This window comes from Marmota marmota, unplaced genomic scaffold (genome assembly GCF_001458135.2).
Source record: "Marmota marmota marmota unplaced genomic scaffold, marMar, whole genome shotgun sequence".
Lineage (NCBI taxonomy): Eukaryota > Metazoa > Chordata > Mammalia > Rodentia > Sciuridae > Marmota > Marmota marmota.
In genome coordinates, this window is record NW_025999924.1 from 13,819,994 (window position 1) to 13,964,172 (window position 144,179).

At 39.0% G+C, this 144,179-nt stretch overlaps 4 protein-coding genes, 2 long non-coding RNA genes and 1 other non-coding gene across 17 annotated transcripts in view; 4 read left to right on the forward strand and 3 right to left on the reverse strand.

Annotated features, from left to right (window-relative positions):
* Hmgcs1 (3-hydroxy-3-methylglutaryl-CoA synthase 1) overlaps nt 1-5,766 on the forward strand; it is a 21,068-nt gene extending 15,302 nt beyond the window's left edge. The window contains exons 8-12 of the mRNA XM_015497365.2: nt 728-898; nt 1,669-1,775; nt 2,522-2,647; nt 2,835-2,998; nt 3,973-5,766. Coding sequence (XP_015352851.2) covers nt 728-898; nt 1,669-1,775; nt 2,522-2,647; nt 2,835-2,998; nt 3,973-4,062 — 658 coding nt within the window. The 3' untranslated portion in view covers nt 4,063-5,766. The remainder of the gene's footprint in view (nt 1-727; nt 899-1,668; nt 1,776-2,521; nt 2,648-2,834; nt 2,999-3,972) is intronic.
* A 6,434-nt stretch (nt 5,767-12,200) lies between these two features.
* Nim1k (NIM1 serine/threonine protein kinase) lies at nt 12,201-69,509 on the reverse strand. 3 transcript variants are annotated; one of them, XM_048800075.1, is made up of 6 exons: nt 69,300-69,509; nt 41,569-41,635; nt 34,524-34,650; nt 32,297-33,252; nt 14,657-14,925; nt 12,201-13,072 (listed from the first exon to the last, which is right to left on the reverse strand). In XM_048800075.1, the coding sequence occupies exons 4-6, from the start codon at nt 32,586-32,588 to the stop codon at nt 12,323-12,325; spliced, it is 1,311 nt and encodes a 436-aa protein (XP_048656032.1). In that variant the 5' UTR covers nt 32,589-33,252; nt 34,524-34,650; nt 41,569-41,635; nt 69,300-69,509; the 3' UTR covers nt 12,201-12,322. The 3 variants fall into 3 exon arrangements, with proteins under 3 accessions (XP_048656032.1, XP_048656033.1, XP_015352831.1); XM_048800076.1 differs by lacking the exons at nt 41,569-41,635; nt 69,300-69,509 and adding an exon at nt 36,210-36,867; XM_015497345.2 differs by lacking the exons at nt 34,524-34,650; nt 41,569-41,635.
* A 75-nt stretch (nt 69,510-69,584) lies between these two features.
* Nucleotides 69,585-71,705, forward strand: LOC125615765. Its single transcript, XR_007346360.1, has 3 exons — nt 69,585-69,916; nt 70,721-70,834; nt 71,457-71,705. It is a non-coding gene; the product is annotated as an uncharacterized LOC125615765 (long non-coding RNA).
* A 1,533-nt stretch (nt 71,706-73,238) lies between these two features.
* LOC107151966 (28S ribosomal protein S21, mitochondrial) lies at nt 73,239-73,785 on the forward strand. The gene has a single exon (XM_015497387.2). It carries the CDS (start codon nt 73,293-73,295, stop codon nt 73,554-73,556), a length of 264 nt encoding a protein of 87 aa, XP_015352873.1. The 5' UTR covers nt 73,239-73,292; the 3' UTR covers nt 73,557-73,785.
* A 4,984-nt stretch (nt 73,786-78,769) lies between these two features.
* Nucleotides 78,770-108,980, reverse strand: Znf131 (zinc finger protein 131). 9 transcript variants are annotated; one of them, XM_015497350.2, is made up of 8 exons: nt 108,381-108,511; nt 107,765-107,903; nt 106,606-106,707; nt 98,095-98,239; nt 88,266-88,626; nt 87,941-88,163; nt 81,625-81,755; nt 78,770-80,651 (listed from the first exon to the last, which is right to left on the reverse strand). In XM_015497350.2, exons 2-8 carry the CDS (start codon nt 107,886-107,888, stop codon nt 79,965-79,967), a joined length of 1,773 nt encoding a protein of 590 aa, XP_015352836.1. In that variant the 5' UTR covers nt 107,889-107,903; nt 108,381-108,511; the 3' UTR covers nt 78,770-79,964. The 9 variants fall into 9 exon arrangements, with proteins under 9 accessions (XP_015352836.1, XP_048656038.1, XP_015352835.1 ...); XM_048800081.1 differs by having other exon boundaries at nt 108,121-108,384; XM_015497349.2 differs by lacking the exon at nt 108,381-108,511 and adding an exon at nt 108,801-108,980 and having other exon boundaries at nt 87,941-88,626.
* Nucleotides 100,035-100,106, reverse strand: Trnat-agu. The gene has a single exon. It is a non-coding gene; the product is annotated as a tRNA-Thr (tRNA).
* Nucleotides 108,480-109,180, forward strand: LOC107151920. Its single transcript, XR_001504733.2, has 2 exons — nt 108,480-108,668; nt 108,917-109,180. It is a non-coding gene; the product is annotated as an uncharacterized LOC107151920 (long non-coding RNA).
* Nucleotides 109,181-144,179: the final 34,999 nt, after the last annotated feature.

Genomic DNA, 144,179 nt, shown 5'->3' on the forward strand with positions numbered 1-144,179 from the left:
AGTCAGTTCTACGTAAGACTTTGTGATTTCATCTTTAGCTTTATTCTCATTGTCACCATGATAATATCACTACAGAAATGCCTCTATTCACTACCATAGCCAGTGAGCTCTTTTTGCCTCTTTTTAGTCACTGTGCTTATATCTGTCTTATTCACTGCCACTATTGAGTCTCATTTCGTAGTCCCTCTCACTTTTTAGGTTCATGCTTGCTATGTATGTTACTTCATTCTGTTTCTGTGCACCTGTGTCCCTTCTTCATCTAGTAAAATTCTACTTGACTTTCAAGACTTAGTTCCTATGACTTTTCTAACTAAACAGACATGACTATGGACTTGAGACAGTATTGTGTTTGGTGACAATAATGTTTTAGTCTATTAACATGTTAGTATCAAGTTGTCTTTACTTGGTAAAAATAAAACCTCAAAGAACCATATGTGTACAACTGTTATATCTTCCATAGCAGTTAGCATAATTCTCTTTCTTTTTTTTTTAAAGGATTTTTTAAAATAACTTTATTATGTGCTGAGGATCGAACCCAGTGCCTCACATGTGTGAGACAAGCGCTCTACCACTGAGCCACAACCCCAGCCCTGTCTTTGATTCTTAATGAAAAAATAGAATCATGTACACTAAAAGATGTAGATATTAATTAGGTCCAGTGTGTAACATAATTAAAACATAATCTTTGAACACTGTAAAAAATTTTTTTTTATTTAAAATCTTTCAGGGATGTTAAATTAGAAGATACTTACTTTGACAGAGATGTGGAAAAGGCATTTATGAAGGCTAGTTCTGAACTCTTTAATCAGAAAACAAAGGCATCTTTGCTGGTATCAAATCAAAATGGAAATATGTATACATCCTCAGTATATGGTTCCCTTGCTTCTGTTCTAGCCCAGTAAGTATGAATTTCAGCTACTTAACTCCTCTTTTCTAAGACCAAATCCAGCATCAGGCAGGTATATAGTTCTCAGTTATTGTCTGTTATTGTCTATTGTTTCGAAAGACATGGGTTGAAGCTATATGGGTTCTTCCATATGGTTCTTCCAAGCTTCGAGACAGAGACATGCTATTTTTAGTCTTCTAATGTTGAAATTATTTGCTATTGTAGGGTCTGCTCTTGATAAAATAATAGCAAGTATTTATTCCAGAAGTATATATTAATTTCACATCAGTCTCCTGACTCCTATTTTATTGATTTATTATTGTTGTTGTTATTATTATTATTATTTTAATTTATTTTTTACCTTTATTTTATTTTATTTTTTTTATGTGGTGCTGAGGATTGAACCCAGTGCCTTACACTTGCTAGGCAAGTGCTCTAACCTGAACCACAACCCCAGCCCTGGTTTTATCATTCTTGATTTACATTTATGCACAGGTGTCTAAGTTGACAGAGTAGCTTATTTTGTGGTATAATTTTCATAAGCCTCGTTGTTCCCCCAAAGATGAAAACTTTGGCTTTTAGTCTGCTCCCTGTCTAATACTAAAATGGTTAAATTTCCTACTGTAATATTAAAACCTTTAGATCCTTAATAACTTTTAAGGTACATCTTCATTTTTATGTATAGTGTGAATTTTTATTCCTCCTTTTATGGTTTCCCTCTTATAGGTTTGAATCAATTAAACTTCTTGCCTTCTCTCCCCTGCCCCCACCCTCTTACACAGGTACTCTCCTCAGCAATTGGCAGGGAAGAGGATAGGAGTGTTCTCTTATGGTTCTGGTTTGGCTGCCACCTTGTACTCTCTTAAAGTTACACAAGATGCCACACCAGGCAAGTGCTGATTCTTTGAACAAGAATGTATCGGGAATTTGATTCAGTGAGATTATTTTAGCAGTCTTCTCAGATGACTACTTGAATCCCATAGTTCATTAACTTTAATTTTCATTACTTTTAACATAGCCAGATTCTTACTGTCTACCCTAATAAATTTGCCTTAATTGGATAAAGGGTAAATTTTTTTTTTCTTTCCATCAGTACTGGGAATTAAATCTAGGTGCACGCTACCATTAAATTATATCCCTACCCCTTTTTGTTCTTTATTTTGAGACAGGGTCTCACTAAATTGCTGAGGATGGCCTCAAACTTGTGATCCTTTTGTCTTAGCCTCCTGAGTAGCTGAGATTATTGTCATGCACCACCACACTTAGCTAAGGATTAGACTAATTTTTATAGATTTATGGTCCTGGCTATATTTAAGGAAATTTTTGTGCCTTCCCTGAATAGGAAGAAGTAAAAACATTGCACAAGAGGTGATAAAGACTTGACATTATTTGAAATTATACCATGGATTAACTATAGAAAAGTTATTTGTAGTTTCATATCCTACCTATTTCCTAACTTGTCTACTAGCTGATACTAAATAAATGTCTAGTCCAAGGTCAAATAGATACTATCTTGTTTTTAAATAATTGCCAGTAATGTTGGAAGAAAAGCTATTTTTATTTGACAATATTTTATTCAACCTTCGAGACATGCTATTTTTAGTCTTCTAATGTTGAAATTATTTGCTATTTTAGGGTCTGCTCTTGATAAAATAACAGCAAGTTTGTGTGATCTTAAATCAAGGCTTGACTCAAGAACTTGTGTAGCACCAGATGTCTTTGCTGAAAACATGAAGCTCAGAGAGGACACTCATCACTTGGGTAAAATATTAAATTTCATTTAAATGAAAACTTCTTGAAGAGTAACATGAAGTATGTAACATATGAGATAAGGCTATCAAGACAGATGTCTGTGAAAATTATAAGGAAATAGGAAAATTCTTCAGTTTTATTACCAGATGAGTTGTATATCATAACTGATTGTTAATCTCCTCCGCCTTCTCTTTAGCCAACTATATACCTCAGTGTTCAATAGATTCACTCTTTGAAGGAACATGGTACCTAGTTAGAGTGGATGAAAAGCATAGAAGAACGTACGCTCGTCGCCCCTCTCCAAATGATGACACTTTGGGTGAAGGAGTAGGACTTGTGCATTCAAATACAGCAACTGAGGTAAATAAAGCTCATTGTGTTGGTCCTATTCTTTGACAGGATAAGAAGTTCATGGGCTGGGGATTTAGCTCAGTTGGTAGAGTGCTAGCCTTGCATGCATAAGGCCCTGGGTTCAATCCCCAACACCACCAAAGAAAGAAAGAAGTTCACACATATATATCAGGGTTTGGGGCCCCTAACTGAAGTTTAGCAATTTAAAGGAATGTTAGTAAATAGTAATTCAGAGCAAGAGCTCTGGGAGAAGATTCCAGCTGCTGTTTCCAAGTTTATAAAGTACATGCTAAGTACAAGATTTTATTAACAATGCCAGAAGTTAAAGGAAGACTGATCTAGAGAGAAGCTTATTTGTGGCATATCTTGAGAGACAGAGAAAGTTGGGATAGTGTTGAGCTGCTCATATCTCATCTCAGACCATTGTCAAGAAGTAACAATAATAGCTATGATTTGAATTCCTATTATATGATAGGCCCTTTACTTACATTTTCTTATTTAATCCTTATAACAATTACCTTGAGGTTTAGCAATATACTATGCCCATTTTGGAGATAAGGCTTCAAGAAGTTTAATTACTTGCCCAGTATCATAGCTAGTAAGTGCTGAAGCCAGGTTTCAAACCAAGGACTTTATTATATATTATAATCTTGAATGATTATGATTTTTTTCTGCTTATTATAACTTTGGTAAATGCCTTGTCTTGCTTCTAGTTTTTATACCCGTTAGGTAGCAAGTCAAGCCACCAATGTTGCTGTATAAAATGTAACAAGTAAAATACTGTATGATCTCCTTCTCTTGCTTTATAGATTATTTTAAAATCAGTTCACCATAAGGTGAAAGAAAATAGTTCCCTCCAGGGAAAGCTATATAGTTAGCATCTCCAGAGTTATCCTTTAATAGTTTCTCTATGGGAACTTTAGTGCCATGATCCTTGGGGGAAAAAGTGTAATAGCTAACAACTAATTTTATTTTCATTTTAGCATATTCCAAGCCCTGCTAAGAAAGTGCCAAGGCTCCCTGCATCAGCAGCAGAACCCGAAGTAGCTGTCATTAGTAATGGGGAACATTAAGATACTCCGTGAACTGCAAGACTTCACAGTGTGTTTGGGTTGGGGTGGGGATAGGGGAATGGTTGGAGGAAGGAAATGTCTGGGGACAATTTTAAAGAATTACACATTGCTTAAATTTTTATGTGACTGACACAGAGCCTAGCAAACTGTTGTGCTCTTGGACAAGTCTATCTGCCCAATTTGCTAACATGCTTCCTGTTGTGGTCTAGCCAATGCTAAATGTACTCGAATGATGTTAAGGGCTCTGTAAACTTTATACATCTCTGGCCATTTATATGCATGAAATTTAGTTTTTAAATGTAGTGTGAATCCTGTGCTTCTGTTAGAGGAAAGCAGAGGTACTAGTCTCCAATTTAATTTTTTTTTTAATGTGTAAGAATTTTATACTTTGAACAACAAGATTATTGAAAGTACCTGTGGTTTTTGAAAATTTTTTCTAGCTTGGGGAATGTGGTCTTAAAATGTGATATGCACAAATACTCTTTGAAAATGGCAAGACAAACATTCTTTTTCTCAGATTTATAAATCCTAGAGAGGCAGAAAAGAGTTAGGACAGTAACACTGGTTCTGGAATATTATCCAGACCAACAGTGACAAAGTTATTGTGATGATCTCTGAACAGAGAGACACTAGCATTGAGCAGGCTTCTGGCATAAAAAGCATGGTCTGTTTGGGAGCTGTCATGATAGCTGCAGGAGCTGAGTGCTCCTGATCAGTTCATGGTGGACTGTGCTCAGCAACATCGAGATGTTATTGGAGGTGTATATGAGGAAGCTTTTTGTTGCAATCCTTCTTTGCACCTTATTTTAAAAGATACATAAAACATTTCTTTGATGCCTTTTTAAAATTTTAAACTGGAAAGGAAGGATGGAGCAGGGCATTATTAGGCTACTTATGTTTCAGTGTTACAAATTCAATTTCTAGACTGACAGATTTGTGGTATGAGTTCTTTTTGTTTTGTGTGTGTGTTTGTGTGGGTCTTTGTTTTTGTATCTGTTCGATGAAAATAAGAAGGTACAACCTAAGTTTTTACATAGTCTGACTAGCCAAAAAGAGTATTCCACTTCAAGGTCTGGAAGTAGGGTTTATAAAGCTTTTTCTTGGACATTCACCTTTAAAAAACAACAAAAAACTATCACATGGAATGAAAGAGATTGGTTAGAAAGTTTTATAGATGTTTTTGGTGCTGAACTATGACATGAGCCTTATAGATTGTAAAATAGAGATAGTTGGAACTAATGTACAGAACTAAATTTTTAAAACTTTATTTACCATTAAATTCTGTGAAGTTTCAGTTATCGAAAATAAACAAATACAAAATGTAATGTTTCAGATTGCAAGCTAATATGTAATGTAGTGTTTGTAAGATACTCTTGTCTAATATTATTAACTAGTGGTATTTTGATTTGTACAGTCATAATTTGTTAAAATGACTTCATTTTAACATCCACTGATGTAGATTAATAATGTAAGCTCAGATTTAAAAGAATGGTGGGAAAATGGTGCATGTAATACTTTTCCAAGTTTTGGGAGTTCAGTATGTCGAAAAGAGTAATTTAATGTTTGATTGCCAAGAAATGGGTTTTCTCAAAGTCCATTGCCGGCAATGGGCAAGCCTGGTAATACTGGCACAGAGCATTAACCATAAACCTTATTGATGGTAAGGTGAATAACTTTGAAATAAAGTTTTAGAGAAACATTTTAGATATTTGAGTATTCTTTTCCCCTTCTCAACTAACAATGTAGACAAGACATATGCAGAACATGCTGTTTTTGGACTTTTTAAAATTTATATGCATTGCTGAGAATCAAACCTGGTGCCTTACACATGCTAGGCAAGTGCTCTACCACTGTGCCACAACTCCAGCCCAGAATATGCTATTAAAGGTGAGCATTCATTTCAGCTCATTCATTCACTCATTCATTCCACAAACATTTGAAACCTAACATAGGCAGGGCTCCTTACTTATGCCAGAAATAAAAAGCTGTACCAGATGTCTTGTCTTTAAGGAGCTATTTGTCTAATATAAAGGAATTTCTACAGTAATTTATTCTTATTCTTAATTACCAAATTGGGTGGTAAGAATGTATGAAATTTTGTTATAAACGTTAATGCAGCATGTTACCATGTTTTCCTTAAAAGTCTGGGCTAGGGTCCTATCCCTCTGGGTCAACTAGAGGCCAGTGCTCTCTGGCCACCTGTAAATTCTAGTATCTAATAGGGCTTTAAGAATTCTATCCTTCTCTGTCTTCTTTATGGAATTTGTGCTTTCTTATTTATGCACTTTGACTTCTAGGTTTTTAATTTTATGAACATAGTACTTTTTTGTTTATTTATTTTGTTTTTTAGCTGACAATGGACCTTTATTTTATTTATTTATATACAGTGCTGAGAATCGAACCCAGGGCCTCACCTGGGCTAGGCAAGTGCTCTACCACTGAGCCTGAACACAGTACTTTTGAGATTGACACAGATGTCAGAACAGTCATATTTGATCCTCTTGTGACTTAGTTGAAACACTTCATCTCATGACTGCTATTTGAAGTCTCCTGAAAAAAACATTAAAGTGAAAGTCAATAGAGCCAAGAATGTATTAAGATCTTTCATTTAAAATATGAACTCTCTTGACACAACCCTTTCTTCAAAATTTCCAGGAACTGCTCTTAAGTTATGGGCTCTTAATTTTTTTTCCTGATTAGTAGTAGGTGAAAAAGCTTACCTGTCAATTTTCCCCCCAAAACTATTTCTATAAAGGCAGTGATTTGATGTAGAGGATCATATGATTTTTTTAAAAAACCATATGATTTTTTTAAAAAACAAGGTTCTAGATTATAACAATGAAAAGAGTGCATTTCCTGGGCTACTTATTCAGTATAGTGAGCACTTTTCACCTTATGTATCCAATTCCTTATTTCAGACTTGCAGGCTCCTGTGGGAGCTGGTCCCACCCTTCTTCAATTCAGCACCACATGACCAAGGATTAATGTTTTCATTCACTCTGCCTTTTCTTACATTCCTCAACCATGTAAAAATCTCTTCCAGCTTAGTGCCTTTGATCTATGTATGCATCAGAAATCTTGGATCTCACTTCAGATCCGTTCTGCCCTGCCTTCTACTCCAGCTGCTACTGTGGCCACTACTTCTATGAAGTCTTTGACCAGGTTCTCAGAATGTAATAGCTAGCGCTTCCCTTTGGATTCTGCTACATGCCTTTTGCTTTGGCTTCACTGTTGTCAAATGCCTAATTTTATAACACAGAAGTACAAGGGAGTTAGTTGTCCATGGGACACCCTTGACCAACAATGGAAAGTTGCCGATGGATGATTCCTCCTCTCATTCCCTGGGTAGATGATTCTGAAACACATTTCATAAAGCTCCTCAGAAGATCCTACAGAATCAACTACCAGTTGCCTATGGCCAGTTTTGGAATGAACATTCTTATGTTGTCTTTCCTCTTTGGTTTTACTCTCATGCTTTCCTGCATTCTGGGATCATTTCCCAAATAAATGACTTTTTGATATAATCTTCATGCAAGGATTAGCCTCAAGCTGTTTTCTTTCACGTTCTCTTACATGGCAAGGTGTGATTAAGGTTTAAGACCTTGAGATAGATGATTCTGGGTCTGGCAGAAGCAGCTCATTCTTGCCCAAAGACCCATCAAGCCTTCTAGTGAGGCAGCTGCCTCTGAGATTGGCCTCCACCAGATCCTCTTTCAATGCTTTTGTTATTCTCTACACCAAAAGCAAAGTGGGGTCTCAGCCCAGCCTTAGTGGAGAAATACAACCTACTCTCTAGGTGGAAATAGTGTAGACATTGAGGGAATTGCACAACCTGGAATCCAGGGGAAATGTGAGTTGACCTTGAGGTTGATGGGTAAGAGCTGGAAATGGAAGAATATAAGACTAGATACAGGTTATGGGCCAGGTGTGGTAGCAAATACCTATAATCCCAGCAACTCAAAGGCTGAAGCAGGAGGACTGCAAAGCTTGAGGCCAGCCGCAACAATTTAGTGAGGCCCTAAGCATCTTAGTATACATCTTGTCTCAAAAAGAGGTGGGGATGTAGCACAGTGATAGAGTGTGCCTGGGCTCAATCCCTAGCAAACACCCCCCCCCCCAAAGAAAAATGTTATGGGAATTTGGCTGACCACTTAAGAATGGAGGACATCTGAAGTTGGTCCTATTATATTGCTGGTTGGCTACTAAGGCTCACATGTGATTGTGGCAAACAGTAAATGAGATGGAGATGGTTGAACTACTTTGACAGTACTGAGGAAAAGGTTGGGGAGTTTCAGGAGGTGGGAATATTAAGGATGGATTTTTTATGTGAGACCAAGCAGCCACCTGTGTTCCCTAGGAAGACATTACCTTCACTGAGGTAATGCAGAATGCACAGGTGAGGGGTGCCCCCGCTCTGAAGAGCTCAGATCTGGCTGGCCCCTGCTAACGGGTCGTTAGTAGGAAATGCTGCTGTGAAACCAAACATGCTATTGCAGTGGAGACAAGGGATTCTAGAATTTTGGCAGAGAAGAAGTAAACACAATAAAATGGATAGTAAGATGAGTGGAAATTAAGATGCCTTGATCTCCAGGACTTTGTGCCAATGGCTAACAGTGTGGAATTCTGAGGGCCAGCTGATTACAGTGTTACTTACGTAACCAAAAACCGCAGGGAGGGAAGAAAAGCTGATGAGCAGATGGCTGAGGTAGTCTGTCAAAGAAAATCATGGTCCCTTATCCAGCTTCCTGATCTAAATCAACTTACAGATCTAGGGCACAATGAAGGGGAGGACTGGTCTACAGAAAAAGCCTCACTTCCACCAGTATATATGATGTACCCACTTAGGATTTCTCAAAGCCTGTTGAGTACTACTGTGGCTTTATATGCAGATGAGGGTTTATGGAAACCAGGTTATAAAGGGAGAGTTCTGGACATACTCTCTCACTTTAGGATTATTTCGCTAAATTCCAAGTATATATTTTGATGTATGGAGTAAGGGCTTTACGAGAGGAAGAGTCATGTGGAAACTTCTTCCTGGCCATGTTAATAAATTATGAGCAATCGCATTAAAAAATGCAGCCATCTGTGTCACCATCAAAAATGTTAAGAGATGCAGCAGTAATGGGCCCCATCATAATTTCATTTTACTTACAATCAGATTCCTGAAAACAAGCAGATGGATAATGGAGGATAAGGGTGCACTGTGTTAATCTCTGTCATAGCTACCATGCCAGATGCATCTTTACTGGCATTTGACAGGCAGCTATTGAGTTGGCAAAAGCATCCTCATATTCTATCAGAAAGAAGTTCACATTACTTTGAAATGGACAGTGATTCTCATTTACTCTGTTTCCCCAAGGTGATGTTAAACTTCCTGCTCACTATATGGTCTAAAAGGGCCTTGATCATGTTGACATTCTGCAGAACATCCACTGTATTATGATGAGATGCAAGGTGGATTTGGCTATTAGGAAGTGACAAGTACTCTAGATGCCCTGGTTACTTATGTGTGCCAAAGTATGGATGATAAACTATGAACAATCAGAGGCATGTCACATTGGTGTTTAGAGAACTAATGATCTGGTTCATATCAAGATATTCCTTCTACAGTAAAAAAGATTTCTTGCACCTTTCACCATTTAACACTGAGACAGATCAAGCATTTAGTAGGTCTCTGGATTGTGAAGACACATATGTTAAACATATTTTTCCAACCTATTTATCAGGACTGCCATTTCACAAAAGAAAGATCACAGCAGTTTCAGCCTTCAGCACAAACTGAGGTGACACTCAGGCTATGTACATGGTAGTTAAGAATATTGTGCATACTCTGGCAAGCCCTAGTGGAAGGTTACAACACAGGCCTGGGGGATCTGGGAGTAAGGACATGCCTTCTGTAACAGAGATGCTCAAGTCCCTGGCATAGTTCTGGGTCCCAAAGAGACTGTACACCTGATTAAGGGATACCAAGGAATGAAACAAACAGAACTGAGAGCCTATGATCTGGACATTATCAAATTCATAGGGCCATAAATTCAGATGGCACGCATTGATACATCATCATTGGAATATTAGAATTGACATCCATTCAGGATATGGTTTGTCTTTATGTCTATGGTGTATCCTCCAATACAATTGTGCTAAGACCTAGAGAATACTTAGTTTGTTGTCACAGTATCACACATAATATTGCCTTGAGGACCAATTTTTTTTTTTTTTTAATAAATGAGGTGGGGCAATGGGCACGGGACCACAAAACTCCTTCGTCTACCCTATATCTCAGTGGGAAGCAACTGGTGTAAATAGAACAATGGAATGACTCAGCTAAGGCACCATATACTAGGCAGCAACCAGCAAAATTGTGGTACTATCCTCCAAAACTAAGCATTCATGCATTTGCAATGGCTCATATATGTCCTCCATCCTAAAATACACAGGTCTAGAAAACAATAGGTAGAAGTAGGATTGACCCATCTCACCATCACAGTCAGTGACTTGAAGACTTTATAACCTTTTCCTACAACCTTGGCTTGACTTGAGATTTTGGTTTCTAGGAGCCAGGGTGATTCTTCACCAGGGTACCAAGGATTCTAGTGAATTAGAACCTATGACTGTCACATGTTTGCTTGAAGCTCCCCACACCAGTGGACAAGCATGCAAAGAAAGGAGATATATTGGTGGGGATTATTGACTCTGATTATCATAAGAAGCTGAAGAGGAATATGTCTGGAATCCAAAAGCTTCACTGGTGTGTTACTTTGGGCCTTATGATAACAGTGAACAGGCAATGTCAGCAATTATAATCTGATAAGGACAAGGCAACTGAGGACTCAGATCCTTTGGTGATGAAGGTTTGGGTCACACTATCCAATCTAGACTAGCTGAAATGCTGGCCAAAGGTGAGGGAAAATTAGAATAGGTGATTGAAGAGGGAAATGAGTCCAACTGCAGCCTTAGGACCAGCTTTAGTAATGATTGTAGCTCAATGGGGGCTCAAAGGCCCTCCACAAGAAGCATCAGCATCACCTGGGAACTTGTTAGAAATGCAAATTCTCCCCTCACCCCCAGATGTACTGAATTCAAAAATCTGATGGCGGGGCCTCACAGTCTGTGGTTAAGCAAGCCCTCAGATGATTCTGATGCATTAGAGCTTGAGAATCACAGCTGCAGATCCTACTAACCTACTGTATTAAGTCCTTCCAGATGCCACCCCTTTGAAGCACATGTAAAAGAGGGTGATCAGGGTGAGACATAGAGTGGGGGTGAGTTGTGTCAGCTTCTGTGAGCCACTTCAGGTTTTTCCCACCATGTTTCCTCCAGCCACTAGACCAGACAGTGACCATTGCCATGCAGGTTTAGACAGCCTCATGCAGGTCCTACTTAGCTCTCCCTTGTTTCAGGCCAATGATGTGTAACTCACGGCTTCTCTAACATCAAGGCATGGGAGCCACAAGGAACACACTTGGCACTCACACAGCAGTATGAAATGCATGGCAGATGACACCATACACCCTGAACAGTGGTGGACAGGAGTCAATGGATAAGCTCTTTCCCCTTTCATACCCTGGGACCAGACACCCCGAGGATCCTGCAGGACTGAACACCAGTCACGTGTACCACTGGCCAACTTGATAATGTGTCTTCATATTGGCTGTACCTCTTTCACCTGTTCCTCACTCTGGTGCTCTGGGATCACTTCTCAAATAAATTACATAGAAGCCTTTGGGGTTAGGTTTGTTTTAGGGGAACCTAGTGTAAAACCTAGTGCTTTTGGCATTTTCCCAAGAGTCATGATTTTCCTCAGTTTTCACACTGTCACATACTCAAGAGTGGCCTTCCTAAAGACCTAATCCAAAGAAGCAAACTTCTACTATGAGATCACCCTGTTTGAATTCTCCGCACAGCATCTATCACTATTTGATATTTTCTTTTTGAAAAACAAAGTTGTTGGTGCCTTTGTCCTATATTAGAATATGCTGGTCTGTCTTATTCTTTGCGATTTCATCAGTAACTTAAACAGTGCCTGGCACAAAATGAGCACTGAATAAATATTTTCTTGATTAAATGAAGAGTTTGAGAATAAGACAAGACCCCAACTCAATCCAGAATCTGGGCTAATAGACTTTTAGGAGAAAAAAATGCATACCTCAAATTTAAATTTATTTAAAAATTACAAAAATGTTTCCACCCAAGTTGTCCGTGAAAAAAATTTAAAAGCAGCAACAATGATCTTGGTTAATTCCCAGCAGTCTGATGTAATTTATAAAATCGAACAAAATTTGGATGTGTGTCTTATGCCTCTGTAGACACGGGACCCTTTTTTAAGGTCTCTTTCTTTAGGGTCTGGTAGTATGATAATTGGGACACTTTCCAAAGCCTTTTTCCTTTGCACTCTATGTAAAATGATTCTATAGACCCCTGTGATGGCGCTTCGAGCATCTCTTCCTTGGTTGTTTCGAATATGCTCTTCTGTGATACCCAAATGTTCTAAAGTGCTTTTCACCTCGTTTTCTTCTTCTTTGAGAGTGCTGGTTTCTGACAAGTGTTTAGGATCCAGTTGGAAAGGTTCCAAAGGAGTGGGGCATGGAACCCCTTGCATCCACTCATTGTTCATGATGTAGTTGATCCCATACCTCTCTGAGGGTACAGGCTGAAGAACTCCTCGGATGAGCCGGTGGCAGGGCTCTGACACGTGTGGGGGCACGCTGTAGGTGCCCCCGAGGATGCTCTTCTTCAGTTTGGCCACCGTCTCTGCCCGAAATGGCATTGTGCCTGTCACCATGAAATACAAAAGCACCCCCAAGGCCCAGATATCCACATAAACACCGATGTAGTGCTCATCGCGGAAAAGCTCAGGGGCAGCATAGGGAGGAGATCCACAGAAGGTGTTCAGCATTTCACCTTTTCTACTTACTGTGCTGAATCCAAAATCACCCACCTTCACACATGTGTTACTGGTATAGAATACATTCTCTGCTTTCAGATCCCTGTGAATAATTTGGTTTTCATGCTGTGGAAGGAGAAATGAAGAGAAGGAAAGTAAGTTTCAAAGTAAAATACCAAAATAAAAAGATGTCAGTTAATTTGAAACAGTGAGGTGATGGTGGTGTAATAACAGAAAATCAAGGGAGATCAACTTAAGTCATGTTAGTACTCTGTCGTAACCTCTAGACCAATGTAACACCCACACCTCCCAAATAGACCAAAGGTTCCATTCTTTCTTGGAGCAGGGGTTGGAGTCTGTTCCACTCATGTGGACTCGGGAATCTATCCCAGAAATAAAACCCAGATCTTACAAAACTACACACTCTAAAACATGAGTCCTCCTTAGTTTTTTAGTCTTATCTGGGTTTTTCTGATGAAGAGATCTTTTGACTGGGGTCTCCAACTTCCTGACCATGTTCTTTGGGGAGACTCTTTTATTTCTATACAATTCAGTAGAAGGAAGGAGGCTGCATTTGGTGTTTGTAGCAACAGATCCCACTATGGGTTGTGATCCTTGCACTCTGGATCCAGGCCAATAATCTTCTCAAAACCCTTGACCTGTTTAATCCCAAGGGTTCTTGGGAAGTGGTTTAATGTTACTTTTCCCAACATAACTCTAGGGGTAAAAATCCAGATTTTTGAGGCTGACAATCTGATCAGTTCTAGGTTAAACTGTATCAGCTACTTGATATGAATGTCAGTTTCCTTCTTTGTAAAATGCCATACTGATAACCACCTCATAAGGCTGGGTGTGAGAACAGTATAAAATGCCATATCAACTGTGTTCAGTATGGTCCTTGCACATAAACAAACTCAATAAAATATTTGATTTTATTTATCTATGTCTTTGATTCACCTTTACTCTTTAGAGACCAGATTTCTGGGAGAAACAGCAAGGCATAGGGCTTCTGGACTCATGTCTGACCTACCACTGCTGGATTCCCTTCTGCTTTGCCACCAGATTTAGTAGTCGGTGTGCAAGTCGAGTTCCTCCCATGTGCCCAGCAATATGGTGAATAACAGAGCACAAAGAAACAACTCTCGGAGGAACTGGGAGAGTCCAGATTTATCTAAATAATCAAAGAATAAAATAAGAATGACATAATCATGAATGTGCTGGGACACAGAGGCAGTAAGAACTAGGTGCTCATTGAAGGCAAGAAAGTTCAGTGTGAATTGACATGAGATTGATGAAGCTAGTTTCAGAGAGAGAACTAAGCTGGTCGTGAAGTGTGGCTAGGATTTGGAATGTGAGACATGAGAAGTGGGAAAAAGGCATCCTAGACAGGGTTAGGGTTGAAGACCAAGAAGCAGTGAGGAGCCAGCTATGCTGGTAGTAGAACATGAGGTTAAGAAATGGTAATGGCCCGGGAGGGGATGGTGTTCATTCAGCTATGCTGATTGACTCCTGCCAACTTTGGGAGAAGCCAAGAGGCTGTCATGTAAATGGAGACCCCTGGATGTTACAAGAAGCATGATCCCAGCCAGACTTCTGACCCTCACAGAATTCTCACAGCCCTGCAAGATGCTTAAATGATGGTAAACTAAAGTCCCATGTTTCCAATGCTGGTGGATATGGGGACAAGACTCTGTCCTTGCCCCTGCTCACCATGTGCTTCACAGCAGACACAATCTGGGAGAAGATGAGTTTGCTTTCTGGTTCAGAGAGCTTCCCTTCAGTGCTGATTTTCCCAAAGAGTTCCCCGCCCCCTGCATACTCCATCACCAAGTGGAGCTTGGATAGGGTCTCCACGACTTCATAAAGGCGGATAATGTTGGGATGGTGCAGTTTTTCCATGCTGGAGATTTCACGGGAGAGTAGCCTTTGAGTTTTCTGGTCTAACTTGGTCTTGTCCAGGATCTTAATGGCCACCTTCTCTGAAAAAAAAAAAAAAAGCCAAAAGATGTGACAGGAAAAATAGGTATTTATAACTGGAAGAATCTTAGATGGGCTCCTTTATTTTACTAGACAAAGAGGTTGAGTGGTAGTTCTCAAGTCCACAGAGCTCATTGATGAGAAAGACAAAGCAACAAAGCAATTCTGGAGTTCAATTAGTGCTCCACTTAGATCTGTGTGAGTCTTCCCCACACAGGTTTTAGTGACAACCACTGGCTCCCAAGAGAATTTTCAGTTGTGATTTTTTATTTGGCTTTTATAAATAAAGTAAAATCACCCTTGTTTAGCTCAGAGAGCCCTTCTTGATGGGACCAGCATATCTCTTCAGCCTCATTGTCCACAATTCTGTCCATCATCCCCAACTTCCCTTATAACCCTTATTCCAACAATTACAGAGTTATGCCTGGGGCCTATCCTCTACCTGGATCATTCTCTCTGTCACTTCTTCCCTCTCTGCTCTTTACTCAGTTAGTTTCAGATGGTCTTTTAAAGACTACTTTCAGAATGAACTCATTCCAGGGAGTCTTCTATGACACTCATCCTAGGATGACCATGATATCTGGGTTCTGGGTACTCAGAGCTCTAGTGTACTCTACACTGGCCTATAATGTCGAATCCCCATCTTTCTGCCTCTCCCTGTGTGGACTATATTTTATTTGACCTTGTCAGAGACTGGTATGTATCAGAAGCAGTGCTCAGTGTTTGCTGAGGGTTGGTAAAGGCAAGAGGAAATTGGCTGGTGGGGGATTAATTGGTAAGATGGTTCTGGGTTGCAGTTTGGTATTTTTATTGAAACACTTAAAAATAGTTACACACTTTGACCCAGTCATTTCACTTTTAGCAATTAATCAAAGAAATAATCTGATGCATATACAAAGATGTATGCATAAGAAGATTTCTGTGATACTGAGAATAGAACAGTTTCCAGCAAGAGATGGTGAAATTGACCAAATTATGTTGTGTACATATGCTAACATGTAACAATGAGTCACAGTATTATGTATAATTGTAATGTGCCAATAAAAATACAATTTAAAAAGAGATGTTAAAGGGGCCATGGTTGTGGCTCAGTGGTAGAGCGCTTGCCTAGCATGCCTGAGGCACTGGATTCGATCCCTGGTACCATGTTAAAAAAATATATATACAAAACATAAAATAAAATAAAAAGGGCTGGGTATGGGACTCAATGGTTAAGCAACCCTGAGTATAATCCAAACCAACAAACAAAAGAAGAAGCTAGAAAGAGATGTTAGTGTGTAGTTCATTTACATTTATAATAGCACACAATGGTTGATCTTTTTTTATGATGTTTATTTTTATTGATATGAAAAGAGGTTACCTATACAAGAGAGGAAAAATACAAATATATGTTTACATAGAAAAATATGGCAGAATATTCATTAAAATATTTATTTAAAAGAGTTACTTTCTAGTTGGGGAAGCACAAATGGTTTTCTTTAAAATTTGTTTTCGCTTATTGGTATTTTCTAATTTTTCTATAATAAATATAGATTGTGTAATGAAAATGGTTACTGTTAAAAAATGGATGAATTTTCCATGATAAAACATTCATATTTTGGTTCAAACTGGACCAGACTTTTTATTAGATAAGAAAAAAAGTGATCAGGCAAGTAAATAGAACAAGAGCACAGAGTATCTGTGACTATTTCCAAACCGCCTGCTGTAAAAACTTTGGCACAGTGGTTGTCAGCATGAAGATAGATGCTACTAATTCAAAATAGGAGTGTTATCAGTATATTAAAGGGTGTAGCTCAGGAGTACAGCACTGGCCTTGCATGAGCAATTCCCTAGGTTTGATTCCCTACACCCCCCAAAGAAGGTCCATTTGGGCTTCTGGAATTGAAAGAGGCTGGGTTCACTGGTGTCTGATGTGGCCAGCCCACTCTTGGTAGAGGCAATACTGTGCAGTAAGGAGGCAAATGATAAAGGAGCATAGCACCCAGTGCTTAGGTCACTGGGGCTGGCAATCAGCCCCAGGAAACAGATCTCCCAGTGTCAATCCTTGGGACATTCTTCCTCCTTGGGCATATCTGTTCTGCTTTTCAGTCCTGAGGGTTAAGATTCCCTTCAGTTGTTTACCTGAACCACAAGTTTCTCATCTGGTATAGCCTGTTGGATGAACTGTTTTTATAAGAACTAGAATAATGAATTCCATCCTTCGATTTCATATACTCCCTGGAGAATGTGCCCTCCTTGATTTTCCCCATTGTTGACTCAGACTTTGTTACAGCTTGTTGCTTCCTCACTTCATGGAGCAACTGTGCAGTTGTAGGTGTACACGGTTCAGTTGGCAACGGGTGTCAGGCCTGCCTTTAACACAATCCTAGTGTTTTATTTCCCTTCCCTTCCTCTCCCTCTCCCTTTGATTTTCATGGCTCTTAGCAAAGCCCCCCTCCCTACCCAGTCACCCCATGGATCAGGACAAGAGTGAGGCAGAAGGGTGTTATGAGAGTCGGTGCTTCCTTAAATTCTGCTCCTGAGGCACCTTGATCACTTCGATTCACATTAAATCATCTTATATCCATGCCTTATAGCACAACTGCCTATTTAAAAGTCCTGGTATTCCAAATTGTTGCTCAGTGGTAAAAACTGCCACTCCACGAAGAACTAGATTTCCAAATCTACTCTTTGAACACACATTCAGTCAGCAGGTACTATGCACCAAGCACATGCACTGGGAAGACACACATTGTTCTTACCATCCAGTGGGAGAGAAAGACTTTAAAAAAAAAATCCTTATGATATGTGTGATAGATGCTAGGAAGGAATATGGATAAAGAATGGAAAGGCCTCCTTAAGTAAGGACACCAAAGCTGTGATCAAGAGGTGAGGGGAGAAATCTGTGGGGATGGCATGAGTGACAGCCTGGGTGAGATGTAGCATTTGTGCTTGAGGACCTGAGAGAAGCCTGCTATGCTGAGAAACATAGGCAGAGTCAGATAACCAGCTTCAGGAAATGCTGCCTTTATCTTTATGGTAATGGAAACCTAAGGTTTGAAGGGAGAGTGTTGTGATCTGATGGCCATTTTTAAAGAGCGGGCTGGCTACAGTGTGGGAGGTAGGTAGAGCAGCAGCTGGCCTGGGAGCAGGGTAGTTGTTCACAACATGGTTATCACAATCCTGAGGACCCTCTTGATAGTGGCAGGAAACAGGGAAGGAAGTAGACAGATTTCAAAAGTCAACTCTCCTTTCTCACATCTTATGAGGTGACTGACACAGGTCCCACCTAGTGGGCAACACATTATTTAAACCACACTTGCAAAGTCAAAAAGTCCAGAGGCCAGGTCGTAAGAGCAGAGCGGGCTCATTTAAGCAGCAGGGAGTTAGTGGAAACTTGAGGGTCCTGAGGTGCACCTGACCTGATATGAAGGGACAGCTGCTACTCAAGTCCAGAGATGATGGTTACTGTTGGGAATGTAGACCTGGTACTGTGAAATCTTCCAATTTTTATTGTTTAGAAAGAGCGTGGACATCTGAAATTTTCTGCAAAAGCTTCCAATGAATAAGTACCCACAACAAATTCAAATTTTCAAGCCTAGATTAGACCAAGCAAAATATGTACATAGAACAAGGGATTAGGGGTATGAACAGATATTAGAACCTAGAAAGTGTGCTGTGTAGCTAGGCATGGTGGTGCACACCTGTAATCCCAGTGACTCAGGAGGCTGAGGCAGAAGCATCACAAGTTATTTAAAAAAATTTTTTTTGTAAGACATTTCTAAACACTACCCTAATATATGTATATTTATCAATAAATTGTAAGCATGTACTACTAACATACACTTTAAATATGCATAATCACTGAAATAAAATGATACAATTACAAATAAATAAAAATGGAAGTACTAGTTTCCCCCCTCATACCAGTGAACCATCTTGGGCACCTCTGGGGTATATGGGAGATGAAGGAAAATATAAGCCAAGCTGATGCTGGAGATTGGCCAGGGCCAAGGTCTTGGGGGGTTCACATTAAGACCTCACTTGAGGACAGTGAGGGATCACTAGAAGGTTGTAAGCCGGGTGTTTTAGTCAACTTTTTTTGCTGCTGTGATTAAAAGATCTGACAAGAACAATTTTAGAGGAGGGAAAGTTTGAGGGCTCACAGTTTCAGAGGTCTCAGTCCATGGAAAGCCAGCTCCATTTCTCAGGGACTGAGGTGAGGAAGAACATCATAATGGAAGAGTGTGGCAGAGGGAAGCAGCTCACAAGATGATCAGGAAGCAGAGAGAGACTCCATTGGTTAGATACAAAATATATACCCCCATACCACGCCCCCCAATGCCACCTCCTCCAGCCACACCCTACCAACCTACAGTTACCATTCAGTTAATCCCTATCAGGACATTAATTCACTGATTGGGTTAAGACTCTCACAACCCAATCATTTCTCCTCTGAACCTTCTTTCATTGTCTCTCAGCCTTTGGGGAACACCTTGCATCCAAACCATAATACAGGGCTAAATGGGCAGGCTGGCCTTTTCTAAAAGATCCCTTCTGGCTGCAGTGGGGGGGAATGATGTAAGTGTGGATGAAGAAGATGAGTTACAGTGGTTTCATCCAACTAGGCAAAGATGAGATATTTAGAAGATAATATCAATAGGACCCGGTGTTTGGCTGTTGGGGGCCAAAGAAGAGTTCAAGATTTCTAGGTTGAGCAACTCCAAGGATGGTGGCATTCAGTGGAGGAGTGAGCAGATCTTAATTTCTGTCATCACAGTTCTGCACACTCCTTCAATTCCCCTGCCTCCTCTCACCTTGTTGGGGTCACTCAGCTAAACAACAAACCTGGTTAAATCCAGCTTCCCACCTGCTCACTGTCGGCACCCATGCAGCTGAATATGACCACGTGTCTCACTTTGCGTGAATGATCACTCACCTCTGGGCAGATGTACTGTTATCTCCCTAGTCCAATAACCTTCCTACACTTCCAAATGCCTCCTTGATGGCTTTGTCTCCCATCAACTTTCTAATACCTTCTCCTGCCCCTCACTTATAGCCAAGGACCTTGCTTCTTACTTTGAGTTTAAAAAGCAACAGAAAAGAATTTTCTCAAGTTCTTCTCACCATGTCTTCTCACCAACCTGAATCTGTGCCCACAGACTTTGTCTTCCTATTACCTTGGATAAATGGTTCCTGCTCCTATCTAAGGCTCAGCTGAGACTTTTTTACATGCTGCATGCATTCCATCTTCTAACTACTCAAGATCAATCCTTCACAATTTTTTCATTCTCTCTTGCATGATCAACGTTCCTCTTTCTATTTCATTACTTCATTAGCACATGAATGCTTTCCCTCATCTTAAAAAAAAAATTCTTCCCAATAGAAACACCAAAAGACTTATGCTAGAATGTTCATGACAATTTTTATGGTCTGAATGTGGTCTCCTAAAATTCATGTGTTGGAAACCCAATCTTCTTGCAACAGTGTTGGGAGCCGGGGCCTTTTGGGGAGGTGTTTAGGTCACCAGGTTTGTACCCTTATAAGTGGATTAATGTCACCACATAAAGATCTTGCAGGAGTGGATTTTCTCTCTCTTGCCCTTTTCTACCTTCCACCATAGACATATTAAGAAAGACCTCACCAGATATCAGACCTTGATCTTGGACTTTCCAGCCTCCAGAGCTGTGAAAAATAATTTTCTGGTTTTTTTTTTTTTTTTTTTTTTTTTGGAACGTGAATTAAACTCAGGGTCACTCAACCACTGAGTCACATCCCCAGCCCCATTTTGTATTTTATTTAGAGACAGGGTCTCACTGAGTTGCTTAGCACCTCACTGTTGCTAAGGCTGGCTTTGAACTTGTGATCCTTCTGCCTTAGCCTCCCAAGCCACCGAGATTACAGATGTGCCCCCACTGTGCCTGGCTAATTTTCTGTTCTTTAGAAATTAGCCTGAATTATTCTGTTAGAGGAAGACAAAACAGATGAAGACCACCATTATTCATAACAGCCCAAACACTTGAAACTATTCACATCATTAATAGTAGAATAAACAAGAGGTGGTATATACACACAATATACCAGTGGACATGAACAGGTAGAGCAGGCTCTAGCAGCTAGAGAAAGCCAGTGGCAAAGAGATGGAGAGACTGGCAGCTGAAGATCAGGCCTGCATGTGCTGAAATGGTGAAGCACCAACAGCACTTGCTCTGTAGTGTATAGGTGTGCGACAGGTGTGCCAAACCTAAGTTTAATATTGTGCTCTTAATCTCTGCCTTCCCACACTTATGCCTCCCACAGTCTTCCCCATTTTGGTAAATGCAAACTCTTATTGTAGTTGCCCAGATTCTTTCATAATCCACGTTCCGTTTGTCAGCAGATCCTGTTACCTCTCTACCTCCTAAATGTGGCCAGAGTCCAGCCATTTCTCAGCATTCCTCTGCCACCCTCCTGGTCCAAGCCGCCCAGGGTTTTGTCTGGGTTATTGTAATAGGCTCTTAGCTGACCTCTGCTTTTTTCCCTTTGATCCCTCCAGTCTATTTTCAACAAAGCACCCAGAGTGATCCTGTTAAAGAGTAAGCCATGTCAGGTCACTCCTGGCTCTCCCCAATGGCTCTGTTTCCCTTTTAGGAAAGGCCAAAGTCCTTATTATGACACACTTGGCCCTGCACCATCTGGCTCCTGCTACTCTTTGCCCTGATGCCCCTCCGCTGGTCTGAGAGCAATGCAGGCACACCCCTCAGCTTGGCACACTCAATCTTGCCATCCCCTCTGCTTCTTTGCTTTGTTCCATTTCTGTCAGTTTAACTATGACTTCCCTGGTAAGGCTGTCCCCAGCCAATTTCTCTAAACACTGTAGCCTTCCATGCCTGCTGTCTATCCTTCCGCTCTAGTTTCCTTCTGACCACTCACCACTACATAACACAACAAATATTTTACTCACTTGTTGTTGTTTGACTCCATCACTGGAATATAATAAGTTCCATAAGGAGAGAGATGGCTGTCTGTTTTGTTTATTGCTATACCCCAGTTTCTAGAATAGTGGTATATATACAAAATATACCAGTGGACATGAATAGGTAGAGCAGGTCCTAGCAGGTCAGGCCTGCATGTGCTGAAATGGTGAGGTACCAACAGCATTTGCTCTGTAGTGTATAGGTGTGTGACAGTCATGCCAAACCCAAGATCTCTGCCTGCCCACATAGGTGCCTCCCATGGTCTCTCTGTTTTAGTAAATGCAAACTCTTGTTGTAGTTGCCCAGACTCTTCCCTATTCCACATTCAATTTGTCAGCAGATCCTGTTATCTTCTTTACCTCCTAAACATGGCCAGAGTCCAGCCATTTCTCAGCATTCCACTGCCCCCCTCCTGGTCCAAGCCAGGGTCTTGCCTGAGTTTTTGCAATAGGCGCCAGGCTGACCTCTGCTTTTCTTTCTTTGATCCCTACAGTCTTTCTTCAACAAAAGTAAGTGCACAGCAAATATTGATGTAGTGAATGATTTCCTTTAGTTATTGCAAGAATCTAGGGTATCAGCATCACAGTGCAAAGCTTGCCTGCTGCTTTTTCCACTTACCATTGTGTCCAAGACACCTTCCATGATACAGTCTCCATAACCGTGATTTCTAGTGGCTGGGAACCAGTGCCAGCACCTAGTTTAATTTATTTGACTATCTCCTGTATCATTGGATCCTGCAAGTTATTTCTAGTCCTTAACACCATAAATAATACCATGATGGACATTTTAGGTTTCCAACATTAGACTTATTTTTAGAATGAATTCCTAAAGTTACAACTAACCATTTTTAAACTACTATTTTAATGACTATATTCAAAAGGAGAGATTACTTTCTTAAAACCAGTGGGACTTCTTCATTAGGCTTTACTACAGACTGAGTTACTTCCAGCCCTGTCCTCCTGAAGATGATAGCTCAGAGCATCTATCGCAGGGTACCATGTGCTGCTCCCTCTCCTAGGTCCTTTCCAACGTAACTAGATTTTCATGAAAAATTAGTCATGAACTTAATTCACCAAATATTCGTCAAGTGTTTGGTATTCTTAATGCATGTGGGGGAGGCTCTAAGTTTCATATGATACATTATCTGACACCAAGGAGCTTGTAAACTTAAACCCCCAAGATTTTTATTATAGCTTGGATTTTACTAAATCCCAAATCATTACTTCTTAGTCATGATCTCCATATACCTCCAAGTCAGTGCTCCCAAATCTTTACTCTCGGATCCATTTATTCTCCTGCAATTTACTCATTACTGCTAAGTTATTAAAACTGGAAGCATGGACATCATTTTCAACACTTCTTCCTCATGTTTCTTTCTGCTCTACCCATCTAACTGGTCCCAAGGGTTTTCAACATTCTAAAACATTTTTTCAAATGCATCCTCCTCTCTCCATCCTCACTGCCACTCCCTAATTGCAATGGACATCTTCGTTCATCTGGACCAATTTTTTTTTCCTGCCTTTCTGGACTCTTGTCAGTCCCCAACTTCAATTCACCTTCTTCACTAAAATCAAATCATAATTAACCCCTTGTATTAATCTCTTGTTTAAAACTCTTCAGTTGCTCCCCAATTCTAAATGACAAAATTTAAATATGCAAGAAGATCCTTTGTGGTCAAGTCCCTGACTACATCACCCACTCTATCCCACCACCCTGTGGGTGCTCCGTGCTCTAGCTTCATTGAATTCGTTTTTAATCTCCTAATACTCCACTGCACTGGTTCATACCTCATGTACTTTATATCCTATCTGTCTTCCTAGAACTCTCTTTCCCCTCGATGTCTCCTCAAACTTCAAGACCTAGTGCAAGATCAACAGACCCCTTCTGGATTCTATCTGGCCCTGGTGGGCATACCTTTGCTGCCTTACTCTGTGACAGCACTTACCAGTTGTTTCCCTGTCTCTATCAATGGCCATGAATTCCTATCAGGCAAGAAGTGTCTCTTACTTGTCTCTGTAAGGTCCACACCAAAGCATGTGCTTATGAGATGTTTATTACATATTGCTGTTCTTAAAAGAGGAGTGAATGAGCCAATGAATAAATAAACTGAAAGAGAAGAAGAAAGGATCCTAGAAACATGAGACAAAAGTAGAGGGGAGTAGGAGGTCAGGAAGGGTAGCAGCAGAGAAAAGCATAGTCACCTGTGCCCCTTTTCCTTTGTTGATGGCAACAGATGGAACATAAAATATTCAGAAGCCGAGAACGTCATCTCTTTTGAGAAATTGCCCATCAGCCTAAAAGCAGATCATGATGGCTCTCAGCCTGTCCTATCCACTTGCAGGACCCAAGGGAATTTCAGCTGGTAGTATAAAAATAAACTCAGCTAGCAGAGGCCCATGTTGGAGCCTTCTTTCAAGAGAACCAGAGCAGCTGGTGTCTTTTGTTTTTGAGCTGCTCCTGGCACTGAATGCTCTACTTTCCTAGGAATCACTTCCATCATCTCATCCAGACTGTTCATGTTTCCTAGAAAACCTGATGACAATTCTGGGCACGCTGGCTTTGTATGGGATCACATCTGTGCAAATGACTCTACTTTCCTGTCCTCTTTCACTCAAACCATCCCATAACCAGGGGGGATGTTGTGCCTTTAAAAGGAGGACTCTGTGGCAGGTTGGGTGAGCATGTCGAGGAGGTCACACAGTTACCTACCTGCATGGCAGGGAAACACCATGTCCTCTAACTCAGGGGGACTAGCATGAAGTTAATTTGATAACATTACAGACAAGAAGCCTTGGAACTCGAGTCACTATGTAAATACCAATTGTTATCATTGTGCCTTTTCCTCCTGTCCTCCTCACATAACAGCCTGTCTACAAAATGAGAACTCTCCAACCTTATGGAGATGGCTCAGCTTAGCAGGTCACTGGCTCTATGGTGGATGTGTCCATCAACTTGCTGCCCTCTCAACTCTCCCTCCTCAGAAACATTGCTCTGGACCTTGGGGTCCGCTGAAAGAGTGGTGGGTACATGGCCCTAAAGACTGCAGCTGCCTTCACTCAAAGGTAGCCCATCATCAGCTGCCAGGGAACAAACATATCCTCTCAAAATTTGAACTGACATAGAATGAGGCCTGTAGAATGCAGATGGGCAATAGAGCCCAGGGGTAAAGTGGATGGGAGACTGGCATTGGCCATTCTTGGCCATGATGTACCTTTGAATACATAAGAATAGAAAGTTACTTTTCACAAACGAATAGAAAGATGGGAGAATCTTCACAGGAGGAAGAAATGAAAAACCAGAAGTCCCAGAGAAAGAAAGGAGATGAAAAGGGTAACCCCACTTCCCTGCCGGGGCCAGAGAATTCCCCTGTACTCCTTACACCCCTTTCCATGTGAGAGTGAGTAGGTTACTGTTCCATGAACCAAATGATGCTATGACTCAGGCCTAAAGAACCTAGACTTCTTGGAAAGCAGACTAATGCTAGTATTTAATGAATTCTTACCATGTGCTCTGCCTAGGCACATGGCAGATATTCTATATTTATTTATTTATATTTATATATATATTTTCTATTTGGTCCTCTCAACAATCCTATGCAGCTGATATATTTGCCTCATTTTATTTTATTTTTTATTTGTTCTTCTTAGTTATACTATTTGCCTTCTTTTATACATAAAGAAAATGAGGCACAGAACATTGAAATAACTTGTTTAGGGTCACATAGCTAGAGAAAAAAATTATTGGAATTCCATCCAGGTCTGGTTGACTCCAAAGTCAATATAAACCCTCAATATTGTACTCCCTTCTGCCAGGTAAAGACAGTGGCAATTCTTCCCCAGATAGTGTCTAAATGAGGAAAAGGACAGGTAGAAAGTTGGTGGCAAGAAGAAACCATGCTGATTTTGTGATATCTGGTTACTTATGTATTTTGGAATGAAATGTCCCCCAAAGATCCATGTTTTAACTTGGATCCCAGCCAATGGAGTTATTGGGATGTTGTGGAACATTTAAGATGTGGGGCCTAGTAGAAGGACTTCAGGTCATTGGGGGCATGTCCTTGAACTGAATACTAGGACGCTGGCCCTTCCCACCTCTGTCTTTATTCTTCCTGGCTGCCATGAGGTGAGAGCTTCCTCTGCTGCATGTTCTCTACTGTGATGTCCTACTACACCACAGGCCCAAAGACAGCACAGCAAAGCCATCATGGACTGAAACTTGTGAATCTGTGAACTAAAATAAGACTTCCTTCCTTAAAAGTGATTATCTCAGGCATTTTGTCATAGTTGTACAAAGCTGACTAACATGGTTATATACTCCTATTGCTCCTTTATTATTTTCTGTTTCCTTGACTTTTCCACATACATTTTGAAAGCAAGAACACTCCTTGGGGAGTATTGCTGAAAGGAGGAAGGGTGCTCATAGATATGAAGGAGACAGTGGTACCTGGCTAGCTTTGGCTAGCTAATCAAGGGCACAGTGTGAGAGGTGCCTCCTCCATATTGTGCTAAAATTCTGAGGTAGCCTGATGGGGTGAGAAGAAAGCCCCGTTCTAAACCTGTCTCTGTCATGAGCTCAGGACAGCCACTTCTGGCCCTCCATTTTCTAATGTGTAAGACATGGAAGGATGGATGAAGTCAGGGTTTCCTAAAGTGGAACCTTTAACACTTTAAGGCATGAAATAATTTGGGGTATGGAAACAGTCTTAAATAGCACTGAATCATTATTCAGTGCATAAAAAAACTATTCTCATTTCAGTTCCCCCCGAATTCTAATTAAGGCAAAGAGGAAGTGTCAGACTGGTTGTTAGCAGTAATTTTTCCAATTACTTTCTGTTACTCAGTAATTTTCCTTTGAAACTTTTAAAGTTGTTTGCATTGTATTTATTTGTACCATTCTATTATTATTATGTTCATATTTTTATCATATTTTTATATTTTTATCATGAAATTCTGAACAAGTGATGTCAGTTTTTCATTATCATGATATAAATTTCCTTTTGAAATAAGTTTAAGTAAGAAATAAAGCTGTGCTCATGAGAGCTATGTTTTGCTGAGTAAACTACTATGTGCCTTGCATTTCACATGTGGTATTTCTAATTTTCCCAACAATTCTAAGAGTCGTTAGCTCTAATGTATAGCTGAGGAACTGAGGACAAACAAGGTTAAGTAATATACATGAAGTCAGATGCCCAAATGAAGATTTGAAGCACATTGTTTTGATCCTGAAGCCCATTCTCTTCTCATAGTCCCACCCTGCTTCCTCTCTATTGGAAAACATCTGAATCCTCCCATCAGCAGCTCAAAGCTGGCCAATCCAGCAGCCTTTGCAGAAGGTAGCCTCTGGGATCCTCTCAGCACAGTCACTCCCTTCTGAACTCCTCTCCCAGCATGGCTTTATCCAAATTCTCCTCTATCCTTCCTAACCATATCTCCTGCCTCAATTTCTGGCCCCTTATCTTCCACTGGGGCTTTTCTTTTGTTTTTCATTATTGTTCTAGGCCACTGAAAAGCAACATCTCTCCTAATTTATGAGTAAAGATTCAAAAGCTGCCCTTCAATCAGGCACTGTGCATTAAAACTTCTCCATGCATGCCTTCTGACCAAGAGAGCTAACTTCTAGGAATATGAAAAGTCATACAAGTATGCAAAGATACATGGAAAAAGATAATCTCTGTATCATCATAAATAACAGCAAAACTTTAGAAACAATCGAAACACTAATCAATGGGGATCAAGTTAAAGAATTTATGCTATTGCTGTATAATGGAATTCTATGTAGTTTTTAAAAGTGACAGGATTAATACATGTTGAATTGAAAAATATCCATAATTAATGGCTTTGAGAAATGATAGTGTTCAAAAGAAATTGAAGTTAGTATGTTGAAGAAACATCTGCACCTGTATGTTTATTGCACCTGTATGTTTATTGCACCTATGTTCACAACAGCCAACATACAGATGGAATCAATGTACATGTTCACCAACAAACAAATGAATAAAGAAAATGTGGCATATACACACAATAGAATACAATTTGGCTATTAAAAAAAAAGAATGAAATTCTTTCATTGACAATGATATGGATGAAACTGGAAGACATTATGTTGAGTGAAATAAGTCAATTACAGAAAGACAAATACCATATAGTCTCACTTATATGTGGAAGCTAAAAAGCTTACCTCAAAGAAATAGAGAATATATAAGTGTTTACCAGAACCTGAGAAGGAGGTGTGAGAGGGAGCGATGGAGAGAGGTTGATAAATGGGCCCAGGGTTGGGTGGTACAGAAGGAATAACTTAACGTTCTGTAGCACAGCAGGATGACTATGGTTGACAATAATTAATTGAATATTTTAAAATGGCAGAGAGAATTTTTCTTTATTTATTTTTTTGTTTTGTTTTGAAGTGCTAGAAATAGAATCCAGGGCATCGTACAAGTTTGGAAAGCACTCCACCATTGAGGTATACCCTCAAATCAGCAGAGAAAATTTTGAATATTCCTAACGTAAGAAAATGATAAATATCTGAGGTGACAGAAATGTCAATTACCCTGATCTGATGTGTTAAAATGTCACATTGTACCCCATTAATATGTATAATTACTATGTATAGATTATATTAATATGTACACATTACTATGTGTCAATTAAAAATTTAAATGTTCTTTTTTTATATTATGGTATTTGCCACTATGGTAGTTTCACAGTAGTGCACACCAGCAACCCTAGCCACTTTGGAGGCTGAGGCAGGAGGATTGCAATTCAAGGCAGCCTGAATTGAGACCCTGTCTCAAAATAAAAATAAAAAGGGTTGGGGGTGTAGCTCACCAGTAGAGCACTGGGTTCAATCCCCTGTACTGGAAAAAAAATCATGGTGTTAATGGAGCAAGATTAAATGATTCCATTGACATATTTAAAATGCACACATGTATATGACACACACATTTATGTGTATGTATGTGTGTGAATATATGTATACACACACACACACACACACAACTTATATAGATATAAAATGCCAATCAGGATGTAAACCAGTAGTTATTTTGGTATAAAACAGTTGCTCATCACCCTTTTCTACTGTCCTCCTCAGTAATTTCCATCTATTTCCATGATCACCTCAATTTAAACATGGTCTGACCTTATGCCCATGTCCCTGCCTGAGCACAAGACTTCCGGGTAGACAGGTCCTCTGGGACCTGTTTTCCATCTCACCTCTGCTCTTCCTTGACATATCCCTGTTTGTATTAGCCTTGCTCTTCTTTTGGTTCACATCGTCAAGTAAGGCAAAGTTAGTGCCTTCTCCCTTCTTTCCATCCTCAGTTACACATGCAGTTAGTTATCAACTGTGATGTTTAATTTTATTTGTCAACTTGACTGGGCCAAATGATGCCCAGACATTTGGTCAAGAATTTTTCAAGATGTGTTTGTGAGGGTGTTTGTGGATGAGATTTATATTTGAATTAGCAGACTGTCCTCCCAATGCTGTCTTCCTCCAATCAGTTAAAGATAGGAATAGAAAAAAAGCCCAAGTAAGAGAACTCCCCCTGTTCAACTGCCTTACGCTAGGACATTGGTTTTTGCATCCTTCAGATTTCAACTGCAACACTGGCTTGGATCTTGCCTTTGGATAGGAACTACACCAGTGGCTCTCCTTAGTTTCCAGCTCCTGAATGCAGATATTGGGAATTCTCATTCTTATTCTTCATAATAATGTGAGCCAAATCCTTATAATAAATCTCTTATCTATCCATCCACCCATCCATCCATCCATATGTACATACACATGTATTGGTTCTGGAGAACCCTGACCATTACTCCAGTCCTGTGGATTCTTCTCCTCAGCATCACACAGCTCTTTCTATCTTGACAGCCACCATCTGGCTCAGGATCTCCTCTAATCTGTCTGAGCTATCACCATTGCTTCCTGCCTCCTGTACCCTATCTTCCCAACATCATTCTCACTGTTATAGGATTATTCTTCCAAAAGCCTTGTCCTAACCACAGAAATCCTGATGATTCTTTATTTCTTAAAAAAAAAAAAAAAAGCAATTCCAGATCCTTAAGACAAAAATCAGAGTCCAGCATGATTCAGCCTCAACATAGCTTCCAGTCCTTCCTCCCACCATTTCCTAGTGTTTAGGGAAACTGTACCACACATCATTTCCCCATATTTATGGTTTTAACTCACTTTATTTTACCCATTTATCCTCCATCCTCTAATAACTACTGATCCAAAATCCTACTCATCCTTGAAGTGGAGCTATCCCTACTGAAAGCCTTTTACAATAGTCCCCAAGATGGAAGAGTCTCTTTCTTTTAAATCCATGACTTTTCTTATATAAGTTTCAAATTTTGCTTGTGGTATATTTATTTGTATATGTTTTTTCTCTCCCCTTATCCTTGAGGGTGGGAACTGTATCTAATTTATGTAAATGAACATTATCCCAAGTGAAAATGAAATTTGAAAGTAAATGCAGCATCAAACCCTGACAATACTTCTAAACTGAGTCTAAAAGACAAGCTACCTGGATTTGTAACAAAAAAAAAAAAAAAGCTTTTTTTAAAAAGTCATTTGTCTACAGCATATGCAAATCGCTTAGGTGCTGTTTCTTAGCTCTGCTATCCATTAGAATTACCAGGAGAATTTTAAAATAAAATTTAAAATAATAAATTGGAATTACCAGGAGAATTTTAAAATAGCCTCAACCCAGGCCAATTAAATCTGAAGCTCTTGAGTGGGGTCTGGGTTTTTTCTTTTTTTCCTTCTCAAGTAATTTGTGGGTAGCAGAGGTGAAAACAGGACATAAGGATCTTGGTTTGTATGTGGGAATGAACTTCTGTTGATAAAGGAACCATTGATCTTTAGTTATATACAAAGGTGAGGCAAGGCTTAACCAACTCTGCAAAATAATACCAATAACTAACATTTATAGAGCACTTACTCATTAATACTTCTGATGGACTATAAAGTAAGCACTATTATTTTGTACATTTTATTAATGAGTTATCTGAGGCTCAGAGAAGTACTGTAATTTACCAAGATAAGTAAGTAAAGTAGCCAAGACATGAACCCAGATACTCAGGCTTCAGAGCAACATGGAAGGGGACTTGAAGCTCCTGTGACTTGTGAGTGTGTGTGCTGGCATGTGTGCCTGTTGGAGGTGGTAATGCATGCATATGTGTATGCAAATGAGGCTTTTTTTTTTTTCACAGAGACCAAACACAGGGATTGGAAGGGCACAGTTTTGCAGGAGAAAAAAAGGCTGGAGAAAAAAAGAAAGCAAAAGACAATTGTGATGGAAGAAAAGAGAAGCTTTGGGACATGGTAGCATGCTGGGTCCAAGGAGAAAAAATGTTAGTAAGGGACTCTTGGGAGAGAGTAGAGCCCATGGGCTTCAGGCATTGTAAATTATGCTTATAAGTCAGTCCTTCCTTCCTTCCTTCCTTCCTTCCTTCCTTCCTTCCTTCCTTCTTCTCTTTCTTTCTTTCTTTCTTTCTTTCTTTCTTTCTTTCTTTCTTTCTTTCTTTCTTATCAGGCTTTACCTAAGTTAGAGGTGCCTTGGGGAAATACCCACAAGGAGGTTGGGCAGAAAAGGGTGCTGAGCTCTCCATGCAGTTTCTCCTTGAGGCCAGAGTGGTGGGCACTGCTAGTCCAGAATCCCAGAGTGACCAATAGTAAAGCAAGTGTGGACTGAGGAACCAGGCAACACTGAGAACAGATACAAAATAGACTGAAGCAGAAAACGTACTGAGATCAAACCCCTTTCCCCAAATATAACGGAAGTAGCAGGTTCTGGTTAGAGGGGAAACTGGAATCTACTATCCAGAGAGTGGCCATCTGGGAAGTCAACTGTGCCACTCTGTGCCATAGTTACTGATACACAAATATAAATAGAAGTTATGAATGTGGACTCAGGAGATGTGATGCCTTGGAACCAAGCCACATCCCAGTCCCCTTCTCCATGGCCTGATTGCAGAGGGCAGGCTTACCTTGACCTTTGTGGGAGTTTGTCCAGATGGTGTAGTGGGAGTTTGGGGAGCAAAAATACTCCTAAGATTGAACTACCAAACCCACATTTTACTTTTTTGGACCTCAGTTTCCCTAAATGTAAAATAGTAATTAAAATACTGGCTTCTGGGGCTGAGGTTGTGGCTCAGTGGTAGAGTGCTGGCCTAGCATGGGTGAGGCACTGGGTTCGATCCTCAGGCACCACATAAAAATAAATAAATAAATAAAAGGCATTATGTCCACCTACAATATTGGCTTCACATTGTTATTGTGGGTATTAACTGAGAAGCCACCGAGGAGGGCTGGCCCAGGGCTTGGATGTAGCAGGTGCTCAGCTGAATCTCCTTTGCTCTCCTGGCCTCCCCTCATACCTCACCCACAAACTAGATCCCAGGATATCTTGGGAAGAACTTGGGAAGTCAGATCCTACCTTTGGTTAAGGAGTGAATCCCAAGCTTGACTTGGGAAAAGTTCCCGCTTCCGATTTCCCCTCGAATTCGGTAGAAACCTATCCGTTTCCCCAGCGTGATCTCCCTCACCACCTTCTCATCGTGGGACATGTCCTGGGTCAGCTTCTCGAAAGGTGTCAGCTGGCGGGGCTGTCTCTCCTCACCCTCCTTGTTGTAGTCTGTCTGACCACCGCTCTCCGCGCTGTCTCGCCGCTCCCACCTGGCACTGTGGGTGTTCACCAGGCCACCTCCGTTTGCATACACTGCGGTCATCGTCCTCGCGGGTTCACGTCTCCATCTCAGCCAGGAGCAGGGCAGGTTCCAGAGGAGGCAGAGGCCCAGTGGGTGGGAAATGAGAACCGAGGCTCGCAGGACTTCAGTGTCCCACACAGCTGTCCTGGGAGCTGGCAGAAACTCCTTGCTGAGCAGCTTCCTTCCCAGCCTCAGTGAGAGCAGACAGAGGCTGTCCAGCCCTTCCCACCTTCCCTGGCCGTGAACTTCCAAGCTTTACCTGTACAACTAGACACACGTCCAGTTACCATAACTCTTCCCAGATGGGACTTGAACTTCTGGCTGGACGTGGAGGCTGCTGTTTTATAGTAGGTGGCTGCGTCCTAGGCTCCCGTTTGCTATTTACGGTGATGGCCAGGAAATCTTGCACAATGGTGTGTAAAAGCCTCTCCAAGGCCCTCAAGTCCCTGCTGCTGGTGCTTATCTCTGACCTGCTTCATTTTGTGCTTCTCTATGGTCTTAAGTCATAGGGCTCTGGAGACTGATAAGCTGGACCCCAGGAAAGAAGAATCTTGCAAATCAGCCTTAACTCACAGGGCAGCCAGAGGATTAAATCCTTGCAATGTCACTTTAGCTGGCCTTTATTTAGATGAGCCTTCCTCTAAGCCCTGAGCTGTCTCAAAAATTTGGCAGGTGCTGGCTTATCCTGAAAACAAAGAGTAAGAAAATGATTAGCTCATGCTAATATACTGTACAGGATTTATAGTAAATGTGAAACTGCTTTGTGAACATTTATCTAAATGCAGTCAGCAAATTTACTCGATAATACACACTTGATTACACATGACTTAGTAAGAAGAAAAATGTACAAACATAAAGTCCTTGATCTACATGTAGGAAAGCCCTCATAGTCTGTAAATCTTTCCAGCAAAACAGTAAAGTTTAGGAAAATATACATTTTTCCATTGGGTGGCTTCAAAACCATATTTTTTTAAAAAATGATAGCAATAATGATAATATTAACCACCAATTGTCAAAATTTCTTCTATTTATGTGAATAATAATTTATATATCCTTTAATACCTTAGTAAGTTATTGTACAAATTTTCTATACCATTTGCTTCCATTTTTTCTTTCTTTGTTATTCTATGACAAAAGTTAGTTTTTTTCCTAGCTTTATTTTTAAAATACTTCTGATCAGATGTTAACATTCCAGAGTCTGCACTTTTTATTTTGAAGATATGGAATGGAGGGTGAACAGGTCTACAGCATTATCAGTGATAAGAAATGCTGCCTGGCTAGAATGTCTTCTAGACTTTTTTCCCTACACTCCCTGGTAGGAAACAATCTGGATCCTTAGAGCACTCTGTGTGTTTTATGAAATGTCGGATCTCCATGAAGGTAGAAACTGGGTTTAAGTCAATAGCATGTCCTGCTACCCTCCTCTCTCGCTCTGCATGAAGTGTGATATCTTTTGTATAGAAAGTACTTGTTAAATGTGTGTTGAATTTGATTTTTAGACATGAGCATTTTTGAACAAAAAATCTGGCTGAAAACATGAGAAATTGCCTTGGAAATGTGGATTTCCAACTCTGCTTGATGAAATCACATTATTACAGTTAAGAATAGGGTTGCCCATGTTATTATTATGGCAAAGTATGGGGTTGCCAAATAAACATAAACATGGAAAGTTAAGAGGAGGTCGATGCCAGTTATTGTTCCTATTTCTGGAAATTGGGAGAAGAAGCTAGAAGGATAAAGGGACCATGAGCAGTGACTAAAACATCTCTGGGTTAGAGTTTGGTTAGGGTGTTTTAAAAAACATTTTAAAGATAAAATATCTTTAGTTGGGTTGAAGAAATCTAAGTCACTAATTTGAAATTGTCCTTGGAGTCACAGGCTCCTTTAAAATTCTAACAAAACCTATGACCCACACACTCACATAATCTCACTCAATTTTAAAGGGTTCACAAATACTTTGAAACTCAGGCTGAAGATCTACTTAAGGTCAAATCCTACTAGATCTCCGGCAGAGACATGTAGGGCTGTGGAAGTAGTCAGTGTAGAGCACTTGTCAAGGATGCAGGAGGTCCTGGGAGCCATCCTTAATACAAAACAAACAAACAAAGCATTTAAAGAGATCATGCAATAAGAGGCTAGAAGTGCAGTACCATTAATGTCAATCTTGATTCTGAAAGAAACTTTAACTTAACCTATATAAAAGGAGAGGAGGATTTTTGACATAATGCAGTGCTGGGTTACCTCCTGATCTTGGCTCAGAATTCTCAGCTCTGAGTCCTCTCTGAGCACCTCACCCCTGTGTTGTCTTTGTCACTGACCTGCTGCATGTTACTTAGATTAGCACCTGGAGGGCAAGAACCTGTACCTTATTCATCTGTCTCCAAGTCTGCACAGTGTCTGGCATTTATTTGTTAGAAGTTTGTTGAAAAAGGAATGGAATAATATACCAATTTGTTCACTGTTACCTTTAGGTATGACTTAGTAGTGGTAAATATTTTTATTTGTAAACCAATAACACCACTCCAATACTTACTTTATCTCAGAAAACTTATTTCAGCCCATATTTCCAAGATCTGGGCTACTGTCTATGAGCTATTAGGATTCTTGGCTTCACCTTTTTGTGCAGGTAAAAGCTTAGTCTGAATTCCATTGTCTGGCTGAGAATTGCTATGGGACTCCTTAGAAATCCAGTGTCTCCTTCCTTGTCCCTTTCAAAGGATGAGCTCTCCTCAAGCCCTTAGGCCTCATATTTCACTATACCTGCTTGTCCAGACTTGTTCTTTGCTTTCTGGCTCCCTTAACCCTTCCAATTCCATTCTTAAATTCCATTCAGGCTCTCTTACAATGGGTGAGACTTGCTATTCTGATTAACTTCTGGAACCACCCAGGAGCTCTTATTCCTCCCCTCCCAATTCCACACTAAGGGAGAGATCCAGTACAATTGCCAGAGATGGTCAGGCTCTATCTTGGATTACATACCCTACACCCACAGATTAAATTTCTTGCCAAATGTTCTGAACCAGTTGTCTTGCCTTAATGGTCAGGAAGACAGTGTTCAGTTTAGATCAGATTTAGGGGTTTTTGTACTTCTGTAAATCTTGTTGTGGTTTGTCTTGAGGATGATCTTAACTTGTTGGGACAGCTAGCAAGCCAATTGGGGAAAAAAACTGAACCTCTACTCCAAAACACATTCCACATCAAATCACTGTAAAATAAATGAAATCATAAAATATTACCCCCCAAAAAATCAGAAAATTTTCTGTGACCTCAGAGAAATCCAGAAAAGAAAATATCAAACTTGTCTACATAAAATTATAGCTTTTTGTTTGCCAAGGTTTTCATGAACAACAACAAAAATCAAATGATGTGTTAGTAGGGAAAACTTTCCAATATATGATAGACAAAGAGCTAATTTTCTAAATAAGTAGTAAATAAAATGTATAAATTCTTGAGAAAAATACTAATATTCCAGAGAAAAATGATAAAGAACATGAAAAGATATTTCACAAAAAAAAATACAAATGGCTCTATAACACATAAAGGACAAACTCACTTATAACCAAAGAATACACATAAATACTACCCTTAAATTTGAATTTTCACATATTAAATTTGAAAAAAAACTGTCATGGTGGTGCATACCTGTAGTCCCAGCTACTCAGGAGCATGGGGTGGGAGGACTGCTCAAAACCCAAAGTTCAAGACCAGCCTGGGCTATATACTAAGATCCCATCTCAAAAAAGAAAAAAAGAAAGAAAGAAAAAATTGTGATAATATGCCGATGAGAGAAAGTTGGGAAACAGGAACTCTCATTATTGTTACTAGGACCATACCTTGGCACAACTGCTAGAGGGTAATTTGGCTATCAATATTAAATTACTAGTGTCCTTTACCTCAGCAATTCTAGAATTTATCCCAACCATACACAATCAATTCAGAAAGTCAAACATCTAATTATAGGCATAGCCAGTCATGCTAATATATACTCCCAATAATGTAAATACAAAGACTTATGTATTTCTGACATAAAGGTGAATAGAAATTCATTGTCACATTGTTTTGTAGTAAGAAATCAGAAACTGTTTAAATGTGCATAGGTAAGGAACTGTTAAATATATTATACACACATGGTGGGTTACTATACACTCTTGCAAAAAAATGGGTTACAATATCCAAGATATACTGTTTAAGAGGTCAGAAGAATGTGGATAATGTGTTATCAGAAGTGTAAGAAAGAGCTGGGTGCAGTGGCACACCTGTATCCCAATGGCTCAGGAGACTGAGGCAAGAGAATCACAAGTTCAAAGCCAGCTTCAGCAATTTAGCAAGATCCTAATCAACTTAATGAGACCCTGTGTCAAAAATAAAAAATTTAAAAAGGGCTTGGGATGTGGCTCAGTGGTAGAGCAGTCCTGGGTTCAAACCCTGGTACCAAAAATAAGTGTAAAAAGAAGTGCAAGAAAGAGGAGGACATGGGCTAGGGTTGTGGCTCAGTGGTAGAGTGCTTGCCTAGTATGTGTGAGGCACTGGGTTTGATCCTCAGCACCACATAAAAAATAAATAAATAAAACAAAGGTCTATCAACAACTAAAAAGAATTTTAAAAAAAGAAAGAAAGAAAGAAAGAGGAGGATGTATCTAAGAAACTGGCATAGTCATTACATCTGAGGATGGCTATCATTGAAATGGATACTAGGGCAAAAGAGAGGTATACTATTCATTATTTACTCTTTCATATGATATACTTTTTTTCTCCCAGCAAGTATATGTTTACCTGAAAAATAAAACAAAAATATGTAACATGTTACCCCCTTGTATAGTTGGTGTCCAAGAAGTTTGCTTTACTTGTAGCTATACAGAAAATTGCCATACCTGATTCTTTAATGTCTAATGGGCTACTTTTTAAATCAAAAGATGATTACAGATTTTTGGTTAAATGCAGAGAATTTGATATTCTCACTAATTTCTAGGAAGACACAGAAAAGGATGTCTATTGAGAAATAAAGACTTTAGGCCAAAGGCTAAGCTGATGCAAATGATTTCTAAATGGTAAAACAGACTTTCAGTGTGCTTGTCCCATAAGGACAAAAGGAGTAAGAGAGGAGATGGCAGCAGATGTGTGATACCAACACATTTGGGGACTTGGAAAGAAAATTGAGATGTGGTGAATAAATTAGCAAAGACAATAAAGAAAATTGAACTTGAAGCCCTGCGTTAAGTGGACATGACAATGAGACTCAACATTCTGTGAGCTCCAAAGATTTCAAACTTCAACAGAAAAAGTACCTCAAGGTCAGAGGAGGGTCATGAGACCAAAACCATAGGAATTGCTTCAGTATAGCAGGGAGAGCCCCAGTCCTTTCCTTCCTCAAATCCAAGTTGTTACTTTCTCTTCCCCACTCCCCCACCCACAACATGGCCCTGCTTAAGAACACAAGGCAAAGAAGAGGGGGTTAGGTAAACTGTTGGGGTATGGAATCCCCCTTCCCCACTTTCCTTCTTCTCCCTGCACTGAGTTTCCAGAATGAAAAGAAATAAGCATAGACATCTCCAGGCAGAGTATTCCTCTTGGATAGACTAGCTCCGGAAAAAAGACCTCCCGAAACATACACTTGGAGGTTCTCCAACAAAAAAGCCACCTGACCAGGTACGACAGGACCCCTGGGGTACCAATGCCAGGTATATACAAGGAGCCTCCAATCAGACTTAGAGCCATCCTTCTAGAATGAGTACCCAGTCAAGAGACACCAGATACTGGAGGAAAGTCTCCAAAATTAAAGAAAGGAATTATATCCAACCAAAACAACCACTACCCAAACCAAAAGGAATTGGAAGGAAACAGCAACCTGAGGAAGCAGAAGACAAAACACCCACAAAATATAAATAAGCAGGTAACAGGCAACTTAGACAAGAAAACACTCTCTTGAAAATTAAAGGATTTACTTGAAGGACTATTTTTTAAAAATCTACAAGAGATGAATAAAAGAGAAGAAAAAACAAGTAAACGACAATAAATTCAGAAAGTCAAACATCTAATTATAGGCATAGCCAGTCATGCTAATATATACTCCCAATAATGTAAAGCATATCGTTTCTATTATACCTGAATTGCCAGCAAATCTCTAAAATTTCAAAAAGAGTAATGAATGAGGGAAAACTTTGGATTTTCACATATTATAGTAGGATAAAAAAAATTGAACCAAAAAAATCTAACAGGAAAGATAAATCTTATATAGGTAGGGATGTGTGTGTGTGTGTGTGTGTGTGCATACCATTTTGCAGAATATTTTTTTCCTAGAGATTTTTTCTTAGATATCTAGAAATAGAAATTCTAATTAAAGGTTATGGGATTATAATAAATAGTATATGTTTTGATTGCTTTTAAGTAGTACCCCAAAACATCAAGCTTCATCATCTTGAAAAATAAGCAAATAATGGAAAGTTATGACATACCTAAATGCAGATGAAATCTCCCCTTTTTCAGAGGCAGGTAGGGTTTTCATTGTTGCCTTTTGCCTTTTTTGACTTTGACCCATTTTTATGGACATTAATGAGAGTTTACATACCCACCCAGACAAATATATGGAGCCACATCGTTGTAGATCAAAGCCTCTGGAGGAGGCAGAATGGTCCTTAATTATTAGCTTACTGCCACTTAGCAATGCATTAAATAAGATTAAAGAAAACAACTTGCTTGGTCATTCATTTTCTTGACTTGCAACCCCACTGTGAAAATAATATCAAAGGAAACCACCTTGGCTTTATTCTCTTTGTCTGAGTTCAAATTACAAAACTTCTGGGCAAGGCTTTCAGACAACATCTTTGTTGGTTGGCAAGGCCAGGCATTGCTTAGAGGAAAAATCTGGGTTTTCTCTATGTGTGGCAACAAGATTCAATGATAACCAAACCCCAGTTGTAATCCTTCTCAGAGAGAATCATTAACAAGCACACTTCACTTGAAAGTTTATTTTACTAGAAATCATTTGCACCAACTTAGCTTTGGGCCTAAACTCTTTATTTCTCAACACGTATCAAGATACCCATTGGGGACAGTGGGAAAATTTTGAATCAAATGGAAAATCAGTGTGAGCTGGTTCTGCCCTAGGACTGTGGCCCTGCTCTGTAACAGTACCTCTCCTGCACTCTATGCTGTATACAGGCCACTTTCCCCAGTCACTTGGTCCAGGTCTCCCCAGCCCACTCTCACTCACCATCGATGGCAGTCCACCCAGTCAAGTGGAATTACATAAGCTCTTCCCACATCAAGTTCTACTACACTAGTGGTTCCCTGGACCATAAAGGCCACAGATTCAAATGCTTAGGAGGGCAGCATTAGGTGAACGATCCAGGGAGGGCCTTTGCCCAGCATGACCAGGCAGCCCTTGTTCAGCTCCAGCCAGGGTAGAACACAGCCTTCCTTTGGCCCAACTTTGTAATTCTTGGAAAAAGACTGGCAATTGAGATTTTTGTTGGTAAACTTGCAATTTTTAAATAGCAGTCAGGTGAAAACTATGTGTGGTGAAGTGAAACTGAATTGTCAGTCAACATTTGGTCTTTTGATTGACAGTTTATGGACTAGGTTTTATAGGAGCATTATCAAAGGGAGGAGGGGCAGCACATAGTCAAATATATCTAGAAACGCTCTTTGATAATTGTGTTAGTGTCTTATAGTTGTATAGAGTTTAAAACATACAAATGAAATGTTTGTTTAATTCACTGTGCCCAAGTTTATTGAATCATTTAATTCATTCTCACAGAATGTCTTTTTGTCATTGGTCTTTTTCTTAGAACTCTGACTTCTGAGTTAGGCAAAGCTAATTGTCAATTAAATATCTGTTAGAAGTTGGGTCCCCCACAGGGCCTAAATTAGGAAGATTATGAAAACAGTTCAGTATATACTGGGTGGGAGCTGCCCACATGTCTGGGGTCTGGAATGACAGAGTCCTTTCTTGGTGATTAGGTATCTTTTAACCTTGGGAGGATTTAACATTGAAAATGGAAGTGTTTAAGAGACTTGCATCCCACAATATTAATAATTTTATTTTGATGAACTTGTACAAATTTGGTATTTTTATGAAGTTGCTCTGTAAAGAGGAAAATAGTTTTGTGTTTATAAGAATTGAAAGAACTGACTTAGACTAGTGGTTTTGATATTTTAATTATTTTTAAATAGAGTTGAAATATATTTAAGAGAGCTTATTACCCTGTTTATATGTTTAAGCCATCATATTTATCAGAATTATTAGTATTTGGAAAGGTTTTTTTTGTTAATCAAATAAATTTCTTTGAAATGAAATAAGTTATAAATGTAATTTAGAATGCTTTAAAAGGTTTAAGTTTTGAATGGGATCAAACATTAATCTTTAAAAATGATTGTTAGATAAAACAATGTCTGAAAATTGCTTCAAAATAACCAAGAGTGGAGGGAGTGATGGGGGTTTAAATGAAAAAGATTGGACATGAATTGATCTTATTGAAGCTGAGTGATGAGTACCTAGAGGATTATAACATTCTTTGCACTGTTTTTTAAAAATTTTTCTACAATACAGTTTTATGTGACTGTTAAAATTTGCTACATCAAAAAATATAATATTTGTACTTTTAAAATGCTCGGCATTCTACTATAGGGAACAGTGCCTGCTGAATGCACGCATGACTGAATGACATGACGTGACAACCCCATAAAGCAAAACATTACCATTCACTCCTTACAGATTAAAACAAAAACAACAACAAAAAATCAAATCTAAGGACAACTGAAGTTAAGAAAGTTGCCCTTAATTTTTCAACTGTGAGCTCCAGAAGGGTGAAGACTGTTCATTTAGGTAATCTTACAAAACGTGACACAAGGAATTTCAAACACATGAGGAAGAGAAGAGACCCACTTTCCATGAGAGAGATATTGCAGAAACTGAAGCCCACCCCCGTTCAGATTTTAATCTCGTTTATAATTCATTTCCAAAACACAAATCTTCCCACCTCTTTTGAGAGATAATGCTTACCTCAACAAACAAGAAGTGGCATTAAGATCCCAAATGGAGTCATGCGTTGAATCACAAACAGGTAGTTCTGAGCAGAAAGACAAAATACATCCTTTATCCTCTCAGAAATAACTAATTTAGGAAGCAGTATAGGAACACTGATGCCTATTTGCAACTCAGGGTTTATTTTTAGGAGTTTAAAAATATTTGCAAATCAAAGTAGAAACTGCTCTTTCACTGCCTTGTAACTTTCTTCAGCTCTAATGTAGAGTGCCCATGAAGAAGCAGAGCAGAGCATGTGAGGGATAGCTGTCACCAGCATTAGAAAAACCTTCTTTTCTACTTGAGCAGCAGGGGTAAGGTCGTGAGTGAGGAAAGTGGGCTGCAGATCAACACTCTTTCATAAAAAGTTCAAGAGGATTGAAACCTTTATCGGGGTCTCCCATAGCACATAAGTGATCCCTTCACACAGAGTGAACAATGCATCTGACAGTTCTTTTTTTTCTTTTTTCATGCACACACACAAAAAAAAAAAAAAAGAAAGAAAGAAAGAAAAAAAAACTATAAGCCTTGTATTCTGGATAGATATGAAGGATGAATAGACACATTGGTGGTAAGTGGATAGATAGAAGGTAGATAGATAGATAGAAACAAAGATGTAAAGGGCAGTGGACCAAGGATGGTATATCAATTGCAAAGACCAGGTTTTGGTTTTCTGATACTTCAGAATATTGTGAATTATTTATACTTTCATGGACATCCAATTCACTGAGGACTGGTCATGTAAAAGAAACAAGGTGATACAAACAAAGTATACCATTGTTTTAAAAAGTATCACCTTCAAAGCCAGGCATCCTGGCTTGTGTCTGTTAATTCAAGTGATTCAGGAGGCTGAGGCAGGAGGATTGCAAATGGGAAGCCAGCCTCACCCACTTAGCAAGACCCTCAGCAACTTAAGGAGACCCTGTGTTAAAATTTTAAAAATTAATAAAAATAAGAAGAACTGGGGGTGAAATTAAGTGTAAAGTACCCCTGGGTTCTATCATCATTGCCAGCCCCCCCCGCCACTGCCCCCAGCCACCAAAAGTACCACATTCACTCTATGAGCAACAAATTAATTTCAACAAAACAATACTATCCAAAGTCTTCAAGTAATACTATTAACCAAAGTTTTGAAGTTTTGTTTGTATTTGATAAATATATTTTGCTTTATAGCTATATATAAGTTTTAATAAAAATGAATTTAAATGGAGTTTTATATTTTTAAATGTTTATGTGTGGGTGTGGATGTGATGCTGGGGATTGAGCTCTGGGCCTCATGCATGCTAGGCAAGTGCTGTACCACTGAGGTATTTCCTGGGTCCTATTTTTCAATACTCTTGATATAAAAATTTTATTTACATTTATTTATAATAAAATAATTTAAGTCCCAAGAAAGAATTGTGAGAGTTTCATTCCTTTAAAAGTATACAATGAGGGCTGTGGATATAACTTAGTTGGTAGAGTGCTTGCCTTGCATGCACAAGGCCCTGGGTTCAATCCCCAGCACCACCAAAAAAAAAAAAAAAGTATATGATGTAAGTTTGAGAAACTCTGAGGGAGCATTTCTTCTGAGGGAGAGCCCTTCAACCAAAACAACCAAATGGGGCCATGGAATAAGTATTGAATAGGGATCAGAACAAGGTTAGGGTCTTGACTTTCCCACTAAATATCTATGGGGCCTTGAGCAAGTCTTTTTCCTCTCTGACCTCCAGTGAGGGTCCTGGACTCCATGATATTTTCAGATCATTCCAGCCCTGATCTTCTGGGATTCTGGGTTTAACATTATGGGATGAATTCCAAATCATCTATGGGGAGGAAAAAAATCCTGAAGTCTAAGTATTACATTGCCCCCTTCTGGGCCTTTGTAGTACCCACATGGATAAGAGTCCTACAACCACATTAACCTAAATAGTTAAGACGAAATATTATAGCCCAATCCCCCTTTTCCATCACAATCCAAGTCAGAGAGTTAGATATGAAAGTGTTCTCATAGAAATGTTAGAAGACAAGCAAGGAAAGAAAGGAGAGAGGGGTTCCTTTGGACATGGAGGCTGGGGCTGGATTCAGCAGAGTTTTACACACAATTTAATCTCCATCCATCCCACCCCCCTTAAGAAATATGATCAGTTGTCTTTTATTAAGTGCCTAGAATGCTCCAGATCAAACTGGTCCTCCTCTCCTCCCCTCCTCTCCTCTCTTCCCTTCCTCTCCTTCTTCTTTCTCTTCTCTAACAATACTTCTGAAATTCTCCTGACTCTTCCAGCCAGAGCTGGAGTACCTGTGTCTGTAAAGTCTCTGGTTTGTTCCCACAGTTTTGCCTTTTTTCTCTCTCTCTCTCTGTCCAAGTCTCCCCCACCCAGTGAATTTACTCCTGCCCCATTTCCTTGTTTGAGCACTCCAGAGCTCATTCATGTTTCCTTCCACCACTGTCCTGTGGCACTTGAGATCTGTATCCCATACTCCTGTCTTTGACTTTGTGTTTTTTGTGTGTTGGGTGAGTCAAGCTTCCTCTCAAGCTGTTCTTGAGATCAGGCTCCACACACTAGATGTCCCAATGCACCCCCAACAGCCCTTTCCAGCACTGTGCTGAGACCATCGTATTGACAACTCAGAAGATGGCTTCACCTTTACTAATGTCATCCACCTTGTTCTTGTCTAGGGGAAATGACCAGTACTTTAGGGAGCAATTGCTCATATTTAGCTTAAAATTAGGAGAAACAAACTGCTGGTTTTCTTCTCCAGACTCGCTCCTATTGCAATTTCCCCCATTTTGGTATATGGCAGCACATTCTTCCAGTTGACACCATAAACCGTGATCCCTGTTTTCTCTCATGCTCCATGTTCAATCTGTCCATCCAGAATATAATCACTTACCACCAAGTCCAAGCCAACACCAGCTTTTGGTTGGATCATAGTTACGGCCTCTACGGCTGATCACAGACTGTTCTCACCTAGCCAGAAAGGGCCCTGTTTTAGAACATCCAGGAAGATCCTTCTAAAAGATGTAGATCAAGTCATTTCTCTACTTACACCTTCAATGGCTTCCCATCTCACTCAAGAGTGAAAATTAAATCCTTGAAATTAAACCCTTCAAGGCTCTGCCCAGTAAGGTCATCTTCCTCTCTGTGGCCTCTCCACTGTCCCCTTACTACTCTCCAGTCACACTGGGCTCCTCACCCTATTTGAAGGCACCAGGTATGCTGCTAACTTCTACAAATGCCTACTGACTCATTTCAGGAAGCTTCTCCCACCCACCATAAGCCAAGGGCAGTTCCCTTACGCACTTCCAAAACCCTGTAGCTAGCAGCATGTTTTCCCCTTTCTTTCTTTCTTTTTTTTATATTTTAGGGTTTTTTTTAGATGGACACAAACAATATCTTTATTTTTTATGTTTTATGTGGTGCTGAGGATCGAACCCAGGCCGCATGCATGCCAGGTGAGCGCGCTACCGCTTGAGCCAAATCTCCAGCCCCTAATGGTATCTTTTTGACACATAGAAATTTTAAATTCTGATAGCCAAACTCATTGATCTTTTTCTGTTTTTATGGTTTGTGCCTTTTGTATCTAATCCAAAAAAATTGACCTATTTCAAGATCCTGGTGGATCCTCTTATGTATACATCTAGTAACTTTACAAAGTGGTGGAGAAAATCAGGCTGCTTTAAAAAAAAAAAAAAAAAAAAAAGGAAGAAAGAAAGGGGAAACATGGGCTGGGGATGTGGCTCAAGCGGTAGCGCCCTCACCTGGCAATGCGCGGGATGCTGGGTTCAATCCTCAGCACCACATAAAACATAAAAAATAAAGATATTGTTTGTGTCCACTAAAAAAACCCTAAAATATAAAAAAAAGAAAGAAAGAAAGGGGAAAACATGCTGCTAGCTAACAGGGTTTTGGAAGTGCGTAAGGGAAACTGCCCTTGGCTTAATGGTGGGTGGGAGAAGCTTCCTGAAATGAGTCAGTAGGCATTGTAGAAGTAGCAGCATACCTGGTGCCTTCAAATAGGGTGAGGAGCCCAGTGTGACTGGAGAGTANCTCTCTCTCTCTCTCTCTCTCTCTCTCTCTCTCTCTCTCTCTCTTCTCTCTCTCTCTCTTAAAAAAAAAGATATCGTTAGGAAAATAAATAGGCAAATTACAGAATAGACTGTATACACAGGCCTCTAAACAACATCTAGCACACCGTAAGTGCTCAATTAAATATTTTTGAACCACTGTATAAAGACTTGTCTCTTTCCCATCCCAATACGGATCTATTCTAATGAGTACAGTCAGCTTAGATATCAACAACCTATGATTGTTGAATGGGCATGCTAGTGAGAGGGAAGTTTGTTTTTATCGAAGGAAGGAAAGGTATTGGAAAACTTCATTAGTAGAAATAAAAGATGATAGGGCTGGGGTTGCGGCTTAGCGGTAGAGTGCTCACTTAGCAAATGCAAGGCCCTGGATTTGATCCTCAGCACCACATAAAAATAAATAAATAAAATAAAGATATTGTGTCCAATTACAACCAAAAAATTAATTAAAAGAAATAAAATGTGATAAATCAGTAAATTCTGTAGAATGTGAGCATCACCAGGACCCCTAGAGAACCAGGCAAAGTAAGGATTGGGTAACTGTAAGCCATTCCCACAAGTAGGTTAGTTGAAACATGGGTGGGATTTTTGTAAAATGGAGCAGGAGGCATGTGCCTCACTCTTAGTTGCTTCAGTAGGGCCAACACTTTTATAGTGAGAAAAATCCACACATGAAATGTTAACTGTCAGGTGAAGGTCCACTTAGATCCTGAGAGGAGCTGGGCGAAGTTTATCCGAGGAAGGGTGAGTTCAGAAAGGGGAAAATTTACTCAGGTAAAAAGGATTAAATTGATCCTGCACACTTGAGACTGCTTCAGGGTGTGGAATAGACCCACCTGACCATACACCCTGTGTTGCCCAAGACCATCCAGGTGTTTCCCAAAGTAACGTTACCTCCCTTTTTAGTCTCAAAAGTATCCTTAGTTGGGTGGAATACAGTACCATCACACCCTCTCCTGTGTTGTTTCTCCCTCTTATTTTAGATAGTCAGGGAGGATACATAATCATGTCATTGCAGATCTATTCACTAGTTAGCATCACTCCTGGAGGGAGGGGTAGAATTGGAGCAGTAGACAGCTTGGTGTTTAGTTTGCTTTACTGGCTTTTGCTATAGCCAGTCTTCTTTGTAATTGTTTTGAATTGATGTAGTTCTTTCTTACCCCTAAAACTATCAGTAGAAGGCAATGCTTTCTTTCTTTCTTTCTTCTTTTTCTTTTCTTTTCTTTTCTTTTTTTTGGTACTGGAGATTAAACTTGGGGGCACTCAACCACTGAGCCACATCCCCAGCCCTTTTTAATTTTTGAGACAGGATCTTGCTAAGTAGCTTAGGGTCTCGATGAATTGCTGAGGCTGGCTTTGAACTTTTGATCCTCCAGCCTCAGTTTCTGGAGTCACTGGTATTACAGGTGTGTGCCACCACACCTGGTTGTCAATGCTCTCTTTAAAGACATAGAAACCAAGGCATGGAATAATATAGTTAAATGATTGCCTGTGATCATTCAGGGTGAAGAATCTAGAAAAGACTCCTATATATGATCAATTTATTTTCGGTCCACCATCTCCATCATCAGCTCATTTAACAACCGTTTATTAAATGCCTATTATGTATCATCAGCTCCCTCTCCCAATGATGAATTTATTGAGAATCTAACATCCTGGACTCCCACTGTGTGTAGATAGCTCAAAATAGACAATCTGCTGCAGAGATAAGAACATCAGATACCATTGTTCAATGTTTGAAGTGCACTCTGTTTCTATTGGAGAAACTGACTAGAAGAGACCCATAGTTCTAACAGTTAAGACAAATCTTAATTGTACAAGTGCATTGTGCTTCAGGGATCCAGGCAACACAAATAGGTTATAGGATATTTGTGCATCTCCTTTGGAAAAATGTTTACTGAGATGCTTCAAATATTTTTAAAATTGGGGTTTATCTTTTTATTGGGTTATGTTATTTATTGATTCTAGATATAAGTTCCTCATCAGACACTTGATTAGCAAAATGTTTTTCCCATTCTGTGGGTTGTCTTTTCACTTTCTTGATGGTGTCCTTTGAAGCATAAAAGCTTTTCATTTTGATTTCCAGTTTACCTAGTTTTTCTTTCATTACTTTTATTTTGGTTTCACATCTAAGAAACTTTTGCCTAATTGAAGGTCATAAAGATTTATGCCTATGTTTTCTTTCTAAGTCTTATAATCTTAACTCTTACAGTTGGATCTTCAATTCATTTTGAGTCACTTTTTATTTATTATATGAGGTAAGAGTCTAGCTTCATTCTCTTGCATGTGAATAGCTCTTTTATTATTTTGGGGGGTGGTACTGAGGATTGAACTCAGGGGCACTTGACCACCGAGCCACATCCCCACCCTTTTTTATATTTTATTTAGAATCGATGTTTTTCTGAGTCACTTAGGGTCTCTCAAATTGCTGAGACTGGCTTTGAACTCGCAATCTTCCTGCCTCAGCCTCCTGAGTTGCTGGGATTACAGGTGTGTGCCACAGGGCCCACTCTTTCATTATTTTTTTAACTGTATATTTTTTAGTTATTTTCTTAGTGGTTGCTTTAGGGGCTTATGATATACATTGTAGCTTATCAGAACCTAGTTTATCTTCAGATTAATTTAATTCTAGGGAGATCTAGAAACTTGACTCCTTTGTAGCTCCACTTCCTCTTTTCCTTTACTGCTGTTATTATCATACATATTGCATCTTGTTATAACTATAACTTCATACAATTTTGTGTCTTTTTGAACAGCTGAGAGAAGAAAGGACAGTGAGTATAAATAGACTCTGGGTTATTATAAGCCCTGAGCATGAACAAGTGCTCTGCTTTGCTCTTATACCCCCTCTGCTGGAAGCAGTGTTTGTTACTGCTCACAATATACATAAATAAATGAATAATAATCTCCATTCAGACCTTAATAGACGAACTCACAGAAAGTCACAATAAAGTGTGGACATGAATAAGGAGGTTAATGAGGCTAAGCGAGTTGTGATGTTGAAGGGCGGGTGACATTCAGAGTGAAGAGCAAGAAGAAAGTGTCTTTCTGATTTAAGCAGCTCCTTGAGGACAGGGCTATCTTATGTATCTTATCCTAGCACAAAATGCCTGGCATGTAGTAGACACTCAGTAAATGCTGAATGATTTAATGAATGAAGGATCCCGTGGTTGGTGCAGAGCTAAGAAAATGAAGCAACAGAATTCAGTCTTAGTCCCAGTGCTTCCCAGATGGACACTACCTCTGCCTCTTCTCAGTGTTTATTCCTTTGTATTCACAGGGTCAGACATGAGCAAATATAGGGACAAACTCCCCAGTTTCCATAGAGCACATTCCTTCAACTCACCTGACAGGGAATCACCACAGAGCTCTGCCAGAAAAAGCTATTTCATCCATATGAAAACATAGCATCTTTACATTTTTAAATGCTACTGAGGAAAAAAGATAACCAATGGCATGTGTATTTCTTATAGATACATACCTAGAGATCCTAGGATGTATACCTAGGATCAAAAGAATTAGGTTTTTTAAAATCAAAACATCATTTTGTTGGGAAGTAGTAAAACCTCTGGAAAGACAGAAAAGTCATAAATCGTGTAAGTACAAGCAGTCATGCTGGACTTCATGTGAAGAGAAAATATGTCAAAACTAAACTGTCCTTGCATCTGAAGGGAACTAGTAAATAATGCGGTAAAATCCATTAAAGAACATAAATCATGGAGTCCAAGATCATGCAAGCCTGGCTGGCTTGGAAAAAGCAAAATACACTGGTATTTAAAAGAAGAGGAACGGATGTATAGTGAGGTAAACTTGTAATCCCAATCACTCGGTAGGCTGAGGCAGGAGGATCACCAGTTCAAGACCAGCCTCAGCAACTTCGCGAGGCTCTGTCTCAAAATAAAACATAAAAAGGACAGGGGATGTAACCTGGTGGTAGAGCACCCTGGGCTCAATCCTCAGGACCTGAAAAAAAAAATAATAATAATAAATAAATAAAGGAAGGAAGGAAGAGCCTTCCCTTGTCTGGCTGTGCTTTTACTACTCCAATGACTTCTGGGCACAGGTGTCTGCTCAGGGGAGTTTTGTGACTGATGTAATTAGAGATACTGTTTTCCCCAGAGGGGGGAACTGATTTGGGGCTGATTGAAGAAGTGATTATACAACTTGGAGAGGTAGTTTAAGTGATGCCCACCAGGGAGTCAAAGGCTTTCCAAGCCAATTCTGAGAATTACACACTGTTCCATGGTATTTGCTAATTGACTTGGTATTTCTGACTGAAAAGATTTCCCCACGGAGGCAAATGAAAGTAGATAATGAGGCTCTTTCATCTCACGTGGCAACTCCTGAGCAAAGCCTTAGCTCTAGAGACCAGACACTATTAATGCAGAAAACTGCAAAAAGATTCAGACAGAACAGGAAAAAGATTCAGAAGTATGCATCAAAAGGTTTTTGCTATGATTCTCAGCCTGCATCCATATTAGCTTGAATTTTATGAATTATTTATAATTATGAAGATAAGGAGTGTGCAGTAGAAACAACTGCAATGTCCATGAAATGGACTATTTCTGAGAGCTTCACGATAGTCGTTGCTATTCACTTATGTGGGGATTTGTTCACATACAAGGAAAGATTCTGTGTCTGCAATGTGCAGGCAAGTTTTGCATGTCTAAGAACCTCACTACTGTCAGGATGAAGGGAAATGAAATTAGGGTGGAAGTGGAGAATTTAACCATGAACAATTCTATGTGTGCAGTTGTTATTTTTGATGTTGCTTTGACTATTTATAATTACAACTGCGATCTTGGTGTAAGTTGCTACAAATATACATTTATCCTAACTGCTGTATAGGAATGTGGACCGTCTCTGATGAGCATGTGTATAAAAGGGACTCATCCCAGGCAAATAAACTGGCGCACCTGCCTGGGATGATTGAGGTAAAGACTCCAAAGCTGAGATATTCCAAAGTTTCAAATCCAAGAATAAAATGTCTAAGAAAACCATGAAGTACCCTGTACATCTTTGACATAATTACTAGTTGGCACAGGTGGAGGCTCAAATATTGGTGACAAAAACAATAAATGGCATGTATAGTTTCCTGTATCCTCCACTGGGCCTGGGGAACCATGCAGAGGGAACTCAAGCTATAATTAGGAATATATCTGGTAGGCTTTCTAAAAAATTGTTTCTTTTAAAGTTAGGGTTTTGAGAATTCTGAAAGAAGTTTAATGAACATGAGACCAGATCATGGTGACAATGTGCTCACCAACATGTTTCTTGATGCTCCAGAAAATTCAGGAACAGCCCCATGAATATATTTAGCTTCTGTCTGGAGACTTGTTCCCAGATGGGCAGATTTGGGACTGGGGGGAGGTCAATGCGATGAACTGTGTCTCTATCAACCTGCCACTTTTGCCACTGAGCCGTTGTCCAGAATAAGGGGACAAGGTTACTTTTATGCAAAGAAGCCACTAAAAGAGGGAAGAAGAGAGATGGGGAAGGAATGGAGGGCCCTGCTAAGCCTCCCACCCTGAGCCAAAGTTGAGTCAGTAGCCATATGACAGAGCTGTGCAGAAGCCATGGTTATGTCAGAGGCTGAATCTGGTCCTGAGATTTTTAAGACTGGAAGGATTTATTTGGGGCCTCAAATAAAGACATTTAAAGATGCCCACGGGAGCCCAAATGGCGAAGTGCAAAGGATGAAGGTTCCCTGCATTGAGAACAGAGGCTGGAGGGGGGCCTGCCTGGGAGGGGACTAAGCCAGTAGAAGCCCAAGTAATCTAGGTGCCACCCCAGCTTCTTTCTTCTCCTCCCCAATCTTCCAGATCCTTCCACTTCAATGACACCTCCATCCTATTACAACCAACCAAGATGCCAACTAAGAATCCTATATCCAGCAAAATTAAGCTTCAGATTTGAAAATAAAATAAAAATCTTCCATGATAAACAAGAGTTAAAAGAATTTGCAACTAGAAAACCTGCACTACAGAACACTCTCAACAAAATATTCCACGAAGATGAATTCTTTCTGATACAAATACTTTGTTATAAATGTTCATCTGAGTACTGTTTCATCTCAGAAATCCTGTTATTTTAAGCTTTTATTATCACTTAGTTCGAAGCACTTTTTGTTTACTTTTCTTATGTTTTCTTCCTTGACCTCTGAGATATTTGTAGTAAGCGTGCCATTTAATTTTGAAATAGTTGACATGTGGAGTTCTATATACCTTAAGGTAATTGATTTCTTTCTTCCTTTCTTTTTTTTTGAAGTTGTTGATAGACCTTTATTTTATTTATTTATTTGTGGTGCTGAGAATTAAACCCAGTGCCTCACACATGCGAGGCAAGCACTCTACCATCGAGCCACAACCCCAACCTGATTTCTTTTTTTTTATCTTTATTTTTTTTAATTTTTTAGTTGTAGATGGACACATACGTTTATTTTACTTATTTGTTTTTATGTGATGCTGAGGATTGAACTCAGTGCCTCACATGTGCTAGGTAAGCACTCTACCCCTGAGCCCCAGCCCTAGCCCAAGGTGATTTATTTCTAATGTAATAAATCATGCAGGAAATACAGTCTTCATGATTTCAAATTTTTTTTAAAAAAGTAATGGAAATGCTTTTACATTGATTGTATTGGATACATGTCAAAACTGATCAAATTGTATACTTAAAATATGTGCATTTTATTGTACTTAATTTTTACCTTAATAGAGCTATAGGGGAAAAAAAACCTAAAAAAAAAATCCTTCATTCAAATGCTTAGACAATAAAATTCAATTTCCAATGCATAGTCTAGAAAGCTTTTCAAGATATGGTTCTTGATTGTTTTCTAGTCTCATTTCTGATCTCCCCTGATCCCACCTGTCCCCCGCTAAGCCCCTATATTTGAGAGATATCAAAATAATTGAAAGCCCTATGCTGCCGTGCTGTTTCATGGTTCTATGTTTTGGTACATGGCATTCCCTCTGCATGGGATGTTCTCCTCAACCTATTTCCCACAGAAAATTCAAAACTATATGTCTATATAAAGATTTCCTTGACTCCCTAAGTCCATGGGGCTCCCACAGTGTTTTGTGCTTCTGTCAGTTGATAGTTATAGATTAACTTCTTGGATGTGTATCTTTGTGTACCTGCCTAGGGCTGGGAGTGCAGCTCAGTGGTAGAGCACTTGCCTAGCATGTACGAGGCCCTGAGTTTGATTCCCAGCACCCCGCACACAAAAAGTGTTCCTCCTCTGTGTACCTGTCTAGATGATGAGAGTAATGAGGGCAGAGTTGATATTTTAGTCATCTCTATCTCTAAATAGTGCCTGGCACATCAGAAGTACTCAAAACATGTGTATAGAATTGATGGATAAATGAATTAAGACAGGTTTTATTTGTTGCTGAGTGCAAAAAAATATTTTAAATTCTTGCCTTTCAAGAGTTGAATTTCATTCTTTTTCTTATTTCAATCATCTGATGGTTGAAGTTCTACCTGTTTTTAAAATCCAGCTTACATTCTTAACCTTTTCCCCACTTCCTGCAGTTCCCTTTCCTTCATATCTCTCCCTGATATCCCAAGCAGAATTCAGCTCTTCCTCTGCAATGTCCTCATGATGCTTTTGATTTCCTCCAACATCTTCAAACTCTACCTACTGTTTGAGCTACTGGTGTGAATCCTTATTCTCTCTAGTATAATATGGGTTTCCTTGGGGCCAGGTTCTCTGTCTTATCCATTTCATGATTCTGGGCACCCAATACCCAAATGCTGGCTGATTTGACTTGAATTGTACAGATATTTTTAAAGGTGGCATGAATCCTAGAAGACACAGAAATAGATATTTCTCTCATAAACATTCTTTTTTTGTTGTTGTTGTTGTTTAAAAAGAAACACCACAAATAATGGTTTCTGATAAAAAAAGAAAAGGCAAAAACTTAAAAATAACCAATCAAAAGAAAAAAATAACTTTCAAATGTTTCCTCCTCAAACAAGAGTGGGTGTGTTATAAGTGCCCCTAACCAGAGCATCTCCGACTGGAAAATTTCTGAAACACTGTGGGTTTGATGTGATGCCCCATTATTTTTTCCAGGGTGTTCTAAAGTTCCCAGTGAAGCACACCACAAACGCAGTGGACATTCCTAAGAGGCTATTTGAGTTGACAGTATCAGAACATTTACAGACCAGCATTGCTCCAGCCCAGAGAAAATAAAAACAACGGGATTATGGTTTTCCCTTGGAAGGCTGCCAAGGCTAAAATGATCATGCTAAGAGTGAAGAAACTTCATCTTCCCTGTTTTTTATTTTTAGGGTATGATATATTGGTAGCCTTCTGCAGAATTTGCTTTATTTTACAATATGAGAAATAATCCCTGATCCATTTTCAAAATCTTTTCTGCATTCCCCAATTCCTCTGAACAGTTCTGCAAAAATACAGACCCATGTACTTCCCTTGGCCTTTCTCCCTAGTCTTTGCCTTCTTTATGTCCACAATCCCCCAAGGGAGCCAAAATCAGCACTAGTGAGCAGTGAATCATATCCCACCTCTAAGACACTACAGGGTTAGCATTTACCCCTGATTCCAAGGCATCCCTAGTCTCTTTCCCCCCAAAAGCAAAGATATGGCTAAATATCTAGCCTTGAAGGAAAGTTCTGAGTTCTGCTTCAATTATGCAATTTATTATGCAGTTTCTTCTTCCCGACATAAAATGTCCTTTCACACTGAGTAGTGCTAGTATGCAGTGTCTCTAACTGAAATGACTTGCTTTTTGCTTATTCAAGCTCCAGCCTGTCCTGAAACATCACATTCTTGGTATGTTCTTTTCTCTGCTCACCCATAGTTAACTGCTTCTTCCTCAGCTCTACCAGTGAACTCACACCTTGATGATATGAACTAGGTTTAGCTTCTCTAAAACTGACACATCCTGTTTCATATCCTTAGTATTTCCCACGGTTTAGTACAAATGAGGATATGGTAGGTGCCAAATAAATATTAGTAAAAACAAACCAAAAAGAACTAAAAGAGTTCTAGAATGTAAACCACAAATTAATAGCAAGTATTCTAGCAATTTGTTCACTGTAACGGTGATGTATTGCAAAAGTTATTTTTATTAAGCACTTATTATACATCAGACATTGTGTTAAACACATATGCTATTGATTTAATCAATATAACAAAACCTGTAAGATAGATATTAAAATTCTCACTGTGCTGAAAAAGTAACTAAAGTTTGGAAAGTTGAGGAATTCATCCAAACCAGAGAGCTAATGAATCATGGATCTGGCATGGGACCCAGGTCCCTCTGAGTCTACCGGCAGCCTCCATTTGGTATACAGTGGAACTGAATCCTCTAAGGACAGACTATTGTCATAAAATTCAGCTTTAGCTTGGGTATGGTATAAATCAGCCATAGTACCAAAGGCATGTAAAAGAATCAGAAAGAAAGATTCTTCAAAGCACTCTGCATTTTAATAAACCACCAAGGCCGATGAACCATAGTGATAGTAAATACATAAATTCATTTTCCCTTTATTCCCAACTTTGTAATGGACTTGTTATCTCCCCTGTAGTTATTCAAACTGACTTTCTGAAACTGTAGGTGACCTTATGTGGTTGAATGGCAAACTACTCAGTTAAAGCCCAAGAGTTCCAATATCTCAATAAAAGTTACAAACAAATAAAAATACGTAAACTGATTGGTATATATGTACATACCGTAGAAGAAACAAGATAAATCTTAAGTTAGAACTACAAGTTAAGCCATCTTGTAATAGAATATCTATTGAAATTGAGCAGACTGTACAAGAAAGTAAAAGATGATAAGCTGATTTCACTCATGCATATGAACGGCAAAATGTAAAGCAAAATACTATGAAGCCATATCTAGCAATGTATTTATAAACATATGACCTAGTAAAATTTCTCCCAAGAATGCTTACATGGATTAACAACTGCAAGTGTGTAAGTTTAACTCAATTCATAAATTTTTTGAAGGGAAATAACAAAAGATTATCTGAGCAGATTCAAAAAAATTTTAATAAACTTGTACATACCTCTTATTTATAAAAATAATACAAACTAGGGCATGCCTGTAATCCCAGCTACTTAGAAGGCTGAAGCAAGAGGATTGTAAGTTGGAGGTCATCCTGAGCAACTGGTGAGACCCTATCTCAAAATAAAATAAAAAAAGGGCTTGGTGTGTAGCTCAGTGGTAGAGTACTTGCCTAGCATGTGTAAGGCTCTAAATTCCATTCCCAGCACTGGGAAAAAATATATATATATATATTAATATATTTAAAATATATATATATATATATATATTAAATCAATATCTATATCTAAATATCTATATATCTATATCTATATGTCTATATCTCTATCTATCTATTTATCAATCTATCTATATATCACATTAGGTGTAATGGGAACTTGTTTAACTTAATTAAAGCTATTTGCCAAAAACCTATAGTAAGCATCTTTTTAAATGGTGAAATCTTAGAAACATTCTCTATAAAGTCAGGAAGAAGACAAAAATGCCTTTGAACACTGATTCTATTCAGTATTTTTGGAGCTGATAGTCAATGAAAGAAGACAATAACTAAATATTGAAAAGAAAGAAATAACATTATTCTCATTTACAGACAAAGATTTTGAAAACCCTAGAGAGTCAAAAACTATAATAAACCATTAGAGCTAATAATTAAGTTCAACAAGTGCTTACTGGAAACAAGATAAATGTGCAAGTTCCATAATATTTGTATTCACTAATAGTAATCTGATAATAAGAAAATTTAGCTATAAAACATGTCCTAGTTACACAAATGGCAATAAAATTCATAAAGTACCTGAGCAGAAACTTTGTGGTAGCCTGGGGGATAGAAGTTCAGTAGATTAAACAAAGGAAGACTCCCTTTTGACATTTCCATTGGTAAGCTGAAGCAGGAAGTACTTAACAGATGATACTATCTTCTGACAAGGGAAAGTTGAGAAATCAAAATCTACCTGAGGAAGATTTCATAAAAACAACTCAGTTGTTTGTATGTATGAACATGTCCCATTATTGTGTATAATGCACCAATAAATTTTTTAAAAAAAGTTGTTAGGAATGAGGAAGATAAATTATGAGAGTATACAGAGAGAAGTTACAGGGAAGAAAACATTCCTCCAAAATTCCAAACCACATTTAGAGAGGTCAGGGATAGGCCCTGGAATGGATCACAAATAGGACCACTCGGTGGTACCCTGAAGATGTTATTCTAGAATCACCATCTCACAGGCAATCAAACATCAATCCTTGTGGCTGGATACTCGTTAGAGTGGTGATATGTCACTGGCATGCTAATGTCTTCAGCTATTTGATAATATTGTTTCCCAAGGGAAAAGCTAAACAAAAACTGGTTGGAATGAGTAAACATGCAAATTATCCAGATTCCAAATGTGTCATTTCAAAAACAAAATGAAAACAAGACTGCAAAACATCGAGGAGTCTTTTAGAAAGGAGGGATTTTTATGGGAAGTTAAGACCAGCTTCAGTAATGTCACCATAGTCCACTGAAGAAATACTATAGGTTACTGCAGATGTAGTTAAATGTTGACAGCAGCTGCATAAATTTAATACTGGAGCAGCAAGAACTGCTCTCTGTGGGAACTGAGGGGAGGAGAGAAAGCAGATCTTTTGCAACTGCTAAGTAGCAAAGGAGCTATGGGGGGAATGTGGCTATTAGGAACAAAATTTAAAGCTACCAGCAACATTCCAGGAGAGCAAAATGCAGTTGGGAAGGATGAGGTTGAAAAGCAACCAGCAACAGATTGTGAAACTAAGTAGATCTGTAGATACCATCAGGAAAATCTCAGGACACAAATCCAGCAACAGGGAAGCTGACTGGCACTGAGTGTCTGGAGATTGCTGCTTTGCCCTTCAGAACAGGCTTGTTGTTAGGTCGTTAAACATTGCACAGTAGCTCAGAACCTGGAATAAAAGTCTTTTTTCTTTTTGCCCCAGGTGGCCCTGAACTCCTGGACTCAGGTGATCCTTCATCAGCCTTCTGAGTAGCTGGTACTGTGGACATCTGCCAATACACAGGCTGAAACGAGTTTTTTCCTAACGTCAGTCTTCCTTCAGGCCAGCCCATCAAGCACACCTTTTTTCACACTGATCTTCCTTCCACGCTGCTGAGGAAATGCCTCCCCTCTGCCAAAAACAAATGGCAATTTGCTTAGTTGAGCTTCAGGCACTTTCTGGTCTCCTCTGCCTTCTTATTTCTGAATGTCCTGAAACCAAAGTAACCTGAGTCTCCAAGCAGATTAGCTGATCCCAAGTACTCCTATGATAACCCGAGTACTCCCTGGGACTTCTAGGAGTCCAAAATGGAGGGACCTGCTAGATCATTTAATCTCTCACTCTGTATTTGAGAAAACAAATCCAGAGAGGTAAAGTCACCAAATTATTTTGTGTCTTTCCACTGATCCAACCAAGCAGCTCAACAGAATAAATGAACAACCAAAACAAATATGGGAGGACTTAAAAGCCAAACTAAGGGAGGAAACAGCTTAACTCAAAAGAAGATTTGAAAGATGCAAATATTTTCTTTAGTTCAAGGTCACATTCTATTACTTGCTCATTAGGAGAATAATTTAGAAAAAAAATTGTCTCCTCACTGAAATTGTGATACGTTTTGTGATTAGAAAAAAATACTTGATTTAAATATAAATGACTGCTTCATTTTGTGCCACAAGTACTCAGAATGCTCTTAGGCCAAATCATATCTTAGCACTGTACCTCATACCACACAGTGTTCATCACTCACACAAGGGCACCATTAAAAATGTTTGTTGTTAATCTTTTCAAAGAACAGATCATGTACTTCTCCATTTTCAAACCCAGTTATTTCTCACACCTGGGCATTACACATTCCCATATACTTCCTCTCCATCCAGACCAGTTTACCCCAGGTGATTTGTCTACCCACACTCATTTTCCTACCCTGAAAACTCAGCACACATACCACCAGCACACAGGCATTCACCACAGATGAGCTTGGCTTGCTTACTTATGGTTGTAGTCCGTCTTAATGAGAGTGTGTAATAATTACCTACAATAAATACTCAATAAGGAGGGTGAACATAGAATTCACCATCCAAAACACACACTTTTGAGAGGAGGATGGGGTGCTATTAACAATCACACTGGGACCCTTGGTATAAACCAGGGCTGTCCTGACAACCCGGGACATGAGTGTGCCCTCACAATAAGTGAGGCAGCGGTACTGTAGGCTGCTCACCATCTTTACTAAACTCTCTTCCCCTTTCCCTGTTGCTTTCTGCAACAGAGATCAAGAAAGAGCAGTTTCCCCTTCTCTGTCACAGATAGGAATGGCTCTAAGGCATGGTTTTGGCCAATTAGACCTTAGTGAAGAGTTTCTGAAAAGTGTGCATTCCTGTGAAAGGGGGATGTTTGTGGCTAGCATAGCTCCTTTCCAGTTCTTCCAGTGTGGAATTGGTCTGAAGGTGCATTAGCCACCTAAATATCACTAAGTGATTCATATGAGGGCAAAAGTCAGGATAGCAAACTAGGAAGAGGGGAAGAAACTAGGTCTTTGTTGGCAGCTAAAACAAATCTTTCATTTGCCTATCCTGACATCTTTTTCTGCCACAAAAACAAACTTTTACTAAGTAGGAAGATTATTTTGTTACTTGCAGCCAAAAGCATTTTTAACTTAGAATAATTATTACTATTTTATTCCAGTTTGTTTATACATATTTTCTTTATTCCTTACAACAGCCATAAAAAGTGCTTGCTATTTTTTCAGATGAAGAAACTAAACTCCAGAAGGACTTGTTAACTTTTCCAGAGTTGCACAGACAATGAATGTCTGAGTTTGATTTCAAGCTTAGGCCTGGCCTGACTGTTCTCAGAGTAGATGCCTCAAACCCAGCAGGTGCTGCTTCACACAGTCTCCCAAGCCAGAGCCATGTGAGTCATGGGGAATTCCTGTTGCACACAGGTTGCTAGAAAGCAAGAGGATGAAAAAATAGATCATTTTTTCTACTACTTCCTTGCCCTCACATCCATCCTAAGCAATGTGAGGTTGCTACTCATTTATTACACTATAGAATTCTCCTCCAATACAAGATAGATGGTCACTGCAGAAAACATTATTTTTAAGCACCTGCCTACGTTTATGCTTAATGAACCACTCTTCAGGTACAATTTAGATATGACTCAATCTACGGTTAGTGAGGCAAGATAGATACATCAAGAGATAATTTAAATGTAATAAAAACACAAAATAATAAGGTACAAAGCACTAGAGGTAGGCTTAGAAAGTGTGGATGTCCAAAAGAGGACTCCTGGAAGGAGATGAGTCCTGAGTAGTTGGTAGATTGTGATGGAGCTCACACTGAAAGACTAGGAGATGCAAGTCAGGAAGTAGACAGTAAATTTTTTAAATGTAGCCCTGAATTTGAGACAATAAAAAGTGGGGAAAAATCTGTGCCTGTGTGTTCTCCAGGAGTTCAAGGGTTGGTGCTATCAATGGGCTGGGGTTGTGGCTCAGTGGTAGAGTGCTTGCCTAGCATGTGTGAAGAACTGGGTTTGATCCTCAGCACCACATTAAAAAAAAAAAAAAAAAGGAATGTGTCCATCTACAGCTAAAAATATTTTTAAAAAAAGAGTTAGTGCTATCGATAATGTCTGAGGGGTATTTTGGGTAAACTAGAAGTTTAGAAAAGTTTAAAAGCCTTTTTGAAAACCTTCATAATAATAATTATTATTAGCCAAGAATGGAACCAATATTTTATTTCTAAATCTTAATATCTGTTCTGTAGGCAACTTTCACCCCCAAATCCAGCATTAAACAAACAAACAAAAAAATTACCAATTTGCAACTCTCACTAAGTATCCTAGCAGTGAGACAAAGAGTCACCTAGCTGAGCACTGCTATATTGCAACATTTAATGCTTTTGCATCCTGTTTCCTATAGATGTTAGCTAATTCAGTTGTTTCAGAGCTTTGAAAGTCTTTGCCCTTCTTTACAGAGTCATCACCAAAACTCACAGGGTAGTTTTCACATGGCTTTGATGTACTATACAGAAAGGACTCTTGAGGAAATAGGAATTCAGACCAGAAAGAAGTACTTTTATTCACTTCCAGAATCCCTCAATCCAAACCCAGTCACCTAGCCCATACTCTTCCCAAGAGCTCCTCTGGTTCCTGGGGAAATGGTTCATTCTGTAACATGAGCAATATGACAGAACACAAACCCACGAACACGAATCTATCTCCACGTTTCTCACGGTGTTAAGCGGCATGCATCTTCACTGGGGAGGCTCAAGGCTTGATTTTAAAACACTGGACACCTTGCTAATGGCTGCTTCTGGCCACACAGAAGTGTGAGTGTGTGAGTGAAGCACAGTGATGACTTTCATGGATCGCGGAGGAGTCAAATCAGATCAGATCTCCAAGGAAGAACCTGGGAAGACGAAAGCAGCCCATGCTCCCAAGAGGTGTTCATACAGATAAGGCTTCTCTCTTGACTTCCCAACCTCACCTATGCCGCCCTGAGGTCCCAAGGAAACCCCAAAGTATTAGATCCACATTCCATTGGTCTCTTGTCTCTCTGGTCCCACCAAGTCACACCTGGGTCTCCCATTCTAATTCTTGCCCTTGCCTCCCCCACACTCCTCCACCACCGTTCACACTGGTATTGCTTCTCTCTGTCCTAGTTCACACTTTTCATGTGCCTTCTTCAGAATGCTTTGATTGTATAGAGAAAGATGAGATCCGTCTTAGCAGGGTGGCACATGCCTGTAATCCCAGCAACTTGGGAGTCTGAGAGGCAGGAGAATGGCAAGCTCAAGACCAGCCACAGCAACTTAATGAGACCCCCCCAGCAATTAGTGAGACCCTGTCTCAAAATTAAAAATTTTAAAAAGGGCTAGGGATGTAGCTCAAAGACATGTCTTAGCTTTCAGGGAGCTTCTCACCTTACTCAAAACCAAAGGTCCAGAAGGAAGAGTTGACTTTACAGTTCAATCAGTATTTACTGAGAACCTAATTAATAAGATCTGTGTTAGAACTGATACAGAAAACCAGCATACCATACGGAAGAATACTAAATGTTCAGTAGTCTGAAAAGAACTCAAAATAGAAAGTTACATGGAGAAAGCAACAAATCAAACTGTATGTGCAACATCCCATTTTTTTTTTATGTACTAAGAAACAACCCTCTAAAATGTTAACTAGGGTGATCTCTCTAGCTAAAATTATCAATGAGACTAGATGTAGAATTACAGGTGATTCTTTCTTCCTTTTAAATAATACTACTAACACTATTTATTGGGTTAGAGCTTTACAAGAATTGACTTATTTCATTCTTGCAACAACCCTACAAGGTAGATCTTATAATTAAGCCCCAGAAAGGTAAAGTGTAAGGAGGTCATATAGCCTGCCCAAGTTCACTGCTACAGTTTGGATCCAGGATGCTCCCTAAAAGTGTATGTATTAAAAGCTTATTCTCCAGAGTGGTGCTATTGGAAGGTGGTTAAAATTTTTTAAATAGGTGAGACCTAAAGGGGTGCTCTGGTCATTTAGGGGTGTGGACTTGAAGGGGATATTGGAACCCCGACCCCTTTCCTCCTCTTTCTCACTTTCCAGCCATGAAGTGAGCTGTTTGACTCCACCGTGCACTGTCACCATGATAGGCTGCTTTGTCACAGATCCATAAGCAAAGGAGCCAACCAATCATTGACAGAAACCTAAAGCTGTGAGATAAAAAAAAAAAGCATTTCTTCACTATACATTAGTTATCTCAGGTATTTTGTTACAGTAATAGAAATCTAATGCAATCACATAGTAGGTAAATCATAAACAGGATCCAAACCCAGCAAGTTGGTTCCAGAATTAAAGCTTGACCACTCTTCTTGCTGCCTCTGGAATATATACTGTGTGATGATACATGTTATAATATGATTTATGATAAAATATAATGTTTATTTACAATAAAGAAAGAAGGATTTTACTTTTGCAATACTGGGGATTGAACCCATGGGCACTCTACCAATGAGCTACATCCACAGAACTTTTTATTTTGAGAGATGGTCTCACTAAGTTGCCCACACTGGTCTTAAAATTGCAATCTTCCTGCTTCAACCTCCTGAGTAGCTGAGATTACAGGCACGTGCTACTGCACCTGACCAAAAAAGAAAAAAAAAAGAATTTTAAAAGAGAAACGTAAGACAAGGTAGCCAAGGAGAGAGAGGAGACAGTGAGAAAGGGACTATTTCAAAGGGAGTCAGGAGTAGGGAGGGTGTGGCTCAATGGTAGAGGGTTTGTGTAGCATGCATGAGGCTTTGTGTTCTATCACTAGCACCCTAAAAGATGTCAGAGGAGACAAAGGAGATCACTGCATTCCTCCTGAGTAACTGTGATCCACACTTAACATCTCTGAATTTGTTTTCTGAAAAATGAAAGGGTGAGCAAATCTATGTTCTAGAGAAATATTTACTTAACAAGAGACCAAGAGCTGGCATAAAAATTCATGTCATATGCATCATCATTTCAGGGTTGACCATTACGTTAATAATCAATCTACAGCAAATTTGCTGCCTTTGTGCCTTGATATATGTATAATCAACATGTTCCATAAAAAATGCTCTACTAGTAAGGCTAAGGGTATGATTCCTGTATGAATGAGAATAAAGATAATTTCCTTTAGTGACCAAAAACAAACAAACAACCAAAAATGGTGAAAAAGCAGAATCAGAATGCAAAATGGTCTGGCAGCCTGCCTGATTCCAAAGGGCAGCAAACAAAAGTCATTCAAACTTCAAAGTCCTCAGTTGATGCAGTCAACAATAATCAACATGTGAAATGGACATGTAACCAACAATTGGAACAGCTTGCCAAAAGTGCCTATCTGTAATTCCCCAGAAGTGAAGGACATGAATTTTTAGATTGAAAGGGTCCACCAGGTAAATTAAAACAATCTACATGTCTGTGAAATTTCATAAAACGATAAGAGAAGTTTCCAGAGGGAAAAAATAGATTGCATGCAAAGTGTTAAAAATTAGAATGACATTGAACTTTTCAGCAACAGTGGAAGCCAGAAATTGATGATGAATCAATGCCATCAGAAATTTGTAGGAATTAACTTCTAATTAGAGTCTTTGGTAAAGCATCAAGGAAGTGTGAGTGTAAAAACATTTCAAACATGTGCAGTCTCAAAAATTTACTTCTCATGATCCTTTCTTTTTTTCTTTTCTTTTCTTTTTTTTTTTTTTGGATACCAGGGATTGAACCCAGGGGCACTTAACCAGTGAGCCACATCCCCAGCTGCCCACCCCCGTTTGTGTGTGTGTGTGTGTGTGTGTGTGGTGCTGGGGATTGAACCCAGGGCTTTGTGCATGCCAGGCAAGCACTCTACCAACTGAGCTATATCCCCAGCCCCTCCCCCACTTTAAAAAATATATATATTTTATTTATATAGACAAGAGTTTGGTGAATTGCTTAAGGCCTCCCTAAGTTGCTCAGTCAGACTTTAAATTCTTGATCGTCCTGCCTCAGCCTCCTGAGCCACTAGGATTATCGTAATTCTTTCTTAAGGAGCTACCAGAGTAGGTGCTCTATCAAATAGGGAATAAAACAAGAAAATGAAAAATAAGAGAATAGGAAATCCACACAGAAGGGAAGAGGAGAGAAATCCCAGAATACCAATGTTCATCAAGGCTGGAAGAGAAATGGTTCAGCTTACAGGACTGAGGGCTCCTTTTAGGAGGGCTGGGGTAGGGCTGGGAAGGAACTAATGGTTATCTGATTCATTTGATTGTAAGGAAAAGATGAAGGAGAGGTGTTTTATAAAGGCTTTCGAATATTTGGGAATAAAGTTTCTAAAAATTAAGCAAATGAAAAAATATTTTTTCCAAAGAGTTGTACAAAATGAGAAATATGATCTTAGTTTACAACTTTGATCTGAAGTAGACAATATTTATGGTCATAACAATGTAAGTTGAATATAGATTTAATTTGATTTGTGATATATTTATGAGATGCTGAAGGACTGAGAATTTTTCTGTGGTCTGTGTAAGTACTTGTTCCTGCAGCTATTTTTCCTCACCATTCCACTATGTGACTTTAGCCCCTAATTTTTCCTCCCATCCCTCTGTATAAAATCCAAATTACTCAAACAATGGCTTGTAACCTGCAAGAATAGATTACAAGAATAATTCTAAGAGCAATCTTGAACTACTTGTATCTGAAACCAATTGAACTTAGTTGAACTTTGGCTGCTCTTGGTAAAGTCCTATGAAGCTTTTAGTCCTCTTCCTCCAAGATAGATGTTCTGAGTTTTCTCTTTATTTTATTTATTTACATGCAGTGCTGAGAATCAAACCCACTGCCTCAAACATGCCAGGCAAGAATACTACCCCAGCCCCAGCCCCACATCCATCATATTTAAATAAAGAGCTTTGAGTTCTTCTTTTCCTATTTGTATCCCTTTAATGTCCATCTAATCGCTCTGGCTAGAGTTTCAAGGACTATGTTGAATAGGAGTGGTAAGAGAGGGCATCCCTGTCTTGTTCCAATTCTTAAAGGGAATGCCTCCAATTTTTCTCTATTTAGAATAATGTTGGCCTTGGGCTTAGCACAGATAGCTTTTACAATGTTGAGGTATATTCCTACTATCTCAAGTTTTTCTAGTGTTCCGAACATGAAAGGGTGTTGTATTTTACCAAATGCTTTTTTCTGTATCTATTGAGATGATCATATGATTTTTATCTTTAAGTCTATTGATGTGATGAATTATGTTTATTGATTTCCGTATGTTGAACCAACCTTGCATCCCTGGGATGAATCCCACTTGATCATGGTGCACTATTTTTTAATATGTTTTTGTATGCAATTTGCCAAAATTTCATTGAGAGTTTTTGCATCTGTGTTCATCAAGGATATTGGTCTAAAGTTTTCTTTCTTTGATGTGTCTTTGTCTGGCTTAGGTATCAAGGTGACAACTAGCCTCACAGAATGAGTTTAGAAGGATTCCCTCCTTTTCTATTTCATGGAATAATGGAGGCATATAGGTATTAATTCTTCTTTGTAGGTCTTGTAGAACTTGGATGAAAATACGTCTGGTACTGGGCTTTTCTTGGTTGGTAGGCTTTTGATGGCATCTTCTACTTCATTTCTCAAAGTAGATCTGTATAAATATTGTGTATGTCTTCCTGATTCAGTTTGGGCAGCTCATATTTCTCTAGAAATTTGTTGGTGTCTTTGATATTTTCTATTTTATTGGAGTATAAATTTTCAAAATAGCTTCTAATTATATTCTGTATTTCCATTGTATCTGTCATGATATTTCCTTTTTCATCACGAATTTTAGTAATTTGAGTTTTCTCTCCCCTTCTTTTCATTAGGGTGGCTAAGGACTTATCAATTTTATTTATTTTTTCAAAGAATCAGCTTTTTGTTTTGTCAGTTTTTTCAATTGTTTCTTTTGTTTCGATTTCACTGATTTCAGCCCTGATTTTAATTATTTCCTTTCTTCTACTACTTTTGGTGGCGAGGATGTGGAGAAAAAGTACACTCATACACTGCTGGTGGCACTGCAAATTAATGCAACCATTATGGAAAGCAGCATGGAGATTCCTTAGAAAACTTGGAATGGAACCACCATTTGACCCAGCTATCCCACTCCTGGGTCTATACCCAAAGGAGCATACTATAGTGATGCAGCTACTTCAATGTTCACAGCAGCTCAATTCACAATAGCTAAACTGTGGAACCAACCTGTTGATGCCCTTCAACAGATGAATGGATAAAGAAACTGCGGTTCATATACACAATGAAATATTACTCCGCATTAAAAGAGAATAAAATTATGGCATTTGCAGGTAAATGGATGGAGTTGGAGTATATCATGGTAAGCGAAATAAGCCAGTCACAAAAAACCAAAGGCTGACTGTTCTCTCTGATAAGTGAATGCTGACCCATAAGAGGAGGGTCAGGGGGAGAATGGAGAAACTTTGATTGGGTAAAGGGGAAGGAATGAAGGGGGTAGAAAAGATGGTGGAATGAGATGGACAACATTACCCTAGGTACATGTATAACTGCACATGTGGTGCAATGATACATTGTGTACAGAGAAATGAAAAGTTGTGCTCCATTTGAGTACAATGAATCAAAATGCATTCTTCTATCATGTATAACTAAAGAGAACAAATAAGAAATAGAAAATAAAAAATAAAGAAATAAAGAGCTTTGCAAATGGGGATCTGGTTGATTTTCTTCCATAAATTATACTGCAAAAAATGGAGTAAGGGAGTTACATCATCATCTATGATAAGTCAGTAGATTTTATCTAACTAATTTATAGGAACTCAGCTCAGAAATTGGGTGAATGCAAAGAACTGTGGTTCTTTAAAGACACCAATATTTGCTGATGCAAGTGTTTGAAATGGTACCACTGCTTGTCCTTAATTAAGTCTTCCTAACTAAAAACCTAAGGTTAAACAAGACATAAAGTAGGCTGGGATTGTAGCTCAGTGGAAGGGCTCTTGCCTAGCCTGTGTGAGGCACTGGGTTCCTTTCTCAGCACCACATATAAATAAACAAAATGAAGTCCATCGACAGCTAAAAAATGATAAAAAAATAAGACATAAAGTGCTCTATGGCCTATCCATAGTTTTTACTGGGTAATTTAGATTTCATACAAACCATCCTTTATTTTAAGAGTAGTTTGTTTATTAGGAAAAAAAAAAAAAAAAAAAGCACATACCTCAATAACCCATGAGATTTAGGAACTTATNAAAAAGCACATACCTCAAACCAAATCTCCAAGCCATATTTTTTCCTAACACAGAAGGAGGCCTCTCTGGAGGTTTTTCCAGACTTACCACTTAACAGTGGTGCAGCCAAAAATAAACCCATGTGGACTTTCCTAAGCAAATTCAACAGCACACCAACTACTACTTCATGGAGAGCTGCCTTGCTTTTTCCCAAATAGCCTCTCAGAGGACCCCCACCCACATTCCATCTCCTAATTAGAAAGCTAATTAGGATTCCAAATTTAAATGCTAAATGGAGAGGGCGATCTGGTAGCAGGCCAGGATTCCCTGAACATCAAACGCTCTCCTCTGTCCTGTTAGTGTGGGAAGAGAGCTGGGGCCACAGGGACATTTGGGCCATTTGACTTGCTGGAGGGCAGTGTTTACTCTCATTTGTCTGAGACAGAAGATGTGTTGAACAAACTGTAAACTCTGAAAAAACAAAAAACAAAAAAAAATTAAAAACCACAAAAAACATGCCTTGGCATTTAGGTACTTTAAGGAAAAGAAAGAAGTATCTTTTTATAAACCCAATTATTATCATGGTGACATAAGGGGCTGTAAGGAGTTCCCCTCAAGAATGGTTCCTAGTTTCAGCCAGGCAGCTTCTCAATAGTGTGGGGCGACTTCTTCAGTTACCATGACAACCAAAATTAGAAGGGCTTTTGCAACACTAACAGAAACCATCTTTTGAAGCGCTTCTGTGAATCACATTGAATGTTGATGATGCAAGCTTGTGCGATACATATTTTTCAAATATTTTTTAAAACCCTATTACCATAAACAAATACTCGCTTTAGAGTCCCATTTGAAATCTTGGAACAAAAAATTTCGGCTGGTTTTGTTTGTTTCTCTTTTGGATTCCCGTGGCCTGGAGTGCAAACGCGATTTGTTTAATATCCAAACTTGTTTGCATTACACGGGTGAGAGCTTAGAATATGATTCATTCGCTCTTATTTTGAAACGGGGTGAGGAATGGGGTGGGGGAGGGTGGGTCTAACATAGAGCCCTCTTGTCCATTAAACTCTGGGAGGACGCAAACGCGGAGACCGAGAAAGGGGGAGAGTGGGGCTTGGATGGGAATGGGGATGAGGGAAGAAAAGAGGGGCAGAGAGGAAGAGGAAAGGAGCAAAGGGAAAAAAAGTACAGATGGCTGAATCTTGGTTGCGCTAAAAGCATCATTAGCGATTGCCTTGACCTCTCCATCTGCCCAGATCGCATACGGAAGCTCATCAGAAATCGGCTTTTTAAAAACCCCATTGGGATTCTTTCTTGGTGGCATCGCAGTCCTCGATGTCCTACAATTCCTGGAGGGCTATTCGGGAAGATAGTAGAGGCTCCTCCTAACTTTGCTCGGTCTTCCAGAAGAAGCACCTTTCTCTAGGGAGAGTCGTGATGCCGGGTGTGGCGAGAGCGATGTCCACCTCTAGCCTGGCTTGCGCCCGTGGGGAGGTCACACAGGTCCCCAGACCTGTTACAAACTAACGGATTTGCGGGTGCACATGGTCAGCTGTGCCAGCACCGCACAGACACTGGTACTCAGACGCGCATACAGACAGGGGAGCCTTATAGGACTGGGGCACAGACGCGCGAGCACGCCCTCTCCTCTTGCGCGCTGATCCATCCGAGGGAGGAGGAATGAGGACGCCCCAAGGAGCGCCCAACCTTCTCCTGACCCTACTTGACTGCCACACTAGTTCCCAACGTGTGTCTCTCTTTCTCTTAGAGGTCTCGGGGAGGAGAGGCGTCCCCTGTGCAGCCAGCCAGGTCTGCAGCCGGGCAGAGGACAGGCAGGCACGGGTAGGGGGGCTGGCGAAGAGCCCGCCGCCCCTCGCTTACCTCAGTCTGGAGGCCGGCTACCTGGCTTTGCTGCGCGGTGCCGGGCTAGGAGCGCGAGGTGGCCGGTGCTGGGGCAGGGACGGGTGCGCAGGGGTGTCCCAGCGCGCGGGCGTCGCGGTCGCGCGCGAGGCTCCGCGAGCTGTCAGGGGCGGCCAACTTGACACACTCAGCCCAGCAAACCGCGCCTATTGGCCCCAGCTGGGCCGCGGGGACTGAAGCCCCCTCAGCGTTTCCCGAAGGACCAATCCCGAGCTAGGGGCCGGCCCAGGGACGGGTAAAGGAGGGCCGGCGGGGCGCCGGGACGCGGGCCTGGACCTGGCAGGCCGGTTTCTATGGCAGCCAGGAGGGAGGGGCGGGAAAGAGGAGGGCGTGCGGCGCAGGGACACCCATTGCAGACGCTCCGGGAGGGGATTCGGGCCTGCTGCAGAGAGGATTCCGCCTAGAGAGTGAATGGGAAGCGGCGACATAGCAGCCAGAGGGTTGACAAAGGTCGTATCAATTTAACGTGAGCGGAGCCGCTCTAGAGCGAGGCTTTTGGTGTCTTTGGAAGACCGCAACACAGTAATCCTCCCAACCGATCGGGAGTTTCTGGCAAAGTATTGTGACAGCTTCTACGGGTGAGTCTGGCAAGGTTTAGTCTCTGCAGAAATACTAATGCCACCCCTCTGCCTGGCTTCCTGGCATACATGGGGCCTGGGCCTCGTGGTGCCACTTTGGAGTCTCCCTAAAACCTTGCCTACTCCCAGCTGTGATCCTCTAATATTAGGTGCCAAATATTATTTTTCCAGTTTACAAACAAGGAAACAAGTCGCTGCACTGAATGTAGAACTGGGAATTCAATTCACAGAATGCTAAGCGTAGAAGGTATTTATTGACGTGTAAACAGTCAAATAACTGTTAATAACTCTATTAAACAGTGGAGGAGCTGAGTTCAAAGAGGTCAGTTGATTTAGCAAGAGTCACACAGCTAGTTAGGGCAGAGCCAGGAGTAGACACCCTAAGTTATAGCTCTGTGAGCAATCTTTCCACCTCCTCATGCTACCTATCCTGTATTCATCATTTTCAGGGCAATATGTACAAGAGCAAAAATGAGGAGGAGAAAAATAACCTGGCCAAAATTCTTTTATGGTAGAAATTAAGGGATATACAAAGATGATGATGACGATGGCGGCTACTTGTTAGGCACTGTTTTACAAAAATCAGTTCATTAGGTACTCACAATATCTTTGATTTAGGTTCTGTTATTACCATCCCTGTTTTGATAGATGAGGAAACTGAGGCCTAAAGAGGTCATATGACTTGCTCAAGGTCACACAGCTGTAGAATGCTGGTGCAAGGACAGAAACCCAGGTCATCTGACTCTAGAGATGGTCCTCATCCTTGCTACACATCTCTGCTATCTCTCTGTGTGATGATTACAGGGGTCAGGAACAGGCAGGGCAAGGAATAAAACCTTGGACAGCTCCATGCACTGGCCATTGGCAGGAAGAACTTTAAACAATTGCTTCCTTGGTTTATGACAATAATTATGTAGGGTAAGTATTCTCTATGAGAAATATTTGTTTTTAAGGAAAAGACAAGAGTTATTTTTAAAAGAATAATCTTTAAAATAGTACATGCCCATTTTCTTTATAAAGGCAATAAAATACAATGCAAAATATTGCATTTTTAAAAAGACATGGAATACCCCTTGAATCCTACAACATGACAATACACAGGATAAAATTCTATAGGGAAATTGCCTAGAAACCAAGAACCTCAAAAAATCCCAATTTGATGTCGTCTCTGTGCACTGGCTTTCACATAATGCCCACAAAAAACAAGGAAAAGTTAAAACTGCATTAGAAATCATGTCTCCTGAAGTCAATTTGCCAGACCTGGTTTCAGGATCCTGCCCCTGCACTTTTACCTTTTCTGCTACATTCTAGGTAATGACTTCAGATCTATTTTCTGTTTCACTAATTCTCCCCAAAGCTGTTTAACCTCTATGTTACCTTTATAAACCTTGAGAATGCAACTATAACTAACAAACCCAGAGGTGGAAGTATGAATGGGCCAATTTCAGCATTTTCACAGGTTGGGATAATTGATAGTTTAAAATGGAATCGCTTATTTACAACTAGTGTTTACTAAAATTCTTTTTCCTTAACTTTACAGGAACCTTTTAGGAACTAATATTTCCTGTGATGAAGAAACATTTATCTGAAGTTTATTCTGCTTTCTTTCTTCTTTCTGTTAAATTCTAGCAAAATTAAACAGAAAGAATTAAAACTAGCATGGTAGTCCTGTTTGTAAAATCAGTCTTTCTCTCTCTCTCTGGTGTGTGTGTGTGTGTGTGTGTGTGTGTGTGTGTGTAGATAGATATCTGGAATGACATCCATCTAATGTTAATAATAGTTATTTCTGATTAATGGATTTTGTGTGCTTTTTTAAACTTACTTATTCTAAACTAAGTAATTCTTTTACTTTAGAAGGTCTAATTTAACAACAACAAAAGGAAAATGAAAAAAAGTTTGCAAAATTTAGTGACTTGAGTGAGGGGCCACTACCTCTCCCTCTGCCACTCAGCTTAAATTCTATTGATATTCTGAGTATTTTTGTTTGTTTTTTGTTTTTGTGGTACTGGAGTGTGAATCCAGGGATGCTCTATTTCTGAGCTACATCAGTCCCCAGTCCTTTTAATTTTTTTGTTTTGAGACAAGGTCTCACTAAATTGCAGAGTCTGGCCTTGAACTTGTGATCCTCCTGCCTCAGCCTCTGAGTCCCTGTGATTACAATTGTGCACCACCATGCCCAGCTCTCCAAACTTTTCTTGAATGTGAAGTCACGTATAGCAATGACTGTGAAAGTTTCTTATGAATGGAGTTTGGTTATTATTTTCAACTGGACAATGAAGAACAGCTGAAGCCTCTAGGTCCATTGATACTTAACAAAGTTACCTATTTTTTTTAATCAAATTACTTTCATTTGAAAAAAGCACTATTTCACTTAGACTAAGGTTCTAAACCTGTATTACTTTCTGTATTATTTCCTAGTAGTATCTGAAGTCATATGTGACTTAGATAACTATTGTTTCATATAACACGATTATTCTTCTAATACAGCTGATCTACCAGGCCTCTAAACCAGAGTGAGTAATCAACTGTTTTCCTAAGTGAACTCAATTCATACCTGCCTCTTGGAAAGTATTGGTTAACATTTTGTGTCTAAAGTATACTTGAGTTACCCAGATGAAGCAAAAGTATACCTGGTTAATTATTCTGATTTTGGGGGTTCTTTGTGTTTTATTGTTCTCTAGCATTTCATCTTTGTGGCATTTTCATTTCAAACATAAAAACATTTAGCTACTGAGAATAAGTAGAATGTTCTTGTTTTATACTAAAAAACCTAAAACTCCGAGGCTGGGGTTGTGGCTTAGTGGTAGAGTACTCACCTATCACATGGGAGGCACTGGGTTTGATCCTCAGCACCATATAAAAACAAAGAAACAAACAAATAAATAAAGGTATTGTGTTCATTTACAACTAAAAAAATTACCAAAAAAAAAAAAAAACAAAAAACAAAAAAAAAACAACAACCTAAAACTTGTCTCAGTCCAGCCATCACAGAGGCTAACTTGAACAATAGGTAACAAAGAAAATGTTTCTATAACAACATCTGGCTGATTTATGAAAAGAAGAGGCCCTCAGAAAGGTCCATTCCAGGGCTGGGAATGTAGGCCAGTTGGTAGAATGCTTGCCTAGTGTGTACAAAGCCCTCGGGTTTATCCCCAACACCACAAAAATAAAAACGGTTCTACTGGCCAATCCATTGAACTTCCTTGAGGTGCCCTCTGTCCGTTCTCCCAAGTGTGGTCTCAGGACTAACAGCATCAGTATTACTTGGGAACTTGTAAGAAATGCATATTCCAGCCGCTTCCGGTCGCGAGTGCCGGGGTCGGGGCGCGTTCTGAGGGTGCCGGGTCCTGAAGAGTGAAGACCTAAATCCAAGGTCATGGCAAAGCACCTGAAGTTCATTGCCAGGACTGTGATGGTACACGAAGGGAACGTGGAAGGTGCATACAGAACCCTGAACAGAATCCTCAGCATGGATGGGCTCATTGAGGACATTAAACAACGAAGATACTATGAGAAACCTTGCCGCAAGCGACAGCGGGAAAGCTATGAAACCTGCAGGCGGATCTACAACGTGGAAATGGCTCGAAAGATCAACTTTTTGTTGCGAAAGAATCGGGCAGATCCATGGCAGGGCTGCTGAGACGCGGATAGAAGGCCCACATCCAGTTTGTCTCCACCTCTTTCTCTATAATAAACTCAAATCAACTATATGCAAGAAAACTTGCATGTAGAGAAGCAACCCCACTGGTTAGCAGTAGACTGTCTTTCTTATTAAGTGATAGAGAAACAGTCCAAAAGTAGTCTAGGAGTAGAATGGTGGTGGTTAAAGGATAGGGAAGGGGGCTATCAGCAATTGTTTAATGGGCATAGAGTGTCAGTTTGCAAATCTGAAAACATTCTGAAGATAGATGGTGATGATTGCAAAAAAAAAAAAGTGAATGTACTTAATGCCACTGAATTACACACTTTAATAGTTTAAAAATGGTAAAGTATTTACAATAAGTATGTTTAATTCTAGGGTATGTAAGGAAAATTTACAAACTCTGGTGGGACATATACCTACCATATTCTACCCACTTTTATGAACCCTAAAGCAAAATCTTATTGGGAATGCTTCAGTTACTTTTTACTGAGCTACTCCCCGCATCCCTGTGCAACCATTGAACAAAGAGGAGAGGAATTATTTATGTATTTGGAATAAATCTGCTTCCAAAATACCTTAACAGTAGGCTGGAGTGATGGAATCCTTGCCCAGAGCAATAAAAGACAAGTTAAAAAAAAAAGAAAGAAATGAATATTCCAGGGCCCTAACCCAGAACAACAAAATCAGCAGGTCTGAGTATGGGGTCCAGCAAGGTATTTACAAGATTCTGATAATCTGCTAAAGTTGGAGAACTGTGGAGAGACAAGAATCCGTGAGAAGGACACCAGGTTTGTTCCAAGAGGATGTGTGTGTATGTGGGGGGGGGATGCTATTGTCCTCCCAAAGAAGACCAACTTGGGAAAGTCAGATACATGAATGGGTGTTTTTAGGGAGAGAAAGGAGGTGCAGAGTGAGAGTGGGCAGGAAGGCTGAGCAGGGTCTTTATCATTATAGGGAGTGTGCTCCCCTGCCCCTTGGCCAGAACATCAAAGTCATCCTTCACCTTCTGGTGCTTGTTTCTGTAAGTCTTTAGACGAATGCATTACTTTTCTGCAAGGTAAGCATCATCTTATACATTCTCATATAATGGAAAAGTCACCAAATATTCTGGATTCTATAAATCTGAGCAAAAATTCTTTAGCAGTTAACATCTTAATCATTTAGGCACTGCTTTTGAGTTTACAATGACATGGAAAGAGAGGGGTAATAACTCTGCAAAGGACAATTCACAAAAGTGGCTCTGTTACATATATGTGTTGCCTCAGGGAAGAGAGGTATTAAAAGATGATATGCTGCATTTATCTTGCCATCTTTCCTCATCTCTTATCTCCTCCACTCCCAATCCCATCAAGGACTGGTATAGATTCCAAAAAGAAAGTAGACGTCTATCTTATGTGTTATGATTTGAATCTGAAGTTCCTCTAAAATTTGTGTATTTGACCAAGGCTTGGTTGCCAGTTTGTGGTGCTGTTGAGAGAGGGTGGGATCTTTGGGGACTGGGGCTCCACTGGAGGAAGTAGATCTGGGGGCAAGCCTCTGAAGGGTGTATTTTGTCCATTTGCTTCTCTGCCCCTTTTCCCTTCTTCTCTCCTCCCATTCCCAGCTGCTATGAAGTGAGCAGTTCTGCTCCACTACTTGCTCCCTATCATGATCTGCCTCACCAAAGGTCCAAAGTGAAAGGGTAAAGAGACCATGAACTGAAACTGAGCCAAAATAAATTCCTCCTTTAGGTTGGTTTTCTCAGGTATTTTGTCACAGCAATGAATATCTAACACCCTATGTTTTATGCAATCCAATGTCAATTTCAAAGACCTCTCTTAGAGAATTCTATTTTGTATCAGGAGCATAGTCTGTAGTGTGGGGGTGGGGCATAAGGAGTCCAGCTAACCTCAGTTCAAATACTGGTTCCACTCTTACCTACTGTTTCTCATCCCCTTCCTCAAGTTCCTTCATTTATAAAATTTGAGAAAATAACAAAGTGACCTTATGGAGTAGTTGAGATAACTAAAAGTGTACACTACATAAGTAATTCATAAACGATAGCTATAATGTTGCAATGAAATAGTCACTGACTGGGAGTTTGTGGAGGTCTCCAGGAGTGGAGGACACCTACTCGGACCCTTCATATTTTTGACCATCTCACAGAGAAGAATTTAAGGATTGACAGGTCCAAGTCGAGAAAGAGATTTATTGTAGAAAGTACATGTTCAGAATGAGAATGTGGGCAATCTCAGATCCTTGTTCACCTATTCTGGGCTTTTAACATTTATAGAGGAATAGTAGTTAGGGGACCAAAATAGAGTGAAGTCAGGACCAGGTTACATACTTTTGTGCTAATTTTCCTTGCACTTGCACATTGCTCTTGCATGTTATAATCATGCATCTCCACCCACCTGGGGTATTAAATCTCTACCTAGGGTTGTGTGTCTTGCTATTATAATGAGACTAAGGTCATTCTCAGTTACCAAAGTCTTTAATGGCACACTCTCTAAAGGAGTGGTTTGTCCAGATGCCTCATGGTTATCTTGTGGTTCTAGTACTTTCTCATCAGCTGGCAAGCCAAAGACAAGCACAAAGGGTACACTAGGTTACTTCTAAGTTGTTCTGCATTCCAATGGTGTACGGGTGTTTCTCTTGAGATTCTGTTCTCTCTGTATCTCTAAATTCCTATCTCAAAGTTGTTCTTCCCCAGGCTACATTCTGGTAGAAATATCAAGGTAGGGATTACTTTAGTTGAATATTTATGTCATATTAGGTTGTAAGAAAGACAAGGAGAAAAAGAATCAGTTTATCATGTTGTCCCACTTACTATGTCAATAAGGATTAATGGAACAGTTTATAGGACACAGAATTTCAAAATATCCTATCTAGTCTATACTTATGACATTATCTGCCTCTAGCTTTAAAGATCTTATTAATGGTAATGAAAAAGTTTTGATAAGTTTTAATTCTGCTGTTTCCCTTTGAATCCTTTATGACAAATTTAAGAGCTACAGGACAGCTCAGTGCATTACACATGAAAAAGATTTAGCCTGTCCCTCTCTGGATGTAATTAACACAATGGTTAGTGTTAATTTCAAAGCTCTATTTTCTCTAACAAAAAATTTTCAGTCACTGCTCTACCGCTGAGCCACAATCCCAACCCGTTTATGTTAATGAACTACTGGAAGGGAACCCCTAGGTAGCTTCAAGATGAGGATGGGTCAAAAGAAGAATCAATTTTGAGTGGAGGGATATAACTATCAGCTCCACTCTGATACCTCCAGAAGAGCCAAGGGGCCGGGAAGGTGCTCAGTAACCAATCACCAATGATCTAATCAGCCTAGATAATGAAAACTCACAAATTAATACATCATTGTATTGGGAAAATGGCAAACCAGGAAAGAACAGAAAAACTCTGATCTCCTGCTTTGCACCCCCACTATACTTTATGCATCTTGCCCATTTGATTGTTCCTGGATTTTTTTTTTTTAAGAAAACAGTAATTTAAGTACAGTGCTTTCCTTAGTTCTGTGAGTTGTTCTAAGGCATTATCAAACTTTGAGGGTTAGGGATTATGGGAACCCTAAATTTGTAATTGGGTGAGCATGATTGCTGGAAGTTAGTTGGCGCCATTTGTGGCTGTGCTTCAAGTGAGGACACTGGTGTGATACTGAGCATTTAACATTGGGTGTCTGCTCTCAATCTGGGTAGCCTCAGAATTGAATTGTTGGGCAACCAATTGGTGTCTGAGAATTGCTGTTCAAACCAGAGCGCAGAGATTATTGCACACTCTACTGTTCAACTACCACAGTGCAGACTTAAAACGCCAGTAGAAATGAAGTAGTAAAACATCTTAGAGGGCTGGGGTTTGTGGCTCAGTGGCAGAGCACTTGCCTCACACATGTAAGGCACTGGGTTCGATCCTCAGCACCACGTAAAAATAAACAAAATAAAGACTGAAAAAAAAAAGATCATGCTTTGCAAATTACAAAGTGCTATTCAACATAAGGTTTATAACCAGTGGTAATTTCATCTTAATTTCCCATGAAATCCACTGGCATTCTGAGCATACTGATAGCCTTATTATACCTTTTGGGAAAAGGAACATTTGCCACTCAAATCTGTCTTGAAAGCTTTACCAACTATGAAAACTCAAATGATAATTTTAACACTTTGATGTGCTTTTGCCCCTGATCTCTGCCTTACAGTCAGAAAGAGGATTATATTTAAAAATAAACCTGTTTTATACCATGGCTCAAGGACACAACATGAGTTATTTTTAGCCTTCAAAATTCACTAGATACTAGCTGGTAGACTAGTAGTTTCAGACTATCTCCTAAGGCTAAAAAAAAAAAAAAAAACACAATTCAGGAACATGGACATCAAACACAAGCCTAAAATATTCAATGTGAAAAAACTATTATTGTATTTTCTAACTTCAAAAAAGCTTAGGTAAGTGTTGCAGTTGGTACTTAACTGCCAAACACCCACTTGAAAATTGTTCATATACTTAAAATTTTTTTTTGGTACCAGGGTTTGAATCCAGAAGCCCTTAACCAGTAAGCCACATCCCTGGCCTTTTGTAATTTAAAAAAAAATATTCATTTTTAAATATCTTTATTTTTATTTGTTACTGAGGATGGAACCCAGTGCCTCATACGTGCAAGAAAAGAGCTCTACCACTGAGCCCCGGCCCCATCCCTGTATTTGTTTGAGACAGGGTCTCACTTAGTTGCTTATGTCTAAGTTGCCAAGTCTGGCTTTGAACTTCCAATCCTCCTGCCTTAGCCTCCCAAGCTGCTGGGATTATAGGTGTGTGCTACTGTGCGACTACTTTAGATCTTAAAAACACAACCTTTTTATTCCTGATACATCTAAATCTGTGACTTCTCCAACTGTATAAAGCCATTCTCTTCCACATATTTCATAAACGTGTTACTATTTAACATCAGGATTACCAAAAAGTTATTTGAATTGATCTTTAAAACCTAATAAGGCTCTACTCAAAAAATTCCACTTGCTGTTATGCTCACTATGTAAGAACTACAAAGAATACCAACTTCTGTCTTCTTTTTCTTGAGCCAACTTTTGAAGTTGGAGGTATGTGTTGAGAATTTTCTCTCTCTGTTCATGAAAAAAATCATGTTAATACAGATGCAGAAAGATGAGATGGTATCTCTGACCACATACCAACCTCCACACTGGTAATTAAAAAAAATAAGAAAGAGTCATAAACACATAATTTTCAAGTTTACTTTAAAAATGTAAATATCTCCCAATATTTAACAAACAGGTAAAGAAAATAGCATATTGGTTTATTTTATGTAGTTGTTATATTTTATTTTCTAAGTAATACTGATTAAAAATATTTACACACCTACTTTTAAGTCCACAGTTTAGCACTCTTATTTGTATGGCTTTAAAAGTTATAGCACAAGATCTTTACATTAAGGATTGGGGGAAAAGATTCCATTCAAAACAAAGCCTGATATATTATATACATGTTTTTCTCTGTACTTTATTTTAAATACATTAATTTTTAAATGATGCTCATCTTTTATTTTTCATCTTGTGGTAAAATACTAGTGCAACTTTTCATCAAAATAAAGTTTACCACAGATGTAAATGAACTCTCCCAATTGAAAATGGCCCTTCAGCTGCCATTAAATGAAATTTCTCAATCTAACTTAAATGAAAAAGAATTGGTAGTTGTCATCATAAGCAAAAATATGAAGTACTATAGCACTGTCTACATTGCTCCTTATAACACAAACTTTGAAAGAACCAGAGATGTTTTATAGAAAAGTCTAGTTGGTTTTAAAAAGGCACATGGGTGTTTTGTTGTTTTTTTAACATTCTGGAAATTTTGCCACCACCACTCTTTCTGTTGCAGAGATGGCACATGTGACTATTGGGGTAGACAAGAATGTTGTTCAAACTAAAGAAAGCCAGCCAAAATTTTAACTGCACAGTAACAACGCACTTTCTTCATGCAGCCTTGTTTCCTACATATTCAATTTTCTAACATGCATTAGAATACATAAACTTGTATTCTAATGATTTTACATTTGATTTTATAATATGGAAAAAATTTGAGGAAGGACATGACCCGGGGAAGAGAAAACGGTGATAAACTTACTACAATGAAAATAGATACTTTCGTACCCAACTATATAATAAGAATATAATCCATTTAAGTTTTCAGAAATATACTTCTCAAAGCTCCCCTTCATTTATGAGAAAGATCCTCCTCTGTGGCATTAACTGGGGTGAGGGGCATCAGTATGTTTCGATAGAAACAGTTCAGCACAACAGGAAATAGTTTTTAACTTTGGTCCACTTGTCTGTCAGTTTAAGGACAGTCACACTGCCCATAATCAGTTCAAAAACCCAACGTGTAAATTAAAAAATATATTCGTTATTTCAATCTAAAACTGGCATAGCTGTTCTGTCATCATTCTCTGCCTTTTCAACTTGGGAATCCACTGCTGGTTTGGTCTTTAAACCCTCAGCACCTCTGTGATCTTCCCTGGCAGCCTCAGCAGCATCTGCTTGGTTAGGCTCTCTCTCCTCTTGGCTCATGATTTCAGGGGTCACGTGGTCCAAGTCCGCTTCTAGAAGCTCAGTTTGTACTTCCACTGGCATCTGATTTACCCGTTCAACATGCAGCTCCTCTACGTGTACTTCAGTACCTTCTTCAGTCTGAATTCGACCCACTTCTAGATAACTGACTTGGACCTGCTCTGGAAGCTCACTCATGTGTGAATCATGCACTTGGCTGTCCTGAAGCAGATCTGGATGGACTTGTTCCACAGTCACTTGTGCTGAATCCACCTGGACCTGAAGTAATGGTAACACATGCACCTTCCCAACTTGTTCTATAATAGTCATTGATGTCACTGGTTCAGTTTGCACACGTGTTTCTACTGAAAGGACTTCTTCAGTTACTAGACGCTCTGAAATATTATGAGTATCACTGAGGTGCCTCCTTAATTCATTTCCTTGCATAAACCACAAGTCACATAAAGTACAATGGTTGGGTTTATCTCCAGTGTGTATTACCAAGTGATCTTTGAACTGGTCCCAGCTGTTAAACACACTGTTACATACCTGAAATAACCAAAAGATATGATGTTAACTGAAAGAAATATGGATTATTCTCTGTAATTTTAACATATATTGATAGTAAGTTGAATATGGTATCTGCAATAAAATCTTGTCCAAGCTATTTCATAATTACTTGGTTGACTTGGGTCTTTTAGCTGCTAACAACTTTAAATATTCTGGGAAATATTTCATATGGCCCTCATTGTTTAAGTCCCACATAAATTCTTGGAATATAAAGTAACCATATTATAATTTCTAGCATAATTTCAACACATAATCTTACTTAAAAAAAAAAAAAACCCACTATTTTATCATGGAAGATGATGCAGCAGGTATAGCTGTTTTGCCTCCCCAGTCTCTCTCCCAAATTCAGACTGACTGCTCTATGGCTAAGAATAACTTCAGTTTCACACTACCTATTGTTTAGTACGTATTTTTTTTTTTAATTGGTATCAGTGTCATCTAGGATTGAGTAGTAAAACTATTCCTCCTTATAAAATCAACAGTGATGTTCTTTACTCTCATTCCTTTCCAAACTGTCAACTCTGTACTTTTGCTTGAGATCCTCAGATGCTCCTAAACTTACGAGTTATGTCCTGAGAGATCTACTGTAAATGTTCTAAGTTGGAAATGCTTTAAGTTAAAAATGCTTTCAATATACTTAAACCTACTGACTATCACATCTAAGCAACAAAGTACACTGTAGAGTATCAGCTGTTTCATTCTTGATCACTGACTGACTGGGACCTATGGCTCTCTGTTTCTGTCTAGCACCATGAGAGAGCATCCTATTACCTATTACTAGCTCAGGAAAAGATTAAAATTCAAAGTATGACTTCCACTGACCTTTCACACTATTATAAAGTTAAAAAATCCCAAGTTGAACTGTGGTAAGTCAGGGACTACTACCACCTTTCACTATTGAAGAATGCAAATACAAATTCATTTGTTAAGGACAGAATACACCCACACATACCTGGCATTCATACAGCTTCTTCCTTCCCTTTTTTGCCCCCACTCCAGTTTGGCATGCAGTGAGATGACATTTGAGAGTACTATTTCTAGCAAATCGTTCATGACAATTTGGACACTCAAAAGGTTTTTCACCTATTATAAGAGAAAAAAATATACTGACAATAAGAAAAACAGCAAATTTTAAGAGTCTGTTTTTTGCTTTTTGGTTACTTTTAATAGTACATTCTTAAAAGGGGGAAATTCATAAATTATAATTCAGATATTTTACCACATCCAAGATTTCTCTATAAGAGAAAATATGACTTAATGATGATTAATTTAATCTGAGCTCCGATGAAGAAATCAAATTTGGATTCAAGTTTTGTACCATGTTTTTCATTTCTTGGATTATTTTCCTTAGATAAAAATCATGACCAATCTGTTATTTTAGGGAAATGCATCACTATTCTTTCCATAAGCATTTTTATACACTTACCATGTAACAGATCATGTGCTAGACAATGAAGATAGAAAGATAAATACAATGTCCTTTAAAAAAACTTCCTGTCAAAGGCCAGGGTAAGTGAAATATGTGATAATAACTGCAGAGGCACAAAAGAGGAGGGTAATTCTACCTGGAACGGAATGAAAGAAGGAATCAAGTCTGCTCTAGGGAGAGGTCAGAAGTATAAAACAGCACAGTGGATGAGGATTAAGAAGGGAGGAACTGTTTCTCACAATGGGTGGAATGCCAATCAGAAAAGAACCCAGGACTCAGGAATCCAAGTAGGATTGGAGTAGCTGTGGTAGGAAAGATTATGAATTCAGTTTTGAGGCTGTTCAGTTCAAGTTACTCAGAGCTGAGGGATGGCAGCCAGTAGATAGTTGTATAAATAATTCTGGAGCCAAATAAGAGGGTGGACTGATATGTAGATTAGTGGTTATTTTCAGTGGTAATAAATACTTCCAGTATGGATAAATTTTCTCAGAGTATGTTGTATGATAACAAAATCAAGGAAAGGACTTAGTGAAACACCAAGTTAAAAAGGCAGATAGATGAGCTAGCTAAGAAAACAGAAATATAATTGCCAAGAAGCAGAAGGAATGAAAACTAAGGGAAATTATAGAAGTCAGTGGTAAACTGGGATCAGAAGCCAGATTTGTCTGGGATGAGGAGAGTTAGAGGCATGTTTGTGAAAACAATCAGTATAAAGACTCTCTCAAGAAAGCCTAGAAGTAAAGAGGAAAGGTGGCTGGGAGAACAGATCACTATGAGGGTTCTTCAAGCCAAGAGAAACCACTGTTATTTGCTGTGAGAGAAGGAGTACTACAGTGATGATATGGAATAATCACTGAAAGAGGAAACAAACACCAAACTGTCTAACTGAAGATCTCAGACATGAATTATCTCTATCAGTACTCAGCAACCAGGGAGCAGGAGCAAATACCAAAATTCATTCCAAGACAGAAGATTCTTTTTAAGAGGAAGTGAGTTCTTCTAAGCAAGAAAATGTGGTTAGAGAGAAAAATTATGAGAAAAGTGAAGAAATTCGGAAAAAGGATAATGCTTAGAGAACAAGACTAAAATTTTGGAGGTGGAGCACCAGAAATGAGGTCCCAGATGAGACCTTCATACTTAAATAGAAGGATTCATGCAGTCAAGTAACATTATTTCCTAAAAAACATACAGCTTTTGTACGATTTCCATGATAAAAAATTAATATGAGAAAGAATACCTATTTACCCGGAATTACTGTTGATACAGAAACCCCTTTTAATTCCAAAAATGTTGGGAGATACTGCTAAAAGAAATATTAAATTTTGTGGTTTTATTATAATTTTTCATTATCAATAAAACTTACAAGTATAAACTGGTAGAACCTCTTTTAGGGGCAATTTGATAATATTTGCCAAGATTTTAAATGCACATACTCATACTCCTGGCAGTTCTCCTCTTAAAAATTAAGTTACTTGAACACACACATAAAGATAAATGTACAAGAATGCTTATTGCAACATAGTTTATAATAGCAAAGACCTAGCAAAAACCTAAGTGTTTATTAATAGGAGTAGTTAATCATGGTATAACTATATACTAAAGTATTGTGCATCTACAATTTTAAAAAATTAAGTATTCATAGATACAACGTTTCCCTCTCTCCCCCCCAAAAAACAAGATAAATGTCACTGTTATCACGGCATGCTAGCTGTTTCCCCAAAAGCAAGCATGTACGTGTACGGTTATTTGAAAATCCAAGGAATACACCTGGAAGGATAAATAAAGAAATGATAACAGTTGTTTCTTTCTTTCTTTGTAGTGGTAGGGATTGAAGCCAAAGCCTGGCACATGCCTAAGAACACTCTCCACAACCAAACTATACCACCAGCCAGTAGTTTACTTCTGAAGAGATCTACTTAAGTAAAAAAGAGACTAACTTTTCATTGTATGCCACTTGAACTGTTTCTATTTTAAAATTTACTTTAATAAGCCCAGTAAAATATAGAAATAGCAACAGATTATTTCTATTTTAGATGTGTGGGTAGCTGCAGTTTTCAAAGTGCTTTCACCATTTTCATATTTGTCACAACCCTGGAAAGTAGGCGTTAGTTTTGATCTGCTTATGTTCCCCAAAGGCTCATGTTTTGAAGGCCTGGTCCCTAATTAGTGGTGCTACTGGGAGGTTGTGGAACCTTTAGGACATAGGGCCTAGCTGAACAAAGTAGGTCACTGAAGGTGTGCTTTTGATGTACATATTTTGTCCTCCAGTCTCCTTTTCTTCTTCCCTCCTAGTCTCTCTTCTTCCAGGTTGCCATGAGGTGAGCAGTTTTGCTCCATCATGCTTCATCACAGCCCCAGAAACAAAAAAGTCACATGACCATGGACTAAAACCCCTGAAATTGTGGGCCAAAATAAATGATTCCTCCTTCAAGTTGATTTTTCTCAGGTATATATTTTGTCACAGTAATGGAAAACTGTGGGAAGGTATTGTTATCATTATTTATACTTTGAGAAATCTCAAAGTAAAGTGAACCAGTCAAGTTCATGCTTGCAAATATCAGAACTAGAGTTGGAACTGACTTGATTTCTGGATCCACATTCTGATTCTATACTTTTCTCTCTTGGAAACTAGGAGTTCACTATTTAAAAACATGGCTAAAGGCCAGCTCTAGGTTGTCTTTCACACTGGTTATCCCTCAGGCATAGCTGTCAGTTGGTCTGGTTCTTCTTTAACACCTAAACTGCTTACCTGTTTTTTCTGTAATTTAATAACCCCCAATCATTTGGTCACCTAAATGAGAAAGACAGGAAACTCCCTCTCTAATACCACCCCCCTCTGCCTCCCCATCACCTCACTGGTCACCAAATCCTATGGATTTTACCTACGTATTACTAAAATGTCCAACCCTTTTCCATTGTAGCTACCTTTACCAACTCCCCTTTCTGGTTTACTTGAACAGATTCCTTATTAGAGTCAGTAGGTTTCACGCTGCTCCAATCTATCTTGCCAATCATCTAAACCAAATTTGATCAGATTGCTTTCTGACTTAAAACTCCTTTAAAATGACCCAGAATCTTCCAAGATAAAATCCAAACTCATTTACAGCACTTATGAAAATAACTATGATCTCAACTTTCTCTTCTTTCTCACACTTAAACCACCTGTAGATCTCCCATATGATGCACAGGTTCCTGCTGTTTGGTCAGCCCTTTCGATCTTTTTGGTCACATCTCCTTGCATTCCTCTACCTGGATTCAATCCTTCAGCATATGCACTACCTGCCCTCCTAATAACTTGCTTCCACTTGTTTTTATGTCTGAATGTTTCATTTCCTTTGTCTGGAATGCCTGTTTCCAGGCTTCTTCTCTTGAGTCACCATAGGGTAACCCCCAGAAAGCTATCTTTGTCTCTTCCATCCCAAGCAACCCAGCATTTAGCTTATCAAACTCTGTGTCTGAATATTTTCCCCAATATAACTGAGCTCCTTGGATTCTAAATCCATGATCTAGCAGAATGGGATCATTACTATAATAAATAAATTCAGAGTATGTGAATAGCTAAAATTTTGCAAATCAAGCCACAGATTATGGTACATGCTTTAAGAATATACAAGAAACAAAAACATTAAACCAATAAAAATATACAAAATATGAAAATGAGTTGGGGTGTATTATGTTTTATGGTTGGGGACTGGATTGTCTCCAATTTTTGTACTTAGTTGGTTACAAGAAAAAATTTGTTGAAAGGGAAAAGTGATCATCCTTTATTAACACAATTTAAAACTGCTCACTTATGCTCTTCTCAAATTCACTAAACCATCTCTCACTTACCTACAATAATCTTGTCACTGATTACTAGCAAAGTAATTGAAGTTAAATGTCAAAACTGTTTATGTGCTAAAGTGATCGTCCAGTGGACATGCGGTCCTATATTTTCTAATAACTTAGTTACTTTAGATTAAGTTACTTTATCTCACATCATTTTGAAATCAAAGAAATACAACCTATATTCTGTGTAATCCAAAATAAAGAGTACATTTTAAAATTTCTAAAAGAGTTCATGTTGCCCTATTATCAAATATCATAGTCCTAAAAAGTAATATAAAAGCAACTGGTCCTCTGCTGATGTGCTGGAAGTCCCTATCAAAGTTCACTGGTTACATTCTAATGTTTACTGTTCTGGTGGTATTTAATCCTTTTGCAAAATTAACCCACAGTTATCACATAAATGTTCAACAAGAGACCCAAAGAATAGATGAATATTTGTTTTTTTGGTACCCTTTTGGAACTCAGGGGCACTCAACCACTGAGCCACATTCCCAGCCCTATTTTGTATTTTATTTAGAGACAGGGTCTCACTGAGTTGCTTAGCGCCTCAACGTTGCTGAGGCTGGCCTTGAATTTGCAATCCTCCTATCTCAGCCTCTCAATCCACTGGGATTATAGGCGTGCACCACTGCGCCTAGCTGAATATATATATATACGTATACACATATATATACATACATATATATATATATATATATATATATATTTTAAATATCAATTGAGCTGCCCAGCTTTGTTTCATTTATTTATTTATTTTTATGTGGTGCTGAGGATCGAACCCAGTGCCTCCTGCAGGCAAGGCAAGCGTTTAACCACTGAGTTACAACCCCAGCCCCGAATATTTGTTTTTTTAAGGACCAAAAAATCTATATCAGTTTCTAAAGTGTACAAATCTGAAATCAGAATTTAATTTACATAAAAATTTACTGTGTATTAATTACCCAAACTAGTCCCTTAAAACCTTTTAAATTCATACTGAGCCTTAAGGATAGTACATTCTCTGACTACTCTCTACTCCTGTATTTAGTTTCCAAATATTGACAGCAAGAATTCAGATGGCAAAGGATACCATATTATCTGTTTCTACCTAGTTTCTCATTTTCAACTAATATTAGCAAGTGATTCTAGATAGTGAGGGGTCTATAAAAATATTTCACCAAAAGCTTTCTCCAAACTCTAGCATCAAAGAGAAAGATCCCAAATAGTATAGTGTATCTATGTTGTAGTCACGTATCAACAATCTAAAAAACAGCCTTAACCACTACCTGCAATGGGACTTGGGAACAAGTGTTCAGAAGCCTCATACTCAGCACTTACTTGTTATAGTGGACTTAAGGACTCTTCGAGTTTCAAGCTATTGGTAGCAGGTCCTATGCATGGTTCATGAGACCTCACAAGGAAATGGTTGGGGAGTGGGAACAAGGGCAGTGAATCAGACAGGGAAACAAGCAAATACAGAATTGTGAGAACCATAGGGCCTTAGACAGACCTGGAGAAGGAATAGTATGAAGACATGATCCTTCTTAGCTCCCTGGCTATCCACCAGTCCTGACACATTTGCTGGTGAGAGATATGAAGTAAGATGGTATATTGCCTATCAACTAGGCCAAAACATAACTAAATGTATGCAAAAAAGTATAAACATATCAGAGACATCTTATAAATGTACTTATCTATGTAACATATTAATAGGAAAAATGTAATAACAAGAACAGTAAAGTCCCACTATTAGGACTGAATAATTTATAATCCTTAGTAAGTAAATCAGAATATTTTATGTATTTCTTTGAAAAATATAGAAACTGGTAAGGCATAAAAGGGACAATCACTTTCAAAGCTGATAATGATTTGCATTTAAGTATCAATATTTCAACAATACTATAAATGCAATGTGTATTTTGTCTTAGAAAAGACAGAAGTTATTAGTTTATATGGCACTATTTAAAAAAACAATTTAGACTTCATATAAATGCGGAATAAATACACTTTTAACAAAGTATTTTCTAATTACCTGTATGTTTTCGAAGATGCTCTTTAAAATGTCCAAAGTGGTCAAACTGTTTCTCACAGTACTGACATATATGAATTTTTTTCCCAGTTCTTTGCTTCTTACTCACTCCACCTTCTTCAAGGTGGTAACAATTTAGGTGCTGTTTCCATGCGCTCTCCCGAAGGTACCTTTTATTGCATATTTCACACTTGAAACTCTCAGTGGAGTGTGATTTCATGTGTTCCTTAAAATGGTAAAACAATTTAAATGAACGGTTACATTTCTCACAATGGAACAAGTCCTTCACATGTGACAGCTGAAGTTCCACAATTTCAATACCTTCTACCTGTTTGCTTATGGGGTCAGATGCACAGCCATCTTCTTCTTTAATCTGCCCTTTTCTATCACCTTGTCGGTACTTGCTGGTAATATCTGCCAACAATGCTAAAGCAGAATCATCAGAGGAACCTGTGCTCTGTATGTACTTTATGGACTGCTTGGCAGAAGCCACTTCCTCTAATGTTTCCATGCCTTCATCTTCCACTTCAATTGTGCCTTCAGCAATCTCCACCTCAATTTCAACAGGCTCTGATTCTGCAGATGGCAATGACTCAGTGATAACATTTGAAGTTTCTGCAATCTTTCTTTTTTTTGCCTCATTTTTTCCTGTGGTATTTTCCTCTAATGGAGCTGAATTTTCTTTGTTTCTGAAATATATAACATATGAATTAAAAAAATATACAAGATCAAAATCTCAGCAGGCTTTTTTGCAGAAACTGATGATAAAATTTATACAGAAAGGCAGAAAACAAAATTGGAAGATGTATACCGATTTCAAGACTTCCTACAAAGCTACAGCAATGAAGATAATGACACTGGTGAAAGCACAACTATGAAGATTAATGGAACAGAGTAAAGTCCAAAACAGAGCCCCACTTACAGAATAAACTTTTGAAAAAGAGGTTCCAAAGTATTTTAATAAAGGAAAGATAATATTTTAATGGTGGTGCTAGAACATCTGATAGCTACATGGAAAATACAAACTACAACCTTTATTTCACATCATACATTAAAAAATTAACTCAAAATGAAGCTGGCTTTTAAAAAAACCACTGAAACTATAAAATATTAGAGGGTGAACAGGAGAAAATCATAGTTACAGACCAAGTGAAAACCCTTAAACTTTTATGTTAAAACTAGGCAAAAATGGAAATGATATGACAATGGGGCAGTAAACGTCCAGGATTAAGGAGTATCTTTCAAGCCAAAGGCAGGACCTGGAAGTTCCAACTGGAAAGCAACATGAGAGGGGGCAGCTGAAATCAGGAGTTTTCATAGCTGAAACAGACTGTGTCAGAAGAATAACCTTGAGGTCTTTGAAGGGGCTGAAACTGGAGGTTTGTTTGTCTGAACCCCATGCAGTCTGTGAGTTGTTTGAAACCAGAATCACTTTCTTCCTCCATAACTTCTCTTCTATCTTTCCCTTCCCCTCTACTTTCAAGTGCTTTTAAGGAGAAAGAAAATTAAGGGGAGAGCCAAAGTCTCCCTATTCTCAAGTGGAGCTACAGTCAATATGTACTCACCAAGTATGATGGGAGAAACTCAGGAATGTGAAGAACTCAAACTTTCAAGTGCCCAACTTACTATCCTACCTAGTTCCCTGAGGGAGAAAAGGCACTTTACATTCAACTGATGGGGTACAGGCATGATTCAGAGCAGGATAGGGAAGTTCTCTTGACCTTGGGGGGTGGAGTTGATTCTATAAACTGCTGTTTCAGTGCTTCAGCATCTAACAATAAGTACACTTACAAGATTTAGAATGGCAGTAATAAGGTTAGAAGTGCCCAACAAGTATCATTTGTCAAATGTAAAGGGTATATTTAAGAAAGCAGTCAGTTTATACTTTGGCTTTATATGAAAAAGTGGTAGCTCCCACTCTCTGTTGACCAAAAGTAAAGCCAACAGGTTAATGGGATCCTTGACTCACTAATGGTTTTGTTAAGTTGAAACCTGATGGTGTTCACTGGGCTGCTGAAGGTGTTCAACCTCAAAACCATGAAAACTAAAAGTAGACACAATGGCTTTGCCCAATGGGTAGAAACTGAGACTGTCCTCATAGCTCTGGTCAACATTCCCTATTCTTAATCTGGGTCACTTATTTTGATGCCTATATAAAGGATGGTTCTCTAATGAAATCAACTGGAATCAAACTGCTAATCACATCTGCACCCAGACTGTCACCATTAATGCCTAGATCCGACTTATTCTGAATGTGCCAACACATCCACCATCACGGATTGAGCACAAGTAAAAGACCCTGTTTCTGATGTAGACTGTGTGCCAGACTTGTGACATCTACAAAGAGTTGCCCTGTCTGTCTCAGAGTGAAAAAGCCATATCACATGGTTTTGTCTCTGGTACTTGAAGGCTGACTATACTAGACTTTTGGCTCCATCTCTAGGCTGTCAGTTGTGCTTTACCACTGTTAACACTTTTTCAGTTTACACTGTTGCTACTGCAGTCTGATCAGCTAGTTTAGGCCACACATTGTAGCCTCTGAAATTAATCTATGTCTTCTGTTCAACTTTTTGGATCACCATCAGTCCGAGAGTACTGCAGTTTTTAATCACAAATGCTACTCAGTAATTGGCTAATAACTGGCTAACATTAAAGGTATTAATGGACTTCTCATACTCTCTACCATCAACAGATAACTAATATTACGGAGCATTTACAATGGCCTTCTCAAAACATTGATTCAAAAAGATTTCTGACTATTTCCCTCACCTCCTCCTTGACCAAAAAATCTGGGTAAGGCAGTTTGGTAATCAAATTCAGTTGTCCACAGAAAGGAATCATCTCTTCTCAGCTGCTTCCTGGGTAATGATGAAGACAAAAAGGGGTAGGAAGGTTATATAATCCTAATTGGAAAATTTAGGATTCTGCCCTGAACATTCTTGGACATGATCCTTTTCTTTTCTCCCAAGAGCAACCCTATGACAATCTGGTTGGTACTTGTTTCAGGTGACACCCTGGTCAAAATAGGCTTAAAAGATTCAAACTTAATTCCAGTTCAACCATCTGGATTCTCTTACTGAATTGACATCATCTTTTTTCAAGAGAATATTGACTACTTGGTTGAATACAATGCTAGCCAAATACACTTACAATGGCCCACATAAGCCAAAGAAACAAAATAGGTCTCTTAAGTTTTTATAAAAATGGCACTCCAGATGAAAGGCTTGGGTAAGAGGAGGACTTCCAGAAAACAGGTGAAGTTATAGCTACCAGAACGAAACACAATGAATTTGTGAGAGGTGGAGGGACAGCAATTACCTTGGCACCTGGGGAGAGAACACCTTAGATCCCAAGAGGTATGGAGGAGGAAGGAACATTAATTATCTATCAGAACCATTCCTAGAGCCCTACCAATGAAAGAAAATGCTCTGATGCAGCTCTCCCCAACTATTACAAGCATCTTTAAACTGACGCTGAGTCTGTGGCCCCTCATCAGAAGGCTCTGATTATGATCTGATCATCAACTTTCTTAACTTTACCTATAAGTCCTTTAAAACCACCTACGGATAGCCATGCTTCTGCTCCTTCTAGTGAGGTTTTTGCCTCACTATCTTTCTCATAGCCGACATGAAACCATAAGGTAGACAACTGCCACTCAACTGGTGTTCAAGTGCTTATGAGAAGTAGGAAAGACTGAACTGACTGCCCTTAATTTCTCCAAAAACTGCAAGACTCAAATCATTCTAACTGAAGTGAGAATGGGGGGAGACCACACTGGAGGCAATGTCAGTCTGTGCCCCAGAATAATGGAGGGCTCAATTATAAACAATATTTTCTTTCCAGGATTCCTAGGTTGCCCGGGGACTGTATTTCTTGTGTACTACCTTGCGTACTTCACTGTACTACCTTCCTTCCCTTTATAAAATACGATGACTTACACCTCAGAAGTGGTTACAAGGGACCAGAAAATGTTTAAGGAAGACCAAGTAGTCCTCAGATGACTGGAAATCTTTCCAAACCTAGGCTACTGCTGGTTAGAAGCTCCTAAGGGAAAGCTTACTGGAAGAATAAGTGACTTATTTATGCATATCCTGTGGGCAGGATTCTCCTCCACAGGAGTTGTCCAATTAAAAAGGTGGTAAAAATCTCTCTCACTGAGGCTGATGTGATCAGCAAAGACAACACTTGGGCTCTGGAAGGCACTCATGTCAGTATCAAATCACTGGCAAGAGTATGAATGATGGACTTGCCCTAGACTTTCTCCTCACGTGACAATGCAGTGTATAATTGCTAAAACATCTTGTTACACTTAGCCTAGGGCCAAGTGGTAAAGTCAATACAGAAACTAAAGGAGAAGGCTACCTTTCTAGGAATTTGCTCTGTTGTCTGATTCTATAGAAGAGGCCCTGGATGGATGGGTACAATGATTAAGGTCAGTACTAAAGAATGGCCACATCCTACTTACTGAAATTCTATTAATAGTAATCTTGAATCCAGTATGAGAAAAACAAAATGGATCAGGTCCCAGTCCCTACTGGTATATTAATCAAGAGTGACCAATGAAGTGGTATTGTCATGGAAAATTTCATCAGAGGTCAAAATCATATAAAAATGAAAATATCATCAGGAGACAACTGTCCATGGATTGCATGTCTTATAAACAAAGGCACTGAGAGCCTTTCACCTTGGACCAACAATTCAAGATTGCTCATATAGCTAAGGGCTTTAAAAGATAAAGCCTGTCTTCTTCCAGAGTTTAGGTAGATTTACTTATCATCCAGTATAATAAAAATAATGTGCCCTCTAGGACAAAGGTTTCTTAAAGTTCAGGAACTGAACTGCAACTATACAATGCAAACCACTGAGCAGAGCACACATGTAGGCCCTGTGTCATCCCTATGGGAATTGGGGCAGGGGCAGAAAAGGAAAACTGATAGAAACATGGATCCCACACTGTTTCCTGTGCTATAAGTAATCAAGTCCTTTTTCTTTGAATCAAGAGTTTCATGTAATGTACTCAAACTGGCTGACCAACCTATTAGCTTGCAAATACGATAAAACCTTAGACCCTTCAGAGTTCTTGATGATAATTTAAAAAGCGGGCAGCAGATTTGACTAGAACTGATATGATTTGAACTTTGCCAAAGAAAATAAACAGATGGCAAAATGCACGTGAAAAAAAATGCTCAACACCATTAGTCATTGGGAAAATGCAAACAAAAACAACTATACCTCCAACACCAGCATGGCTAAAATGAAAAAAACCTGATCATACTGAGTAGTAGCAAGTCTGTGGAGCAATTGGAACACTCATATACTATAATGTATAATGGCACAACTTTTGGAAAAGTCTGGTACTTTCTTCAAACATTAAACATATATTTATCCAGTTATTCCACTCCTAGATATTTGCCATAAAAAAAATGAAAGCATGTCCAAAGAACTGCACACAAATGTTCATAGCCACTTTATTTGTAAAAGCCCCAAACTGGAAAAACCTAAATAGCTACTAACAGTTAAATCAATAAATTATGGTATACTGCCCAGCAATAAAAAAATGTTATCTATATATACACACACAACAATGTAATAATTACAGTGAGAGAAACAGATAAGTATATTTCATATTCATGATTACATACATAAAATTCTAGAAAATGTGAATTAATCTATAGTGACAGCAGATCAGCATGACGAATGAAGATAGGCATAGGAGAGAGAATGAATTAAAAATTGAGAAACAGTGATGGGTGATGAATATGTTATCTTAATAGTGATAATGGCTTTACCTGTATATCTGCCAAAACATATTTATGTGTTAAAACTCAAACAGTATGCTTTAAGCGTACTTATTAAATATGAAAATGAAAATATCATCAGGAGACAACTGTCCATGGATTGCATGTCTTATTGAAACTCCCAAAATATTAAGACCACAATGTTATACCTATATATCCATCAGAACACTTAAAGCAGAAGTTAGCAATCTCTGACCTAAGTGCAGCCTGTTCTATGTAAACAACTTTTACTAACATAGCCACATGCATTCATTTATATGCTGTCTATGGATGCCTCCATGCTACAATATTACAGCTGAGTAACGGCAGCAAAATCTACATGGCACACAAGTCTAAGATATTTACTATGTCCCTTTAAGAAAATGTCTGCTAATGTTTTAAAAATAAACCTCAACAATACCAAGTGTTGATGAGAATGTAACAAAACTGAACCCCTCAATGTTATATAAACAGTAGAACCACTTAAAAAAAAAAACAAAAAAAACCCTTCCAAATGGTTTCCCAAAGTTAAACATATCTTACATTCAGTTCTATCCTATTTCTAGATGTTTACTAAGAGAAACAAAATCATATGCCCACTCAAAGACTCGTATATAGCAGTGTTATTCTAACCTTACAATTCTAACAGTTAAAAGCAATAATAACTTAAACATCATCACATAAAAAAAGAAACTGTGGTATATCCATATTATGGATACTCAGTACTGAGTAGTACAGATACATACTGAGTAGTAGAGATACTACTCAGTAATGGAAAGGGGCAAAATATCACCACACCACCATGCACAAATCTCTAAAGTACAATGCTAAAGGAAAACAATCAAATGTGAAAGGCTACACGCTGTGAGTCTATCTATGTGACTTTTACAGGAGAGTGCCACTGTACCCAGCCATCTATATGACATTTTAAATAAGGTAAAACTACAGTAATAAAAATCACATCTGTAGTATTCAAGATCAAATAGAAGGAGTCAACAGAAAACCTTCTAGGGTTATGAAAATGTTTCTGTATCTTGATTGTGGTGGTGGTTACACCAGTATATACAAAAAAAAAAAAAATTCAGCTGGATGAAGTGATGCACACCCTAATCCCAGTGACTTGAGAGACTGAGGCAGGAGGATTACAAATTTTAGGCCAACCTCACCAACTTAGCAAGACCCTGTTTCAAAATGAAAAAAGGGATGGGTGGTGCGGCTGGGATGTGGCTCAGTGATAAAATGTCTCTAAGTTCAGTCCCTAACCCGCCCGCCCCCCCAAAAAAACCAAAATTCAAACTCTACAATTAAAATGGGCAAATGGTTATTACATGTAAATTATACTTTAAGAGGCAGGGAAGAAAACAAAATTTATATGGCAACTGATGCTTTGTAACAAATAACAGAAACCTTCTCATACAGTTTTAAATAAATAATTAAGCAATTCCAGAAAAGCAAAAATAAGGCCAAAGTATGTTTTTAAGTGTCATTTAAAAAAAGTTCACACTATATTCCAAAAACAATCCCATATTGCAAATCTAAGACAAGTACTTCATGCACCTTCTGTATCTGCAAAATGGTTACACAATAATCTTTTCAACAGTGTTCTCTTTAGCAGCCAAGTTAAACACAAAATTTTTATTCATAAATTATTTAGCTTGTTAAATCTATGTCTTTTGCTCTGATGGGGATAGCCTGTTAATTCTATATCTTCCTTTTTAAGGACCCATATGACTCTCAGTTATTGATTATGTGGTCATTCCTCTGATGACAAATACTGTTATTAATAGGAAATTAATGGCTCACTTTGGAATGCTCCAATTCCCTAATAAGTTTTTGATTTAACATCAACTCAGTATAATCATTTGGAAGACATTTTAAATGACAAACTCAACTTGCATGGTATCAATAATACAAATAATTACGATTTAATTGAAACTAAGCTATGACTATGACCTGGCCACTCACTTTAAAGAGCCACCCCTAACAGAAAGATGTTAAAATGAGAAAAGAAACATGTTTCCTTTAACGAAGCAGTTTTGTTCAAGTGTTGAGGTAAATTGTAAATTAATTCTACCAGTCTTCTTATGCTCATTTTAATGAGTATAACCTAGTGAACCCAGATCCTTGCTCCAGAAATAATTAAAGAATAACAAAAGTGCTGCTACCCAACTTTAGTTCAGCTAGTATTTAAGGCTGAATGGCCAGGCAAGAAGTAGTTTTAGAGGTTCCTGAAAGATGAAAATGTATAACTCTTGTCTCAAAGCAGTTGAAAACTAAAGGGAAAATATAAGGACAATAATAGTATGATTATTGCTTAAGCAGAAAATGTATAAAGATAAAGTAAAAATATAGAAGTATCTAAGTCAATCTGCTTGGCGCTGTAATGTAAAACTTTAGAGAACAAGTGGCTTGCTCTGGACTGAGAATAGAAAGATGAGTAAGATTCTGTCAATGAACAAGCAGGGAGAAGGCATTCCAAGCAAAGAATAGAGCATATGCCATAATAATACTGCTATATGGCATTCACTGTTTTAAGTGCTTTACACATACGAATTCAAAGGACAGATCTAAAACAGGATAACAATATTTGGAGATCTGATCTCACTTAAGAGCTTATTCTTCAAATAGCCCTAATCATAAGTCATTTATTAAAGACAATCAACACTGATTGCTTACCACTGCAGCTACTGAGGTGGCATTACCAACTGGGGCTCCCAAGAAGTTGACCAAAAACTTAAAAGGAAACGGATGGGTAAATGTGATGTCCATAGGGAACTCTGAAAAGCTCTGACTTATTACAGGGAATGTAGAAGATCACACATAAGCACAAGGCTGGGTGCCTGCCCCAAAAAGATCTTAGGAGGCCCAAAGCTTTGTCATCTGATCTTGAGGTTCTACACACTCAGAAAGGAGAGGCTAAAGCTGAGTTGCAATGGAACAGAGGAAATATAGCATCACACACGGGGGTGGGTGGGGTTAAGACTCTCCCTGTAGAATATCTAGCTGGTTCAAGAAACAATTCAACATGTTACTATTATTTTTACTGAATAGCACAGATGGTCGTAATTAATATAAGGGTCTTATAATAAATCCTCTAAAAGGTTCTAAATAAGCTATACAACATGAATACCCAATTGTTTTTACCTTCATCTTCCAAAGACTAAGTATGTGAACTTCATTAAATTTCTCCCAAATTCAACCTGGCCACTGTTACAAAATATGTTCCACTGTTCTGCTGCCAAGAACTTTCCCTATGGACTGACGACTCACACTCATGAGCAACAGAGGTCATACAAAAAACACTTATTTCTTCAAGATTTAACCACATATCTGATACTGACACATCCATTTACATTCCCTAGTCTACCTTCATTTTAAGAAGGGATGTCCTAATCAGTCATCCCTCAGCACACACCTCTATTTTGCTACCCAAGTTTAGCTCTCTTTATAGTAGAGTACTAATCTGGTTTTGACTGAGACACAAGCATTTATCTATCATTCACAAATTTTATTGAACAACTACTATGTCTTAGGTGTTACAAATACCAAGACCTTATCAGAAAAAATTGATTTTAAATTGTCTTCAAACTAATTAAAAGAAATGGTACTTATGGACAATTAAGGCCACACAGTATGGTAGACCTAGGATATTAAACCAGGGAAAATGACTCCGGAGCTCTTATTCTTAGTCATTATCTTAGATTGCTCCTATTCATTTTGTAAACATGTTGAGGTCTTTGTTCATTATAACTCCTTAATGTTATCTTCATGCCTCCTAAGAGGAATTTTATGTTTTAATACCAGGAATGGCTCCTTGGAGCAAGTGATGAGACAATCCTTAAACAATGAATAATGTAACTGAATACTAGGTTTTTTTTTCTTTTCCTTGCGTTCCAGAACTCAGAGCTAGATGTACCCCACATAGCAAGAATATAGACTTAAAATGGAATGCATTTATGTTATAATTCTAATCTGCTTATATCCATACCCTAGCCCAACCTATTTATTTCATCTTCACCAATTTTCTCAGTGCTAGCCCTTGTAAGCCAAACCCTTTATGGAATATAGCATGATATGAATAATTTATAATTTGAATCAACAAAACAGTTTACAGGAACTCACAGAACTCTGCAAGGGGCTGCCTAAACTTCCTTTACCAAAAATACTACTTTACTTCTTAGCAGTTTTCAAACAATAACAGTAAATCAAATGCAAGTAAAAGAACAATCAATCATTATCCAGAAGAATTTTATAGATCCTTAGATATTCTTAATTTCAAAATGTCGGTTCTTTAATGGCATGACACATACTGCAAATTTTGACTAATAGGGTGAACATGCCTGAATATAACTATCTGTACCACACTCAAGAAATAATTACCTGACTTCAAGGGCTTTAATAGCTTCTAGCATTTGTAGAAATTCTGCTGCTTTCCATACGTCATTGGCTTCTTCTTCTCCTTGTATCATTAGTTTTGCTGTGTATGTGAACTCAATTAAATGACGAAAGGCCATTTTACTAACACCTGTAAAAAATATGTTCATTAGTATGTATTCACATTAATTCAAATCAATATGAATTAATATAGTCAATTACAATATGTAGTAAAGAAAAAAGTGCTTGTAATTTGATTACCAAGTTATTTAAAAAATTTCCTAGAAAAATTAGCATTAACAGCATAATTCACATGACAGCCACATACCAACACTACTAACACCTCCCAATTGCTGAGGCTGGCTTGGAACTTGAAATCCTCCTGCCTCAGCCTCCCGAGCTGCTGGGATTATAGGCGTGTACCACTGCAACCGGCAAAAAAGCTTTATTAACCCACTTAAACCCCAAGTGTTCAATTCTGTGAATATCTCAATGAAATTGACACTATTACATTAAAAGAGGTTGAAAATCATAATCTACAGTTTGTTATTAATTGCAACCATATTATTATATAATGATATTACATAATTTTTATAAGTGTTCCACATCTGGGACAATGGGACAAAATGTACTTTTTTTTTTTTTTTGGTATCTATGCTTTTCATGTCAAAAGCATGGAATGTTTGCTTTGCTCATGCTTATTATGAGATGATCATGTGATTTTTTATTATTAATTTTGTAAACATCATATACCACATTAATTGAGTCCCAGGAGTAAATCTCACCTAATCATGGGGTATGATTCTTTTAACATGCTGTTGAAATTGGTTTGTCAGCATTTTGTAGAAGACTTTTGTATCTATATTCTTCAGAGAAATTGGTCTACAGGTTTTTTTTCTTGGTGGTTTCTTTATCTTGCTATCAAGAAAATGCTAGTTTCATAAATGAGTTGGAAGTGTTCCTTCCTTTTCAATTTTTTGGAAGAGCTTGAGAAGGACTGAAATTAACTCTTCCCCTTCCTCAAATGTTTGGGTGAATTCAACAATGAGGTCTGGTCCTGAACTTCTTTGTTGGGAGGTTTTTGATTAATGACTCAATTTTCACAGTATGTCTCTTCAGACTTTCTATTCCTTCATGATTCAATAACAAAACCTTCTTTAATACTTCCCCTACATTTAAATGTGTATGTATCTGCTCTGATGATTACAATGTATGGACATCTCTTGACTGTAACCTAGTTGAGAAATAATTTTAGATTTCTACATTCACCTTACAGTGCCTATCAGTGCACTCTAAAATTCAGAACACAAATCAGGAATAAATGGCAAAAGTTATTTTCAAAATTAGGCTTCTATGATTCCCACTTTTCAATTTTGTTTTCAAAAATTGAGGTAAATCTCTATTTCTGTATACTTCTTAATCCTATAAATTATTGCTTTAGCCTGCTAAATCAAGGCTACAGGGAATTATTAAAACAAAGGAAAAACTAAGTTTGACAGATTTTTAGATTAAGAAATGCCAAGTCCAAACTGCACAAAACATATATAATTACAAATGACAAAAACAATTATGTTCTTTGCAACTACTTTATACATCTAAATGTGGTCTATGGGACAATGGTAAGAATATTAGTGGAATAGCCACAAAGTGTTTAAAGCAGTACCCTGTATTTGTGTAAAGAAAGGATACCACAAAGGAAGTCAGAACTTTCAAGTGTCAGTACCAGTTCCTCCACAATCTGACATGGGACAAGATAATGTCTGAGCCTCAGTATACTTATCTTTAAAATGTCTGAAAACAATGTGAACATTGAAAAGCACATAAAATATACTAATAAGTTTCGTTTCCAAGTAAGCAAACTAAAATTAAAAATAACTGGATTCATCAAAGGCTAATTTTACTTGATTCCTCAATCATTTTTTCCTTGTCCTTTTTGTTTTTGCTTTTGGTGGCGCTAGGGATTGAACCCAGGGCCTCACACATACTAGGCAAGTACTCTACCACTGAGCCACACCCCCAGCCTTCCTTGTTGTCATCTTTTTATCATGCTTTCTTTATTATACAAAAGTAGGGGCTGGGGATGTGGCTCAAGCAGTAGCGCACTCGCCTGGCATGCGTGTGGCCCGGGTTCGATCCTCAGCACCACATACAAACAAAGATGTTGTGTCTGCCGAAAACTAAAAATAAATAAATAAATAAATATATTAAAAAAAAAAAAAACAAAAGTAGCCTATGTGAAACACAACTAGGTTTTGCTGTCTTTTAGGGAGTTTGGACCAAAAATTAAAATGCACAACAAAAGAGCTTTATATAAATGTTTACATATTTCTTAAAATAGAATGAGATTTTTAAATTTTTGTTTTAATTGTAGTTGAACACAATACCTTTATTTTTTATATGTGGTGCTGAGAATTGAACCCTTTGCATGTGCTAGGCAAGTGCTCTACCGCTGAGCCACAACCCCAGCACCGAGATTTGAATTTTTAATCAAAACAGATATGCTTATATGTATCAAGCCTGGCTCAAAATACAAATATTAACAGAATCCTTATAACTATGAAATAATTTATTAAGTGATAAAAATTAAGATCAATCCCAGATAGTCTTACTCCTAAATCTATGGTAAAATTTTAAATAGGATGTTGATGGGATAAAGATTTTAAACTTTTCCTTCCTGGTTGGAAAAATGTCTGCAATCTCAGTCATTATAGGTCTACGATCTTTTACATAATTCTATAGTCCCCTAAATTGCTCTTTTTGTCTGTACCATGTATACACATAACCCCTCTTGGTTATTTTATGCGAAGGCAGGTGGGTCGACTACTGCTTATTCTTTCAGTTTATATCTTGACTTTCCCTTGTGTGCATGTGTAGTTAAGGAACCCCAACCCTGCACATTTTAGGCAAGGTTCTACCACTGAACTACATCCCCAGCTCCATATCTTGACTTTTGTTAAAAAATTTTGGGGGTACCAAGGATTGAACTCAGGGGCACTCAACCACTGAGCCATATCCCCAGCCCTATTTTGTATTTTATTTAGAAATAGGGTCTCACTGAGTTGCTTAGTGCCTCACTTTTGCTGAGGCTGGCTTTAAACTCAGGAGCCTCCTGCCTCAGCCTCCCAAGCCACTGGGATTACAGGTGTGTGCCACTGTGCCTGCCTTATATATATATATATATACATATATATATCTATAGTTGTATAAGGACACAATATCTTTATTTATTTATTTTTATGTAGTGCTGAGGATCGAACCCAGTGCCTCACACATGCCAGGCAAGTGCTCTACCACTGAGCCACAGCCCTGGCTTAATATATTTTTATCAGAAAGATTTTGCTGAATCCTTGGGTTTTCATATTAGAGATCTGTACTATTTTAGATAGAAATTTTTAATACTACCAAGAATCTCATATTAGGATTATGTCATTTTTTCTTGTACAAGTCCAAAGGTCTGTTGACAATCTTCAAAGAATACCCTCTATCTGGAGAAGTTTTCACATGCCATATACTATTAATAGAGCATGTCAAGAACTTCAATATGACTGTGGAGAATTAAGAGCACCTGCTCCTTGCAAAAATCCTATAGACATTTTTCTCTTTTAACAACCAGCACTATTATATTCAGGAAAACAAAATCTGAAGTTAGGAACAGAAAGTCATCAAAGGAAAATTTCTTTAAAGAAAATGAAGTGTTTACTGTTTCTCTTGGTTCATCTGTACATTAATCTCGTTTTTTAATCTATCCATAGATAGATTAAAAAATAGATTTACTGAAACATCATGACACTACTGATGTTCCCTAATGAATTTCATATAGCCTCAATACATTTTATACCTAAAGATTATTTGCTCAGTATTTTGCAGCAAAAGTAGATAGCCATAAGCTCATTCCTGCCTATGCAGCATCTTCAGCCCTTATTTTCTTCTGAAATTCCTGATCCTTATAATCATTATATAGAGACCCAACAGTAAATCAACAGTGAAGTTTATCATCTGGAATCTGCTCTTACTCTCATATTTCCTATTTATAGAACATATGCTTATTCCTCTCACTCACCATATACTGAATCAATGACAAACCTTGATTTTATCTCATTATCTCTCAACTACAGTCAGTATCTTTATTGTCTCTACTATCCCCAAACCTCTTAAAACCAAGTTTCCCTACAAGTTTGTCAATAAAATTTGGTCAGAACATAAAGCTCTGTACTGTCTTTTTCCCACTTAAGTAAATATCAACATGTTATGCTTCAGAAATACTAATATTTGGTTACAGGATGTTACCCTAGACTCCACTGAGAATATGAATATAAACTGAATTGCATTTAGAAAACTTTTGAAATTTGGAATTGTGAGAAATACATCTGGCCTCCAAGAATTTGAATAAAGAATTGTGGAGGTTGTTTTGTGGATTTTGGTTGGTCAGACTTGCTGAGCACTTAAAAGTGTTGTTTCCCATCTTTGGAATCACATCTGGGATGAGTATTTTTTATAAACATCTCAGGTGCTTCTTATGTGACCAGCCCAACAACTGTCCTATGAACAAACAAATTAGTTAACATGAACTAACTGATAATACCTGCCCAGGTAATTGAAGTGGTAAATGACGTATAGTTGTGAAAATATTTTATTCTATCAGGACTAGTTTGCTAACTTACAAATCTCAGGTCTAATGGATTTTCTTACCAATCCCTTACCCCTCTCATGGAAGTGCACAGGAGAACACAATTTTTCTGGGAGTATCTAAATAAAATGTTAATATGAGCACCTTAATCTGAGTCTTCTCCCTGAGAGCAATGCTTAAAAAGAGTAAAAAAAAGGGTAGTATCCGGCATTTCCCTATAGTCTTAGGGAATTCTTCCAATTAGTGGGGGAAAAGTCCTACTCAACATGTACTTGGATGTTTGTCTTTGATAGTAGGGGCTAAAATATCTGGACATGATATTCTAAGATTTGCCATTAAAGAGAAAACAGGCAATTGATCTGTGGTTTTAGGAAAAGTAGAAAGAGAATAAATTAAGAAAATTGGAGTCTCAGTTCTGAACCAGGGAATGAATAAATGTTGAAGACTGGATGTAGTGAATCCAAGTAGCAAAGCTAAGCTGGTATACAAACTGGCTTCAAGGGCAACAATTTTATTTAGAAGCCAAAGGTGAATTCAAGGTTCTAATCAAAGGTAATTTACCACCAGGAAACCAGAAAACAATGAAAGCGTTCAGCTTGTATGTATAACACTGACATCCACAAAGGATTTTACAATTCAATTTTTTAAACAAAGGTCATCTGCTTCTACAAAATCCTATAAGGCAATGGTCCTCAACATTGATTACACATTGGAGGTCCCAGTGCAGTGCAGCTCAAACTCTGTTCATAGAAATTACTGGAGGATCTTGTGATTCAGTAGGCCTGGGTGGAAACTGAGTCAATGGTTCTAACAATGTCCCAGGTGATACCCACTAATTACTAGTCCTCAGAAAACATGCTGAAAAACAAGGAGTCAAAAAACTTAAATACAGGTATGTAAACCACACCCTTGAAAGACCTATTTAGTTGATCTGAAACTACAGCCTAGATGTTGGCATTTGTAAAAGTTCTCCTGGTGTTTCTAATGTACAACTAATTTGCACTGCTCCAAGTCACTGTTATAGATGAGGTTCCAGTTCTGGCTAAGATAAAGTACAAGCATGCTCCACCCAATTTTGTCCATTAATTACAACTAAACATCCTGCAGAGAACACACAAAGCATACATATAAGGACTATGAATATAGAAGTAGATTAGAAAGAGAAAAACTCAAAAGAGCAGAGTTTCTTCCCACATCTTCCAGGTTAGACTTGAGAACCCAAATCCCAAAACTGAGCAGTGGGTGGAAACAGAAAAAAAAGCACCAAGCTACAAAACGAGAAAAGGGGATAATTGGGGAGAGGAGTGGGGAGGGAAAGAGACTTTGTAATTTTTCTTCTCTCAGCTATGCCTCAGGACAAGTCCTAGTTCTAAGGCTGCACATATATAGCTGATAGCCAATTAAACTATTAAGAGTTCTTTTCTCTGCCAAAGGAACGAGGTGATTTGAAGAATATGGAGGGAATTCATGTTTTTCCTCTACGTTTTCTGCCACCACTTTGTCCAGGAAACAGATCCACCTGCAGGAAATGTACAATAGCACACAAGCTAAAAACCCCAGTTTTCTAAACAATGAAAAGGAGCTTCTGGGAGCTTGAGTACAGAGGAAATCATGGTAATGAAGGAACTGGAGAAAGGTCCTCTCAATCCGTGTATGTGATCTAAAGCTCACCTGCAGAGTTGCACTGACCCAAAGTTACAATATCAATGGCTTTGAAAACTGCATTATGACATGACTACCAGCCAGGTCGAAGGAAGGTTTCTGTTCAGTCCCATCTGGAACCTGGACAGCACTATAAAAATTTTAAAAGTAAATTGGAATTGGATCCACAACCCAGGGTGCAGCCTGAATCTAACCAGACAGATTGCCTCTTAAAATAAAAATGAAAGTCTTCGCCATAGGATTTTTTAACAGCATCCAGTCTTAAAAAGTTACATTCAAAGTGTCCAGGACATAATACAAAACCACTTGATATATTTTACAGATTAAAAAAAAGGAAGTCAAGACATCCAAGGTCACATAGCTGACAACTACTAAGACTAGGACTAAAACTCAGCTTTTCTAATTATGCGTTGAGCACTTTCTCTATAGCCAGGTAACTGATAAATAGAACAGTTAAGACCTTAAGACATGACACTGAACTAAACTCATTCTTTAAACCTAAATCTGCACAAAAACCACAAAGAGTGCTTTCTATATTACTTTATCTGTCTATAACTGAAATACTGAAGGCTTCTGTGTCCTGTGATATTATGGACATAACAAGACAAAGAGAAAAATCCCAAGGTGACAAGTTTTCAGAAAAGGGCCTACTACTCCAGGGCTACTCTCTCCACTAACAATAAGTACTCCAGCAGAGGCCACTTATTTTTTAAAATTTAATATTCTGCTTAGAAGTTATCTTTCATTTGAAATCCCTATCTAAGGTAGACTAAACCTCTCATTTTCCCTCTTCAGTGATGCCATAAAACAGTAACAGTCTCTAACACTTTTTGCAGTCCTTTGCTGTTGCTATCACATTTTCAACTTCATTAGAGTCAGCTTACTCATGAATTCTGAATTTCTAGCATCGAATATAATACATAATTAGTTTTTTAATATTATAAATAGCTTCCACTTATTAGGCTTTGACAATGCATCAAACACCATGCCAGACATTCTGCACAGGTTATTTCAATTAATAATTATAAGTCTGTTAATCTCTTTTCAAATGAGGAGATCAATATGTAATTGAGGTAAAGTAACTTCTTAATATTTAGCAAACATCAGATGAATCAACTGTTGGATTTCTTGCCCTATAGTAAAACAAAAAACCATCTAAACAGCTAGATTCTCATTTTGGTAAGCTCTATGGATTCCCATTATGCCTACACTCTTTCCATGACTGAAAAAAGATAATCTAGCTGCAGATGTATCAACTGGAATATGCCAAAATAAAAAGACATTCTTAACTCCCTTAGGCATCAAATTTTTCTAAGGGAATGGTGTTCCTAGGCACCCATTCATAACAAAGAATATGTATATAGTGAAAGAGATATAAAACTAAAACCCCAAAACCCTGAAATAAGATTCTGTATTCATGTATACAAATAGATTTATGCCCCACTGTTTGGATTTTGACAGGAGATGAAACAGGGGGAGAGAGTAGCAACAAGAGATAAAATCATGGTAATTAACAGCATAGACAATCTCTTGCTAGGTGGACAACCTTGGGCAAGTGTCCTTTTGAACTCTGTCTCCTCTAGGTATATTGGAAATAACACCACTTACTTTTAAAATATTAATGTGAGCCTCAGAAAATATACAAACTACATGGCACAATGCTTGGCACTTGGTAGGTTATTAGAAAATGTCAATTACAAAAAAAAAAATCACTTTTTGTTTCAAGTTAATATCTAACTGATGATTCCTTCCCTCTTAAGACATTCCATAGAATTTTTTCTGAATGCTACCTGAGTTCATCATTCCTAGCCTCTTCCATATCATCGCAGCCCACTTCACCTTGTGCCTGTCATCTACATCACTGTTAGTACATCATTACCTCTGTTAATATAAATATAAAGGCCTCTCCTATAATTTACAGTATCCCCACCTGTCTGAAAGATGGTGATTTAATTTTTATGCATAATTTCAAGTCAGTGACTGGTTTCAGCAGTGGAAAAGCCTTTTATTGCTCACTAATATCTACTATCTAAAAGTTTTCCTGGCAGATCATACTACCAAACCATTTATTAGAAGTAAAGATTCTCAAAAGTGTCAAAAGAATAATCTATCTAGCTGCTCAATAAGGAATCATTGATGCCTATTCTCCATGATGAAAGGTAAAAGAGTCTAAAAGTTAAAGAACCAATTATGTCCACTGAAATACTGCACATAAAACGAAAACGTACCTTCTATCTCCACCAAAGGTTCCTGAGTAAACTCCTGAAAGAATTTGTAGAAGAACTTACTGCAAGCAGCCAAAACAGCCTTATGGGCCTTAAAATGATGTCCTAAGGTGGAAAAAACAAACAAAACATACTTATGCACAAAAATCAAATGTAAAAACTGTAAAACATAAAATATAAAAGTAAAATAGATTTTTTTTTGCAATATAATATCTGTATAAATTATTGAACTACACTTAGAATATGGTCAGCTCTCTTGGCAAATTTTAAACTTAATTAAACAAGAAGTCAAATTTTTACTTCAAAGACAATTAAGTTTTTATAAAAGCCCACTTACAATACCAGGTAAGGAATTTTCTAGCTCTTTCTGTGACCATCAATTATGAAATAAGACGTCTATACTACTCAGTGAAATTGCTAAATGAAGAATCCAAAAGATCACACAGCATTTGGAGACAAAAAAAACCGTAAAATAAGTATAAGCACAAAGTTTGATGTGTATGCAATAGCAAATGTTTTAAAAATGCATACTATGTGGTAACTCAATTTTGGTGAACCTATAATAAATAAAGAACAGCTTGCTTTGAAAAGTCTCTGTTTTCACTAAACAGAAAAGATACTCAAGCTGGGCTTGTCTCCTTTATGACAATTAAGACTGATGAAGCCTTCAACTATTTGTGGGGGACTCCCAAAGAGGATCTCTCACATTCTCCATCAAAAACCATCTGAAAAACCAGAAACCTATACTTCCCAAATGACTCCTGTAAGAGGACTTCTCAAAGCAGCTTACCAACAGAAGACTATCAACCAAAAATTTTTAGACATTCTCATCTATTAACCAAAAATTCTGAGATGTAGTCTATACGCCAAACTTCATCATCCTGCACTCTTGCGTGCAATGAGAAAACTTGAACAGGATGCAAGAAGTTAAAATGCGATGAATACCAGGCTATACTGAAAGAACAACTGACCAACCAGATTTCTGCAGTACGGTCTATGCGAGCAGACACTGACAAGTGTCCTCCAGTTTCAGTGCACACCATTCAGTGCACACCATCCAGACTTTGGTAGGGAGCCCAAAAAGAGTAGGGGGAAAAAGGCGGGTGGTGGAAAGGGAGAACTGAAGCCATAAATACGCTCCTTTGACCACTGTCCTACGCACCATCGACTATTAGTGTGATATCGGTAAATCGATCCTGCTCTCGTTGTTCATTCAATCGGTCCAGAATCATTTTATGATGTTCAGGAAACTCCTGAAGGCATTCCATCGTCTCTTCAGCCTCCATGGCCTTCGGGTTGCTCTACAAAAGAGGAGCATGATAATGTACACCCATGAGCTCGTGCTGGGAAACAAAACCCCTAAAGCACAAAACAACGAAAAAACAAAACCCAGGAACATGAAAAGAAGGGGGGGGGAGGGTGAGGCAAGAGAGGAAGGCGAGGGAAGAAAGAAAGGCGAGCCAAGTAGCCGCCGCGCGTTGCGGGCCGGAGCCGCGGCCGCGGGACTCCGAGCCTGACCTAATTGGAGTCGGGAGACGCGAGCTGGAGCGGGGTGGGCACAGCGCCGGAGGCTCGGGGCGCCCGGGCGCGCAAGTCCGGCAAGGGAGGGAACCCGACAGCCGTGGCGGCGCTCTAACGGCCCTCCAAGCCCTTCTGCCCCGCCCGAGCTCCCGCTGCCCCAGGACCCGGTCCGGCCCGCGGCCCACAACGACTCCCGGGTCGCCTCTCCCTCCCCCGCCCTCCCTCTTCTCCCCCGCCCCGACCCGGCCGGCACTCACTCAGGGAAGGAGGAGCGGTCCGGGCCTGCGCGTCACTTACGTGGACGTACTGCGTCACTGCGTCAGGCTCCGGCTGACGCGTACGCCAACCGAGGAAGGGGCGGGCCACGCCCCAACCGCCCTCTAAGTGTAGGGGCGGAGCCAGCCGGGTTTTAGGAGCTCCCTGCGGCTCTGGCCGCCGGCTGAGAAAAGGAACCTGACTTGGGCGGATACAAAGCTTGGCTGGGTCGGAGAGAGGAACCTAAATCACCGCCCTTCTGCCTTTTACTCTTACCCGCGTGACTCCAGGTGCAGATGCTTTCGACCCCGTACTCTGAATACACTTACTAACCAGTCGCACCACGATTATATCCCCTGGCTGTTCCAGCCACGCCCCACCCCGCCCAATTTTCCTCGCGAGCCCAGGTTGGCCTGCCTTACCTAGCTCGCGTTTCTTCTCTCCTCCCCTTCCGTGCTCTCCCCTCCCAGAGCACAGGTTACCCTACACCTTTCCCTGTTCCCAGGCCGCAGCTTTCCCTCCATCATTTTCTTCGCAGGATCCCGGGCGCTCCTTACGCTGGGTCTAGCTGACGCACGTGCGCTCGCCTGCACGCCCTGGTGGAAGCGGCCACGGGAGCGAGCACGTTCAGTCGCCCGGGATCTGTCTCCCCAATGCCCGCCCTCTTCGCGCCGGCCGGTGCACGTGTTCACTAGGATCGGGACCTGGATCTGCGCTGAATTACTCCCGTGATTTCCTCACTACAGATCTTCTCACCCCGCACCTCTGCTCATTAAAGAGGCCTGTGTCTCAGTTAACCATACACATGCAACTGGCTCATTCGTCCTAAGAAAGGCTTTTTAGGAGAATGCAATAGTTGAAGTTCAATTCTTTTCTCTTAGGAGTTTGAGAATGAGGATTAGGAGAGAACTCAAATAGCTATGTGCAATAGTGGGTATAATTATTATTGCAACAGACATGTTTTAACAGTCAACACTGTGCTAGACGCTGTTCAAGGAAATGGGAAATCCGGCGGTGTGCAAGGTACACATGGTTTCTACATTCTGAATCTTAGCCTGGTAGAGTAAATAAACATTTATTGTCTGAGTATTGATTGCTAAGTATTATGACATGTGAAGAACAAGAAAATGGGGGGTGGAGGTAGAGGAGAGGCAGTGGCCTGTAAGAAGTGATATGAAAAGTACATTTCATGCAAAGGGGCCTCGTTCATAAGCATTCCTGCACTGAAAGACTTGCTGGGAAAGACTTCCAGGGGTCTTGTAAACAGTGTGAAATATGTTAGATTTTCTTATCATTTCAAAGGAAAGCTTCGAAAGTCAAGCTGGTAGAGAGGGACAATTTCGAGGAGACAGATTGAGTAGGGATGATGGAAGTCATTTGGATGGGGGTGGGGCTGTGGCTAAGTGGTAGAGAGCACTCGCCTAGCATGTGCAAGGAGCTGGGTTTGATCCTCAGCACCACCTAAAATAAATAAATGAATAAAACAAACGTATTGTGTCCAACTACAACTAAAAACTTTTTTTAAAAAAAGGCATTTGGGTAATGAATATATAGACTCAAAGGAAAGAGTTAACAAAGAAGAGTTTGAAATTTTCAGCATAAAATAAATATTGACATGAGAGTAGATGATATTGCTTAAGGAGAATCTGCAGAAGTGTTAGGCTAGCTACAGGTTGAAATCAGTTTACTGGAGTTTTTAAGATATTATTATTAATCACAGTATTTCTTAAGATGAAGAAATTATGCATAAAAATAGACTTTGGGGAAATTGCAGTATGTAGGGCTGCTGCCCTGCACAATTGGATTGAACCAAATGAAAAACACCTCTCCTTATGGGATTTGAGCTCTCCAGTTCACCACAGTCCTCACCACTGTATAATGTCTGGGACTCAGCTCATAGTATTCATTTTTTGGAGGTGGGGGATTGAACTCAGGGGCACTAGGTCACTCAGCCACATCCCCAGCCCTGTTTTGTACTTTATTTAGAGACAGGGTCTCACTGAGTTGCTTAACACCTTGCTTTTTGCTGAGGCTGGCTTTGAACTCTTGGTCCTCCTGCCTCAGCCTCCCAAGCTACTGAGATTACAGGTGTGTGCTATGTCATCCAGCTTCATTTTTGATACTTGCCCATTTTCTAAGGTATTTGCGTTGGGAACTCTTGGTTGTACAGCATCCAAAAGGAGGGTATAGGATTTTACTCCTTTAGAAGTATCAATATCTATGGATGAAATAGAAAAGGAAAAAAACTTTGAAAAGACTAAGTGTTGCAACTGAAGAAACGTGGAAAGCCAGAGGAGGATGTCATCAAGAAGGCCACCAAGTGTTTCAAAATGGGAGGCTAAGTATTCGGTAGTACCAAGTGCTGCAGAGTGGCCAAACTAAATAAAGATTGGGGAATGGTGGGGTAAATTATTTAATATCTTAGACATCTTTGGTAGAAGACTTAGCAATAACAAATTTAGTGGAGTTTTTGAGGGTTTCGGGGGATAGTCTGTATCCAATAGGTTAAGGAATAATTAGGGAAAGAAAAGGAATGGTAATTATAGAACTCTTATTTAATACTGGATTAGAAATTCCAAATAAGTGGAGTCCTTGATCATTCCTGTGGAGCTAGGAAAGAAGACAGAACAGGGCCCAGATAGCAAAAAATCACAAAAGATAGCAGTCTAAGCAGGAGATAGATAACACTTGAGGCCCAGATTTTTTTTTTTTTTTTTCACCAATGTTCTCCCTGGTGGCTGCAGAATCTTGTGTCTAAGTTGCAGTCTCATCCCATCTTGGCATAATAATGTGACATGCAAAACCATCCAGGTGTGAAGATGGTTGCTATTCTAGGTACTGGAGACCCTCAGGATATTGTTATTGCCGAAGGGGCCACGAAGATCCAAATGATGCTTCTTTAACTTTTAAATCTTTATTGCAAACATGGAACTCATTGCACCCAGCTTGCTTCTTGGTCTCCCTATGAATTGTTACTTTTTTTTTTTTTTTTTTTTTTTTTGGTGGTACTATGGATTGAATCCAGAGGCACTTAACCACTAAGTCACATCGCCAGACCTTGTTTATATTTTATTTAGAGACAGGGTCTTGCTAAGTTGTTTAGGGCCTAAGTTGGTGAGACTGGCTTTGAACTCATGATCCTCCTGCTCAGCCTCCCAACCCACTGGGATTACAGGTGTATGCCACTGTGCCTGGTTTGTTTTCCTCATTTTTTCCCCTCATTTCTCGCCTTAATTTGGATAAATATTATGAGTCCTCTTTCTTTTACCTTGGTAGTTATTTATTCATTATTTTAGGGGCCAACCTATAGTTTATATCCTGATTTAAAACATTTAAATTACTTCATATTTTTACCCTCTTTCCAGACTACAGAAAGTCCTTGGAAAATTTTAATTTCCTTTACTCTCCTCTCCACCCCCCAGATTTTTGCTTTACATGTATATCAAATCCCACATCATTTTATTGTTTCACATAGTTATCACCCATTGAGATTTGCTCATAATCTACACTTTGTGCCACTTTCCACTTATACTTCAAATTGGTTTCACTTTCCATTAGGTTGCAAGATTTTTTTTTTTTTTTTTAGTATTTTAGTATTCTGTTATGGTTTGGATATGAGGTGTCCCCCCAAAAAGCTCCTCTGGTCATTTCTTTTTACCTTACCTATCAGACATTCCTGGACATATCAATCCAAAATAAGCTTTCCCTTCTTAATTTTGTTGTAGAAAGCAGTACTGGCCTCTTTGCCTCTCAGGACCCAAAGCACCAGAGTAAGCCCCTGAACAACAATGTTGCTCTGTCACCGGCGTGTTGCTGCCCTCTAGTGGTCTGTTGGCAGGTGAGGTTCTTCTCGCTTTTCTCATAACACCAGGGGGCAGTAAAACTTCCAGCCAAGAAGTTTAGCAAACACTAAAATTGGGCTTTTGAAACCTGGAGTGGGGCAGGAGAAACTGTGAGGCCCAGCACTGGGAGGGAGGGCTAAGATCTTGGTCCCTCACCTGAAGTGTGTGAAGGAAGCACTGGTATTCCCAGTCATTCTCTCATTGCTTGTGGGGATGCAAAATGAAGCGGGTGTGGTCAGAGGACTGAATGGATCTCCCTGCTTTGATCAAAGGCCAAACTGTCATTTTCTTATTTACAAATGAAATTAGGTGACTGTTATTGTTGTTGTGGTGGTGGTGATGTCTATAGCAGACAAAAGATAACATGTCCAAGGCTGAGGCAGAAGAGCCATTGGTTCAAGATCCGCCTGGACTACGTTACGTAGGAAGACCCTATCTGAAAAACAAAAACAAAAAAAGATGACATGTCCATTGCAGTGTGGTTCATCCTTCAATTCTCCAGGGGTTTTTTTTTTTTCCCCTGTCATTGCTGTTTTGTGTTTTGTCATTTATGTTTGTTCTGTGGGGACTGGGGACATTGGTTGTTTGTGCTAGGAATTGAACAACCCAGGTCCTCCTGTGTGGGGGGCGGCCGCCTTGTACACAAGCCAAGACTGACCCCCCCCCACAGCCATGAGTAAAGGGGGTATTGGACTGGCATTGCACACCACACACTGTGTGAAGCAAGTGGTCCTTTCCTTTGCCCGGTAAGGAAGGGCTTCAGCTCTGGGCTTGATCATCACCCAATGGAATTGAGCAACACCCCCCCCCCTTTGAATTATTATCCCTGCCTTATTTGGGTGGAATATTCTATCAAATATCTTTTCCTTAATAAACAGAGGGGTTCCACGTGCACTCGCTCTCTTGCCCTCTTGACTTCCAGCATGGAAGAGGACACTTGAGGTCTCAGAGCAGTCCCACCCTTGACCTGAGAAACTCATGTCTGTGTGTTGCGTGATTTCTTTGCCATTTTCTTAGTTAATGTTACAGCCAGCTCTTTTGAACCTAGCTGTCACGAGGGGGCAAAGTTGTGATGTATGCAGTCGAAGGGGGAGAAATAAAGAATTACTCAATAAAATTTCACTCTATAGGTTCTTAATCAAGAAAGGACAATCCTTAATGCTGGGAACTGCAATAGACATAATCAATTAACAGCAAACAATTCTAGATTAATTAATTCACTGCAAACAATTCTAGATTAATTCTAAGCACTGCAAACACACTTAAACTTGACAGGCTAATGACGACATTCCCTCTGCATGCTAAATTCAGTGTCAGATCAAAAGTCTGAAGCCTTAGGCTTCAGGTCCAGCAGATGCACACTCACTCAGACCCTGGTGATCAGGTCTGGAACCAAAGCAGGCTTCTCCTGGTGTGGAGTGGACTACTGGTTGAGTAGAGGGAGAGGGTTGTATGGAGAAGTTGCGGCTTTCACTAGGATCCAGAGTTTGAGGGTGGTGAGGATCACGCAGAGGATCAGGAAAATGATGACAAGTGATGGGATGTCAGTCCAGGTCCTCATCAGGCCCTCCAGCTCCAGTGCATCCTTGTTTCCGCTGGCTGAATCCCTATTCATTAGCTCTATTATTTATACTAAATTTTGGGGCTTTTGACTCTCCTTTCAATCCTTATCAGCTACCAAAGGATTGCTCCGTGACATCATTTACCCTGGGGTCAGAAACATCTGGTTTGGTGGTCTCCACCCTGATCTTCTTGCTTTTCCCTCTTATCAGGCAAGGACAACCTGTCAGAGGCCACTCTTGTTTATCAGGGTGAGGGGAAGTGACTTGTCTGAGGCCATATTGGTGGGCTCTGTGTGTGCCTGGCGAGAATGCAGGTTTTTTTAAATGGAGTTGCTTAGGCTCAGTCCTAAGGCCATCCTCACACCACTCATCTCATCAGTGCGGGCAGAGGAGGAGATTTGGAGGCCCGCTGGGATATTAAGGTAATTGGTGAAATGTTTATTGTTACATTCAGCCCTCTCTCATAGGAAAAGCGCACTTATTGTGGATTTTTTGTATTTTGAAATATTAAGCTGATAATTTTTTAGATTTATGTACTGGGGATGAATGTTTAGAGAATAAGAGGAAAGAGGAAAGTTTTGTTTTTTTTTTTATAGTGGGACGTCAATAGGAGGAATTCTGTTCTTCCAGAGAAATAAATTTTATTTTTCTACTGTTTTGGGGAATATTCAGGCGATTTAAACTGGGCCAATGAAATCTACTGAGCCTCTTCACTGCATCCTATATGAGATCGAAATAGGTTATAAACGGGCTGCTATTCTAAGACAGATGCAGGCTCTATCCCGCTGCTGGCAATATTTCTGCCCCTTAAATGACCGAGTTTGGGTGCCAAACACATACTGCATTAAAAACTAATAACAATGCCAGCGTCTGCTGCTGAATCCCGCCTCTGGGTTATGGGATTTTTGAAGTGGTCTGCTGCTGCAAAGGGGAAGTGCAAGCAAGCCAGCCTGCCAGCCAGGCGCTGATGGCGATTTGCAAGATGAAAATGTGGCTGCTGCCGCCCCACACCTTCTTAACCCCGGGGCAACTAAAAGAAACTGGGAATGTTGCTTAATCCACAACCATGGCAGCCAAACATGGCGGCCGACAACCAGGACTGGTGGAATGCCCATGCAATAGGGTCTCGGATTTAAAGTGGAGAAACACAGGCAGTCAAGTTCAGGGTCAAGGACTCTTTCCTGAGAGTCAGGCATGGTGCACAATGGCGGCTGGTGGAGCAGGCAAAGCCCAGACAGCCCAGGGGCCCTTTGATAATTGTGGGAACAATGCTAAGCCAGCGCCTAAGCCAGCTCCACGCTATACTGGCAACCGAGGGGCGGGGTGCAGAATAAACAGCACAAAGCCCTGGACGCATGTCGCTGGGCCCAGCCGGGTTCAGTCAGGACTGCTGATTGTCCGACTTGCAACAAGCTCAGGAAGGGCGATACTGGGGATGAAATTCCCGGGACTTCAGGCAAAACTTTGGGTCATGAAAAACACGAAAGAATACTCCAGCCACATGGCCGGAAAAACATGGCGGATAAGTCCCGCCTCCTGCACTTCTGTGGGCTTCCATCTAGTCTTTCCCATTGTCACTCAGGCAGGGCTTCCTCCCCGCCTCCCAGCTACCAGCCTGTTTTGGGGTGTTTTTTTTTTTTCCCTCCCCTGCACGGGTGCAGCCAGAGCTCCAAGCCTGCCCTTTGCAGTTTCCACTCCTTAAGAACAAACGCTCAGCTGTCAAAAAAATTTCCTTCAAATCTTCAATATATTCCCACCAACGAAAGATATTGCTTTTCAGTCAAAACTTGATTCGACAAACTCTTGCATCACAGCCCTAAGCCTGACTTATTTTCCAAGTTAAATAACGTGAGTTTTTATCCCTTGACAGGTTCCTTTAGGAATCCTCTTTCTTTTTTTCTGTGGTTTGTGTTACTAAGGAAAAATTATGAAAATAGCGGTACAAAGAAGCCGGCAATCTGAGATGTTTTTCTCCTAATGCTTTCCTGACAACCAAGGATCCTTATTCTTTTGATTTCTGTAAATACAAGAAATGAATAAATATATGCGCAAGAATTTTGTTTTAACTACATTACATGATATCACATAGATATGAGTAGACTCCTAGTAAAATAAAAATGGATCCAAATACTTTTAAGAACCATGTGGTTTAATAAGATTTATTTTAAATTGGATAATTATATAATGTATAAGCTATTATATTTATTCCTGATACATATTTTTCCAGTTGTTAAGTAATCTATAATCTTTTATTCATAGGGTAATTAACATATATGTCTATTTGTTTCTAACCATTTTTCTTTAAAAGGAAACATGATTTATATTTTTATACATGTATTTATCTGATGCTCTGCCTTTTATAGTTAAGAGATATTCAAGATAAATGTAATTTGCTATAAAATACTTATTTCAAGAGATACTTACATTAAATTATAAGGTTGTGTTACAACCATCAAATAAGCTTTAATTCCTAATTATTGTCCAGGTTTTTATAATATGACAAATAAATATAATCTTATATACAGAGTGTCCAATGGCTTTGGTTACATTTCCACTGAAATATTTCTTCTTATCAGGGTGATAGACCCAGCCTGATTCCTTCTTAAAATTGGGAGCCATCTTGCCACAAACCCATGAAAAGCTAATTTCGGCTTTACTATAAATTACTGCAAATTCTGAACTTGCTTGGAATGCCTGCCTGTGCCTTGAACTCACCCATGCCTGGCTCTCTCTGACCAGATAGCAGCCCTCTCTGAAACTTTAGTGACGCCCCTTCTATCTTGGCCTTCCCTGGCCAGATAACGACCCTCTCTGAGGCTCTAATACCTTCATAAATTCTGATGTCAGGGCCATCAAAAATGTAAATTAGCTTTTGTGTTATGCTCTTCAGAGTTTTGTTATCTGTAACCCCACTTTGTGTAACTTACTGGGCTATAAAGCTGGGCTGCATGAAAGCTGCAATGTTGTCTTGTTCCGGAGGTTTTTGGTGGGAGAGGCAGCCTGGCCAATGGAAATAATAAGCTTTCTTTAATTTGATTTTAATTGGAGTCAGTGGTCTTTTCTTTTCGTCCTGGTCTAACAAAGGTATAATAATTATGATTAACTAGACAGGTGATATAGGAAGTTAAAGTAATTGAGAATCAGATTTATGTATAACTTGATTGGCTATAAATATATAAAATTATCAGTTTTAGGATGTTTCAGTCGTTTCCCTGGTATTATTATGCTGATATGACAAAACCCAAGATTTTTGTCCATATTTTGAGATGAGAAAAACTTATTGGTACATTAGTTTATTCTCATTCCAATAAGGTTATTACTTATGCTTAGTGATTCTTGCTGTTTGAACAAGGACTAATTTTTAGTGAATTAAAATTCATATACCCAGGGTTGGGGCTATGGCTCAGTGGTAGAGCACTTGCCTAGCATGTGTGAGGCACTAGGTTTGAACCTCAGTGCCACATAAATAAATAAAATCAAGTTATTGTGTCCATCTACAACTAAAAAATGTATTTAAAAAATTCATAATCCTTGATTAGATAATAGTGGACATCTTCAAGTACCATCTTAAATTCCACTGAGCTATATTCCCAGCCCTGAAACTTGTCTTTAAGGACTAAATTTGATATTCAAAAACATCAATAATTATGATAATTATTACTAATTCTTACACATTAATTCTGTTTATTAAATATGTCTCTAAAATATCCAAGGTCTGAGAGAACATTTTATCAGAACTAGTATTCTCCAAATTAAAGTTATATGTTAATTCTAAACTATAGAAAATAGATATTATGCTATTACTTAGCTAAACTTTAAAAGGGAAGGCCACCCTAAGAAGAGAATTTTATTGGGAATTCATTTGTATCACATATGATCCTCTAACTGGACCTATTATCAATAAGATATATTGTGAAACTTGTATGTTTCTTCCTACACTGGAAAGTAAACTTGATTATATATATATTTTTAAAGACACTAACTTGTTTAAAGGGTGCTATTATGAGAAATAACGATATTTTGAGACCTTCTTTCAGGAAGGGATTGAAGATTCTCTTAATCTGTCCATTTTACATATGACATTAAAATGGATCAATTAGTTTACATACTGGGAAATTACAATGATCAGAAAAATTGCCTCATTTTCATGTATTATTAGGCCTAACCATGATCACTATCATGTGAGAAAGCCTTAAAAAAAAAAAACACGTACTAAGGAAGAAAAATCAAAGAGACCCCACCACCAACAACAACTTAACATAGACAAGAATGAATTCAGGGAGATTTTCAAAAGGTTCAAATGCATATATTGTAGTGTTTCACAACTTATGCTAGATGTCTGACCTCACCTAGAAAGATATTATGCTGTTACTTAGCTAAACTTTAAAAGGGAAGGCCACCCTAAGAATAGTTTGAAAAAGATCTATCTTAAACATGTCCCAATAACACAGAATCGGGAAAAACCTGGTTGTTTGTCTAGAGCACAGACAATTCCCCAAAACAAACTAGGATCCAACAGATAAACAGGATGCCTGATAAATAATTATAGTAAGTCTTCAGGAAAGTTCTACTAACTTCATGGAGAGACTCAAGGAGACAATACACAGCACCCTAAATTTATGGAGGGTCACCCATTTTCAAAGGATGAGTTTATCATCCAGCTATCCCTGGACATTGGTAGGAAATTACAAAAATTAACATGTCCCTGATCAATTATTAGATGTTACCACACAGTTTAAATAGAGATCAAATAAAAGAAAGAAAAAACATAGAGATAGAAACTAAGACTGAAATACTAGTCTTGGCCCCAGGAGGAATAAACTTGCTGGGTGGAAATGTTACTCCTCTTCCAAGTTATAAACAGGCTTTGGAAGTCTTTAATACATTATATATAAGTAAAGTCTTTAAAACATTAAAACAGGGCCTTACTCTGATCCCCTGTTATTGTTTATCACTGAGAGAAATAACCCTAAAAATAGTCAACCTTAATATAATAGACAGACAGCCATGAACAAATCAGCTCAATAGCCAATAGTTTATCTCAATAAAAAGCTTAAACATGATAAGCCTGCTCTCAACTTTAACTGAAAACAAGGTAATGCCCTACAGCACACATTGATATTTTTAAAATTAGTAAAGTCATGACTTACACATGATTATTAAAGCTAATCTTACTATGCCTGATTTGTAGGCAGGAATTGTAGGGAAGTTTCCTGCTATGGCCTGCAGGCCTCTGTTCAATCTCTTTATGCTTTAATTATTGGAAATGTGAGAATTAAGAGAAAGGATGATAAATATCTTGTAGCCTGTAAAAAATGCAATTTAATTAATTACATCACTAGTTATAATTGAGGGGAAGGAACATTGATCCTTCACCAACCCTCTTTTGTCTTATTACTAACCAACAATTCAGAACTATAGTATGCTGAAGTTGGTGTTCAGGCTTTGCAAGAGATGTATGCTCAGTTAAACAGACCTAAGTAAGCTCTTGGTCTTATAACCCTTGGAGTGGCTACTTTAATTTTATTCATTATTTCTACAATTACAGCCTCTGCAGCTATGTTTTAAAACTTACAACATATGAATTTTCTTAATAACTTGGCTCAACGTACTTCCAAAGCCCTCCATAATCAGATAAATATTGATGAAAATATTGAAACTGAGTTGAATGTCCTAGAAGCCACTATAATAAATATTGGAAATGAGCTTTATACTCTCAAGTTTAAGGAAAGGTTTGAATGCCATACTAATTATAAATATGTCTGTGTTACTGCAGCCAAATATAAAGCTTTCCAATGAGATTGGGAAAAGATTAAAAATCTTCTAATGGGTATTTGGCAGAGCAATAATAATAACCTCAATCTTTTGGAGTTACGTCACTATATCCAGGGTATTCAAAACAGGTAAAATCAATCTTTTGGATCCTACCTCTCTGGCTGATCAAAGCATGTCTTTAATCCTGAAAATATGTTGAAACATTCTACATGGTATGTTATTGAAATGATATGTTTTCTACTAATCCTTTTTATGTCATAATAGTACATCATAACGTCCTTGGACCAAGGATCCAGTGACTGAAAAATATAGCCCCTCTATTGCATTTATAAATTAAGAAAGGGGGGATATGTGAGGACCCGCCTTACACATGAGCTAACATTCCCCCACCCCCAGCCTTGAGTAAAGGGGGTATTGGATTGGCATAGCACACCACACGCTGTGCGAAGCAAGTGGCCCTTTGCTTCACTCGTAAGGAAGGGCTTCAGCTCTGGGCTTGAACATTACCCAATGGAATTGGGCAACCCCCCTTTTGAATCATTATCCCCTGCCTTATTTGGGTGGAATATTCTATCAAATGGCTTTTCCCTAATAAATAGAGAGGTTCTGGGTACACTTTCTCTCTTTGCCCTCTTGCCTTCCAACATGGAAGAGGACACTCGAGGTCACAGAGCAGTCCCACCCTTGACCTGAGAAATTCATGTCTGTGTGTTGCATGATTTCTTCGCCATTTGCTTAGTTTAATGTTACAACCAGCTCTTTTGAACCCAACTCATCTTGCCAGTGTGGTCAGATGGTGAGACCCCTGCATGCTGAGCACAGGTTCCACCACTTGCGTGACTGAATGGCCTCCCCTAGCTTCCAAGGAAGCAGAGGAGTGCCAAGATATGTGTTTGATGTGGGATGCTGTCAACATGAATCAAACTGTTTTTCAGCAGATATCCTAAAGTCGGGAGCCTTCACAAGCATGTGCTGCAGTCCTTTCCTTCTATAACACAATTCAATGTGTGTCACAGAAAGTTCATTCTGGATTTTATTTCCTAATCTTTATTTCTTAAAGTATCTGTCTTACCCCTTCCTGATTTTTCTGCCAAAGTTGTCTGTTACCTTCACTGGAACTGTGGTTGCAACTTATCAAGGAAATAAATATAGATCTTTGCATGGTGAATTGAAGAGGAAATTGTTTGTGCCCACATGCAAAGAAAAAAGATATGATAAAGATGGTAATTTTGCTATTTTAGAATTGATTCTGATTTCTCCAGTTAAAATGAGCTAGTGAAATATGTGTCCTGTCCTGAGGAGCTGATGATTTGATGGATGTTAACATGATGTTGGAGATACTGATATGTCTTTATCTAAATACTTTTACTTATTGGTTTGTTCTTTATTTCTAAAAAGTGCATTAAAAAAGAGAGATAATCATTAAAGACGAGAGACTGTCAGAGATTCCATTTTTACTTTCATCTCTACCTTTTATTTTCTGATTTCCAAAGTAATAACTAATCCCTTGGGACAGGATGTGGAAGGGGGACAGAAAAGGGACAAATAGCCAAAATGGTGGCACATGCCTGAAATTCCAGACACATGGGAGGCTGAAGTAGGATTGCAAATTTGAGGCCAGTCTGGAAAACTTAGCAAGACCCTGTCTCAAAATAAAAAGTAGAAATCGATGTAGCTCAGTGGTAGAGTGCCTCTGGGTTCAATTCCTACTACTATCAAGAAGAGTCTTAACAAACTGGCCTTGTTAAGTCCCCCCCACCCCAGTTTATTACTATGAGATCATACTTATTAGATCAGCAAATCAAACAAAACAAAATAACAAACAAAAGAACAAAATTTAAAAAGTTGGGGGAGGGACAAATGGTGCTTGAGTAGACTGAAAAAGAAAAGTCTTCTATGATCCTGCTTGCCAATAACCACAAACAGATTTTTTTTTTAACTTCCACAATTTCTTAATAGCCATTCTAAAGTCCAAATTTTCTTAAAACCTGTGCTTCCCCCCTATAATCTGGTCCCCAAATGGTTTGGCATCAAAACAGACCTAACTTGAGATGAGTGTATTTTATGCTTTTTTATTTATCCTGATTAGCAGAAATAGTCTTCCCTCCTCCCCCCAGATAAAAAGTATTAAGGAGGGCTGGGGTTGTGGCTCAAGTGGTAGAATGCTCACCTAGCACGTGTGAAGCACTGGGTTTGATCCTTAGCACCACATAAAAATAAAATAAAGATAGTGTTAAAAAAAGTATTAGGGACACATTGCAGGATTCCATCCTAGCACAGAATATGTGGGTTATACTGTCTATAATCTCCAGATATGCTCTTTCTGGTATGTCTTCAATCTTCTGCACTCAAGAGTCATAAAGCACTTCTACCCCTAGAGTTTCTTAACTCTGTTGTGTCCTGTACTTTATTCTAATTACATATAAATATAGATCATGATATACATGCCATTATTAAACAATTGATCATTATTAAACATTCGGTCAATTGATTTATCACTGCATAATAAACCTTGTCATTCTTTGACCAATGACATATATCCATTTAGGGGGAATGCAAAATATTCTAATTTCCCAAGATACTCCCCATTTTCTTCTTTTGCACCCAAACAATTTCCACCCTATGCAAATATATTGTATATAAACATTACTAATGTGAATTTCTACATTGTATACAGTTGTGAGCATTATCAATTTAAGTTATTTACTTTTAATATTCTTTCAAAATGCAGCATCAACAAATTCTCATTTGAAGTACATGAGAATTTTTACTACTCTATTCTCAATAGCATTAGGAATATTCAACTCAAAATACCTGTATTAGACAAAATATATATCCAAATTTGTATTTCTATTTCTTTGGTCCTAGGGAGTCTGAGAATGATTTATTGTCTTTTTAATAGTATTTTTAAAAGATTACTATCTCTATAAGGCAGTTAAATTATTCTTGACTAAAGTTTGAAAGAAGAGGGCATCCAATGCCCAACAAGTAGCCCTTGTTCCTGGTAGTCACTCCTTATACTACTCCCCTATTACTCTGGAGTTGGTCTATCATAGAACTGATGATTTATCTCTTCTGAGAGTCAGTTATAAAAGAGAGTGTAGATTCTATTTTGAACACTCTGACATGCTCTCTCCTTGAATCAATTCCTCTGGGGATATCAGTTGCCATTTCATGAACTGCACTATGGAGAGGACCCTGTGGAAAGGAACCCAGATCTATTGTGAACAATGACGTGATTGAACTTGGAAGGTGATCCTAGCCTCTAGCAAAGCTTCTGTTGTCTGCAATCTCATGAGAGACTCTGATCAGGACCATGCAGCTAAGCAGCTCTCAGGTTCTGATTCCCAGAGACTGTGTGAGATAACAAATATTTGCTGTTGTAAATTGCCAGAAATTGAAGTAGCTTTTCAGTCAGCAAATAGATTTTCATGTAATTATGGAGGCTTCTGTATATAATTTGTTCATTTTCTTAGGCAAACATGTTTTTAGTATATGTGGGTACTATTCTGGTAAATGCCTCTATTATGTATTTTAGGATTAATCAATTGAACAGTATATGCAACTAGTTTGCTTCATCTTACTCCTGAAGGATATTTCTAGTATTAATATACACATTTTACTTATAATCATAGTTGCCAACAACTTTACTATATTATACACAATTCTGTGGTTCATGTATGTTTCCTTAGAGATATGAATGGAATGTTTTCTGTGATATAGATACGTGACTGAGATTAAGAGGGATGAAAGGGAAAAGCTTATCTAACTTCCACAAATACTGACATATTGCTTTTCAGAATTAACAGAAATATCAATCCTCTTGAGAAGTCTGCCTATCCCAAATCATCATTAACTTGAAGTTATCTGCATTTAAATTTTTGTCCTTTTTACAGCTGCATAGGTTGAATTCACATTTGCCTAATTAATATGTTGAGCCCCTCTTACCTTAGATGTTCTATACCAATCTTTATAAATTAACTATTCATATCTTTTTTCTCACATTTTCCTTTGTGTTTCCTGCCTTATCTATTCATTTTAAAGGTTATATATTCTTTGAATATACGTGTTCATTACTTGTGAATTTAATACTTTGTGATTATTTTGTCTCTCTCTGTTCATCACCTCTCAACTTTTCTCAAAAGTTCTGCAATGTAATTTTCTTATTTCTATGTACAATATCTTTTCCCAACCATTTTTGATAGTTGTCAATATTTCCAGGACATATAAAATTGTAGCCGGGTGTGATGATGCACGCCTGTAATCCCAGCAGCTAGGGAGGTTAAGGCAGGAGGATCACTAGTTCAAAGCCAGCCTCAGCAATTTAGTGAGGCACTAAGCAATTCAGTGAGAACCTTTCTATAAATAAAAATACAAAAAAGGGTTGGGGATGTGACAGTAGTTAAGTGCCCCCGGGTTCAATCTCCGGTACCAAAAATAATAATAATAATAATAATTATAATTATGTATTAATCTAGGCATCATTTCCCTGTCACTGAGTTTTAGTTCTTTATTGTTATACTGAAGCTTATAATGAAGCATGTTTCTTGCACTGAAGCTCCTATAATAATCTGTATATTGTCCAACCTCTGAGATCCTCTAACTGTCTGTAATCCTTAAAATTGAATGCCATCATAAACTCACAATTTAGTTTTATTTTTCTAATTAAAAAATTTTATATATATATATAAAAATTCGTGTCACATATGTGTATGTATCTTTGTCCACTGAAAAGGAGTGGATGCAATAACCAACCAAATAGTAATGAACACACCAAAGCCAAAATGATGGTCTCTACATGCCATTATTTCTTTCTTTCTTTTTTTAATATTTATTCTTAAGTTTTAGGTGGACACAATATCTTTATTTTACATTTATGTGGTGCTGAGAATCAAACCCAGTGCCTCGTGCACGGTAAGCAAGCATTCTACCACTGAGTCACAACCCCAGTCCCATCTACATGCCATTTTTTCAATAAAATAAATGGAGGTTGTTTGGAGATGTGGTAGATTCCAAGTGTGGGGCAAGTAAAGTAAAATAAAAGCCTGATGTTCTTTATTGTATTTGGAGTATTGGAAACTCTCAGAGTATTTGTAATGCACTAAAAGAAAATAGCAAGTGTGAAAGAGATGCCATTAATAAAAGATAAATTTTGAACTTGAAATAGAATACCAAGGACAATTATCCTAAACACTGTCTCAGGTTAGATCATGGATATGGAAATGGATTCATAGATAGAAAAGGATCACCTAACTCCACCTGCATTCTTAATCTTGATGACAATGAGAGAATCATGCTATGTGCTTCTTAGTGATGAGAACACACTATCACCTATGTAGCATTCCTACCTAAAAATCAAATTCAATCTAAGTCAAATCAGATCTCTAGATGTAAAAATCGGAGTCGTGAACTAAAATAGAACAATATCTAGCAAGGAATGAACCTAATTTAGGAAATGAAAAATATATAAATAATAAAAGGCAATAGCATAGTGTAGGTGGGAAATTATTAGAAACCAAAAGACTTCTGAGACATCTAAATCATTTGTGATGTATGGAACTTCTTTGACTCCTGACATAAAAGAAATCAAATGTAAAAGGACTTTTAGAGATAATTGGAGAAAATTCACATACCTTAATTAATAGATTATAAAAAATTATAAGATATTTTTTCATGATAATGATGTGAAAAAAAACCTTATCTTTATAGATAGGTGTAATCACATGGACAGGTGAAATGACATGATAGCTCTGATTTATTTCAATATTCTACCTGAAACTTTGGAAGAAGTGATGAAGGAAGACTGTCAAATGTTAGTAACTATAAAAACCTGGGTGGTGGCTTCTCTATTTATGTATTCACTTGAAAATTTCCACAATAAAAGCTAAAATATAAATGAGAATCAGATCTAAAGATGTCTTGAGATATGCCAAGATAAGCTCATTCAAACTTGAGTTTGCAGACAGTATACTTATAAAGTATGTGTATGCAAAATAGATATGAAACCTATATTTTAAAATCTGCTGAGCTGTCAGTGTCAGATTTAGCACATATCTAATATGAATGTGTTAAGTTATTATCCATCAAAATCCTCACAAAACTCCCTTGCATAATCCAAAGGGAGATTCTGTCAACATTTATACCCAAATATGATAATCCTCAAGCCTCTTGTTCCTGCTCTTATACTGTTGCACTGTGCCTCATTGGTGATTGATGTTTGTCATCTGCAGAGGGACCAATTGCTTGTTCTCAAGAGAATCTTTCTGGTACATTACAGCACAGGTTAGCTGTGCCTCACATCTCAGTGGATTTCAACTGTCATTGAGTTCAGATAATTCTCTTTCCCTTCCAACCACTGAGGCAGTGCTTTCTAACACTAGTCTTCAGGTAAGCTATGACAACTCCGTGTTTTGGGGGTACATAGTACATAATTTAACAGAAATATATGTTCTGAGATGTGTGTCATTAGTTGTTGTTGTTGTTATTACTATTATTGGTACTGGGGACTGAACTTGGGGCACATTATCACTGAGCTTTTCATGTTTTATTTTAGACCTGGTCTCACTATGTTACTGAGAATTGCACTAAATTGATGAGGCTAGCCTTGAACTTGTGATCCTCTTGCCTCAGCCTCATAAGTGCTGGGATTACATGTGTATACCACAATGCATAGCTTCATTAGGCAATTTGCTGGTTGTGAAAACATTATAGTATACTTACACAGACCTGGATGGTAGAAGCAAATTATTCTACTCATGCTTCTTGATGCAATCAAGAGTCAAAGTAAACACAAGATGTATGGGGCTACTGCTGGCATATATATAAGTAGAAGAAGTACTCTCTAAAATAATGATAAAACTATAGACTAGTAAATAAGTAAACTAGTAACAATTGTTTATTCATCATTAAATATTATGTGTATGGGCCATATTTTTATATGATTGGCAGCATAGTGGGTTTGTATACACCACAATCACCACAAACAAGTATTTAAATTTATTTTTGGCTGATTATTGAGAATAAGTTGTAGGTGTCATGCCCTTTTACTTTGGTAAGTATCTACTACCTCGAGACAGCTGTATTCTCCTATATCTAGTGATGCTTTGAATTCTCCACCTCTAATTCAATCATCAGTTCCTTTTGACTTCAGACAATTCCATCTGAAAATGGACCAAAATTGAGAGTGACATCATCCTGGTGGATCTTCTGTGTGTTTAGTTCCTAATTTTCCAGTTACAACCACTTTGCCTGACAGTTTAGGACCACCTAATCAACAAGAAGAGTCTGGGTCTTCTGAATACCAGATACCTGGCATCACTTGGGGTGAGAAGGACGTGATGGAACAGCACTTTCCTCGCTGTGTGTGGGAGGCCTGGGATTCTGCAGACCAGACACCAGGGTCCCAAACACTGCCAAACCCGAGTCCCTGGGATTCTGGGTCCTGCCCTCTTCATTTGTTTCCAAAGCTGGGCTGCTTCTCTTGGGGCTGCTGGGACTTGAACAGGAAACTCCTCGTCCCTGTGGTCTTCTGAGTTGGGCCCACTGGCAACACCAGCCCAGAGTGCACAGCACCCTAAGGAGGAAGGCAGAGCAGCCTGGCTGGGAACTCATGTCTGTGACCAAAAAGGAACCACAGGTGCTCCAGGAGAGGGGGACACCAGCAGAGGTCCACGCCACAGCTTAATCCTTCTGCCTGACCTGGGAAGATGACTGGAACTTGAGAAATCCTATGTTGCAGACACCCAAGACCAGAAGCCCTCTTGCTCCGATGGACAGCCACCTCTCAAAGTCCAAAGTCTTGCTGGCGGGTAGGCAATGGACCCCGGCCTCCTCCACAGGCTGCTTTTAGTTTCCAGGAACAATGAGATTTCTCCCATCCAGATGCTTCATTGGATGATCCTTGGGGGACATATGATATCATCCAAGTGCTCTCTTTGTTAAAGTGTTATGCTAGAGGTTGTACCTTCTGGAGTTTTATATGTTTTTTGCTATCAATAAAATTATCCTCACTTGAGAAAATATCATAAGCACTTCTGGTTTGGCTTTTGTGGGAAAGACCTGAGGATGCCTACTTATCCTGGTTAACAGATGGTTGAAGCCGAAGGCCTGTGATAGCAGAGACCCTCCAGAATGAACTCACTCTCCCCCTGCTTCCAGAAGCTACAGGTGACTCTCAAATCTTGATTGCAGAGTCTTGACTTTTCAGAAGTTAAGTGAAATGTAGGCACATTACTCATTGATATATTGGACAAGGTTTCAAGCCTTGACTGACTCCATTATTGGCTTCTGAATCTGTTTCTTAAGAGGTTGCCAGTTAAGTTAGCCACTGGTTCACCTGGAAAAAGTTTTGCTCTTTTCCTAGAAACTCTTGGGTTATCATTTGTTTTCAAGTCAACAAAAGCTGGTAAGTGGTACAGATTAACAGAGATTGACTGGTTAAATCTCCAGTAAAACATACAGAGAGAGAGAGAGAGAGAAAGGGAGAGAGGGACAAAGAGAGAACTTTTTTTTTACTTCCTCGTGCTATTTTGATAAACAATGGAGGTGTTTTGAATATGCAGCGCTCTTCTTGACTGTCTTTTGTCTTAATCTATGTGAATGATTCAGAAACCTTCCAGTTAAGAAACATTTAAATTGGCTTAGAGTAAGTTTTATTCCCCCAACATTTTCTCCAAAAGCAAAATATTAATTGACGAGTCTTCGGCAATTAATAGCTTAAAACTTACTAGGAATTTGGCCAATAAATTTCATTTAATGTTTCATAATAGTGTAACATAAAAATGCTCCTGCTGTGTTTTGAAGTTTTTGGCTTTTCTCCTCCGCCTTTAATCCAAGAAGTGATGGCCAGAAGATGTTGCAACAATGCTAAAAAAAGGATGCTGAGCTGACATGCACCTGTAACCCAAGCAACTTGGAAGGCTGAGGTGGGGAGATGGCAAGGTTGAAGTTATTCTTAACAGGTTAGTGAGTTTCCATCTCAAAATAAATAAATAAATAGAAATAAAAGTGGCTGTGGGTGTGGCTCCATGGTAGAGCATCCCTAGGTTCAATCCCCAGGACCACACACACACACACACAAAGAGGGGTCTGACTGTGTGTATGTGTGTGCACACACATTCAAGCTCATACATGTGTATACTATAGGGCTCCTTTGAAAACTGCAGTTTGTTACATTTGTAAATAACTGTTTGATTCAGACTTTTAAAAAGGAGCAGTAAATTTTTTTGTTATCCTAAAACTTCTCCAAAAAATAAAAAAGTGAGTAGTGGCTGCTGGGTTTTAGCTCAGTGGCAGAGTGCTTGCCTGTCATGTGAGAGGCTCTGGGTTCAATCCCAGCACCAAGGGGAAAAAAAGTGAGTGGTGAACAAAAAATCTGTGTACTGAGTGCAACCAGCGTGTTCCCAAGATATTAAGTTTTCAGTACATGCTGCTGAATTGAATTGAAAAATCACTAAGTGCAAGAGAAAAGCAATTATTTATATAATAATAGCTTGAGTGGTATTAGACTCTCAGAGATTACAAGCTGAAAAATAAATATGAGAAGCTAGATAGTGCACACCTGTAATCCCAGTGACTGGGGAGTCTAAGACAGGAGGATCACCATGTGAGAGAGAGGGCTTGGGATGTAGCTTAATGGTAAAGTGCCTCTTGGTTAGATACCCAGTACCAAAAAAAAAAAAAAAAATCAGAGACCTGGGGTGATGGGAAGATAAGATTTAACCTGGGTCAGCTGATATTCTTCTTCATCTCTATTGCTAAAATGTAGATAAATTTTCAAGAACTCCTTTAAAGGCAGAATAGAGCAACATTTATCTGTTGAACAAATATTAAGGAAACGCTATGTCCAGACATAGTGCTAGGCTAACTTCACCATAACTGTGAGTTGAAAATAGGTTCGGTCTCTCATCGTTTACAGTCTAGTGAAGTAGACATTCATTAGAGATCACACAAATAAAAACATAACTGTCAAATGAGATTATCAGCATTAGAACCCCATCATTTATTGAATGCACATGATTCCAGAGGAGCACTGTCTAAAAATGCAATGGGAGTTATATTTGAAGGACAAGGGTGCTGGTGATAAGTAGACAAAGCAGAGCAAGGGAATCATGGCATCAGATTCTTTGATCCTATTAACTAAATGATAAGTTGTAAAAAGAGGCAATTCAAATTCTCTTTAACAGGATCAAAACAGACAACTATGACAGAATACCCTCTCATTAGAGAAATAACCTCTCAAAACCTTCCCCACCATTATCCCACATCTGGGCAGTTATGTTCACAGTAGGTTGTAAAAAAAGATAGGAATGTTTAGGCTAGATTCATATAATAATGATGGAATGATACATAAAAGTAATGTTTATATTTATGTTAAACTTATGTTTTAAAATTTACAACATTAAAATAGCATAAGAATATTACACATTGAAATATGACAATCCATATTATAAATTATTATATAAATACATAACAATATTGTTATGAAAAATAACAATATTATAGAATTTGTAATTTAACAATATCCAAATATAATAGTATAAAATTCAGGGCTGAGGTTGTGGCTCAGTGGTAGAGTGCTCATCTAGCATGCATGAGGCACTGGGTTCGATTCTCAGCACCACATAAAAATAAAATAAAAATATTGTGTCCATACAAAACTAAAAAATAAATATTTAAAAAATAATATAAAATGCAATAAAATAATTTTATATTATATCATTATAACCATGATAAGTAAAACAATTTAAACAGAATGATTTCCCCCTATCTTGGAAGGGTCTGATAGTCAATTTCTCCCTACTCTCAAAGACAGGGGAAGGAATTGGTTCTGAGTTTAATGTAGTTCACTCTATCATGAAGGAAAAAAGACTAGGTTTGAAGAGGAGAAAGAAGAATTCTAGGGAAGTCTAGGAAGGGGTCGGGGGGGGGGGGAAAAGCAGCATTTTTCCTACGACCAATGGGATATACAAGAACGAGGGAAGGAGGAAGCTGAATTTTCACTGGGCTGGAAGCCAGGAAAAATTGCTCAAGTAGACAGAGCATGGTGATGTATGCCTGTAATTAATTCCAGCTACTTGGGACTGAGGCAGGTGGATCACAAATTTAAGGCCAGCCCAGGCAAATTAGCAAGATTCTATCTCAGAATGTTAAAAAATAATAAAAGAACTGGGTATATAGCTCCCTAGTAGAATGTCCATGGGTTCAATTCCCAGTACCACAAAGAAGAAGATGAAGAAAGAGGAGGAAAAGAGTAGCTGGAAGCTGTGGTTCAAACCTGTAATCCCAGCGGCTCAGGAGGCCTAAGAAGGAGGATAGCAAATTGGAGGCCAGCCTCAGCAATTTAGTGAGACCCTCAGCAATTTAGTAAAATCTTGTCTCAAAATAAAAAACAGAAAGAATAGGGGCTGTAGCTCAGTGATAAAACATTCTCAGGTCTGTGCCCCTAATATGGAGAGTGGTGGGAGGGAAGAGAGAGAGAGAGAGAGAAACACATCACTCAGGAAGACCTGGGTGGATGGATCAGAGAAAGCATCTCTGTGCTTATTGCATTATTGGTTCTGGGCCCAGGAATTTCTTGGGAACTGAGTCATCACCTGCAGTTGTTCTGCTTTCCTTCAAGAAAAATTATTCACTGACTGTACTAGGGGACAGTGATAACTGCTCTCCCTGGGGTCCATGGATGTCATTCCTTCATCATCTACCCCCACCAAATGGCTAGCAGAACTTGCAACCAACACTGTCGGCTCATTTCAGTACCCAATGCACACAATACCGTAAGACACCATGAAACCAAAGTGGGGGAAACGACTGATGGGTCTGGTCTGGGTCCAATGGAGTGGGGGTGAGGGAGCATCCAACACCTCTTCCTGGGGGAGGGTTGCTACATGAATGCACCTTGAGTCTGTAGGAGACTTCTCTTTTCCTGCCCTTTTCTTCCTGAGATGGAGCAATATTTATTGAAAACTCTCTTATAATAATTACAAATATTTTTTTTAATTTTTTTTTAGTTGTTGTTGGGACATATGCCTTTATTTTATTTATTTTTATGTGGTGCTGAGGATCGAACCCAGTGCCTCACACATACTGGGCGAATGCTTTACCGCTGAGCCACAACCCCAGCCCCAATAATTACAAATATTTACAAATGTAAGAAAGGAAATGAAAATCATTCAAAGCTGAGCTAGGGATGTAGTTCATTGTTACAGCACTTGCCTAGCATGCACAAGGTCCTAGGTTCAATTCCAAGCAAAAGCAAAAAAAAAAATTTTTTTCAAAGTGTTGGCCATGGGGCTGCTCAAGCAGTAGCGCGCTCGCCTGGCATGCGTGCGGCCCGGGTTCGATCCTCAGCACCACATACAAACAAAGATGTTGTGTCTGCTGAAAACTAAAAAATAAATATTAAAAAATTAAAAAAAAAAAAGTGTTGGCCATGCTATGTTTAACTTTTCGATGTACCAAGAGCCTCATAATGACCCCAGTGTTTCTTGAAATATATGAACTTTCCCAGGTGAGATGGCACAGGCCCACCATTCCAGCTACTTAGAAGTCTGAAGCAGGAGGATTGCCAGTTTGAAGTCAGCCTTAGTAACTTAGCGAGGTTCTCAGCAATTTAGGGAGACCCTATCTCAAAATAACATAAAAAGGGCTGTGGATATGAGTCAGTGGTTAAGCACTCCTGAGTTCAATCCTTGGATGGATGAATATACAGATCCCTGGCCTTGCTTTAATTTAGGAGGATTCAATCTGAGGTCATATGAATAAATATTCAGTAATAGATAAAATTATTGAGGTAATATTTTTAAGAGCAGAAACAGAATGTTTGTGAGCCTAACAATGTTTTTGTTATTATATGCTTATTAAATACAGCCATGGCATTTTGTTTGCCATTAAATATATCTAAGCCAGGATGGCAGCCAGCAGAGAACTGAGGCAGGAGGATCAAGAGTTTGAGAACAGCCTGGAAAACATAGGAGGACACTATCTCAAAAAAATGTGTATATCTGAATATAAAAAATGAATAAATTAAGGTTTGTCTCAATAGTCACGAAAAATTAGAAGAGAATGACAAAGTTGAATATTTATGCAAATCATTAGGGTTATAGAGGATCCCAAATTGTACACAATCAACTTGATCAGTTAGTAAAATGGTTTAGATGCAACAGGGAAGTGGGGTGGGTAGTAAAATATCTTCTTGATAGAGACAGGCTAACACATCTTCAATTCTGCTACCCACTAGCTGTGCCACTTTGGACAAGTTACTTAAACACTCTGGGTTTCAGGTTGCCTCATCTGTAACCTGGAGATTAAATAATAGCACTTCCTATAGGATCCTGGGAGAATGAAAAACAATAATGCGTGCAAAGCAGTAAATTTGGAACCCAGCACATGGTAAGTTTGTGGTAAATATTAATTATCATTTTTTAAAAATAAATATTTACATTGTGCTTGCTACATGCTAGGCACTATTCTAGCTTACCAAAAATTTATGTGCTAGACATTATTTTAAACACTGTACAGATATTAATTCATTTGATCCTCATAACAGTCACCCTCCAGCATGGGGAAAGGTGGGGCAGTGGTTAGGGGAACACTAGGTAATAAAAAAAAAAAAAATCGGGAAAGAGGGTGCATGTTGCACTTCCAAATTTTGGTTATTGCCTTCCCTTCTCCAAAACAGGAAAGAATTCAATTCACACTAAAGTCCGAAGTGAGCCAGATTCTGGCTTTTTGTTTTGTAGTCCTAGGGATTCCACCTAGGCCTTGTGCATGCTAGGCAAATGCTCTACCACCAAGCTACACTTATCCAGCCCCTTTTTCCTATTTCCAGCCAGGTTCTTGTCAAGTTGCCCAGGATGGCCTTGAAGTTCCTGATCCTACTGTCTGAGCTTCCAGAATAACTGCGATTATAGACGTGGACAACTGGCCCAGCCAGATTCTGCTTTAACTTTAGGTGTTGATGCTGTTACTGGCAGTGAAGCAGGGAAACTGCCTGGCCAGCAGCCATGCTGGCAAGACTCAGCTGCCCCAGTACTTAACAATATTGTCAGGGGGTCCACTGAACTGTCCTTAAATTCTGGGGTCTCAGCAGCCCCTCTACATACTGAGCCACTTGTGAGTCTTCTATTTGTTCTGCTACCATCAAAAAGCACCAGGCCTCACTTTCTTTCTTTTTTTTTTTTTTAATATTTTTTTAGTTTCTATTTTAGGTGGACACAATATTTTATTTTTACATGGTGCTGAGAATCGAACCCAGTGCCTTACATGCTAGGCAAGCGCGCTAACACTTGAGCCACATCCCCAGCCCCAACCCCCACTTTCATAATCTGCCACCCTGTTTATCCTCCTAACCTTTGGGCCAACTAGAATATGTAAATTTCTCTCTCTTAACCTTTTCAACTTGTTACTTAGTGGGCTTGAGACTTTCCCCCTGAGTACAGAGATTTCTAGAGATAGTGTAGGCAGCTCTGAAAGGGTGAATAAGCAAGAAACTAATCAGAAATCTAACCAAGGAAACCCCAGGAAGGAAGTTTCCAGAACTATCTCTACCTCTACCCTGATGGCCTCTGCATCCTTCGCTGTGCTGTTTCTTCAGGGTATTCACCTGCCCAGGTGACAGATGTCCCGTGGGTTCTTCTTGACTCATCCTGCAGAGGAAATTTACTCATTCCCAGATCCATTTGTTCTGAAATCAGTTTATTTTAGCTGAAACTCAGAGTTTAGCAGAAACTTCCTGCCTCTCCACTCTCCATAATTAGGGATTGAACCCAGGGGTGCCCTTCACTGAGCTACATTCCTAGACATTTTTGTTTTTTACTTTGGGCCAGAATCTTGCTAAGTTGCCCAGGCTGCACCTGAACTTCAGATCCTCCTGCCACAGTATCTGGAGTCATTGGGATTATAATGAGCTACCATGCTTGGCCAGTGAGTACTTTTCTTTTTAAATATCTTCCCTGTGATGTCCTGTGACACAAATTGGCTCTTCTCTCTCCATTTCTGCTTGATTAGAGAGTTAGTAGAATTTCCACAACAGAACATTTTAAAGTACTAGAACCCGAACAATGGATCTTTTGATTATAAAATTAATTTTATTTGTAGACTATTTGGAAAATTCTTGGAAAGCAAAAGGAAGAAAATTCAGTCATATTTTGGCTCATATCTGAGAGCAAATGTTAGTATTTTGTGGGCTATTCACATTGAATTTTTAATTATAGATAATAAAGAGAAATTTATAAACCTGAATGTTGTGTACATCCTACTTCTAATTTGCCTTTGCCCTTCTGTGTTTTGTTGCTATTTCTTCATGTCAGTCACTTGTTTCCCTACCATGTTCATAGGAGTTACACATTTATTTGATGTGTTGGAAAATTGTCACTGATTACTGAACAGGGAGTTAATGTATAAAATAAAAAATGGTACTTCACTTTTTTGTTGCTGCTGGGGATTAAATACAAAAGTGCTTTAACAGTGAACTACATCTCAAGTCCTTTTTTTTATTATTATTTTTGAGATGAAGTCTCACTAAGTTACTAAGGCTGGCTTGTAACTTGCAATCCGCCCGTATCAATCTCCCTAGTTGCTGGAATTGCAGGTGTGTGCTACCATGCTCAGCTCAACATTAATTTCTAAATTCAAAGGTGTTGCCATGGAACTGAAAGCTTTTAAAAAATATATATTTTATAAATGAACATTAAAAAAACTGAAAGCTTTTGCTTGGAGAATGGGACCACTTACTGTAGGTTTTTCAAAGATCATACCAATACTACGCAGTTTCAATTTGTCGAGAAAAGTGGAAAATGTAAAAGCTTTTAAAGATGCGGAATGTGTCCTCCTAGATTGTTTTCATGGTTCTCTACATTTTTAAATAATAAATACCATTGGCATAAACAGGTGTTTAAGATGAATGTAGCTGCGTCTTGACTGACATCCTGCTGACTTTACAGATTGTTCAAGAGTCCTTTCAGCCACTAGTGTTTTATGGGAGAGTGGAGAATGTCTGTGGATTGGTAAATCAGGTACTGGAATTAGGAGAGCACCTGTCCTCCAGGGCGTGGATGATCCCTAACTAGCTACCCTGTGCGCCAATGATGAGGATTTCCCATGGTTTCCCAGTTAATTCACTCAAATTGGAATAAATACATGAAATCCATGGGATTAATTCTTGAAGGTGTAACTGGGCATATAAATACCTTTATACATATGTACATATGCATGCTCAAACACGCAGCATGTCAGTGACAAATAATGCCATATTGTTTTCCAAATGATTGTGCTAAGTTATATTTTAATATTGGATTATAGAAAAGCACCTGTTTTAAAGTTCCCTCTTCAACTTCTGATTTGATAACAACTTAAAAGCCCATAAATCTTGGTGAGCTGGATAGGTGAAATTTTTAATTGCATCCTATTTAAGTTGAAATTTTCTTGAGTTGAAAATGAATATATTTTTTTAAAGCATGACAACTCTTTTGAATTGTCTTACCTATCTTCTGCTCATTTCTCCTTTCAGGTGTTTCTCTTCTTTCTGTTAATTTTCACCCACTCCTTATAAACTCAATGGATTAAATTTTGTCCATCATGGACAGAAAAATATTAATATTATGTTTCCATCTGTTATTTATCAAGAGTTGGAAATATGAACTCACTTTAATAGGAACCTAAAAAATATACTCTGAATATTAATGTTAAGTATGGATAACCCAAGTGGGTTTTCCCCCACTTGGTCAACTAGTTGTTTATCTAAATTTGGTGTGAACATCTAGATTCTCTAAGACATAAGTCCAAAACAAGAATTGGTATATTTTTGGCACTTCTGAGGTAAATGATTGCAGTTTAGCATAAGGGATAGCCTGTCACATATTTTTAGGGATTGCGTTACAATTTGTCTTCCCGTAAGTAATAATCACTAAAGTACTTTAGATGGGTCTTATTTTCAGACTCTGCTGTTTCTTTGCCCTTTAGGACAAATCAGGATTTCAATTAAAATGTCTTATGCTACCTCTTTTCATAGAACCCCACCATATTTTGTAGGGAAGAAGCATGAAGAAGGATCTTGCCCATTGCCTGCACAGGCGGTGGAAATGGGGTTCCCTTTAGTGGAATGGGCTGCCTGGAAAACTAGAACAATAAAAAATAATCACAGGACACAGAAAATAATTTCAAAAGTGGGGGCAGGACGGGCAAGCCGATCATACCAATCAAGCTTCTATACTATGACAAAATGGAGCCTGCGCCTGCTTTATTTATATTGGGAAACATCAAAGGCCTTCCATAGAATGTGCTTCACCAAAAAAGGTTAAAGGTGGGCTGTCCAGTTCCCAAAAGGTTACACCCATCTCCAGAGCTACCATATGGGATCTTCCTAGCAGAGTGGAGATAAAGGTCACACGCATTGGGCAATCTATTGCCAGGGGAGAGCCACAGATAGTTCTCAGTGCCAAACCTGAATCTCCCTGGCTACCATACTGAGAGAAGAGATTCATGTAATTCACAGGTGGCTTCCCACAGAAGGAAGTATTTAAGGGGATGAGCTCAACATCTAAATTTGAGCACCAGTTTGGAGACTAGTTATACCATCATAGCTATCTTTGGTCTGGTGTATTTTTAGATGGATCTAAGTACTTATTAATCCAGTTTTTTTTAGTGTTTATTATTACTTTATCACTTCTTTTGAATGTTTGCCCTTTCAATATTCAGACACCTTATTTAAAAGAGTATACCTTGCCAGATGCAGTGCCACATAACTGTAATCTCAGCAACCTGGGTGGCTGAGGTAGGAGGATGACAAGTTTAAGGCCAGCCTCAGCAACATAGTGAGGCCCTAAACAACTTAGTGAGGCCCTGTCTCAAAATTTTAAAAAGAGATGGGGATGTAGCTGAATGGCAAAGCATCCCCAGGTTCAATCCCCAGTACTAAAAAAAAAAAGTGTGCCTTTGTATTCTCCAAAGAAGGAGCCTAAGAAATGAGATGGCTATGTACTAAATATCTTTTTTTTACCTGGGATTGGGATACCTGAATGTACCCTCTTCCTCTTCCCCTTCCCCAGCACACATGCAGTTTGAGAAGGGCGGGGCCGGAATGTTAGTCAATCTGGGGTTTTGCACTTCCAGAGAGCTTTGAGCTCCTGGTTTGCAGACTTGGTTAGCAGAGCTCTTCCAGACCTCCTGGAGGGGAGCATCATGTAATGATTTCTTCAGATGGTTTTAACTTTAACAAATGGGAAAATGACTCCCATTGGAGCTGCAATAACCAACTCATTTTGGGGAGTGATAGAAAGGGATAAGTAATCATTAGTGTAGAGGTGATTTCTTTGACATGATCAATGATACTAGTCTGTCTTCGTTCGTCTTCGGTGTTGGATGTAGTAGGGCCATGATTCTGCTCCTACCCCCATTATCAGCCCTCATTTGGGTGTTATTTATTATGATACTTAGTGTTTTTTTCTTTTTGTTTTCATGTGGTAGGGCCTGCCTATGTGGCCTGGCTTGCCTAGAGCTTGTGATCCTCCTACTTCTCAGGCTTCTGAATAGCTGCAATACAGCTATGCCATGTTACCAGAATCTAATTTGTGATTTTGAACATTCCTTCCTTGGGCCAACAAAAACAGCAATTAAATACACCAGTGATTCTGCTTTAAAAAAAAAAAATGGAGAAGAAGTATACTGTGGTACGGCCCATCCTGTTCTGGGCTAGCCTATCTTTATAAAGATTGTGAAATCCTGTCCTATGGTGCACAACATAGTGATAAATGAAATCCTATGTGCCCTCCCATGTGCTCTTGTTCCTGCCTTGGCTTTGTTCTTTCCTGCCCCTCCACCATTCAGCAGCTTGAGAGAAGGTGGTACCACTTGGGATGCAGATCTTCCCCCAGGACATGGAACATAAGTAAATATATAAAACTTTCTTTTGAAATGTGCCTATTGTAGAGCACTACACCATTTGATTTTTCTGGCGGAAAAGCAGGTGTGAAAATGATCATGATGCTGGGCATGGTGAGGCTCTCCTGTAATCCCAGCCACTCCAGAGGCTGAGGCAGGAGGATTGCAAGTACAAGGCCAGCCTCAGCAATTAATCAACTTAGTGAGATCTGCTTGAAATTTAAAATATGGCGGGTGATATTTCTCAGTGGTAAAGTGCCCATGGGTTCAATCTCCAGTATACAAAACAAAACAGAACAGTGGCTTGTAATTGAAATTAGAGCAGAAGTCTCAGGCTCTGTGGGTGACTCCTCCTTTACCCCCAGTACTAAGGATTGAACCCAAGGGTGCTTTATCATGGAGCTATATCCTGGGCCCTTTTTGTTTTTTATTTAGAGGCAGGATCTCACTATTGTTGCCCAGGCTAGCCTGGAACTTTCAATCCTCCTGCCTCACCCTCCCTAATGGCTGACTTACAAACTTGTGCCACTGTGCCTGGCCTGTGGGTGACTTTGTAAGAAGGGCTTTAAGTCTAGTGGAAGGATAGATGCTGATTCCAGCACAAACTCCTGACCTTACGTTTCCTTATGAACACAAGGACAGTGGTGCCTGCAGCATGCACTTCTGCAGCAGAGTGGAGGGATTATAGTGTAAATTGTTCGGCATCAGATTAACCTTTGTTGTGACCCTCTTGGTGGGTGCAATAGGATGAAAACTACCCTTATCCCTCAGGGTCTCAGCTGCCTACTTTATGAGAAATGCTGTGGATATCCTGCACTGTTCTGGAAACATCCAGAAGAACTTCGCCCTTCCCCTAGAATGAGACCAGTGCTCAACCCCTTTACTGGAGGGTCATGCTGAGGCTCAGGCCCAGGAAGCAGGGTTTGGGGCTCCAGCAATGGAAAAGAAGATGATTGAAAGAAGATGCAGTTGAAAGACATGCAAGATGAAGCTGGGATAGTAGTCACTATTTATTCAGAGGTGAGAATAGTCCCTAGCCAGGCCTCAGTGCCATTTCCATAAGTTTTTTTTTTTTTTTTTTTTTAATGTAGGCTTGACAAAGAAGGCGCACTGCTGACAGGTTACCTCGGTGGGTGCATGCCCACACACAAATGTTTATGACCTTGGGTACACAGGCTGAACCAGAGTGTTTATGACCTCAACTACACACTAAAACGATAGCCTGCTGGAAGTCTCTCTGAGGGACCCTGACTGTTGCCACTTCGGGCCCATGCAACCTGGGGCTTTTGAAGTTTACCTTGCTTATGTAGTATGCTATACCCCTTAGGTTTTTCTCTTTAGGTCCTGGATATTTTGTTGCCGAACATGGGTGGAGCCTTTTGTTTCTTTTCTTAGTTATTTTTGTCATGTGAAGGAGAAGAAGTCTGTTTTCCCCTCCCCCATTCCTCCCACTGGCTCTGACTGGTCTGAGGTTCTCTGAACTGTGCTGCTCTGCCCACTGTCTGTATAAGGACACCTGCTTCTGTTGCCCTTCCCTGTCTCTTGGCTTCTTTTCTGTGGATGAGACTTGGGTCTTGACCTTAGGTCTGCAGCTTTAACCTCCTCCTTGTTTGTCCTTTATCTTTTTTTTTTTTTTTTTTTGCTTTTCAGTGTTGGGGATCAAAAATGCCTCAACACCCTAAGTCAAACACTCTACCATTGAGATGTGCCCCAGCACCCTAGATCTTATAACATTTAGAAAATGAAATCATTTTATTGGTTTATTTAATTGTGAAAATAAAGGGTTTGTATTAAAATTCAAGTGATGTAGGAAGATGATGGGGACGACAGCCAGCATCTCATTGCAGGGTTCTTCTTCCTGCTGAGAAGGGTATAAGAGACCTGAAAACTTAAAGTCTCAAATAATTAGTGAAGAACAAAACACAAATAGTCAGAAATATATTTACATAAAGTAGAGCCCCTGATAGATCTAGCCCACATGGGTGCTGGAAACAGACAAAGGAAAGATGGTAACTGTGGTTTATTTAAGGGGTTACAACAGAGGCAGGAATAAAGTTTCAAGAGCAGAGTCTTGCTTTATGATGTCTTGCAGTCAGCAGGTTGATTGGCATGTTGCCAAGTTATCATCTCAGGTGCTGGGTGGGACATGGCACAGTGGAATAGAAATTCACACTGTCCCTGGGCAATTGACCAGAGAAAAAGTCCACTGGTCATTCCCAGGCACCAGATGTTTCTATCTATCAGGCTTCGATGTGTGGTGACCCACACACAATCCATGGATGGCTCATGACAAAAAGGATTATCAGAAAGTAGTCATTGAAATCATAGTCTAGCCTGGTGTGGTGGCGCACACCTGTAAGACCTGCCACTCAGGAGGCTGAGGCAGGAGGCTCACAAGTTCAAAGCCAGCCTCAGCAAAAGTGAGGCATTAAGCAACTCAGTGAGACCCTGTCTCTAAATAAAATGCAAAATGGGGCTGGCGATGTGGCTCAGTGGTTGGGTGCCCCTGAGTTCAATTCCCTGTACCTGCCCTCCCCCTCAAAAGAAAAAGAAATCATATTCTAATTTGACTCTACTATTAATGTTTTCATAATTAGTTTGAGGATACCCTACTAGATTTGTGTTTAAATATGCATATATAATACATAAATGTACCTGAATGAACTCACATTCCATTCCCTGCTATTTTTTATTTTTACTTTTTAAATTATATTTATATATTTTTGGTACCAGGAATTGAAACCAGGGATGATTAACAACTGAGCCATATCCCCAGCCCATTTATCTTTTATTCTGAGACAGGATCTTTCTAAGTTGCTTAGGTCCTAAATATGTTTCTTAGGTTGTCTTTGAATGTCTGTCCTCCTGCCTCAGCCTCTGAGCCGCTGGGATTATATGCATGTGTCACTGTACCTGGATCATTCTCTGCTATTTTATTTTATTTTTTTAAATATTTATTTTTTAGCTATAGGTGAACACAATATTTTTATTTTACATTTTTGTGGTGCTGAGGATCAAACCCAGTGCCTCACGCATTCGAGATGAGTACTCTACCTCTGAGCCACATCCCCAGCCCCTCCCTGCTATTTTACATGACAGTTTGTCTTAAGGTTTTTCATGTCAGTAAATAGGAAACACGAATAACTTAAAAAACATTTACGGAACATTTTAGGTATTCAAAAAAGTTGAAAGATTCTGCTGTTGCCACCTTGCCCCCTGTAATGGTTAATTTGAATTGTCAACGTGATTGGATTAAGAGATGCTGATGATTAAGAGGCTTCTGAGTGTGTTGGTGAGGGTGTGTCTTGGAACAATTGGCATGTGGGAGAGTGCACTGAAGTAGACACCCTCCCTAAGTGTGGGCAGCACCGTCCAATAGGATGGTGGCTTGAATGGAATAAAAGTTGGAAGAACAAGGCTCAGTTTCCCCTTACGAGGCGGGGCCTTTGACCATGAGGGTGAAGTCCCCACGACAGGATATGGCTACACTCCTTACAGTGATCTTCCCTCTTGTGAGGAGCCTGTAGGGAGGTTTCTTAAGCAATTTAGAAGCAGTCTTCAATCTCCAACTTCCATCCCTGCCAAATGGTAAGAAATAACCTGTTGTTCATAAGATGCAGAGGCACCAGGGTTTTGTTTTAGAACCCTGGATGAGCCAATGTGCAGATATTTCCTTACAGTATTCTGCCATTGTTTGTTTAAACTATTTTTGCTAATGGGATTAAACCCAGGATTATTTTACATCCCCACCTGAGCTACATCCCCACCCCCACCCCACCTTTACAACTTTTTATTCTGAGCCAACAGGGTCTCCATAACTTGCTTGAGACTGGCCTAGAATTTGATATCCTCCAACTTCAGCCTCCTGAGTCCCTGGGATTAAAGGCATGCATCAGTTTGCTCAGCCTTATTTGCCATTATTGAAGCAAGTTCATGGAATATATTTGTTGAATTGGCCTTAACCCTTCAAAATGAGTTCATGAAAGTGAAGTTACTGGGTCAGTGCCCAAGGTCCAGACCAAGGTTGTCAGTACTCACATTTCTGCCAGTTCAGTAGGTAGACTTCCTTTGCATTTCTTTCAGTACCTAGTGGTGAAAACTTTGACTTTTTTTTTCTTTTTTTGGATACTGGGGATTAAATCCCAGGGTGCTTAAACACTGAACCACATGCCCAGCCCATTTTTTATATTTTATTTAGAGATAGGGTCTCACTAAGTTGCACAGGGCTTCATTATATTGCTGAGACTTGCTTTGAATTTCCGATCCTCCTGCTTCAGTCTCCCCAGCTGCTGGGATTCTGTGCCCAGCCTGTCCTGTTGTTTATTAACTGCTTTATGGCTTTTTTTTCTTTTCTTTTTCCTGGTACTACAGATTGGACCCAGGGCATTCTGCCACTGAGCTTTATCCCTGGTCCTTTTAATTTTTTATTTAGAGGTGCAGCAGGATTTGTACAGAGAGACAGGGCATTGGATTGTTCAACAGGAAGCACTGTTTACTTTGGGCCAACACAGACTTGGCAGAATTACATCCATATGCTGAGCCTTGAATACTGGGAGGCACCTCCTTATATACCTCCTGTAAGCTCTTTGTCTCCTGTAAAAGGTAATGCACATTCTGACTGGGTATTCTTATGCTCTAGAGTTGCAACGAAGATGTGACAGTATCACACATCATTGAGTTAAAACAGAGTCAGGACAGATTTATCACAGAGTTGGTATGCACCCTAAGTGTGACATGTTGCCTTTTCTTTGTTCTAGGAGATCCCCTATCACAGAGGCAGACTAGCCTGGAACTTCTCATCCTCCTGCCTCACCTCCTGAGTAGAGATGTGTTATTTTATTTTGTTGTTGTTGTTGTTGTTTGTTTTCTTTCTGTTTCTGAAAGAAGGCTGCAACCTGCATGGCTTAATTCAGAAACCAGCAAGGGGCAATGGGGGATTAGAAAAGACAGAGAATGAGAAATCTGATACCAGGTGGAACACCATCCTACCATGAAGGAACAATGACCCAGAGCTAGCTCAGCATGTTTATTATATAGGTTTTATCATCAAAAGAGTTTTCTGTGAGAAAGTTTTTTCAAACCAGTCAGTCTTAAAGGTTTGAACTTTATGCCTGGCAGCTGATGTCTGAACGGATAGTCCTGTGCCTTGCACAAAACCTCTTTAAGCAGGGCATCACTATAGCAACTGGGCAATCTTGACCTGCACTTTGCACAGGAAGTTTCTGGCACAGGCTCTTGCTTTGAGACCCTTAGAGATCCTGAGCCAAGTCACTGCTCCCTGCAGAAGAGGGTCTCCCTATGTTGTCCAGGCTCCTGTCTCAGCTTTCTGAGAAGCTGGGACTACAGGCTGGTACTATCTGCATCCAGGTTAAGGCATTTGTCTTTTAATTATTTTCTTTATGATTATCCAAATAGAAGTTTGACTCCAGTTGGGTGAGGTTTTTCATCATTTAAAAAAATTATCAGGAAAGTTTTGTAGTTTTATAACTGAAGAGTTTACATATACATTTATTCCTACGTGTTACATATTTTTAACAATTGCTGTTATCTGTGCTGAGAGTATAGAGTGAAAGATGAGCATGTGTGGAGGCCCTGGGTTTAATCTCTAGCATGCACATGCAGCATAGTACCAACTCCCAGCCCCATGTCTATTCCTATTGAGTTTTTCCCATTGTGTTCTAACTGGTTATTATTGCTTATAAAGATTTGTTTTCTAGCATTCTTATGACTTAAACAATTTAATAAA

Coding starts and splice junctions, on each gene's coding strand:
- Nim1k (XM_015497345.2), bottom strand. CDS start 32,588: ATGACCGCAGTGTATGCAAACGGAGGTGGCCTGGTGAACACCCACAGT. Junction 14,926..32,296: donor GATTCACTCCTTAACCAAAG/GTAGGATCTGAC, acceptor TTTTTTTTTCAG/AGAAGGTGGCCATTAAGATC. Junction 13,073..14,656: donor TGTCTGCTGTGAAGCACATG/GTGAGCAGGGGC, acceptor CTCCTTCCACAG/CATGAAAACCAAATTATTCA.
- LOC107151966 (XM_015497387.2), top strand. CDS start 73,293: ATGGCAAAGCACCTGAAGTTCATTGCCAGGACTGTGATGGTACACGAA.
- Znf131 (XM_015497349.2), bottom strand. CDS start 107,888: ATGGAGGCTGAAGAGACGATGGAATGCCTTCAGGAGTTTCCTGAACAT. Junction 81,756..87,940: donor GCATCTTCGAAAACATACAG/GTAATTAGAAAA, acceptor CTCTTATAATAG/GTGAAAAACCTTTTGAGTGT. Junction 80,652..81,624: donor AGAAGCTGTATGAATGCCAG/GTATGTGTGGGT, acceptor TGGTTATTTCAG/GTATGTAACAGTGTGTTTAA.